Below are 144179 nucleotides of genomic sequence, written 5' to 3'. Positions count from 1 at the left end.
CTAATTCATCACAATTGTCACATTTCCCACACACCCACACAGGAAAATCAGCTGCCTATAGCAGTATCTGATTAAATGGGTTAGTGAAGAATGTGTTCAGAGACAAAAAGGACCCTGAAAGGGGAAAAAAATCCCTATTACAGGACCAGATATTGATTTTTTTTTTTTTGGTGGTTGTTTTGTTTTTGTTTTGAAAAGCACAACCTGAAGAAAATACAGTTTAAAGTTCATTCTAATGAACACAGAAGGGCTTCCATTCTCAATGTGCAAGAAATCAGAAGGTAGGGGAAATATTCTGAGCCAGTGCTTTTTCAACCCCAGTATTCATTCAAGATAAGATTTAGGATGGAAAAGCCTGAACCCTAATGTCTTCATTACTTTTTCTGTTGCTGTGATAGGAACAACTTTAGGGGAAAGGGTTTGCTTCGGCTCACAGTTCAAGGGTGTAGTCCATCGCACCGAGGCAGGGAGGTCTAGGCAGCAGGTTAAAGCAGCTAGCCTCAGGGCATCTACAGCCAGGAAGAAAAGCAATGAATACCTGTGCTCAGTTCACTCTCTTTTATCCAGGCCAGAATCTCAGCCACAGGAATGCTGCTGCCCACAGTGAACTAGTCTTTGTAATGAACATAGGTTTTAGTATTGTAAAAACAGCTTAGTTGGGATCCCCACTACACCCAAGGCTGCACCTGCTAACCAGAACTCAGTGACATCACTCACTCAAGTTAACCAGACACAGCCCTAGAACCCCATGACGCCCACTGGACAGTATATAAGCAGGAACCATGAGCAATGCTCTGCTTTGCACATCTGGAAAGATGCCACCTTGATCTTCCCTGCGGCTAGAGAGTATCCCCAGGACCCTGACCCTCAAATCAGAGACTTCTGTTAGAGACTGGACCATCTAATATGTCATACAGGTGAGCAGCCTTGGGGAGATAGTCTTAGAACCATGGGTAGGAATTTATAGTGTGAACCTTGTGTGATGACCCTCAGCATAATAAAATGTAATCTTTGTTATACTAACTATGTATATCTACCTTCTTGCTCCTGAGTCTTCCTGCTTCAATCAGTGTAACTAAGATAACCCCTTACAGGCATGCCCAGAGGCCTGTCTCCTAGGTGGTTCTTCGTCTTATCCAGTTGACTGTTGTGATTAACCAAAAACACTGCAATGGATTACATAGCCTTTACCTAAGTATTTATGATTCAGAAGACCTAATATTAATAGCTCATGTAGATTACAGATGTAAAGTGTCCACAGTTCTTCTGATGTCGCCTGATGTCATCAGCATCCCTTTGTGCTATAACAGTGACACTTTACCACCCTGGCAGAAATGTTAGTTTATGGGCACACATGGTTTTCCTTACTGTTTCTAAGCCCTGTATGTATTCCCCTAGTGTGGAATTTGAGGCTTCCTAAAGCAAAAAGAAGGCTTTAAAAAGGTGTCACTGGGAGTTTTGATGCTGTGATTCAAAGGACTTGTATATCCTTTGAGAGATATATCACAAAGTAGAGACCCCAAAGATACATCTACTAGGCAACAGAGAAAACCATTTTATAGCAATTATAGAAACTTGATAAGAACTATTGCCATGCTTTTGATTGTGGCAATTTCCATCTCTGTCATTCATCAAGATGACCCTGCTTGTCCTGAGCCGCAGAGTTTTACAATGTCAGGTCATACCAATTATTTCCCTCTAGCTGGTTGGTAATTTGATTTTAACCAGATAAATAGCAAGTGACCCTGAAAGTCTCAGAAAGTTCAAAGACCACACCATCTCATTTCTTGATGCACTGAAATACAAGTTTCCTGCTCTGTGCATCTCAGAAGGGAAAAATGAAATGGATAAACCACTTATGGATTTTTATTCTTGCACTTTCCTCCTTTGCAAGGTCAGATTCTAAAGACCCACCACAGAAATCATAACAAGTTGAAGAAAGTTATGTTCCTGGTTCTAACTGATTAAACAAACAATCTCATGCTTTGTTTCTGTAATAACATAAACTTATGCATGTTGGATGCTTCCTCTCTAAACCCAAGATTAGGATAATGTGAGCTGGGTGGGGGAAAAAATAGAAAAAGAAACTCATTAAAAATGATCCGAGCCGGGCGGTGGTGGTGCACGCCTTTAATCCCAGCACTCCGGAGGCAGAGCCAGGCGGATCTCTGTGAGTTCGAGGCCAGCCTGGGCTACCGAGTGAGTTCCAGGAAAGGCGCAAAGCTACACAGGGAAACCCTGTCTCGAAAACCAAAAACAAACAACTATCCAGAAGCAGATGTAAGCTCTGTTTGCTTTCTTGTGGTGAGCCCTTGCACAGCTTTTCACTAGCTTTTGCACTTGCAGGAAGATGCTCTCATAGCTTAGAGAGGACAGATTTTACCATGGGAACTTGGAGCATCTTCTGAGCAAACCAAATCCTACCCAGAATGCCATGCAAGGTTAACATTAGTTCCAGCACCTTCCAGTGAATCTTCACCTGTGTTCTTATATTAGTCTTCTAAGGAAAGGTGTCACTGGAATGGAACTTAATTGATTGAATTAGAGAATTCACAAGGATATGGGTTGTGGGAGTTTGAGTGTACCACATACTCAATAATATCATAGGGAGTGGCACTATTAGGAGGTGTGGCTTTTTTGGAGTGGGTATGACCTTTTTGGAGGAAATGTGTCACTGTGGGGGTGAGCTGTGAAGTTTCCTATTCTCAGGATACTTCCCAGTGTCTCAGTTGACTTCCTGTTGCCTGCAAGATTCTCAGCTACTCCTTCAGCATGCCATCATGCTCCCTGCCATGATGATAATGGACTGAACCTCTGAAACTGTAAGCCACCACCTCAGTAAAATGTTTTCCTTTATAAGAGTTGCTGTGGTCATGGTGTCTCCTCACAGCAACAGAAGCCCTAACTAAGACAAAAGTTGGTACCAGGGACTAGGGTATTGCTGTGATAGGCTTGGCCATGTTTTTGTTTGGAGGAATTTGGACTTTGGTACATTGGGTTAGGAAAGCAGTGGAATGCTTTAAGCACTGCTTAATGGGCCATATTAGTAGGAGCATGGAAGACAGTGGTGTTGAATGTGATTTGACTAACTGTGGAGGGACCTGATCAAGAGGTTAGAGAGGAGAAGAATTTTAATATGTTGCCTAGAGATTGTTTTTGTGATATTGTGGTGAAGAAAGTGGCTGCCTTTTGCCCTTGTCTGAAAAGTTTGCCTGAGGCTAAAGTGAAGAGTTTTGGATTAATTCCCTTGGCAGAGGAAATCTCAAAGCAGCCTGGTGTAGACTCAGTTGTGTGGTTACTAGTATTCATGCTTATAAAGAGTTATAATGAAAAGGAGCAAGCTGAAGAAGGGTAAATTACAAAATGTAAATTTTGAGGAGAAAAAAAGCATGAGGAAGTTTAATGGAGCTAAATCCTGTGTTCAAAGAGATAAATGGATTAAAAAATGGAAAAAGGAGAGTGGTGACCTCAGGGTAAGATCCCACCCAACTAAGTTTCCAATTTGTGAAAAGGAATTAAAGAAAAGCTTAGAGTGGGTGTGGTGGTACACACTTTTAATCCCAGGACTGAGAAGGCAGAGCCTGGTAGATCTCTGAGTCTGAGGCCAGCCTGGTCTACAGAGCAAGTTTCAGGACAGTCAAGCTTAGGCAGTGAAAGACAGAAAGCTGGTGAAGATGTAATTGAATGAGGCAGGCCATGTTCCAGCCCCAGTAAGCAGCAGAACTTGGCAGCTTCAGCCATGTGCTTCTGGCTTTTTAGAGTTAAGCACAGAAGAAACAGGTTATGGAATTTGCCCTTGAGATTAAGGAAAGCCACCAAGGTCAGGCATGTGTCAAGGGTGTCCCTGAATGGAGGCCTAGAGAGGCCATTGCATGGAGCTGTGAAGTTGTAGCCTGGATTGCCTTGGAGATCCCAAGATGTTGGAGATGCCAGAGCTGTGGGATACCTGCTGAGGAGAGCTGCTAACAGGGAGTGGAACCAGCCCAAGAGAAAGAAGTGTGTTGCTGTCAACAGAGCTGAATGGAGTTGGAGATCTGAAGAGTGTTTTGACATCAGACATAGAGATGCAGAATTTGTAGTTTGCCCAGCTGATTTTACTGAACTTGCTTTGGACCAGTATTTCCTCACTATGCTCCCTTCCCTATATTTTGGAATGATAATGTATATCCAGTGCCATGATATGTTAGAAGTATGTGATCTTTTTTATCTTGATTTTACAGGTGATACAGTTAAGAGATTACATGAATCTCAGAAGAGACTTTGAACTTTAGACTTTTGTTTTGTTTTTTGTTTTTTTGAGACAGGGTTTCTCTGTATAGTTTTGGTGCCTGTCCTAGATCTTGTGCTGTAGATCAGGCTGGCCTCAAACTCAAAGAGATCCACCTGGCTCTGCCTCCTGAGTGCTGGGATTAACAGAGTGAGCTACCACTGCCTGGCTCTAAATAAGTTTGAGACTGTGATAGACCATGGGGACTTTTGAAGTTGGACTGAATGCATTTTTACATTATGATATGGCTAAAGCCTTTGGAGGCCAGAGAATGGAATGTGGTGGTTTGAAAGAAAATGGCTCCCATAGGAAATGGCACTATTAGGAGGTGAAGATTTGTTGGAGGAAGTGTGTCTCTGTGGAGTCAGGCCTTGTGGTCTCCTATGGTCAAGCTACTCTCAGTGTTAGAGACCATTTCCTGTTGCCTGCAAGATGTAGGAATCTAAGCTACTGTAGGAATCTCAGCTGCTACTCCAGCACCTGTCTACCTGCATGCCACCATCCTCCCATCAGTCATGATGATAATGGACTGAACCTTGGAAACTGTAAGAGAACCACCTCAATTAAATATTTTCTTTGTAAGAGTTGCCATGGTTATGGTGTCTCTTCACAGCAATAAAATTCCTAAGATATGAAGCTAGTCATGAAATTTAAAAGTTGACCAAATACTTTCCTGACTGTATTAGTCAGACTTTGCTCCCCTCTGACAGAATATCTGGCAAAAACAACTTAAAGGGGAAAAGGCTTTATTCAGGCTGATGTTTCCAGAGGTTTAGTCCAACATCCCTGGCTCCACTGATCCTGATTCTTAGAAAGAGCCCAGTGGTGGGACATGTGGTGGCAGATGATATTCACATCATCCTAGACAGCACCAGAAAAGGAACAAGAGCATCCCCACCCACCCACCCAGGGACCTATTTCCCTACATCTTCTAAAGTTTCAACTACCTCCCAAAAGAGCTGCAGCAGCTGGGGACTATTAGGTCCAAAGTGGGCACCCAAGCCCCAGAATAACAGTGTGGGCTCAGCTCAGGTTGGACTTGAACTTAGTAAACAGAAGGGTTGCTGGTGGAGGAACCAAAGCCTGGAATCAGCATTCCTCAGAAACATCTGAAGCAGGTTTCTGTTTGTCAACTCCCCCTACAGCTGACTACCCCTGTAGGTGGGGCATCTCGTTCCCTATGAGCACACACCTGTAACACATATCAAAGCCCTAACTCTAGGTTCCAGGCCTTTCTGGCCAGTGAAACTGCCTCCATATCTACTCTCTTTAAAACTGGCAAGGCTGTCCCTGCCTTTTGCTATTGTCTCTACCACCTGAGGCAGCCACGGCAGTCGCCAGTTTGTTTGTTAATCTCTCTCTCTCTCTTTGCTTCCTAAGAGAGAGCGACAGCAGTTGTGAATTTTCCAAAATAAACCTTTCTTTCCACCCAAAGAGTGGTTTAGTTTGGTGATTTCACTGTGCTGTCTCTTAGAGGGACCAAGCATTCAACACGTGAACCTGGGGGGGACATTTCCTATTCAAGCTGTCATGTAGTCTAAAGGAAATTCATAAAGCAAAGCCCAAAATAATTTAAGAAAGGGATGTCAAAGTGACAGAATGAAGTGAAGCTCTAAGGCATTGTGTGTCTGTGTTATAAAATAACCAGCAAATTTACTATCAGATGAATCATCCATAAGGTAAAGCAAAGCAAAGAAAGTAAATGGGGTCCAGCAAGATGGTTCAGTGGGTAAAGGTACTTGCTGCCAAGCCTGATGACCTAAGTTTTATCCCCAGAACCCCACAGGGTGGAAGCATGTATTGGCACCCAGAAGTTACCCTCTGATCTCCAGAAAAATCACATGGCACAGGCATGCCCACAGACATACACACATAATAAACAAATAAATATAATTTTTAAAGTAAACAAATAAAAAAAACCATTAGAGAAGATGGCTTTCCTCTTGTCTAAGACTTGCCTTCCCTTCTATAGGGCATCATTCAGGATTTGCATAATTATGTTTATTCCTTGACATTTTATTTTGTAAATAGGCCCTTTATTCTATCATGTTGTTATGCTGACGCCACAGTGAGGAGTTTTGCATGCATTGTATGACTAACCTTATTTTACCGTTCAGGGACTTCAGACACATTTCAGTGACATTGAGCATTGCTGTCTGCCAGGAAATTGTAATGACTGCCATAGCACTCCTTGGTCCTGAGAGATGTGGTTGGCAGGAACCGAGGGAATCTTGCAGTCTCCCACAGTTGAATCCGCTCATCTGCCTCAATGTGCTGGAAGAGAGTGGGTGGGGTTTTTGGTTTTGCCTCCCCTTGCACAAAATGGAAACTGCTTCCAGGGGAAGGGAAGCTAATAAACAATTCTTTCCAGCTTCCAACTCCCATGATAGAAAAGAGGGCATACGGGGTAGGAATGAATGCTGATTGCCAAAAGCATGTGCAGAATAAATATAAAGTTTATATGAATCTCCTAAGATGTCAGAAAGACACATGAGATTAGACAAAGGTTATAAATATTTCATAAAAAGTGGGTGTATATACAAATAGAAATATTAAGCAGGATGTCTTTATATGGTCTCTTGAATATATACATATATATAATTGTTCACATTTATACACAGTAGTAGAAATGCAGATTGAAAGTTTGTCTACTTGCCAGACTCATCATGTGACTGGAAACATTGTAAATTTTTACCCCCATTCTGCTGTTGTGTGAGGAAACAGGAATTCTTAAAGCCTTGCAGTGGAGAATGCATTTGGCATTATTTATCAAAACTACAAATGCACATATCACTGGAAGCAGAAATTCCTCTTCCAACAATTTAGCTTCAAGATAATATGCACATGTGTGTGACTTGTGATTGCAAACACCTGTGCATATAAGTCACTCATCAACAGGCAGGAGGCTAGGAGCGTGATGAAACAAATTATTATATAGTCCTACACAATGGAATACTGTGCTTCTCAGAAAACAAGGTCTAGGGGCTACAGAGATAGCTCAGTGGCTAAGGGCACTGACTGCCTTTCTGAAGGATCCAGGTTAAATTTTTATATGATGATTCACAAACATCTGTAACTTTAGTTCTGGGGGATCCAGTGTCCTCTTCTGCCCTCCATAGACAACAGGCATGTGCATGGTGGGCAGACATAAACACACACATACACATACACACACACACACACACACACACACACACACACACACACACACACCACAACACACACACACACACACACACACACACACACACACCACAACACACACACACACACACACACACACACACACTCATTGAGGAAAAAGGTGGAGGAGAAACAATTGTACAAGCTTCTTTGAAAATACTTTTTAATATTAAGTGGGAAATAATACAAGGTGGAAAACAGTATAAAATTTAACATTTGGTAGAAAAAAAAAAGTAAGAAAAGCCAAATGTGTTGGCATATGCCTTTAGTCCTAACACTCAGGAGGTAGAGGTAGGAGGATTTCTATGAGTTTGAGGCCTGCCTGATCTATGTAGCAAGTTCCAAGCCAGTCAGTGTTGCATAGTGAGACCCTGTCTCAAAAAAAAAAAAAAAAAAAAGAGAGAGAGAGAGAGAGAGAGAGAGAGAGAGAAACCATACGCTTAAAATGTCTTGTGTGTATGCAGAAGTGTATGTGAATATATGTATATATGAAGATGTGAATGTCCATGCATACTCTTGTAGAGGCTAGCAGTTGACAATCAATGTATTTCTCTATTGCTGTCCATTTTAATTTTGTGATACAGCATCCCTCATTCAACCTAGAACTTGCTTATGTCTGATTTCCTAGTTCTGGGGTTCTAGACCACACTCAGCTTTTACATGGGGGCTGGAGATCCAAACTCAGGTCTTACCCAACAAGCCATTTCCTCAGCCTCTGAATTGGCTTTTATAAGCATAAAATTCTGGAGCAACAAAGAGGAAAGCCACAAAAGTCTGTCTTTGGAAAGAGTATGAAAGGACCCTGTGGAAAGCAAGGTAGGGTTGACGACATTCCTGGGTTTTATAGTTGAATTATACATGTGTTGCTTAGTAAAGAACAAGTGATTTTATTTAAAAAGATTGGGAAGAAAATAAATTTATCAATAGGATGCTACAAATCCAATATTAAAAGGCTTGAGGATAAACCCTGCAGAGGGAGGAGGGAGTCCTTTATATAGCTCAGAAGGACGAGAGGTGACAGGCAACAGAAATATAAATTGTTTTCTGCTTACTCGTGTATATTAAGTTGTTTTGGATTAAGCCAATACACACTTTCTTCCCTTTTCCACACAATGCACCTAAGGCTTGGCCTGGTGTAACTTTCTGTTCTTCAAACCCACTGCAAAATTGTTTTGTGTTGCCGAGCCTTTGCCCATGCTGGTCTCATTTTCTGGAACATCTTTTGGCTTGTCTCTAGAAAACCTCTCTTCACTCTTAAAATGCAGCAGGTCGTTACATTTTCAAGACACTTGGAGATCCTCCTGGAATGTGGCTTAATTTCTATGCTCTTCTGAGTCTTCTGTCACCTGACTGTGTCTCTGCTCTATTGGAGTAAAGGTTTGGTACCTCATTAAATTCTGGCAGATGCCGATGTTATGTTGTCTTTTTATCTGTGGAAGCCTGTGTGGTGAGGTGACCCAGAACTAGCACAGTGCCTGGTCCCCAGCTATGCTGGCTTCATATAGAGTGAGGGGACATACAGAGCCGAGCAGGGAGTGAGAAATCAAGGCACCCATTCTGCATGTCTATATAATCCAAACACAGAAAGGAAGCAGAATGGTTGAGTCTGCTCAACTGGGGAGCTGGCAAGATGGATCCGCGGTTAAGAGCACTTGTTGCCCTTGCAAAAGACTCAGGTTCAATGCCCAGCACCCACATGGTGGTTCTCAACTATCTGTAACCCCAGTTCTAGGGGATCCAACAGACATGCACATGCCTGTAGGCAAAACAGTCATACACATAAAAGAAAAGAAAAGAAAAGAAATATCTGCTTTACTGTGTTTACTTCTTTAGGAATAGAATCTACTGTGAACCCTTTCAGAAGAAGCGTGGTCTTGCTGACAGCACAATACTTCACTGGCTCTAGATGAGCAAGAGCAGCTCTGGAAGCACAGCTGCTGGAGCTGTCTGTCACGCTTGCTTGAAGGTGCTGATGTGAGGTTGTTTTCTGACTACGCTTATATGCAAACTTCCAAACTTGCTTCATGCCTCATTGATTTTAGCACTTTGCTTTATGTCATTAAGAAGTAAAAGGAGAAGAAAAAAAAAAAAGCTGGCACATATTTCTACCTCCTTCTCACTAACACCAACCTATGCATCTCCAATCATAATTGTAAATAGCACCTCTGTGTGAAGCCTTGGTTTGGAGAACCAGGTTTATCACATGTCAGAAAAAGATATTTTGATTTATGCTTCATTTGTAATTTCCCACCACTGAATTCAATTTCAGGTTCCTATTTTATCTCCAAAGCCTTGTTCTAACACCTGAATCCCTTGTGTGATCATTTCATTTGCTCTAATTGTGATTTATGGGGACATTGAATCTCCTGGAAACACCTGTGCCTTCTTTCCGCCCCGTTGACTTTGCACCTGCATTAGAGAGGCGGCATGACACAGCATTGGGTCAGGTTGAGCTGGGCTGCGCTTGCAGTTCAGTCAGAACTGGTAACCCAGAAAAGAACGCAGCCCCCTAAAACCTCACTCCTCACACACAAAAGAGAAGAGTTTTGAGCTGTGAATAAGAAGTGTACTAACACACTGTATCTGAAGAATACTAGAGTCTCAAAAAGCTGGTGTTGATGTTCCATCCGCTATTCCATGTTCTTCTCCCCTTCATTGCTGGGTGTCCTCAGTTTGGATTGCCCTGACCCATTGCTAGTTCCCCTACCCTAACTGGGCGTTTATTTTGATCTTTTCTGTTTCCCTCTGACTTCCCCAGCCTACTCTCGTCTCCTCTCCTCTCCTGTCTTATCCTATCCTCCCCTCCTCTCTCCCTCTCCCTGCCTCCTTCCCTCCCTCCCTCCCTCCTTCTCTCCTTTCCCCTTGACATTCTCAGCCATTGTTCTACTTGTCCTTTACCAGAGTGTAAGTTCCAGACTTCCCAAGTGAACCAAAACTCTACCTGTTGATGGCATTTGACCAAGAACATCGAGAGAACCCTGTTCTGGGCACACATCCAAAGGAATTGAAATAGGTTCCCAATTTTCTGATTGTGCCCAATATTTTAAAGATACAGAGTCCTGATTTATCCATTGGCCTTCTTCAAAAAGCTAAGACAGTGTTGCAATCCAATATGCGGGTCTGCTCTAAAATTCGGTGTTGAAAATCAGTCACTGAGCTAGCATTAAGATACAGAGTCTTTAAGAGTTCTTTAAGCCATGAGGGTGGAGCTCCCACAAGCGGGGTTAGTGACCTTATAAAAGCAGTGCATAAGAGCTTCTTTCCTCTCCTTATTTCCTGCCTCTTCCACCACATGAGAACAACATATTCGGCTGTGCTTCTCTGTTTCTCCCCCAGAGGATAGATGCAGCCATCTCTGACACAAAAAGCGGCTCTCGCCAGACACCAGATCTGCTCACGTCTCCATCTTAGCCTCCCTACCTTCAGAACTGTGAGAAATAAACTTCTATTGTTTATAAATTACCCGGTCTGTGGCATTTTGTTATAGCAGCTTAGACTCAGATAACACAGAAACAACCTAAATGCCCATTGACAGATAACAGGTGTAGAAAACATTATATACACAGCTAATGAAATATGACTTCCATCTGTAAAAAGAAGGAAATCAATCCCACCATTTGTTTACAATGCAAATGAAACCGGAGAACATTATGCAGAATAAAGTAAGAGGAAACAAAAACTTTTGATGGAATGTATAGGACAAATCTAAAACTGGCTCATGGAAGTGGAGTCAAATGATGTTTAACAGGTTCTGGAGTGGGAAGGAGAAACAGGGAGATAACAGCTAGACAGCACAAACTCCAGCTGCACAAGATGAATTGGTCCCAGAGCTCCTCTGTGCACCGAAGTATCTACAGTTAATAATCCTCTTTTCCATACTTAAAATTCTTCTAAATAGTTAGACATTAGTTATTCGTGTCACACACACAGAGTAATAACAACATATTAAATGATGGGAGAAACCCCTTGAGCAGATTATGGGATACATAATTATCTCCTAACTTGTAAAGCTGTAATATCACATACGTACCTTTTTGAAAGCCAACCACAGCTCAAGATAAACAATTCAGGAGGAAAATTCCTATTATGCTAAAATATTTAAAAATTAAGCCCAAATTTAGTCATTGTCCTTCTTTTAACAACAATAAAAGGATGGATCTGTTCCATTCGTAACAGTCTCAGATTCTGAGTCCAGTGTTTTTCTTGATTTTCATAGGAATGAATCAAAATAGAAATCTGCCAGAGGCATATTCAAACGTATGAGCACTGATGTCTGTCATTTGGATCTTCAACACCCACAAAGGTCTTGTGTCGAAGGTTTGGTTCTCAATCTGTGATACTGCTGGGAGGTGGTATAACTTTCAGGCCATAAGGTCTAGGGAAGGAAGTAGGATTGAAGACGTGTCTTAGAGGGGGATATTGGGACTTCAGCCCTTCCTGTATTCTTTTGTTTGGTCCTGCTGGCCAAGGGGGGAACATCTTTCTGGACCACCTACCATAGCCTTTCAGGTGGTTGACCTTTCAGGACAACCAACAATGGACTGAGAGCTCCAGGACTGTGGGTCAAAATAGCCCTCTCCTTATTATACGTTATCTCAGGATTCTTGTCACGGTGATAGGAAGCTAACTAATACAGTGCCCATAACAAGTATCTATTGCGTTCAAAGCCCACAAGAACACATCAATACACATATAGCAAAACTAAGGAGAGACCTTATGTTTGGTGAAAAATTTAAGGAGGTTTAATGAGGAGTGTTTACAAGTAGATTCTGATAGTATTTAATTCTCCAATGAACTATGTTTAAAGGTGGCATAATACTGGGCATGGAAAGGGGGCTGGAAATATAGCAAGAGTCCTAAGCATTTCATCCTCAAAGATCTTTCTTAATGCAAATATTTCTCCAATAATGATTAATCAGGAAGATCATCTTTAGGAGGGGAGTACCACTGTGGAATGGAGGAAGGAGTAAGCTAAACCACCATTGTAATGACATAGAACAGAGTAATGCTGCTCCTAGCAAAGATCAGAGCCAACCTTACATGTGATGAGAAGAAAGCTTGAGTCTGCAAGACTCTTACCTTCACTACTTATGGTACTGGTGTAGAAACTGTACTCAAGGTTTTTTTCATGGCAGGAATCTGGAGAGGTGCCCCTCATTAAAGACCAAGAAAACTTGTCTTTAAACCAAAGGCATGCAGAGGTCTGAAATAACTCATTTAAACACATGTGCACACTTTTGCACACCCTCATACACACCCCCTCTATCATCTAAGAAGGGAATATCCTAGTAAATAATTTGTTTGTACAGTGCAAATGAAGTCACTACCATTTGCAACATGATGACCTCTGACTTGTTTTCATAGGGACTTCTAAAAGATGGATGCTGTAGGCAGCCTCAGTGGGAGGAGTCTGCATCATAGCCAGTAATTTTGTCTTCTAAGGTGGAGACCTGGAGGGAGTAAGGGAAGAGGAAAGGAGGTTGAAATGGAGGAGAGACAAGATTCAGTTGTGGCTGCAATGAGACTCTTGAGGTAACAGTGGCGACGTGGGATGGAGGCAAAAGGAGCTGAACTCTGAGCTCTGAACCACCTTTCCCACTCAGCCTCAGTGAAATGTCTACTTCCCATCGGAGCTTGCTGGAGAGATTTTTCTATCGGAAGAATATGGAGACCCTCAGAGCTCTGTATGGAGTGAATAAAAACTGGCCATAGGACACTATTAGTCTCTTAGTTTGATTTAAACCCCGAAAGGGAGCCATTAAATTTTTTTTACTATAAGCAGAACTCAAAAGAAAAGACAAACTAACCTCAGCCGCCATAGGATGAACCTCCTGCAGGGCTTTGCTTTGGATATTGGGTCAGAAACAGTACAGTTACTGATTACTTAGAGTCAATAATGGACAAGCCCTTTAGAAACCTTAACGGAGAATGTAACCTGCCATGCTATCACAACCACAACCACAGGAGCTCTGCTGACAGACAAGGCTGTAAAGATTTCCCTTTGAAATCACAATGGTCCCATGTAGATTGTCTCCACAGTCAAATCCTCCCTCCTGGCTGAAGGAATCGGTTGTTATGGTAACAAGAGTTCACAGCAGCAGCCGCAGAAAATCATTTTTCATCCCCAGCAAGATGCCTTCCCCTTTGAAAAAGAATGCTACACTGAATCAGGCAAAATAACAGCAACAAAAAAAGCCCTAACCATGGACCCTCTCGAATTCACAATCTTTCTTTCCAAACCGATCTCCCTACTCAGTACCCAACCACATCCACCCCACCCCTTCTCTGTGAACTGGTTTTGACAATGACACTGCCATCTCTAATCTTGCACAGGTAACCAAAGGCCAGGGCAGCCTCGAGAATCATCATTACTATTTGTTCATATACATTGGGATTGTACAAACAATGCCCATGGGATTCCTACCCCATGAAACTGAACACATCATCTTTGAACTGATTCTCCTTCCCCACGTCATCCATTTCATTTCACAGCAAAGCCACATTTCCCAAAAGTTCCGGATTCATAATTCTGGGGACCCTTGTGAAAATACTTCTATTTGTGCATACCCAGTGATTTAAATGGAGATGTGGGGTGGGGAACTGGAGTAGAGGAGAAAGAGAATTAAGCTTGGCTGCAGTGCAAGATATGAGGTAAGAGTGGCCATGGGGGATGGAGATGAAACCCTCCCACCGAGACTTGGTGAAATGCCTGCTTCTCATCAGTAGTGATGGGCTCATGAAATATTTTCATACAAGTACATCTTGTATTTTGGCCACATTCACCCCCTCCCATCCTTCCCTTCTCCACAACTCCCATTGTTTTTATTCATTCCCACAATCTGGCTTGTACTTTCATGTGCTATACACATAAATGATTTTATGTATCTCTATAAAACTTAAAAACCCACAAATGAGGGAAAAAACATGCACTATTTACCTTCCTGAGACTGAGCTACTTATAGAATGATCTCCCTTGCATCTGCTTCCCTACAAACAACCGACTTGTCCTGCTTGATGGCTGAACGTAGCCCCATTGTGACTGTCACATTGTCACTATTCCTCTGATGACTGACATTGAGGCTAATTCTACAACCTAGGTATTTTGAAGAGTTCCATAGTAAACACAGATGTGCAAGTATTTCTGACATATCTCAACATAGAACCTTCAGGTAAGTATTCAAGATTGTCAGAGCTGGGTCACAGTAGTCTTATGTTCAATTTTTGGGGCACCACCACAGTGATTTCCACAGTGGCTGGAATTACTTTTTCACCAGTGTGTGTAAGTGTCCTCCTTGCCCCACAGCTTCACCAAGACGTGTAGCCACTATGCCTGGGATAAGATGGACTCTCAATGTTGTTTTATGTTCCATCTCCCTAATAGCTAAGGATGCTGATATGCTTACTGGCCATTTGTACCTCATCTTTTGAGGACTGTTTATTTCACTAGCCCATTGATTGATTGATTGGCTTCTTGGTAACTAGGTGTAAAAGCAAACCTGTTGCACATCTCAACTTCTTGTTCTTTATCTTAGTTCTCAGTGATGGGACTTGTAGGAGGCAAATCTCAGCTATCTATTGTCTGTCTCATATAGAAAAAGCAGTTGCAGAAATAAGAGTTTGCCAAATTCTCATTGTAGATGCAGCTGGAGAGCGATAGGGCTTTGCACTGGAACTTCATGACAGCTGATGCCTGGCTTGGCTTCTAATGGGCAGACACATGTCTGGAAAGCTAGAGCTTATGCTGCTGTGCCACAAACTCAGCGACGGACACGGGGTTGGATCTCCCAGGGGTGCCTTAATCAGAGAGCTGCCCATCCCGGAAGCCATCTAACAAGCAGAATGACAACCACGATAAAAAGATAAAAACACTGTCTTCCTTCTCACCGCCACCGCCATCAGGCTTACAAGGAGGGGTCAAGACAGTCTGTTCACGAGAGCTCAGCCTTGCCCTCTGCTCGGGTGCTCACCACATTTTCTGAGACCTGTGATGTCTCTCTGGATTCAGACACTTCTTGGAATGCTGAATCTAGTTAGTGTTAGCTGGTATCAACACACACAGTTTGGGGGAGGGGGGGAACCATGCATCGTTTATGGTTTTTATCTGATTTCGTCAGGCCTTTGGTTACTTCGAAAACTGTATCTTAAGGTTCCTTTAAATATCTCTGTCAATGTCATAGTCTTTGTAAACAACTATTTTAAGGTGATTTTAAAAAAAAGCACATTTAAACCCCTATGTATTTGTGATTTAAAGTATGTGTGTATCTAAACTATACATAATGCAAAAGTTGTAGAGTTAAAGGCATATCAGTTTAACACACGCAAAGTAACCCAAAGCACCCGCTTTGATCCAATATGAATTGTATCTGGACTCTTGATGTATAAAATGACCAAGACAATTCTCTTGGCATTTCTGCTATTTGTAATCAGCTTCATTCATCATTCAGATGAGAAGCCTGCCATGTGGGCAGTCCTGTTGTGGGAAACCTTGCTCTACACTATGACTGTGATTGAAGAAGTATTTTGTTATTGTCCATATAAGATGTGCTTGTGTCAGAAAGTGAGTCTCTTTATGATAGCTAGCACCCCTCCATAGTTTTGCCAGAAGGCTACAGTTTTGTTTTTCCTTCAGTGCTGTAGATCCATTGTTATATCGAGCTAAAGATTCAAATTTTAGAATCAAAAGTAGAAGCTGAGGTTAGAAGTAGAAGCTAAAGTATAAAGGGAAGGAAGGTAAACTCATTGTTTCTCTGCTCTGTTGTCAGTGCCCCTATGGAGAGAACAGATATGTATTTACATCTCTCCAGGAAAAGTGATGCTACCCCAGAGAGCCTCCTGTCTGCCTCTTGGCAGCATGCCCCTCTGTACATGAATTGCTGATGCCTTCTCTGTAGTTACTACACCAGGAAGAGAGAGCCAGTTGCTTAGATCTGTGGATTGCTCTGCACACCATCCATTGGCAAATGCAGCAATTCTTTCCCAGTCTTGCTAATGGTTGCCCATTCTTAGAGACTTTGAATCAGTGGTTAAAAAAAAAAAAAAAAAAAAGCATATGAGCCTTATTGATTTTTTCCCCCACAGTGGCTGGGCCTTATCTCTAGGGTAGAATAATTCTGGAGATTTCCTAAGCCTCTGGTGCTTATATAAGATGATTGTTCCTTTATTCCTGCTCTGAAGGACAACATTATTCTCATTAACAGCCCAAAAGAAATTAAACACATCTGCACTACAGTTTCTGTAGCTTCAAGGGGAAACAGAAAGGTTTGCAACTAACCCAATTAGAAATGATTTGACGCTTCTACTGAGATAAGGTGACTCTCTCAAATGGGTAATAATTACCTGCATCTCTTGCACAGACTACAGTCCAAGTCACCCCATCACATGGCCTTCACCGCATCAGAAGGGACTATGCATGTGATTGCAAAGAGGAGTCATTAGCCCTTTCAGTCAAGGTAACTTACCCAACTGTATATGACTTGTAATTCAGAGATGTTCATTCCCAGTATAAACTTATTTTTCTTAGCTTTCTCTGTTTTTTTGTATTGTTTTGTTTTTTTAAACACTGCCCTTGGGAAGATGTTCTTTTAGCCTACCAACTGTGAAATAATTATTTCTAAGGCAGTTGTTTTGTTTGTCCAGATGTAGATGACTTTGTTTTTTAGGTAGGCTGGCTGTGTCAAGATGCAGGCAGATGAGACTCAGTGGGGAAGGATGAAGTTGAGAAGCTGGCATTCAGTTCCAGGGGCTGCTCACTGGCATAGAAAATTCCTGGCAGAGAAGCAACAGCCTTGACCCTCCCACTTACTAAGGGTTTCAAGGCTTCTAAAGGTCATCCAGCCATGTTGTGCTAATTTATCTATATATTTAGTAGACGTTCATAAGGACTTTACTATGTGTAGGTGCCATTCTAATCACCCCACAAAGACTCCCTGGCATAGTTCTCATAATAACCCTTTGGCACAGACAACTGAAGAACCTTGCCTAAGTTCAGCCACGTAGGAGGCAGTAGCCATAAATGTACCCACTTTCCTCTTATCCTTTGCTGCTTCCAGAAAAAGCCCTCAAGGCATGGTGGGCCATGCCATGGACCATAGCACAGTCTAGGAGTATGAGGTACAGAAGTTCAGGATGAGCAGAACAAAAGGTATGCAGAGGGGGGACCAAGAGCAGGTTGTAGGCAACCCATGTGCTCAGGAATGATGTTCTGAACCAGGTGGCCCCTGACATGGTACATGCTGGAAGTCTCTCTTGTTTCTAACTTATCATGTCATATGTATATAGCTAAATGTTTTCTTTTAAGCAAAGAATCCATTTGCTCACTTACTCTTCATCATTTTGTCAGTCAGTTGTTCAACTTATCTTATTTTAATTGAATTTTTTCATATAATTCAGTTTGACTATGTTGCCCTCTCTGACTCATTCTCGATCCTCCCCACCTCCCTACCCATCCAACTTTATGTTCTCTCTCTCTTTCTCCCTCCCTCCCTCCCTCTTCCTCCATCTTCTCTAAAATAAGAGTAACCAAAGAAAGCAAGAAGCAACAACAAAGCCCCAAATTAGAACAGGCAAAAGACCAATAAGCCAAAAGAATTTTTTTGCAGAGCAAAGCAAAGTGAAACAAAAAGTCCACAAAAATACCAATGAGTTCATTTTGTGTTGACCAACTACCCCGGGCACGGGGCCTGCTTGGTCTGTGGTTAATACATCCCATGAAACTCTATTGGATAAAACTGATTTTCCCCTTGCCAATAGGTACCAATTGCAGATAGCTTCTTTGCCTATTTCCTCCTCTCAGGGCTGGGTCCCTGTCTGGCTTGACCCTGTATCATTCTTGTGTGACAACACACATATCTTAAATGTGTCAAATATACCAGCAGCTCCTTTGGAATGCTAAGGGAGCATACATCAATAAACTACAGACCAACAGACTCAAAATCTAATACTCTCCCTAAGGAAAACAGTTTTTTCTGAGCAGTGCAGTGACTAATTTTTAATTTAGTCTTTGTGGTGGTTAGTGTGACCTGTCTCCTTCACAGACTTTAGAATCAACTGGGAGAGGCCTCTGAGCATGTCTGCAAGAGAGTATCTTGATTTTGTTAAGGTAGAAGACCTACTCATTTGTGTGTCGGGCGGCAGGAGGTGGGGGGCACCCTTCCCTGACTTCCACCCTGGACTGCACATATGAAGAAAGAAGCCACGGGCCAGCCTGAGTCCTTCCCTCTCTGCTTCCTGATGCCATGTGCCCAGCCAACTGATTCAGGCTTCTGCCAGCTACCAAGGCAAGCTGCTTTTTTCTTGTGTGACTTCTGCTCCATGTGGCAGAAGCAGTTCTCATGAGTTGTTGTGATTTGGGCACGTACTTTATAATCCCTCTTTCTCCCTTTCTTTCAGTATGTATTCAAAGGCAGCTGACCATTGAACTGAAATAGGTCTCTCACTGTTTCTGTCTCCCCAGTGAAGGCAACATAGCACAATACTTGAAGATTCGTTTCTAGTTCAGAAGGTTGTAACAAGCGATCTTGGAAACTTAAAGATCTCATCAGGCTTTCCTTAAAAACATTAAATATTTTCAGTATTTGCTCTTTAAACTCTGAGTCATTGCTTTTAAAATTGGCTGCAGGGCTGGGAAAATGCCTCAATAGGTAAAGTACTTGCTTGTTAGCTTGGTGATCTAAGTTTGACCTGTAGAAGGTGTGATGGCTAATCTTGATTGTTGACTTGACTACATATAGAGTCAACTAAAACCCAAGCAGCTGCATGGGGTTTTTTGATTGGATCGTTTGAAATTGGAAGACTCAGCCTAAATCTGGATTGTTGAGGTTGGAAAGCCTCCTCTATATCTGGGCCATACCTTCTGGTGCAGCACACATAAAAGACCATGAAAGAAGGATTTTTGCTTCTTGCCTGCTTTATTCTCACTCTTGCAGATAAATTCACCTATGCTGCTACTGGGGCATTTCTTCTCTGGTATTAGAACCTATTTCTTCAAAATTCCAACATAGATGAAAGTATTGTTGAATATTATTTAAAGATGTGTTACCTTTGTTGATGCTGCAGAGCATTTATTTAATAATGCAAAGATGAGCTGCATTCTTTTATGTTGCATTTAATTCTGTAAAGCTGTGTCACTGTGCCTGTCTAAAACACCTGATTGGTCTAATAAAGAGATGAATGGCCAATAGCAAGGAAGGAGAAAGGGTAGGAGAGGTGGCAGGCAGAGAGAATAAATAGAAGGAGAAGTCTGGGAAGAAGGAAGAAGAAGCAAGAGAAAGGAGAAAAGAGGAGTATACTAGGGGTCATCCAGCCAGCCACACAGCCAACCACGGAGTAAGAAGTAAAGAAAGATATAAAGAGATAGGAAAAGGCAAAAGCCCAGAGGCAAAAGGAAGACAGGATAATTTAAGTTAAGAAAAGCTGGCTAGCAACAAGCCAAGCTAAGGCCAGGCATTCATAAGAAAGAATAAGCTTCTCTGTTTGATTTATTTGAGAGCTGGGTGGTGGGCTCCCCAAAAGAGCCAAAGAGTAAAAAAAGAAAAATAACCAACAACATGGAAGACCAGCTAGGACATCCATGTGGACTGAACAATCATGGATTCTTAGCCTTTCTATTGGGAGACCAGTCATTGTTGGATTAGTCTGTGAGCCACTCTAATAAATCTCCTTATATGTTCATTTTCCTAGTTCTGTTCCTCAAGAGAATCTGACTAATATGGACTCCAGGAAGTTGTCCAATCATTTCCACACCTGTACCACAGCATGTGTGCCCCACCATCTCTCTCTCTCTCTCTCTCTCTCTCTCTCTCTCTCTCTCACACACACACACACACACACACACACACACACACACACACACACACACACCAGTGATGGATAATATAAAAAATTAACATATCTGAAACTATATTATCTAAAAATGTTCATCTGCATACATCCTTAATAACTATCCTAAAATCTAAAAAGTAGGGAAGACAGTTTCCCCTACTTCTTTATCTCCTTTACATTTTGGTGGGGATTTTTTCTCTTTTTGTCAGTTGTCATGTTTTCCAGCAACTGTGAGAAATCAAAATGTGAGGAATTGCAATGGCCAATATTGTCAGAAAGCTCTAGAATCGTCCAGGAGATAGGCCTCCAGGCATGCCTGTGAGGGATGTGGTAGGAAGACTGGCTTAGCTGTGGCATTCAGCAGGGACTGTATCAAATGGAGACAAGAAGCACTAAGGTGCAATGCTTTGCATCTGACTGCAGATCTGATGTGACCAGCAGCCAATGCTCCTGCCATTACACGTGCCCTGCCAGGATGCTCTCCTTAAACTGTAAGCCCAAACAAGCCCTGTCTTCCTCGAAGTTGCTTTTGAAAAGAATGATTTTTAATTACATTTGTGTGTAGGTATGTGCACGAGTAGGTGCCCAGAGAGGCTAGAAGAATGTGTTGGCTCCCCTGAAGCTGGAGTTACAGGCAGTTGTAAGTCACCTGTCATGGATGCTAGGAACCCAACTCTGGTCTTGTGCAAGAACAGCAAGTGCTCTGAACTGTTGAACTATTAGCCCTTAAGTTGTTTTTGTGAAGTTATTTTATTGCAACATGGAAAGTAAATGTAAATAAGGTACCAGAATGGGAAATCCCAGGCTCTACCCTCAACACAAAGTTTGTCTAGCAACTATCTACATGATGGATTTATTTTTGAAACCCCTATACTTAGAAACAAGCCTGAGATACCCATATGTATTAGGGTTCTCTAGAGGACAGAACATACAGAATCATTCTAGTGGAGAGTATTTGTTAGAGTGGCATACAGGCTGTGGTCTGGCTAACCCAACAATGGCTGTCTTCCAATGGAAAGTCCAAGAATCCAATAGTTGTTCAGTCCACGTGGCTGGATGTCTCAGCTAGTCTTCAGTATATGTTAGAATCTCAAAGGAGGCTCTAATTTTAGTTAAGGGATATCTCAGCAGAAGGATAGATAAACTTGCAAGTCAGAGTGAGGCAAGCAAGCAAGAAAACAAAATTTTCTTTTTCCACATGATTTTATATGGCCTGCCATCAGAAGGTGTGGCTTAGATTTAAGGTGGGTCTTCCCACCTCAAATGATCCAATGAAGAAAAAAATTCATCCAGGGTATACTCAATTGCTTGGGTTTTAGTTAATTCCAGATCTAGTCAAGCTGACAACAGAGATTTGCCATCATACCTTGTGACCCACAGAAGTGAAAAAACATCTATCTGAAGAAGAAATTTGAACAAGAGTCTTATTGACAAGAGCTCTAAAACTAAGAAAATACTTAGGAAAAATTTAGCCACGGAGTTGAAAGACTTATATAGTGAAAATTATAAAGAGCACCGAAGAGCAAATAAATGAAAGTATGTTCTATGGTCATGGTCTGGAAAAAATCAATGTATTTAAAATGTTCATAGGATCCAACATGATCTACAAACTCCTTGCAACCCCTATTAAAATCCCAATGTCACATTTCATAGAAAACAGATAAGACAAGGGCTGGGGTTGGGGGCTCTGTTCACACTACAGCACCAAATGTAAATAAATGAATGAATGAATAAATAAATAAATAAATAAATAAATAAATAAATAAATAAATAAATGGAAGAAAGAAAAAGAATACTAAAATTCATGTAGAGACATTCACAAGACTCATCCACCTACATGGTCAAGAAAAGCATAAAGAAAATGAATAGCGATGCCATCACACTCTCTAACTTCAAACTATACTACACAGCTACTGTACACACACACACACATACACACACACACACACACACACAAAGTGTGCCCTTATGAAATCAAAATTAAAACTAGAAATCAGAAATGAATCAACACATACACATGTATAGTCTACTGATTTTTGACGAGGGTACCAGGAGCACTCTACAGTTCCTTCAATAAATAGTGCTGAGAAACTCAATATCCACACACCAGGAATGAAATTGAAACCTTATCATCATCATCATTATATTAAAAACATCAACTCAAAATCCACTAAGGGCTTTACAGACCAGAAATCATCATCTACTATAAGCAAACATGAAGAGAAATTATGTGACATCAGTCTGGGCAATTGTTTTTGTTGTTGTTTTGTTTGTTGGTTGTTGTTGTTGCTTGTTTAAGTTAATTCCTAAAGTATAGGAAATAAGAGAAAACTAAGCAAATGGAATTGCATCAGAATAAAAAGCTTCTAGTTAGCAAAGGGAACAGAATAAAGACTAGGAGGAAGCATTTCTAAGCTATGTATTATGTTAATAACCAAAATATGCAAGGCACCAAAACAAGCCAACAGCAAGTGCGTTAGTCAGTGTTCTGGTGCTGTAACAAAGATAATCAGACTAGAAAAGGAAGAGGTTATATTGCCCCTGTTTTCAGAGGTTTCCGTCCATGATTAGTTGTCCCTGTTGCTTGGACTCGGGCTCAACAGCACACTCTAGCTGTAGTGTGTGGTAGAGCAAAATCTCTCACCTCATTAGGATCCAGAATTAGGAAGGAAATAGTGTGTCCTACGAATTCTGGTGGGCAAGACTTCCGTGATATACATAACTCCCATTAGACACCTCCTGCAGGTTTCCCTGCCTCCCAGCAGTGCTAACCTGGAGACCAAGCCTTTCACTCCATGCCTTTGGTGGGGGTGGGTGGGGGTTGAGGGGGTTGGGGGCATTCAAGATTTAAACTGTAGCAGCAAGAAAAAAAAATCAACTCTGTAAAAATAGGCAGGACTCTCAGTAGAACATTTTCAGAAGAAGATATACAAATGACCAAGAGATTTAAAAAAGTGCTCAACAGACAAGAACTATGGAAATGCGGATGAAAGCTACAAGGAGTTACTCACTGTCCTGCACCTGCCAGAGGGCGAGCATCTAGAAGACCTGCTTACTATTAGCTGGGTTGCAGAGTATTTCAGGCGTCATGGAAAGCAGCCACATGGAAAGCCCTCAAGAATCGGAGAATAGATCTACCCTAGGATCCAGCAATCCCACATCTTAGCATTCACCTAAAATGCTTAAAAACTGCTTACTGCCCCCCCTGCCCCCTCACCCCGTCTTGCGTAACTGATGCCTTGCTTGCCGACTTTGACCTTGATGTCCTTCCTATGCTAATTCCCTGCGAGATTCCACCCTCCTGAATGCTTAAGGAAAGCTCCTTGTCTGAGTATCCAGCATACTGGGCGTTAACAGCTTAGATGCAAGATTGTAAAACATCAGGAGCAGGGTGGGAATTTAGCTCAGTGGTAGAGCACTGGCCTAGCAAGCTCAAGGCTCGGGGTTCGATCCTCAGCTAAAAAGAAAAAAAAAAATCAGAAATGAACTTCTGCCCTCCTAGGTTCACCCATTGTGCTGTAAGCCTGTATTTAAGACCTCTTCCCTCCTTCAATAAATGGCATTTGGCATTCAAAAAAAATAAATAAATAAAAATAAAAAATAAAATAAAAAAAAAAGAGGGGGTCAAGATCATGATGGGGAAACCCACAGAGAGGGCTGACCGGTGCTAGTTGGACCTCACTGACTCTGGACTGACAGCTCGGGAACCTGCATGGGACCGAACTAGGCCCGCTGAATGTGGATGACAGTTGTGTGGCTTGATCTGTTTGTGGGGTCCCTGGCAGCAGGGCCAGGACTTATCCCAGGTACATGAACTGACTTTTTGGAGCCCATTCCCTGTGGTGGGATACCTTGCTCAGCCTTGATACAATGGGGAGGGGCTAGGCTCTCCTTCAACTTGGTATGCCAGACTCTGTTGACTACCAAGGGAGGCCTTACCCACTCTGAGGAGTGGATGGGGGTAGAGTGGGAGGGAGGTGAGGAGGCGGGAGAAGGGGAGGGAGGGGGAACTGGGGTTGGTATGTAAAATGAAAAAAAATTAATAAATATACTAACAAAAAAACAACAAAAATCTGCTTACTGGAGAGATTTCTTGACTCTCATGTTCACCACAGCACCATTCATAACAGCAGAGCCATGCAGTGCCCATCTGCAGAGGAGTAGATTAAACCAATATGGCAGTTATATACATAGGATGAAGTTCTGTCATTTGTGAAAATATGGACGGACAGAGAGAACATTATCCTAATAGAAATAACCCAGGCACACAGCATATATTCTCACTTAGATAGAGCATCTCGAACAAATACAAAGAGCAGAGAGCAGAGTGGCATTTTCCAGAGGCTGGTTGTGGGGTGGATGATGGTCAGAGTACAAAACTGCAGGTAGAATGAGTTGGCTTTTAAGATATTGACCATACAGAGTGGTGGATATAGCTAATGATGGCATAATGGACATTTTGAAATTGCTGAGAGTGAATTTCAACTGTTTTAAAAACAAAAAATGGTAAATAGGTGAGGCAATACATACGTTAACTAGTTTGATTTAATTATTCCACATTAGTAAACATAACATCACATATTCCTTATTCATGTATACTAAAATTCATCCATTTAAACAACACACATTTGTGTGGGTGTGGTGAAACTTCACATATACATATATGACTCTGAATATGGAGACCAAATGAGAACATTGGGTATTTGTTCCTTGGATATTGTCTGCTTTTTTTTTTTTTTTTTTTTTTTTTAAGAAATACAGGTCTCTCACTGGCCTGGACTACTCCAAACAGACTAGGCTAGCGGTCCAGCAAGCTTCAGGGATCTGTCTGTCTCTACTACTCCAATGCTTACAAGAGCATTCTATCAAGCCTGGCTTTTTAAATATGGATTCTGAGGATTGAACTCAGGCTCCTGCAACCACTTTGCCAACTGAGATATCTCCATGTTCCCCTGCCCCACAAACGCAACTGTAAAAATAGAAAGTGAATCTTCTAATCTACCTTTTCATGATAACAATTCCTAAATATAAGAATATATTAAAATTTTATAGTTTAGATAAAAATGTAAAATAGAAATTTTGTAAACTATAAAATTGATTGTAAAAGAATTGTCTTATATTGTTGTAATGCCATGTGTAATAAATCCTGTAACAATAATACCTCAAAAATTATATGTATATGGTTATATTAATAGAGAAAATATGTTAGAAATTGTCACATCTTAAGCATTGTCATCTCTGAGTGGAAGATTTTTATCCATTCCTACATTTGTTTTTATACTTTTGTATATTGTGTGACTTTTATCATATATATATTGGTTTTTCGAGACAGGGTTTCTCTGTGTAGCTTTGTGCCTTTCCTGGATCTTGCTTTGTAGACCAGGTTGGCCTCGATCTCACAGAGATCCACCTGGCTCTGCCTTCTGAGTGCTGGGATTAAAGGCTTGCACCACCACTGCCTGGCTTTTTTTTTTTTTTTTTTAAGATTTATTTATTTATTATGTATACAGTGTTCTGCCTACATATATGCTTGCAGGTCAGAAGAGGGCACCAGATCTCATTATGGATGGTTGTGAGCCACCATGTGGTTGCTGGGGATTGAACTCAGGACCTTTGGAAGAGCAACCAGTTCTCTTAACCTCTGAGCCATCTCTCCAGCCCCATCATATATTATTGATAAGATCTAAAAGCTATTTTGTTTGTTTGTGGCAAGAAGAGATTCCATTCCCAAGGGTATTATGGAATAGAATATTTAACTATGTAAAGATGTATTGCATTTATTTGTGTTGCAGAATAATTGTTTAACTATGTAAAGATGTGTTTGCATTTGTTTTATGCTGTGTTTGTTTAACCTTAGAAAGATGTGCTGCAGTTTTACCTTGCCTACCTAAGGCACTTGATTGGTTTAAAAAAAACAACTGAACAGCCAATAGCTAGGCAGATGCAGGATAGGCAGATCTGGCAGGCAGAGAGAAAGGGGGAGGAGCCAGCCAGCTGGGGGCCAGACAGACAGACATGGAGAAAGCAGGATGGGTAGTATGTAGATGGGATAAATGAGCCTTGGGGCAGCACATAGTTTAACAGAAATATATTAATTTAATTTAAAAAAAAAAGCTAGCTAGAAACAAGCCTAACACGTAAGGCCAAGCATTCAGTCTCCATGTCATGATTTGGGGTCTAGGGGTCCAAGAAAGCCTGCTACACAAGTGTCAGCATGCCACCTTGCAAAGCTCCTGGGGAATGTCATGCCTCCCCCAAGGCTTGTTGTGTCGCACCATGCTGTAGTGGGCATGAGTAGGGCCCAGGAGATGGGATAAACTTATCTGGAAGTGCTTTAGGAGGGAGACTCGCCCATACTAATCAGAACTCGCAAAGGCAGATGTGAATGCCCAAGCACGACTATTTCAATTCAATCTTCTGAAAGAACTGTAATGGTTCACTGGAATATCATCGCATTTGCTTGCAAATCACAGAGCCAATTTGAGTAAAGCAATTACAGGCTCACAGAAGGTCAGAGATGAAGCAAGTTTAGAGATATCCTGGCTCAGCCCTGTCTTATCACAGATGGGGAAAGTGGGCCCCAGCAGTAGGGAGGTCTGCCTTCTAGGTCGTGTAGAAATTAAAAACCATGCATGTGTCTGTTTGTGTGTGTGTCTGTGTGTATTTGTGTGTATGTGTGTGTGTCTGTGTCTCCGTTTGTGTGTGTGAGCATATGTGAGTGTCTTAGTTAGGATTTCTATTGCTGTGAAGAGACACCATGACCACAACAACTCTTATAAAGGAAAACGTTTAATTGTGGTGGCTCATTTACAGTTTCAGAGGTTTAGTCTATTTTCATGGTGGAAAGCAAGGCAGAATGCAGACAGACATGGTACTGGAGAGGTAGCTAAGAGTTCTACATCTTGCAGGCAGCAGGAAGTGGTCTGAAACACTGGGCGGTATCTTGAGCATAGATAAGACCTCTAAGCCTGCCTCCATAGTGACACATTTCCTCCAAGACATCTACTTCAACAAGTAGATGTCACACCTACTAATAGTGCCACTCCCTTTGGGGGTCTGTTTTCTTTCAAACAACCTCAGTGAGTGAGTGTGTGTGTGTGTGTGTGTGTGTGTGTGTGTGTGTGAGAGAGAGAGAGAGAGAGAGAGAGAGAGAGAGAGAGAGAGAGAGAGAGATGAGGGCCATCTGGGAGACATAGGATGAGTTTGATCTTCAGAGTCCTGACCTATCATCCTTAGAGAAACAATGGCCATCTCAACTCTCCCCTCTCCCTATCATCAAACCCTGTTGTGAGCATCTCATCACAGGATCCAACCTGCTGTCATCCTGGCACAGTAACATCACTGCTTCCTTCTGAAATGCTATCTCATTCTTACATGATGTCTCAGTTTCAGGGCAGAGATACAAGTGTGTTTGTGCTAATTAGTGCCAATTTCAGGGGGGAATTCTCATTTGCAGATTCCTATGTTTGGTCACTGTGAATCTTTTGTCAAATCTATTGTTTCTTTCTTTTTTAAAAAATATTTTTTAGACATATTCTCCTGTGTATCAGGCTGGATGCAACTGGCTATGTCACTGAAGATGACCTTTACATTATGCTTTGTACAGTGTGTGAAGATGTGTTGCTGTGATTGGTGTAATAAAAAGCTGAACAGCCAATAGCTAGGCAGGAGTTATAGGCGGGACTTCTGGGCAGAGAGAGAACCCTAGGAAGAAGGAAGGCCAACCCGACTAGGAGGAAGCAGGATGGGCAGGATGGAGATGAGGTGACATCACATAGCAGAACATAGATTAATATAAATGGGTTCATTTAAGCTTTAAGAGCTTGTTGAGAACAAGCCTAAGCTAAGACCAAGCTTTCATAATTAATAAGAGAAGTCTTTGTACCATTATTTGTGAGCTGGCAGGGAACAGAAAAGCTTGCTACATCTGATCTTCCTGCTTCCACATCACATGTGTTGGGTCACCAGCTGTACTGGGGTTGAGCTCAGGACTTTGTGCATGCTGAAAGGCATTGTGTCCACTGAGCTCCAGCCTAACCTGTGCTTCCAGTCTTTTGATGCCCTTGCTGAAAAGTGCACCACTGGGAAGAAATTAAGACACTCTTAATTCTATGTGTTGCCTCCACCCCGACCTCCGCCCCAAAGCAACTGTTTAAGTCTCCAAAATATAGAACAAAGTAGTACTATAGAATGTGGCTGCTTTGTAATCTCAAAGCCCTTGGAGGCAGTTGGGGTCTGAATTAGGTTACCCAAAAGAATTCAATAAGTGGAGGACTGTGTGTATGATAGGGAGGATGGGGGGACAGAGAAGGGGATATTATCTTCACACACACTTCCAAATTGCTCACCAGACCTCTTCAGGCTCTATAGCTTGCCCCTAGCACTGATCATCAACATCTTACCTTCTAACAAAGGTCAGCTCAAACATTAAATCCATTAGAATTTTTTTTAATGCTCATAATCTAAAGTAACCTCTCTCTTTCCTCCTGCAAATAGTTACCTTATTACCTTTAAAGCTCTTGCCTGACAGGAGAGAATGGCCCTCATAGGCACTCTCTGCCTTCTGGGTGAGAACACAGTGAGGACACCCTCAGAGCAGGCTGCTTACCCTCCTTAATGTCACAGCCCAGGAATGGGAAGCAGGACAGCTTCTCAGAGTCAACAAACAGCATGAGAACACGTTTCAATTTGAAAAGCAGTTGTCCCTGAGAGCGCCCCATTGGTGGGTGAAGCAGACCTTAGAGGATCAGCTTTCCTTCATCTCCCTCACTCCCACACTGCCAAATGAAGGAGGTGGGTTCCCTCAGTTACTCAGGAGGCACAGTTATGGGTAGGGGAAGCAGTGTGGAATCAGGAGTCAAAGAGCCACTGCTAACCTTGCCTGAACCCAGAAGCGTATACAGCTTTGCTTAGAGTCTAGTCACAAGCTCATCGAGTGTGAACTACTAATACGGTGAAGCTTGTGGGGATCAGTGGGGGCCACGTGAGATGCAGCCAGGCTTCATTTCGCTCCCAGGTGCTTATGTGACAGCAGCACCTGTCTGCCACTACAGCTACTGTGCCCCAGAATGACAAGATGAGGGAGCTGGTCTCGCCATACCACAGGGTTTTTCTCTCCCTAGGGCAGGAACTTTGAAGCTCCTTTTGAAATAGAACATTATTTCAGTAGAATGTGTAGGCACCCTGCTTTGCGGCACCTCGACCCCTGACGGGTCATCAGCTGATAAACCAGCGTGGCTTTCATCAGCTTTCATGTCCTGGAGCTCTCCTTTTTGACTCAGTAAGCCCTGGCCCATCTCTAATCCCAAAGGGGGTTCCTGCCTAGAAATGATGAAGAGGAAGGTCAGCCAAGAGCATGGTCTAGATCGAAGAGAAATTCTATCTTCCAATGGCTGCTTTCTGAACACAAGCAGGTGGGAGGCTAGGAAGGGGAGAGAGCAGGTGCTGCTATTGCTTGCAACAGTCGGCCTGACGGGGGAGGTGGTGTTTTGCTTGGAGGTGACAGCTGAGAGCTGGCTGCACATCTCTGTGCTGGACATCACTGCTGACATCCAATTAAAACACTCACTGTGGTACTCCTCCTTGTCCTCTCCTGGCCCCATTGCTCACACCCCAGAGTGTTCTAGCAAATGAGAACATTGGCTCCTGAGTGGGTGGGCCTGGCCTCACTGCCTTCACAGAGCATCCCTAATCAGCCTCTGTCTGCTTCCGGCCATAACTTCCCTTAGCCAATCAGACACATTCTGAAAAGTTTTCCATTTGTCTCATAACCCAGGCTTCGATTCGTCCTCTAGGTGTCTTGATAGACCTGCTTAATGCAGGTTCTGCCTCTACCCACCACAGCCCTCTTTGTACATATCTGATGTTTATTTTCACACACCCAAACTACTGCACTACTTATTTGTGTGCCTGGTTGACCCAGGACCATCTTTTAAAATGGAATTTTTATTATCATATATTCATTATACATGGGGATGGCTTTTATAAAGACATTTTGTAAGTTGTATCATGTATTGATCACCATTGACCATATTCTTGATTAAAACAAAAAGATCCCATTACACAGGGACAGGGACATCTGCTCAGAGCCTGGTCACTAGAGATAGACAAACAGACACTTCTAAATACTTTCATTCTATTTGTGCTTGCAGATGCCGGAGATGGGGAAACCCTTATCTCATTTAGTGAGATGACTGCTGCATACAGCAGCTTATTAGTTAGGGGAAGTGTTGGAAACAAAATGAGCTTCCAAAAGCGACCTGTAAGGAAATGATGCCGTCACTGTTTTCCTCTCTTCTTCACCTGCTGTGCTGTGAGTCGGTGTTCACAAGCTTCACAATAAAGCACAGCCCTGAAAGGAAACAAAATCCTTTCCCACTTGCCAATGATGTTGCATAGATGTTTGCTACTCAATGAAGAATTAGTGTTCCCTTAAGACACACCCTTAGAACAGTGGTTCTCAACCTATGGGTCACGACCCCTTTTCCAAACGTCTACCTCCAAAAAATATTTACACTACAATGTATAACAGTAGCAAAATTACAGTTATGAAGTAACAATGAAGATCATTTTATATTTGGGGGGGTCATTACAACATGAGGAACTGTATTAAAGATGCAGCATTAGGAAGGTTGAGAACCACTTAGAACATAGCGTGGAGGGCTTTCCAAACAGCACAAAAGAAAACTGAAAACCTTCTCCTTGAGGGATAGGAGAGATGGTTCAGCAGTTAACAACACTGCTGAGGACCCAGGTTTGATTCCCAGCAACCACACGGGAGCTCACAGCCACCTGTAAATCCAGTCCCAGGGGATCTTCTGGCTACTGTGGGCACCGAGTGGACACAGTGCACAGATAAGCATGCCGGCGAAAGACACATAGATAGAAAAAGAAATTAAAGTGAAAAACATTTAAAAAGAACAAGACACTAGCAACCACAAAACAGCGTGAGTCTAGCTTCTCAGAGGAGATGGCAGTCTGTTTTTCATAGCTTAATCTCAATTAAAAATCACTACACATTCTCCCTCTGCCTCCCACGCTGCTCACGGAGAACAGGTGTCCGAGGAGCAGCCTGTCAGCAGAGAATAAAAACCAAGAAAGGGGAGTGAAGCAGAAAAGGACCGACAGAGCCAGAGACTGCGTCTTCCAAAACGCTAAAATAGCTAAAACTTGAAAAAGATGGATGCGGACGAGTTAGAGGGAACATGCTAAAGTGGCCTCAGCTGCATGGAGGCAAAACTACAGCCGACACGGCAACCACCAGGCACAGGAGTGCTACCAACACAGCCGTCGGTCGCTCTGTGTGCATGTACACATGTATTTCTGCCTTCCTGGGGGTTGAGTCCAGGGCCTTTTGCCTTGTAGACAAGCACTCTACCACTGAGTTACATCCTTAAAAATAATAAAATACTTCGAGTAGTTTCCCCAGTTCATTAGAAAGGAGACATGAAGCAAATCATTTTCTAAATAAATAATTCATTAGCAAAATGACTCAAGGGTAGAAAACGCAAAACCAGATAGACTTTAAAATATTTTAAAAAATTACCAAGGTTTAAAAATTTGCCCTCAACATCAGGAAAATATTGATAAAATAAGTTATTTAGGTGATATATCCTAGGTACTGAAGGAATGAGTAGATCTCTGTTGGAGGAACTATATCATAAATAGAAATAAATAATTGCGTAACCCAAAACACATGCTATGTGGCTGATATGACTTTGGTATCAAAATCAGGTTAGGATGATAAAAGAACAAAAATAACATCCAGGCCACTTTGATGTACATTGAGAAAAACTTAATATTAGTAATTATTCAAATGCTAAAAACAATTTAATGGTAATATTTGCACCCACCTAAGTTTATAAAAAAAAAAATACTGGTATGGGATAGATTTAGATCAATTTCATCTTTATATGGTTTACTTATTAGAGCACTAGCTTCTTAAAAGAGGAAGAGCTCAGTGTCCACACACACACACACACACACACACACACACACACCCCTCCACATTAAGACTCTCAGTGGTGGACTGGGGATGTCATCTGGTTGCTACAGCACTTGGCTATCTGAGATGTTTTATTAGACAATTGCTTCCCCAGGGCCTGCTTGCTGAAGAGCTGTTGAAATCTGTTTTCCTAATCAAAAAGTATTACATAAACACTAGCCATTATTATTAAAGATTTCACAGACAAGAGGAGCCAGAATGGAACATTTTGGACTGAACACTGCTCCCACAAGAACATTGCACTACATCTTGGCAAGACCTTGTGCACACGATGAGGGCTTGAGTTTGGCCCAGTTCAGAAGAGCTCCTGGCTTTCCTCCTAATTACTGGTGTGCTCATATCATTTTAGTATCCAGGCTGTGTGCTTCCCCCAACACCCATGAGCTCAGTTTGGGACTCTTCTTTACCTCTTCCCTGGACATTGCAGCTTCTAACTGTTTGTGTGCCGAGGTCTCACCTCACACGGAGCTTGGGATAATAAATTCTAGGTTTTAAAACATAACTGTATATATTAATAAAACATGAAATGTAACAGTACAAACAAGCCCAGATGCTGTGCTGGGATTTTCTGATTTTCTTTTTTCAAGACAAGTCTTCAAATTGCTTGTTGAAGAAGCTTCTGTATAATAAAAAATTAACTTGCTCAGAAAGTGGGGAGTCTCAATTATAACAAACACCTGAATGTACTTCACTGAAAAATTCAGATTTCTGTGCACTCATTTAAACAGCCATTGTGAAGCACAAATAACTGCTCTTCTCTGCATGTTCTAAATGGAAGGAAAGTCTTGTAAAGGGCTCCACACAGGCTGCCTCTGAAGACATGATTGTGAATATACTCCCTCAATGTCTAATCACCATGGACTAACATGGCCAATAACAAGATCTGGAATCAGAGCATAACTCTGTGATAGGGACCACGTTGCCAGCTCTTTCTCAGGCTTACCTCCAAGCCCCCAGTTACTCCAAAACAAAGGACAAAAGTGTACCACACCACTGACATGGCCTGCTCTTCTTCCTGCACAGCCAAGCACACACAAAGCTGCAGGGTATGTATATACCTCCATGCTGACAGTCACAACTTCTACTGCATTGCCTGTGCTTCACTGAACCCCAGCTGCAAGTGTCTGCACTGACAGGGTCCTGTCTGTGTCCCTAGCCAGCTGCCTCCCTCAAATTTAACCACTCTAAAATGTCCTTATTAAAAGTTTAAGGAATATTTGGAATATGAATTTGTGTTCGCAAAAATGGATACAAATTCACAAAAATTAAAAAAAAAATCATAGAAGTTCACAAAAAATCATTAGTGTATGTGTGAAGTTTTGTATTTTGGTTCATATAATATTAAAATGATGGGACATTACTCGAGATCAATGGTTAGAATTTATGGCTTGCTATTTTCTGAGTTTGTTCATGACTACATGGGTATGTGCGTAAGCTATGTGCAGGCACACGCAGCTTAATGACAAACCGCTAAACGGTCTTATTAATAAAAAACCTGGAGTCAGATATAGGGTTGAAAACTGAGATCAGAGGAATAGGACAAGCCACAGCCAACCTCACCTCACCAACTCCTCAGCCTCCAGAGAGACCTACTTCCTGTATACTCACATCTATATCCTTTCTGTCTTTGCTTCTTATTTCCTCTCTCTGCCCAGCTATACCACTTCCTGATTGTACAGACCTCCCGACCTCTATGGTTAACTAGTGTTGGAATTTAACACCATGCCTGGCTCTGTTCTTGGTGTGGCCTTGAACTCACAGAGATCCAGATGGATCTCTGCCTCCCGAATGCTAGGATTAAAGGCCTGTGCTACCACTGCCTGACCTCTATGTTTAATATAGTGGCTGGCTTTTCCTCTTATCTTCAGATAAGCTTTATTGGGGTCCACAAATAAAATATCACCATAACCTAGACTATGTATGGATTTGAATTAATTTTATTTGAATACTAGAAAACTGTATTAAAGCCACAAGGTTACCAGGAACCATGTTAACAACTTCAATTTAGGTCACAGATAATTGAAATAAATTTGTTATGGAGCTTCTGGTTCTTGAGAAAATACACTTTCCTAGTGTGATTCACACCTGTATTATCAGAGCTTGGGAGGGAAAGGCAGGAGATGGAGTTGAAGGCAACCTGGGCTACAACGTAAGGGTGTGAAACAGGCCACACCTGTGTGTATGCTTGCACACTCTTTTTGCACCTGTGTGTATTACTCTGTGGCTTAATTTGCTGAAGTTCTTTTTACGTCCCAACTCCGGGGGTAGGGACATCTGTAGCTTTTGCTTCCATTTCTCTCTAAATAACAGGTTCAGCAAAGGCTCTCATGTACGCAGCCAAAAAATTCAAGTATGGGCTCATAGCGCCGTCTTCAAGAGCTAGATAAACACGGATGATGAGTAACTGCAGTTTCCCAAAGCAAGGCCATGATTAAAAGGGTACAGCGGGCCATCTGCCATCGAAGAGAGGACTCAGTTTCGGCACAGCCTCCTGTAAGTGTAGCTGTTAAAGTGCATCTCTCTGCTAACCTGTCACCCTTGTCCCTGCCACACTTCCCAGATGGCTTCTCTTTTGTATGGTTAAACTAACAGGGAGGAAGAAAACTTTTTCTCCTGGTGACTCAAGCCAGGGTTGGGACACTGGAATATGAAACGTGTCAGCCCTCTGCAGTACTTATTCCCATGGTGTGGGCACTGGTTAGGGCCGAGTCTCATGGAGACAGAGTGCACATGAGAAGTCAATAATCTGATCACTAAGCCTGGCAGGTGCCCAGTATTGATCCATCCCAGTGACTTTAAGGAGGGTCAGGAGTAGCGTGTTTAGAGAGCAGCTTACATGTAGTCAAGAGAGTAATACCTTAAGGCAATGGGCAGTAATACAGGTGATTTACAAACTAAGTAATTTAGTAGAGCTGGCCTCAAGAACCGGAGGGTAGAGCTGTCTGTCTTGACACTACTTCTGGATAAATCCTATATGGGATTTTGAAAGTTTATTCTTGAAAGAGAAACATCTGGCCCAGACTGGTACTTAGGAACAGACACAATACACAAACTGCCATGGCCCATTCCTTAAGCAGTATACGAACTGCCGTCACCTGTTCTTTGTTGAAAACTGCTCTAATTCTTTCTCAGATTAACACCTGGAGATCCATGCGCATGCCTCCTGACCCCATTTCCAGAATTTGTTATATTAGAGGTTCTTTAGAGAAACAGAACCAATCACACACACACACACACACACACACACACACACACACACACACACACCATAAAGAACTAAGTCAGTTTACATTAAAATAACAACAGCTGAGTTATACCTAAGAGGCCAATAACCCAGTATCTGCTTGTTCCTTGAAGTTGGCGTTGTCCCCCAGCAGCTGTCTGGCCCTGCGAAGGAGGTCAAGCCTAGCAATGTCTTAGTCCACAAGACTGGGTGCATCGCCACTCAGTTTGGCACTGAAAACTTGGAAGGTTTCTGAACAGCCACTGATCCCGAGCCTGGACACACTGGTTCTGACTTTCTGGCTCATTGCAGCAATAGGGCAATCAACTCAGCATGAAGAGGAGGGCCAAGATAGGCTGCTAAAAGGTGTGGCCCACATTTGGGTGGGTCTTGGGCATCAGTTGGGGCAATCGGTGCTGGTGGGGGTGATTCTCACTGTATCCAGTTGACATTAAAACCATCCAAACACTTTGGTCTTATTTAGTTCAGCACAGATCATCAGCATCAACACCTTAGGCAAGGTCTGTGTAGCCCAGGCTGGCCCAAAACTCACCGTGTATTCCAAGATGGCTATGCACTCATGGGCCTCCCAGAGCAAGAATTACAGATGTGTACCAGCATGCTCCACTTAGCACAGATTGTTTTTGAACATTTTCCCCCAGGCCTCTGACACTGGTAAAGCTGAAGGCATGTGCTCTGGAAGCCAGGACACTCTACCCTGCCCTACAGAGCCTCTCCTCGGGAACCCTGTGATACAGAAACCCTTGTCCTGATTATCTCCCCTTGGTTTGTAGACACTTGTTTTGGGAGTTAACAATCCTTAGGTGAGGAAGTGGTTGCCCCTAAGAACCAGCTCAGGCTACGGAGATATCTCCGGGGTAAAGGCACTTGCCACCAAACCTGAGTTCAACCCCCAGACCCACATGTTCCAAGTGGAAAACAGAGTCCTGCAAGTTGTCCTCTGACCTCCAAGCATGCATCTGAATGCTTGTGAGCACACTCGTGCGTGTAAGTGCACAACCAAAATAAAGCTTGAGTGAAGCAGTGCTCTGGACCCTTGCTTAGAGTCTTCTTAGATTTTTAATAAAAACTCTCAAAGTCGAACAATAATTTAATGGGCAGAACTAGTTTTAATCCACTTCATTACAAAGGTATTTAAATGAGAGAGGCTGAGGACTAAATGTTAAAAAACAAAACACCAATTTGCTTTATTGAATATCCTCAAAAATTACACGGGGACGGCGGTTTCTTTTTAAAGGCATTATTACTTTGTTTGACGGAAGAGATGTCTGGCTTTGACCTCTCTATGTAGTAAAGGATGACCTTGGTGCTCCTGCCTCCAGCTCCTGTCCTGACATTACAGGCATGTGTCACCATGCACGTAGTTTCATTGCAGCTGGGGATGGAACATGGGAGCTTACACCTGCTAGGCAGGCACTCTACCAACTGAGCAACGTGCCCTGGCCCCAAGCTCATCTTAGATTACCCTCCTGTCCAAGCACGAGTCTGGAGTCTTCCTTCTGCCGACAGAGGAGAATGCTGGTTGGTGGAAGAATCAAGAGCCAGTTACCTTTTTAGAGCTTTATTGGGAGAGAAGGGCGGGGGGGGGGGGGGGGGGAGAAAGAGGGAGAGGGAGTGGGACAGGGAGAGACAGATGGTGTGGAGGGGAGAGTGCAGAAGAGAGAATGCACAGAGGGCACTCCCGCTTTTTAGGGTGGGATGCTGCCCTAGCAGACTGGTGATGTAATTAAGGACATAATCCTTACAGCACCCATTAGCTTTTCCACTAAAACATAAGCATTTTCCTGTGGCTCTACAGAGTGCAATTCCTTTTTTCAAAAGTTTTTCCTGCTGCTGCTTTCCTGTGTGGGTATGCGGTGCTGGGGATCAAAGTCAAGCAAGGTCTGGTCCATGCTTGGTGAAAGCTCTTCTCCCATGGAGCTCCAGGTCTGCAGCACTTTACCACATACAGCAAGGCTACTGAAGAGCCCAACAATGATCCCATTTCTTTTGCCTCAAGTCATAAGTTTTAAGGTTTATTTTTATTTCTCTAGATGATTAAAGCTTTTCAAGTTTCAATCATTCTACTTATGTTCATTTCAGTATTCCTGCTGTTAATTTAAGGAAGTTTTCTTTCAGTATATAGTTTTAAGTACTTATTCTTTCCTTTTTTTTAATTAAGAAAATTCTTTCACTCATTTTACACACCCATCAAAGATCTCCCTCTTCCCCCCCCCCCCCCCCAGCTTCCCCCTTGCAGCCCATCCCCCACAAGAAGGCAAGGCCTCCCATGGGGAGGCACATCTAATAGAGGCAGGTCCCAGCCCTTCCCCTGCCTCAAGGCTGCAGGGGGTGCCCCATCATGGGTAGTGGGCTCCAAAAAGCCTCCTCATGCACCAGGGATGGATTCTGATTCTACCGCCAGGGCCCCTCCCCCAAGCAGATCAAGCTACACAACTGTCTCACCATGCAGAGGGCCTAGTCCAGTCCCATGCAGGCTCCACAGTCATTGATCCAGCTTTCATGAGTTCCTACTAGTTTGGTTTGGTCGTCTCTGCAGGTTTCCCCATCATGATCCTGATGCACTTGCTCATAGAATCCCCCTTCTCTCTCCTCAATTGGACTCCTGGAGCTCTGCCTGATATTTGGCTGTGGATCTCTGCATCTGCTTCCATCAGTCACTAGAGAAAAAAGCTCTGTGACACGACAGTTAGGGTATTCACCAATCTTATCACTGGGGTAAACCAGTTTGGTTATTCTTTCCTTTAATCGATGACCGTCAAGCCCTGGTAGACACCTCTCACTGTCTTCAGTGTTTACTATACCTTCTTATTTAAGACTTGTGTCCTTTCACTTTACTTAAGTTTGAAGTTTGTTCATTCTTATTTTCTTTCTAGTTTAGTCTTAAACTATAAAAAACCATTCCTTTTTGAGATATACTTCTCTCATACCATATAACGTGGCTACTTAAATTGAGCACATATTCACAAATATATCAACTTTAAAAAACTTAAGTCATAGACAAAACCAAACCCATACCTTCCATCTTCCATTCTTCTACTCCATAAATGATCATAACCCCCTTCTATCTCTATAGATATCCCTTCCTAGAGATTTCATGTAAAAAATCATAAATGTGGCAATTTATAAAAGCTCGATTTTCCCTGCATTCAGCATGTTTTAAGGCATATCAAATATTCCATTCTATGGCCAAATATGTTTCATTGTATGTGTATTATCACTTTCTTTATCAATACATCCACAGATGGATATTTGGGTTGTTTCTCCCATTTGGCTTTGTGGGTAATGCTGGACTCAAGCTAGAGTCTCCATTCCATGATTGGGAATGGATATCAGAAAGGAATTCTAAGGGATTTGGGTAGATGCCTCAACCAAGAAAGTGCTTGTTGTTCAAGCATGAGGGTCTGAGCTCAGTTGACTAGCACTGATGTAAAATCTGGGTGTGGGGGCATGTTGGTCACCTCTGTGTTGGGAAAGTGGAGACAGATGTAACCTGCAGGCTTGTTAGCAGTCAGTGAAAGCAAAGGCTCCCAGTTCACACACAGACTTTGGCTCAACAAAAACAAAAACAAAACTATGGTGGTGAGTGAGGGTGGAAGTTCTCCAAAGCCAACTTCTGGTCACCACATGCCCTTGTAAATGTACCCACCTGTCAGATGTGCCAACACACACATATACAACACGTGACCCCACCCCAACTGAAAAGTGTAAAGGAATTCTAACCAAGAAACAAAAGACATTTTGCATTTTAGATAATCACTCTCACATTCTGGTTTGTGGTCTGCCACAGGTGAAAATGACCACACCATAAACTGAAGCTAAAAGCCAATGAGACTGGGCTGGTTGGGATTTCACTTTATTTTATAAACCAGCAGCAACAATTTCAAACAGTGCGAAGCACACAGTTTGGTTTGTGTATCAAGGAGATCTGTAGATGTCAAGTCTGGGCACCAAGTTGGTTTGGGACATGCTTGTCTAGGCTTGAGAGGGCAGACCACAGAGAAGAGAGTAGTTGTCCTGTATAAGGAACGTGAGTATGCGTGTAAGAGTCTGTAGTGATAACTACATAAAATCTAACCCTCTTATTGTGGACAAATATGCTTCTTTATAAGCTGATGGACAGGACGGCTCCAAAAGACTCCAACACCCTAATGCACTGAACCTTTGGTTACACTCTGTTACATGGCAGAAGAACAGATTACAGCTCTCCAAAGTAGGGAGGCCACGTTGTGCATCTGGGTAGGTCTGTTCTAAATACAAGAGCTCTTTCAAAGCAGTGGGTCTTCTCTGGCTGGGACATGGGAGCTGTGGCAGGAAGAACTTAGAGCTTCAGTGTCTGAGAAGGACACAATCCAGCAGTGCTGGAAGCGGGACACGTGGAGAGCGGGAAGAATGTCTGCACCTTCGAGAAGCAGACTGGCCATGAAGCAAATGAGGGCAATCCTACAGATGCCGCAAGGAGCAGGTGCCCTGCAGACCAGGGGACAGATGCTCTAGTCACATGTTAGTACTTGGAGGAGGCTGGGAGAACAAGTGTCCTCAGAGGCTCTGGAGAAGAGCCCACCCCGGCTCCCAATCCTTACTGGGCTTCTGCAGAGGGCCCAGTGAGTCACCCAACACCACCCTGAACACAAGAATGTGGTTTAAAGTCATTAAGCTGATGGTGATATTTTTTTTTTTCTGGTAGCAGCAGTAAATTAAAACGAAAATGTATTTTTTTTTTTTTTAAATCAAACACTCCAGTGACAGTCTTCACAGAAATAGACAAAACAACCCTAAATCCATGAGGTACAACAGATACCCAATGTATCGGTTACTTTTCTATTACTGTTATAACACCACGCCCAGGAGCAAGTTATGGAAAAGAAGGTTTGTTTTGGGATGTCATTCCAGAGGACTGGAGTCCAGCATGGTGGGGAGGCATGACAGCTGCCATAGGAAGCTGAGCGCAACCTCGACCGCAAGCGCAGAGCAGAGAAGGAACCAGAGTGAGGCTACATCCTCTCAAAGTCACCACCACTAGTGACCTACTTCTTCCATCAAGGCCACACCTTCTAAACCTCCCCAGACAGTGAGGCTCGGGGAGACAGTCCTCATTCAGACCCAGACAGCCAAGAGCACCTGATTTAACACTCCACCACTGCCCTCGAGTGACAAGCACAGCAAGCAACCAGCAGAAAAGTAGACACACAGACCAATGGGCTGGAACAAAGTCCCAGACAGAAACCCTTACAGCTATACACGCCCGATTTACAACAGAGACGCCCGAAACACACCCTAGAAAGAGGCAGCCCCTCGAACAAGTGGTGCTGGGCAAACTGGACGTCTGTCTGGGGAAAAATGCAGGAAACCAGTTCTAACCAGACAGAAGGCTTTAACAACACCTGAGGAAGACACCGGCAGTACAGGCAACAATGGGGCAGGAAATGAGAGCAAGAGCTGCGGACGGACGGCACAGAATTAAACAGATTCTGGACAGCAAGCAGAACAATCAGCAGGGACAGGACAGCTTACACAATGGGAGGACAAACAACCTGTGCCAGCTACTTCACTGACAGGGGATTAATGTCCATAATGTCTAGAATATACAAAGAATTAAAAACAACAACAACCCAAAAAACCAAAAACCACCTGGATAGAAAATCTTCCAATCAACAAATGAGCAAAAAACTGACAGCAGTCTGATTCTCAAATCAGACTCCATCTTGGGAACTACTAATGTGTAAACTGATGTGTGAGCAGGGGTCATCCAAAGGGTGCTCCTGGCTTCTCTTTTGCTCTAAAGTACAAAGAAGGAGGAGGAACGAGGAGACACAACAGAGGGGAAACGTCTTTTCACGTGATTGGAGCAGGACTGCAGGAGAAAGAAAACGGCTAGAAAAGACGTGACACATAGACACTCGTGAAAGAAAGTTAACTGACATATTACCAATGAATTACTGAAAAAAACAAAAAAGATGGCAGGGTCACAAGGAGCCTAAGTCCCCGTGAGCAGCAGGGGCTGCAGAGCAGCTGGACTCCTGCCTTGGAAGAGGAAGACCAGGAATAATGGGTGTTCAACCAGCCATTTGCCAGCAGAGGCTTCACAGGCAGCATGCTGGTCCTTTGGGAAGCTAATGCTGCATTATTGTTAGTTGGCCATTCATTCAGAGATGGTAGCTATTTACAAAACCATTCATGGAAACCGGGGACACCTCCCGATGCTGTCTGTATAAACACTGCTACTGCATGGATTAGTACACAGAGTAGTGACCACCTATGCATTCAACACAGCCCTCTGAGAAGCTTTTGACACTCTGCTCAGTTCCAGGTCAGAAAGGATCTGAGAGCCCGGAGGGCTCCCCGCTGACCTGCCAGCTGCTGGGGAAGCAGCCAGCCTGGAAAGAACCATTGAGGACAGAATGTTCCTCCTCTTCCCAGCTGGAGTGGATGGGCTGCAGAGGGGTGAGTGATTATCTCAGGCCATGGGTGGATGCACACTCCAATCTTCGCTGATACCTTTGGTCTGGGCTTAGAAACAGTTACTAGTGTTCTGGCAAGCTCTTTCTACACCTAGTTCCAAGCTGCAAGTGTGAAGCAAATTCCAGTAATTTTTATTGGAATCTTAAGATTTTTAAGCCTGTATTATTCAGTGTCTCTGTGTGTGTGTGTGGGGGGGTGCATTGCCACTCTGCAAACATGGAGAATACCTTGCAGAAGTCAGTTCTCTTCTTCTACCATCTGGGGCTTGGAAAGTGAACTCTACTGGGGTCTTTAGAACCTCCTTTAACTCAGGCATGTAGCACGCACCTGTAATGCCAGCACCAGCAGGCAGAAGCAGGAGGATTGCTACAAGTTTCAGGCCAGGCTAGTGTACACAGCAAATTTCAGCCTAGCTGAAGCTACAAAGAAAGACTCTCAAATACACAAACAAAATTCCCTTTAAGAAAGCTACTCCATTTGTTACATTTCAGCCACATGTCCAACACAGGGAATCAAAGTATGAGAGGATAATTTTATTCTACTCTGTATTGATGCCATGGACACCCACAGAACCGGATCACCAATAGTTACAGCATTCCATGTTTTAAGATTAATAAGGATATACACCAACAATTCCTGAGTAAACAGTGCAGTGTAAAATTTAATTTCTATTGCTCAGAAGACATCTTGCAGCATAGAAAGTGATCAAATGATTGCTATCATGTCATAAAATACAGATGTTTACTGCAGAACAGTGATACAATTGCAGTGGTAAGGAAAACTTGCAGTTCATAACAAAGGCTCTTGTATGCACCTGCTGCCATGATTGACATTCCAGGTCAGGCATCAGGAGTCAACTAAGTCACAGTACAAAACTAAACCAAGTTACCTGTACTGAAGACACATGACTTCATTTCATAAATGGAAACCTGGTTAACTTTTCATACATACAAAACTTCTTTTAAAAAAATCCTAGGCAATCACAAATATATAAACTAGTTGAATAAAAGACAATGGCAGCTTTCCGTTAAGCTGTAAAACCATGGATCTCATCAGTGGAAAAGTTAAGATCATGCAGCAATCTGAAAAACAGAAAGTGCAGTATTTTTAGGCAAAATGTTTACAAATAGAGACATAAGATCAAAGCTTGCCAACATACCCTCCTCATTTTCTCAAGTCGTGTTTGTTTTTTTAAAAACACAATGATCACACTGGAAACTTAACAATTCCTGAACAGCACTAGATAGTTAATGAGTATTCAAATTATCAAGTTTCACAAATGCCACTAAGTTTAAATGATTTGAGTCAAGATCCAATTGTAACTCACTCAATGTAAAAACAGGCCTTTGGAGACATTTGATCTAAGACCCTTCTTGCTCTTCTGCTCCCCCTCTGCCACACTCTGCAGTTGTTGGCTGAAAAGCACGGGATTTTATTGTGGACTCCCTCCAGCCCTCTCTGCTGCACTCCATGGCATTCTTCAATAGCATGGCCCTGTGTCCTCTCATTCCTCACACGTAATGAGCAGATGGAGGCTAGGACTTCATCACATGCAGGCTTAATTCTTTCCGGCTACTTCATACAGAGTGTTGGTACTACTTACTGTAAGAGGCACAGAAGACATGGTGCCTCTCTCATGAGATGCTAGCACCCACTGGTGACCTATGTATGAAATTCTAAGAGTCTACTTCCATCATTCTTTCTTCATTGATCAACTGAAGGATTCCAGAAAGAAAACCTGCTCTGCGGCTCTGTAGCGATCCAGCAACATGCTCACAGACAAAAAGGCAGAATAAAGGAATATAGTTCATATAGAAAAGGCAGAATAAAGCTTTATTTTCCTTCCTTTACTCGCCAGTTTTAAGTAATTAGGAAAACATACTGCTGAAATACACTTCCGCTTGAAAAATCCTACAAATAGAGACTGAGACCACAGAAGTGGCTGCTGAAAACAATCATTATTTCTTGAGCCCTTCTGTGCAGAGCAGGAGCATCCACACGAAGGACCCACACAGCACAGGGTTAGGGCATTGCAGTCAAGCCTCTCACTCTGGGAACCCACCCTATTTTTCTAAACATGTAAACTGTCTCACCCAGGCAAGAGCTTCACTATAACCAGACAGCCTACTCATTTGAATGCCTTTAACACATCTGTTTCTCTCTGCCCTTTTCTACTTTCTGACTGCATTTTTTGGGGTGCTGGTGGTTTGTATGTGGTGCCATGAATGACAATGATAAGCAGATACTCTAACATTGAGCTACATCCCTATCACCCTTCTGGTTTGTTTTGTCTTTTGTGACAAGGTCTACTTAAATAGCTTAGGCTGTCCTGACCTCCAGAATACTGGAATTACAGGTGTGCACATCATGCCCAGTTCTGACTAGTATTAGCCATCATCCATAATAGGTCCTTTATCCACAACATGGCTCCGATCTCTTCAACCCCCCCCCCCCCCCAGGTGACAGTACCCGACTCTTATCTATGGTGCTCCGAGTTGTTATTTCAGTCAAATCTGTCTCATCACAGGACAGTGTGAGCCTCTGAAGTTGAGTCTACATATCCATGTCTTCAATGCAAGGTAGTGAGTGGATCAAAGCATGTTATCGGCCAAGGAATTCTAAATTGTTTGATTTTGTTTTTGAAAGTACAGTCTTCTAAACCTTTATTATACAAATTGCCAAGTGCTAATGAAATGCAGAGGGAATGCTTGGGATATAGCTAGTTAGTCAGCTATACTGAAGGGACTGGATTTAGGCCTGCCATGGACACCAAAGTTTGCATACCCTGACTACCCTCATGTAAAATGGCAGTGTATTTGTGTCCTATGCACTTTCAATTACCTCTGGATTAGTTACAATCAATGAAAAGATGTAAGTGCTACACGCTCTGCTGGGCTGCCTAGAGTGACGACAGCAGCAGCTGTGCACACGTGCAGCACCAGCACAATGTCTGGAGTATTTTAACCCATGGCTCCAGTGGAGCTGGAGGAGATGGAGAACTGACTTCTGTGCAGCATGTAGCAGACATGAGATGAACTCTGGAGATCCTAGGAAAGGATGGCAAGGGAACTGATTTTACAGAACAAAACTACGATAAAGTAAGAGCCTCTTGCCACTGTTGATACAGCTGGGCAAGATGTGTTCCTTAATCCCAGAAGGCAGAGGCAGAGGCAGGCAGATTTCTGAGTTTGAGGTCAGTCAGGGCTACATACTGAGAGCTGGTCTCAAAAACAAAGAAAGACACACTCCATTAAGATGGTAAGAACAAGGTATCAGGGGAGTGAGTCTGAACTCAAAGTCACAAGGGAGAATCTATGAAATGAAAATACTGATCGGGGTCAAGTCACCTTGACCGGCAGTTTGGTGAAGCTGGCTCAGGGTAGGTAATCTCAGGGCGCCACGGGGCGTGGTTAAGAGCCTGCTGGGCCTCCTAGATAAGCCAGTTCAGCATTGCAGGATTAGTTTTGAGGCAACTTTTAGAAAAGAGTTGAAGAGATTACAGTTGCTATAGCATTTAAAAACACTACAGTCAGGACAACCTACTCTTTAATGTGCAGATCTGGTGACTCTGGTGTGCAGAGGAATGGCTATGATGTGTAGAAACAAAGGAACAAAAATGAGGAAGACACAGCCCCAAGCTCAAGGGGCCACCATCATGGGGAGGAGTGGAGATGTACAGGATGGGTGTGCGGATCCCTCTGTGGTCAGTCTTTCCACACTGAAGGTCTGATGTTTCCATCACCTAACAGTATCACTGTAGCCTACAAACTGCTCTGAGACACCTGGGCCAGAGCTCTAATGCAGTGAGAGGGTAGCACTTAGCCTTGGTTTCCTACAAAAGTAAATGCTTCTTAAAAAATAGGAGTCAGAGGCTTTTGTAAATAAATTTTGCAATAAAATAAGACTCATTATCTAGAAAATGTTAGGTTTATACAAAACAATTTTAAGGAGAACTTAAAATTGTAAAAATCCAGTCCTGGGGACATTTAACCAAATATTTTCAAGTGTCATTTTAGAGAATCAGATCATCTAAGGTGGTTTTCATTGTGTAGTCAACTATGCGTCTTGCTTACTTATGTCGTACAATCTAACAGCTTCATTTTGATGTGCTACCTGGATGGATCACTGTATTTTATTTAACAACTTCTACACAGCTGCAGAGAATAAAGATAGAGAGCCACATTGAAATGAAAATGGCTTACTCATAGTTATTTACATTAAAGTTGGTAGAAGATGAGATCGAGAGCCAATGTCCCAAATGAGATTGTGGCACTCATCTTGGGACTGTTCATACTGACAGCCATAGGCAGAGGATACTAACTGCTGGCTGATTTTGCTTTTCTAGCTATATCTAATGCTAAGCATAATCCAGACCCCCACCCCACTCCTAGTATGAAGACTGGAAACGCCACTATTTTCACAGCTACCACAGATTTTTAAGTGTATGTTGGCATGGCAGGCAGAACCAAAAGGCTTGCAGAGTGCTCTCTACGTGAGCTTCCATTGCAGACTTCCAGCTCTCTGACTGCCGCTCACCTTATCCCCTCATCTGTAAATGGTGTTGGTCCACAGACGCAAAGGAAGACTCTGGAGTTCTCTGAACTTCTTTGCAAAAATTCAGATAGAAGAGCTGGTGACACGTGTCCCTGTTTGCCATTCCATTCTGAAGAAGGTTCTGAGAGAACAAATTGAACATCAAATCTAGGACAAGACAAGAAAAGAGAGTTCTCAAAGTCTGTTGTTTCAAACCCACTATTGTCTTCTATGGCTGTATTTCCAATGAAACTTTCATCACAATAAAATTGCTAAGCTATAAAGTCAGAGTAAACAGGCTCTAACCTGCAGCAGATACCCATTCCTAACCTTCATTTACTAGTATGCTTTTTAAAGAAGGCTAGCCAACCAGTGGTATCATTTCTACAACCATCTACTGAGACAATGGTGAGATACTGAGCTCCCTATAAACAGCATACATTTATCATGCCTTTCATACTTGTTCACAGAATGGTCCTTGCCTACAGTCTGATACTCAATGAACAAAATGAAAAGGCAGCATGGGTCATTTAAGGTCTCTGTGAAGTTGCTGCTGTCTTTCACCCAGAGTGGGGGCAGGTCCACATCTCTTTCACATAAGAACGGATCACTGGGCTGGGTGTGCTGGAGCAATCTGCAGACAGCACAGAAATTCATAAAGTAATACCTGGTCTTCCCTCGGGCAGAAAAACAACCTGTTCTTTGTGACCCATTCCTGAGCTGCCAGGGATTCCTTCCTTTCTTGCTCGATTCCAATGGAGAACTAAGGGTGCTACCAACATCAAATGATGCTGTTGGAATAGCACTGTGTGCTAAGACTTTGGTCAGAAAGTATTCCCAGCCTGAGAACACTTTCACCTGTGACTCTTCAGTTAGGGGAATACAAAGGAATTTCTCACCATGTCCAACAGCAAGGGCTAGTTAAATAACTAACGGTATGTTCACAAGACAGAACACAATGCTGTTATCATTAAAAATCATGGTACAATACAGGGCTTCCCAGGCCACATTCCTGGCCTTTAATAACCACATGCCAGTAGCCCCTCTTTCTCCAGCTGTGACCATCAAAAAACAAAACAACAAAACAAAACAAAACAAGAAATCAACAACAAACTCTCCAGGAGCTAGAGAGGTGGCTCAGCAGTTAAGAACACTTTCTGCCCTTGCAAAGGACCCCCTATTCTTTCCCCAGCACCTACATGGCAGTTCACAACCATATGTTATAGTCAAAAGTTTTCTCCAGACTGCTTAGCCGTGCAGTCTCTCAGCCATTTATAAAATAATCATTAATATTATTTAATATTATTTACAAGCTTATAGCTATGGCCTATGGCTCCTAAATCTTAAATTAACCCGTTTCTATTAATCTATAAGTTGCCATGTGACTGTGGCTTTACCTGTGTGCCATTACATGCTGCTTCCTAGATAGCAGGATGGGGTCTCTTCTGCCTCTGCCTTTCTTTTTCCTGTCTCTCCCCTTGGATTTCCCACCAGCCTCTAAGGTGCCTTGCCATAGGCCAAACAGCTTTATTTATCAACCAATCAGAGCAACACATATTCACAGCATACAGAGAGACATCCCACAGCAATCTATAACTCCAATTCTTGGGAATCTAATGCCTTTGCCTGGCCTCTTTGGGCACCAGTCATGTATGTGGTACACCTATATATATGCAAGAAAAACACTCATACACATAAAATAAACAAATCTTAAAAACAGTAACAATGAAACCAATCTCCAAACGCAAGCATCCCTGAGGATGACTGATGTGCAGGGGGCCTCAGGTTGACAGAACATATTCTATGATCAGTTACACTAAACGAGAATCACTCAGCTGCTAGGTTCAGTCATAGGCAGGAGTGAAAACAAGTCCTCCATACTTCAGCCTAAGCAACCAACAACAATTATGAAGACCAAAACAAAAACATGTTCACAGGCACACGTTCCTTCCTAACAGTCAATCAAAATTAACTCTTATTAACAGGCCAAGGTATAATGTCTAGACATTAAAATAAATCTCTTAAATTTTATAAAATTTCTCTATAAGGAACCTAACAATACTTCTGTCAAAAATTTACTAGAAACATTTATTTATTTTAAAGCCTACCCATGTCTGTTTAAAATCTTTTAAACGTCTGGGCAAACAAGGGTTCTAGTAAGGCAAACCATTCTCTCCTCTATAGAGGGCCCATTCTAACCCATTCTAAACACTTGAGAGGGCTCTGCAATTCCAGAGCATTTACATGGTCTCCAAACCTCACAGCTGTGGGGTGAAGCAAGCAGGCAGGGCCACTGTTTGCATCTGAAGATAAAGGCACAGGTAACGATGCTAAGCAATTTTTAAAGAAGGGTTCAAGTGATCGAGTTTATTTTTAATTAATTTTTAAAAAGATTATTTATTTATGTTTTGTTTGCTTGTTTTTCGAGACAGGATTTCTCTATGTGGCCCTGGTTGTCCTAGAACTCACTCTGTGGACCAGGCTGGCCTTGAACTCAGAGATCCACCTGCCTCTGCCTCCCAAGTGCTGGGATTGAAGGCGTGGGTCACCACCTCCTGGCTTAAGATTTATTTATTTTTATTGTATATGAATGAGTGTTTAGCCTGCACGTACATCCATCTATCAGGTGAGTGTGGTGCCCGTGGAGGTCAGAAGAGGCACTGGATCCCCGGAATTGGAGTTATGGATGGTTGTGAGCCACCACATGAGTGTTCCACCACAGCAACAAGGCTGTCACTCACTGAGCCAGCTCTCCTGCCCCTGAAGCAGGACGGTTCAAAGCTGAGGGCATGGGAACTAGGGTTTGGGCTACAGGCTTCCCAGTCAGTGTTTACCGGTGTGATAGCTTGGAATTTGGTTATCTCTACTTCTTGAATTCATTCTCAGCTGCCTCCCCAGAACAAATATGCCCAGGCAGAGGCTTTAGCCAGGTTAAAAACAGCACTGCTTCAAGGCTAAGCATGTTCAAGTCACAGCCTTAACTTCTATGAGCCCTTCATTCAAGGAGACAGCAGGATTGTGGGAAGTAATAGAGTGCAGTGGGTAGCCATTCCAGCTTTGACCTGGAAGTTCCAACCTCCATTGAGGCTTCAGTAATGGTCACGCCTACAAGGCAGGGCCGAGAGAAGATCCAGAAGACCCGAGTTCCGGATGCCAGGGCTCTCTTGGTTTTTGGATCCTGGACACTGGAGGTAGACCGAGCAGAGTTCTCCAGAGAACACCGCCGGACTGCGGCACACCTTTCCCAGACCCTGCAACCTAACTATCCATTCATTTGTAAGCTTCACCACTAAATAAACCTCCCTTTTAACTATGTGGAGTGGCCTTAATAATTTCACCAATATGTCAAAGATCTGATGAATCTGGCATTTAAATTATTTGACAAAAAGCTTACTATAAAAAACAGAGACTCCCAGCTCCTAGCAATGACTCCCAAAGTCTCCAAAGAAGATATGTAAAAGACAAAGAGCCCCACAACATTACCTATTACTGACAGTCAAGGAAGGACCTGAATCCCCAGTACTAAGGATGGTGGTGCTAAGGGCATTCAGGCTTTTCAAGGACTGGTAACTTGATTTTTATGACACTATATGAACACAAATAATTATGTGCAACTCAGATATTCGGTGCAACTTAGGAAGTCCTGACATTCTGAGAAATAGATCACTGTAGAAATGCTTTAGAAAGTATGGTGGCCCATGTAGCTCAATGTTCTTGAATCTGTCCTGCCTGCAGCTGCCTGTGCTATGCTGTTTTTCTTCTTTCTGTAACGACACAAGCTCTTGCTGCACTACTGTTTCTCCTTGAGTTCAACTTGACACAATCTACTTTCTATTGATAATACCAGCATCCAAGGAAATCACGTGGCATGGCTGTAATACCCATTAACTCAGTCAACTCAAAATGAAGACTGCCTGCTGAAATGGTGAGCCAGGCCTCTCCCGTACAGGCACAGAGATGTGGCTTCCTAGAGGACCCAAGAGACTCCACAGCAGTCAGCCGTGCTCCAGCAACTAGCACATTCTTCAATGCCCCAGTATACAGGAAACTCTGAACTTGAGTTAACAGGTTCAATACCTTTTATCTTTAAGTGCTAATTTCTCTAGTTGGCATCTCCAAATTATATCGTTCTCTGTTTTATTGAAGAACATCAACTTCACCTTCCTTAAAAAGAAAGAAGGAGACCTTATTTTACATAAGTCCCTATTACATTTAAAAACATGCACAAGTGGAAATGAACTTTGTGAATGCTTTTAGGTAGCCCAAATTATAAAGCATGAAATGAGATTGAAGAACCAGTAATATGGTCAGCAGGAGAGGAGGAGGGAGAATAACAGATGACGTGGGGCTATAGAGCAAGTAAACTGACTGTCTGTTACAACGAATGCCTTGCACTGGTGAACCGCCCATATACAATGAATGCCTTGCACTGGTGAACTGCCCTATTACAATGAATGCCTTGCACTGGTGAACTGCCCATATACAATGAATGCCTTGCACTGGTGAACTGCCCATTACCCATTACAATGGATGCCTTGCACTGGTGAACTGCCCTATTACAATGAATGCCTTGCACTAGTGAAGTGTCCATATACAATGGATGCCTTGCACTGGTGAACTGTTCATTACAATGAATGCCTTGCACTGGTGAAGTGTCCATTACAATGAATGCCTTGCACTAGTGAACTACCCATATACAATGAATGCCTTGCACTAGGAAGCCTCCAAATTATAGTTATCAGAAAGAAGGGAACATACCTGAGACTGGACATGGAAGTCAAAGCATAATTCAGTACATTAACCATTGGTGTGAAGCCTGTTCCAGCTGCCAACAAAAAGAGATCTTCTACATCCTGGAGTTTAGATACTTTAAAATTGCCTTCAGGACTGCTTACAGAAACAAAATCTCCTAAACAAACAAATGAAATAAACAAAATCAGGAAACAAAACAATACAAAAAAGCGGGAACAGAACACTGAAGAGTGACAGGATGGCTATTCGACCTGTGCATGCCACATCAGTCCACAGAGTTTAAGAGGAGTTTCAGAGGCCATCACCAGATATCCAAGTATGCTGGGATTCTATTGCTATAATCAGACTAATGAGCAATTAATACAAGGTAGGTAGAGAACAGATACTTGCTATTTACACACTGGTTAGTAACCACAGGGCCACGCTTAGCAGGAGAGACTGGAAACAAATGTATTCTAAAGCCATGCACTGGTAGTGGCATAATTCCTCCACTAAATTCGAAAAGACCTATCAGCTGAAACAAGAAGAGCCTTATGAGCTTAACTCCCATGAAAACAGCAAGACCAGAAACCAACTGTACTTGGGGAGTTGCAAAATGAGTGTCCAGTTTCTGTGGTGATCAGCTGACAGGACTGTACATCCCCCTCACGGAAAAACTGTACATGCCCCTCACAGAAGAATACCACCACCAGGGGTACATTCAGAAATCTCCAATGTAACTTGAAAAATAAAACCAAAACTGTTCATTTGAAGTTATTTCAAATACTGTATCTTAAAATGTTTGGGTCTTAGAATTTCTTTGGCTTTCTACCACAAGATAGTAATAATAGTACTAAGGGAGAATCACACTACAGGATTTCTAAGTTGACTTTCAGAAGCAACTTTAAGACTTCAGTGACAGGCTGCCCTGCTGCTCCAGTGTGAGCTGATGTTGACAGAGAGAGAGGAAGGACATTTTTGCCATTAAGACAAAAGGAATCAAAAGGAGAAAGAGAAAAATGAGAAAACACAGAGAAAGGATTAGAAACAAGAAGGAAAGCTTTTGCATCTTCAGAGACATTAGAATTTGTTATCTAGTCTTGCTGCTTCTATTTCCTGATAGCTCAGCATGTGCCAACTGTCATGCTAGGTCTTGGAAATAAGACAACTGCTACCTGTAAATGTCAAATCTTACAAACAAGCTGTATGCTAACTCTTACAACAGAGCATGAGCAACTGTTAGCAAGTGATTCAGAGAAGGAGGGCTTCATATTGGAAGTGCCATTCTGTTGACTCTTTAGAAGAAGGAATACAACAAAGGAAGGGCTGATGGGCATTCGAGCTGAGGGTCCTAGAGGAACCCAAGAACGAGGACAACAAACTGAGGCTGCAGGGAACACAAAGTCTAGAGCCTAGCAGTCCTTGTAAGCCTCTCAGGGGAGCTGAGCAGAACAGGTAAAGAGGATCCACCACTAGAGGCTTCAAAGCAGGGAGCAGCAAAAGTAAGTCTACCCTCAGAGGAGCTTGGAGAAGTTCCTGGAAAATGCAGATGAAGAGAAAGACACATGTGAGAGAGCAGTCAGAGGACAAAAGAGAGAGGCTGGAGGCTTGCTTTCAGAGCACAGGGTTGGGAGGAAGGATGACATCAAACTTTGTGGCTGACTGGATTGGGGGAATGAGCAAGTCTCCAGAGCAGGGCAGAGATGAACAGAGATGTTGCAAATAATGAAGATAGAGGACATGGAGTACCAGACAAAGAGAAGATGACGTCCACTGCAGACATGCTGAGTTTAAGATACATAATAGACTCCCACAGGGAGCTAACATAGGGTCTTTGATCCACTCTATAGGTACAAACAAGGCTAAAATCAACATTACTAACCGATCTGAAGACGATCAAGTTCTGGTGTGAAGAGTCCATCAGGATAGATTTTGATCAAAAAGTAGATGTATTTATTTGGGGGAAGAACTGGTTCTTTAAAGTCTGAGAATAAGGACTCAGACACAGGTGTGTATGGCTTTACTATTTCTGCACCTGGAAAAAAAATCAAAACAAAGAAAAGTGTAATACTTTTAAAAAGCTCTTAATGAAGATAAAACAAAAATTTTACGATGTTATCAGTGTGTGTTTAAAATTAATGTGTATATACCTCCAACAAGATGCTCCATATCCATGTTTCAATTCAAGGCTATAATTTTAACAAACCAATGCTTAATCATTGTACAGATAATCTTTTTAAAACTAAGTATGATCTATAATAATGAATCTAGGTAGACATACAAGGTTTGTAACGGGCCACAATAAAATGGCATCAAAATTTTCCCATGGAAAAGTAATAATAAAGACAGAACAATTCCAATTATAAGCCACATATTTAGCAACAGTTAGTGGTCACCAATGAGATCACTAGGGAAAGAAATGGAGACATTTCATTTTTAATTTTACATATTTTGAATTGTATAATGTTCTAAAATCATTATTTGGGCACCTGAATGAAAGGAGATAATCCAATTATCCCATGGGATGTGTTATTTTTTTAAAAGTAAAATGAAAATAAATTATATAAATTTAACCAAATTCTAAAGAAAAGAATCACCAAACATTTGAAAGACCAAAATTTTACACATGACTCTAATTTCTTCATATGTAACTTAAAGCTCATGGGTTAAGAACTATGCTAAGGAATAGCAGCTCATGAATGGCAATCAGCATTAGTAATGATGAAGAGAAAAACTTAACAGTGCTATCAGGAAACACTACCCACACCAAATCCCAGCAGGGAGTCTACAAGATGGACCACTGCAAACACAGACTGAAGTAAGGAATCTGCAGCTTCAAGAGGCCAAGAAATGTTGGCTATCAGTAATAATTGGGGTAAGTGAAATAAGTAAATGAAGATATTTAGGATGAAATAAGAGAGAGAGAATCCATGCAGCAAGGAACACAGTTGTGAACATCCTCACCTGGTAGCATATATAAGGGAATCATGTGCAATTATTCTATAGACCCAATCTCATAAGTGGTGCAGCCTCTAGGAGACAGCAGACACATGTCTGTTTCTCATGGTACTCCTGAGGAGGACCATGGTGTGCTCACTCCCTCTTGCCCACTGCAGACAATCTGCTCCAGGTTATCAGTAGCAAAGACAGTCCTGACACTCCTCCTGTATTCACAAACCCAGAGGCTTCCTGACATTAAAGCCAGGTGTCCAGAAAGGCCAGTAACTTAGATGACTCTACAAAAGAACATGTCCCCCATCCCACCCCAGCCTCTAACTCCCTTACCTGTGACACTGAGCTTGAGGTAAACATGGTGCCCAACTGGCACCTGAAGGTGAGTACTTGGAGGCAGCATCAGACAGAAAAGTCTTGTATCATGAGTAACATCTTCCTTGGAAATTAACTGGCACTTTCTGTAGTACAAGCCTGGAAGGCAATACACCTAGGTCACTAAGGGACAACCCACATTCCACTCAGCTCTTTTAGAACTTCAGTTTCATTAAAATGCCTACACAGCTATAAAACTCATTAACTTTACAAGGCTGTTCTTATTTCATTTCCTAAGATAGTTTATAAAACATATAAACACATCTATAATTTGAAAGGAGAATAATATAATAGTTTAACAAAATGAGTATTTTTTTCTTCATTCTTATAACAGCACATTAAAAACATATCTCAAGAAATTAAAATCTGATTTCTTCTTATACTTGTTTTGTAAGTAATTCCGTATTTCAGGCTTTATATTTACAATGGTATTAATTGTACATATGAAAAGTATTTGATAAGGATGGTCACATTCTAAAGTCTTTTCTTTCCCAATGAAAAAGATTTGAGAGTTGAGTACTTGGATTTAACAGTACTATCACCGTCAAGAAGGCTTAACAACACACTCTAATGAAAGAAAGAAAAATATTTGTCATTCTATGCTTATATAAATGAATTGTACATACATATGAATCATAAAACATCCTGTCTAAATGATTAAATAAAAAATAACCTTTTACTAAGCGACAGATGAAGACAATAGGTTTATGACATATATTGATTTCAGTAAAAGGAATAAAGCATTTTGATATTGGAAATATTTTAAAAGCCACACTTCCAAAATAGTTTATACTACACAAAACAATTAACATTTATTATATGTAACTTGGTGCAGAAAAATTTATTCCAGATCACAGGAAGTGAAGGGCCTTCAAACTAGAAATCAATGTTTAATGGAAAACTAGAATTCATACACAACAGTGGTTCTCAACCTGTGGGTCATGACCCTTTATGGGTTGAATGATCCTTTCACAGGGGTCACCTAAGGTCATTGGAAAACACGGGCATTTATTACAATTCATAACAGTAGCAAAATTACAGTTATGAAGTAGTAGTGAAAATAATTTTATAGTTAAGGGTCACCACCACATGAGGAACTATATTAAAGGGTCACAGCATTAGAAAGGTTGAGAACCACTGCTGTGGATCTTTCTTGGGCCCCATATTGAGAATACAACCAAAAACTCAGTTGTTCTATGTCCAAATAGTAAAAAATTACACATAAGCCGAAAACTGTCACATGTCATGTGTTCTGTATTGCTTCTTGAAAACATCACACATTGAGATAGCCGAGGCCTACAGCCCAACTCTCCCCTCTTTTCTTTCTTCATCCGCACCTGTCACAAGTGAGGTTTACACAGGGATGGATAAATGAACCCAGATATTCAAACTCATGCAAGTTCTTCCAACAACAGTCCTGGGTACTCCTTGGATACAACTAGATTTGGACCACTGGGCAGGGAATTTTGAGGTTTCAGGTCCTGGGAGAATGGTGTTGAAGAACAGAAGGCAAAGTCTAGGTACATACATCTTACTTAGCCTTGTACAATCCTGCTGTGGGATGTCTTTCTGTACGCTGTGAATATGTGTGGCTTCCATTGGATAATAAATAAAGCTGTTTTGGCCTGTGGCAAGAAAGCTTACAGCCAGGCAGGAAGTCCAAGCACAGATACAGAGAGAAAGGCAGAGTCAGGAGAGATGCCAGCCACTGAAGGACCAACAAGATGTCAGCAGACCAGCAACTCCATGGCCACATGGCAACATAAAGATTTATAGAAATGGGTTAATTCAAGATGAAAGAGCTAGCTAACAAGAAGCTTGAGCTTTGAGTGATTATTTTATAAGCAGCGGTGGGACCACAGGTGGGAGAGATTTGTCTGGACCTTGGGCCAGGTAGGACCGGAGAATTCCGGCTACACATTCCTCCTATGTGGAGAAGGTGTAACTAACTGGAAAACAGCCTTATGTACTCCCCAAGTGAGGAACCCTGGGCAGGTGCCTTCCTTCCTTGCCTATCCTAAGGGCCACAGTGCTTCCATCTACTTACGTGCTATGTATAGCACATGTCATCTTGACTTTATTGATGGATAGAAACTACCCATCTTTTGATTTGCCAATTTCTACACTTGCCACAATGGATTTGCTAAAGTTAACTACCTTTTTCTTCAACTGTACTTAACCCACTAGGGAATCTTAGGTTACTGTGACGTATAGACTTCTCACATTAAGAGCATGGATACAGCATTCTTACCATTCAACATTACTGAGATAATTGCATCATTTAACCTACCAGCTGCAGGCTTAGTTTCACATGACCTTCCTCAACATAGGTCCTACAACTTTAAAAAAAATTATGATTTTATCTTGCAGTAGTCCTGTGGGGCCAGACAGGATGAACAGCGTGGAGCTGTGGTGCAGGGAGATGGATGTAGAGCAGATGGTACCAGCTACTGTGGGGACAACGGCATTTCTCACCCGTCAAGCTTTTGGCTTTGTAAGAATAGACAATGACTTAAGAAAACGAGCAGCTGAAATTAATACAAGATGGTAAAACAAAAACTTCTGTTCCAAGTACCTAACCTTTTTAAAAATGAAGTACATATAATGTTGGCATACTCAAGGTAACACTGAAATACTGAGGATAAGACGATAATTGAAGAATATATATATTTGCCTAATATTGAAAAAAATTGTATTTTTTCATTCTGAAAAACTAGGATTTCACAAGCTAAACCAGAAAACACTGGAGAGTCTCCAATAGAGGCAGAACAGAGCAGCTTTGGACTGAAGGTCTGCACTGGCCCAGTCAGGCCAGCTTCTCACCCTTAGCATACTTTTAAACCATGAGGCCAATCTTGTTTTCCCGCTGGAAACAGAGCCCAACACAAGTTTAAAAGTTACAGGGCTTCTGGTGAAGATGGGAGACATGAGCTGGGACATGAATAGGCCTTTGCAAGATACTTGAGGACCAGAGCAGATAGATGATTTAGTGTCTTCCCAGTCAGTGTAATAAGGTGCAGATGTACAGATTATCCCTCCAAACTCTGCGACTTCATACTGTTCTGACCACATTTTCCCAAAGCATTCTTTCTTGTTACCTACATATTTTCTCATCTTCTAATTTACAATCTTTAATCATTCATTCCTCATAAGAATTTCTTGAACCAATGTAGGTCTTCCCAGTTAGACATTTAAAAATGTAGTTTATAGAAAATAACCCAAAATATACTAATGTAAGCTATTTTAAAATATATAGATATAAAAAATACAGATATAAGTGCCTAAACAAGTCCATGCCCCAAACCCTCATATCCTACACATCCAGCACAGCACACTCATGTTAGATATTGTCACCGCTCTACCGCAGTGGTAGCCTAGCTTTACCTTGCTCTGTCTGTTTCTAAGGCAGTAACCAATGAACAGTGAGACTGACTGCAGTCAAAATGTTCTGACATACGAGAACAAACTACTCACACATGTCGAGACTGATAAAATAACTCATTCATGAAGTCATTAGCATTTTATTACACACTGAAGAAACAAAATCTGAAGTCTTATGCACTTTAAAAAGAATTAAATTCCTGAATGTATTCTGCTGTGCATTATTCAGCCTTTCCACTAATTTTGAAAAGGCTTTATTTAATTTCTTGTGTTATAGTGTTATTATTCTAAATCAAATCATTCACAAATAATATGAATATAAACGCAATGCATCTTCAAGCACTAAGAATGACAAATGTTATAGGCATATACCTATTACACATTGGGGTAAAACATGATGAAACCAAATGATCAAGAGAGTGAGAATTTTCTTAAATGGGTTTCCAATTAGTATTATTAAGTTGATTCCTCTTTGTTTTAACCAGTATTGTTAAAAATATATTCCTGTCTGGTTTTCTAAATGTTGGTGACAAACCAGATCTTAAAAAATACTCCTAAAGCCAATTAAATGTTTTACTACTCCAAAAGGATGGAGGGAACTGCTTCCTTCAGCTATGGTTTTAGATATGGCTCTAAACCATGGGAAAGTATTTCCCGAAGGCTAGATCCAACAGAACTTCAGAGAACAGAGCTCTGTGGCAAGACTGTTACTAATCTGAGTCCTTTGATGCCTTCCCATGCCAACACTGTTTTACTGAAGGGCCCTAAGTCATTTTAGTTCTAACTGTTTAAACTGTTTTACACTGTAACACAGCAGGAATTTCTTACTTATACATTGCCTCATCGGTTTGTATTGTTCTGATTTCATAGTCAGGTAATGCTCATGGAAAGGGAAGCAGAATAGCAAGATGACAGCACGTATCCAAGTTACCTTGTAAACAACAGCTTTTTACCAGTGAAGAGAGCGAGACAGGGTGAAACATTTCCTGCTACTCACAGAATTTACTCTTTTCTAATCATTATGAATGTTTTCCAAGGTGACGGAGAAGCATGGCCGCACAGGAAAGGGCTGGGGAGGTGACAGTGGCTCTTTCTACAGCTGCAGGGTCCAGGCCCCACGGGACACCTGAGAGAGACAACCACTCACCATATCCCAGCAAACATCCTTACAGGTGTACACTCCTTTGTACACACATGTGTCAACAGCTAAGAAGCCCCGGTGAAACTAACAGTAAATATTAGCAATTGCATATCATTGCATCTGACCTTAAAGTGTGTGTGTGTGTGTGTGTGTGTGTGTGTGTGTGCACGCGCGCGCGCGCACGTGCAAGTACATAGGTGTGTGTTAACCTAAAGGCTCACATGTGGCTGTTGCCATTTCCAAATGATGACATATTTAAAAAATATTTTCTCTTAAGACCAATTTTCTGGGTTATTTCAGACAGATCTAAACTTCCCTTATCTGGTGATCAAAGTCTGTATTACAGGTAAAGGCAAATAGATAAAACATGAGATGAGGATAGAAAAAACAATGATCCTCAATGTGTCCATGCATGCATACAGGCACATACATGTGCACAAACATACATACAACTATTCCTTCATAATCTTCATTCTGGGAGAAAAGTGCAGTCAGAAGCACACAAAATATGAAAAACATTAACAACTGCATCTGGAGCAAAGGTAAACAACGGACAGTTTCCATTCTCTGATTCATGTGTTTGACCGTATCGGAAGTTTTGATGGCAATAAAGATTTGCCACGAGAACACACTGTACTATAGGTTTTCAACTTATATGATTGTTTTAAAACTAAAATTCTTTTACCTAAGAAATATTCTAATCTTAAAAAGTCAATAATACACATCAAAAACCTAGGAACCATATGGTGGTTGCCTTGTAAATGCAAGGTGGACTGACAGACAGTCAATAATACATTGGCAAGATAAAAATTCAGTTTCACTACAGTTTAGGTCATGATTTAAGAAAGGAAAAGGATTGTTGAGACCAAGCTCGGAAAAGCACAGGGACAAATAGCCAAACGAATGGAAGCACATGAATTATGAACCAAAGGCTGTGGAGCCCCCAGCTGGATCAGGCCCTCTGGATAAGTGAGACAATTGAATAGCTTGAACTGGAGGCACCCAGGCAGTGGGACCTGGACCTGTCCTTAGTGCATGAGCTGGCTGTTTGGAACCTGGGGCTTACACAGGGACACTTTGCTCAGCCTGGAAGGAGGGGACTGGACCTGCCTGTTCTGAATCCACCAGGTTTAAATGAATGCCCAGGGGAGTCTTGGCCCTGGAGGAGATGGGAATGGAGAGGAGGGGGTGGAGGGGAAGGTGAGGGTGGGAGGGGCTCGGGGGGAGGACAGGGGAACCCATGGCTGATGTGTAAAATTAAAAAATAAATATAATAAATAACAAAAAAAAAAAGAAAGGGAAAGGAAAAATTGTCTTTGCTCACTTGTCAAAGAAAATGGTTGCCTAAACATTGAGCTATTTCCAAAGCAGGAAATCTAATGTGCACCATCCCCAGCTCCAATGTCAATGCAAAAACATGGCTGAAGTTTTCCTGCCTGATTCTCCTTCCTTTTCTTTTTTTAAATTCAAGCTTTCTTTTTTAATGGTGGCTTGGGACTAAAAGAAACTTAGAGCAGAGATAAAAGAGTTCACAGAAAGCATCAGAAAATTACAGAGAAAAAACAGTTCAATGACTGTCATTCTATCTTCAAATGGTTTTCAGAATCACTGATTTTTGACTAGGCTTTTATCTGGTTGGCTAGGACTTTTCAATCACTAGGTAGTCAGATAATCCTGGAAAACAGGCTTCATTCTCTTAGTAGATCTTTTCTCTTGGCAGTGTCCAATTCTGATTCTCTGATGGATTGCTGGATCAGGCCACATCTTCTGTGATCATTTCCTACCTAATACCACAAGGCTCACATCACAACTCCTGCTATGGCAAAATCAAATTGTTTTGCACTGTCCCACATAATGCTTACCCCCCCCCCCACCCCATAACCTGTACAACACCTGGCACAAAATAGCCAGTAAGTATGGGCAGCTTTCCATCAAACATTCTCCAAAGATTGTTGCTTTTGTGAAAGCTATGGATCCCACTTTCAAAACACTTAAGTCCGCCTTCTTCAGGTAGTCACTTAAGATCAAATTCACCTGTCTGCTTTCTTAGGTGCCCTTAAAGTGTGCTGTGTTTGGACTACATAATTCACCCTTGTTGGCTTGTTTCTCCATAGGAGTCTATCTCATTTTATGTTTGTAGATGTTCTTGTTCCTTCCTGGGAATATAATTTCTGCTTCCGTTTCACAGCACAGTGGCTAAATCAGCCTTCAACATCTGACATCACTCAAAAAACAGGACATCTACTACAAACACATTACCTACAAACATAAATTTGTAATTGAGAAATAATAAAGAAGATCCTGGCTTTTGCCTCCAGTTTCTGACACAGAGCTCCTACAGCTCTAGTTCTTAAAGTCTTTGTAATTTCCTAAGTGATGGATATTTCTGAGATAGAATTCAAAATCACTTGGAATGTCCAGTGTGATAGGCTCTCTTGTTCTAAGGAGGCAACCTTTAGTAGATGCTGTACAGACTCTGGATAGGGGCCTGAATGCTGAACTGATAACAATGGCCAATGATGTAGCCCATCACACTTAATGAAGTCTCTCCAGGAACCCCAAAGACAGAGTTTGGAAATCCTGAAGATTGCTAGACACATGGGGTGCCCAGAGAGGGGCACAGCCATAGATGGCATAGAAGCTCCACACCGCTTTTCACAAGCCTCTGGGTCCTTTAGAATAAATGCAGAAGTATAAACACTTGTCTGAGTTCTGCGAAACACCCTAACACTTTTTTTTTTTTTTTTTAATCCAAGGTGGGGGTAAAGAAAAATCTAATGTCAGTTTGTTAAGTACAGAATCTGGGAACTATGATGGGCACCTGAAGTTTGGGAAGTTTGTGGGACATGGCCTTAAACTGTGGGGTCTGCACTAGCTTTACTTAGTGTCAGAATTGATTTAGACTCTGGATACCCAATTGGAGTCACTAGGTAATCGGTTGTTGGTGGGGACAAATTCCCACACATTTTTAGTTCTGTGTTGAACAATGAGAGTAAAAAAAAAATTAATTTGACTTTCCATAGCTTGTAATAATTAAAAAAATTAAAAGATGGTTAGTTGAATACAAGGAGTAATCATCCGAACCCACTAAATGATTGCCACAGACTGTGCATGCATGCTTTGTTGTTCATGAATCTACAAGGACAGAATGAACAGGAGAAATGAAAATGATAAACGCCGGGAACCAATGAGGCCAGCAGATGACCAGCAACAGACTCAGCAGACCTGAGAAAGTGGAATCCTAAGCCAGAAACATAAGCAGCAACAGACCGGCACTTTTTAACAGAAAATCCCTTAATGCTCTGAGGCTAGCAGGATCTACCACTGCTAACATCAGAGTCAAGGTAGAGTGGAAACTTTCTGATTAAAAGTTTAAGGGCCTCAGATGCTCTGCCACCCCTAAACTCTCCCCTGCTTAGCGCAGCCATGCAATGGGCCCCCTCTAACCTGAACAAAATATTACAAATTGGCTCTTAGAAAAGTAGCAGAGGGTTTGTGGATTGGGCATGCACTAGACTAAACTGTGTCCTATCAACGACAAAACTGTAACACCCAGTACCTTGGAACGTAACTACATTTGAAGACAGGGTCTTTTTAAAGGTACATAAGGTAAAGTGAGGGCAACAGGTATCCCTTTCCAGTAAGAGTGGTGCCCTTTTAAGAAAAGCTAACACACACACACACACACACACACACACACACACACACACACACACACACACACGGACTGGTCTTATAAACTCCACAACTGAGAGAAACCAAATTGCCTTAGCTAACTAAGATAGTATTCTAGGAAAAGGGAAAAAAATGAGGAAGAGAAGGGTGAAACTAAGTCACCTTTACAGAACTGCAGCCTTTTTTGCAAACAAGGCTTCCAAAAGACTGTGTGCAAGGGACAATACTGTTCCCTAGAGACTCACAAATCCTGGCATCAAACTTTCCTCAGGGAGAACACCCACTGCACAGGGAATACACTGGCAACAATCCCAACCCTTTGTGCACAGCTGTTAATCAGCTGAAACACGAGCAGACGTGAGAACCATAAATATCAAGACAGCATCCGGTATGAAACATCAAAACAAACAGCAAACAAGACTGTGAGACAGAGGTCACCCAGGGAGAAGAAAGCACTGGAACACATCAGCTATTTTTTAAAACGATGGGCTAGTGGGATGGTTCAGTGGGAATAGGTGATTGCAGTCAAGCCCGACGACAACCTGTGTTCAATCCCCTGGGCTCATGTGGTAGGAGAACCAAATCCTGCAAACTGTCCCTGACCTCCACATAAAAGTTACTGTGTGGGTGGGTGGGTGGGTGGGGGTGTGGGTGTGGGTGTGTGTGCGCGCGCCTGCCCACACAGAGACGCATGCCAAATAAATAAATAAAATGCAATTTAGAACCTTTAAAAAAACAAATATAAGAAATAAGAGTACTGCATACCTGTATCTTTCTTTGGAATAAAGGAATCATGCTTCTCTAAGGGATGACCAAGACATTTCCAAGAAATGTTTTCTCTCTTTTGTAGGACAATATCTACTTTTCCAACATTCTCAATGGCCCGTACTGAAAAGAAATTTCATTAGTTTCACTGACACTAAATGTAAAATTTTATTTTAAAACCAAATTTTCTCATATAGTTACACTATCCTGTTCTTATATAATGATGCAAATTAATAGAAAAATAAGACTTTGTTCACTTAGTCAGTAAAATTGGTTTTTGTTTTATCTGATGCTAAATCAGATTTTAGATTCAGATTGGCTTCTTTCAAACCAATTTATCAAGGCCAGATACTATATGTGTGTCTTTCGAGGGGGCACAGACAGAGTCAGGGATACATATCTAGCCACAACTTGAAGCACAAGTCCCACTGAATGGGCCCACCAAACCAAACTTGACTTATTCCCTTTTAATATTTCTAGTTAAGCCTGAGAGGTCTATACAAGTCAACTGAGAGCGGACTCAAAGAATCAGCAGCTAGAAAGTACTTGAGAGTGAAGTACATGGGAAGTGCTCATCGTTGGAAACCTGTTAGACCCTCTTCTTCCTTCCTCAGTGACTAGAACAGTTCCACACGTGGGGCCAATAACAGCAAGGACTTCTAGCTGCTGAATCAAATCTGATGAGAAAACATGCTTTTAAAGTCATAACCCACACACTACTTTGGCTCAGGACCTCAGTATCTATTCTTCCACACGGTGAACTCAAGAGTCCCGCAATAGTGCAATACCTCTTTAAAACAGATGAGCAAACTGAATTCAATTAAATGACCACTGATTGCAGACTTCATTAGGATAAAAACAAGCTCCTTGAATGTCCAGAGCTTACTACAGTACATGGTAACCTGTGTGAGAAGCCTGGAAGCCAGAAACTATTTTGAGTCTTCAGCTACCAAGGAGCCCACACTGCACATAAGTATATGGCAATAATCACAGCTCAGTGTGCTCTGCTCCAGCACCCACTTGAGTGTATGTAGCTATGAAAAGTGTGTCTGGTCTAGTACGTGCCTATGGGCTGCATGTGAGGAATAAATAGGGCAGAGAGGAATAGCAAAAATGAGACAGGAATGTTTTTAAGGGAGAGAAAAAGGAGACAAGGGAAAAAATAGAGAGATAAGAAGAACAAGGAGAAAGAAAATAAAGAAAAACAGAGACCAGAAAGAGTATACTTGAAAATTAATGGATTTATGTCATGAAAAGTATATGTAAGGAAAGTAAGATAAATGCCTGGCCTTTTTGTTCTTCCTATGTGTGTGTGTGTGTGTATATACACATAATTTGTTTCTGGATTTCAGTACTTACCAGAAAAATTTTCTAGAACTTCATGGCTTAGCCCTGAGATTAAAAAAAAATAATAAAGTTTTTAATTACCACCAAAATTCAATTCATAAAATCAATAAAACTTGTATGATCATTTTAAATGTACTATTTGAAACTGCTCAAGACTAGAAAAATGTACTAAGAGACTAAAAGAAAATAATGCTCCAAAAGAGTCAAATTACTGAGGTTTCTTCTATTTTTCCCACACTTCTCCTGATTAATGGAGGGCTGGTAACCCACATTCATTCCAGACTGACAATCATACAGAAAGAATCAAGCAGAGCAGCTGAGGGAGGAGGAGACGTCTAGGAATTAGGGTGGTTATACACCCTATGCCCTGTTTACACAGATCAGAGAGAGTCAGTTTAGCTTTGTGTGTGTGTGTGTGTGTGTGTGTGTGTGTGTGTGTGTGTGTGTGTGTCTGAACACCATTTAGTGCCCCCAAATAATTTTTTTTAGAATCTATAAACAAGCAAGCACTTTCAGGTACTGTGGATATACTGATTAACAGGAGACTGATCCTTGCACTAATAGCTATTCTACAAAAAGAGAAGGGCTTCACCACTCTCTGCTCTAAATCTCACTATGCCAATATGACTACCCAACATCTGAATTCTGCACTGTTTCAGTCTTTCCAATACAGCATTTAATTTTGCTCTTTGACAATTTTATATGTTATATATGTACTCTGATTGCTTGCAGCCCTACCTTCTCTTCCTTTCCTCTCTCCTGTGTCCACCTGTCCTCTTCTCTACTCATCTCTTTCTCACATACATGTCTTTTGTTTGTGTGTGTCCTTCTGGGTTGAAGCATGGCTGTCTTTGTGGTCTTTGCATTGAAACTATCCACTGGAGCCTGGTTCACCAGTGTATATACAACTGAAGACAGTGGCCCCTTTGCACCCAGATTCCATCAGTAACCTGTTCTTCAGTAGCAAACAATAGGGTCCCACAATCCCCTCCCCTACACCCATCTCCCATCTATGAATGACTGTTGAGAAGGCCTATACTGTGTAGATTCCGTACAAGTAAATGCAGTGGCTGTGAGTCTATAATTACATTGGTTATGCCATCTAGAGAACAGGATTTCATTCCCCTTCTCCCTATCTTCTAGTTCTTAAATTTCTTCTGCTCCCTCTTCCACAGGGTCCCTGAGCCTTAGGAGGTGGTGACATAAATGATTCTTTAGGGCTAAGCCCTTATCTGTCACTTACTCTCAGCATCTTGGGCAGCCATGAGTCTCTATATTCACCACCATTCACTGTCAATAGAAGCTTCTCTATTGAGATTAGCCTCTCTGTAATTGGGAGACCACAGACATTTAGAAGGCAGTTTGCCTTTATGTTGTCTTAGCTAAAATCAGTAGTAATTTTCCTCATAGGGCCTATGATATATGCAGTTTGGGGCTAGGTTGACAGCCCCAGGAATGGGATCCCTTCTGCAGAGCATGCTAAAATCCAGTCAGGGAAAAGCTGACTACCCTATAAAGCCATGCCACTGTTTCCTGGCAGGCTGAAGTTGTAGTCCATAGAGTTCTCTGCTAGGGAAAACTCTTGCTGCCTTTTCTCCCTCAGCAGCCTGCACGACACCTCTTGCTCTCCGAAAGCTAGAATGCAGGGTTTCCAGGTTTCCAGCTCAATTCCAGTTTGAGTACATCTATCTGTTGAACTGCATAATTTTTTACTAGATTTTTTTTTTTAAAGTGTGCAGGTGGAACGTCCCCATAATACCCAGTTTCTCTGACCTCAGTGTACAAAGTGGACGGAATCCAGTCAATTACATGTTTTCCTCTCTGCGCTTGAGGCCAACCACAGGCTATAAAGTCTCAGACACTGAAAGATGCTGCTGTTCAATGGTCCAAAACATCTTAAAGTAGCTACAGTCCTGAGCCAAACCCCCAAATCCTTATATAAGCTCCACAATCTGACTCCTCCTCTGTATCACTACAGTCATAAGGAGGCATACAATCCCCCCTTTCAACAGTCATCCTGTGATATGCTCTAGCCCCTCTGAAATAAATTCCCCTAGTATGTGTCTAGACCAATGGTTCTCCACCTTCCTAACACAGTTCCTCATGTTGTGGTGACCCCCCAACCATAAAATTACTTTGTTGCTACTTCATACATGAAATTTTGTTACTGTCGTGAATCATACTGTAAACATTTTTGGAAATGGAGGTCTGCCATAAGGGTTGAGACCCACAGATTGAGAACACTGGTCTAGATGGAGACTGGTGGTTAGGGAATCCTTCTCTGAACTGTTGCTAGAAGCCTAAAAGCCTAACCAGCTCTAGTTCCTTGTCCTCATGCCTTACATACCTTTCTGCCTCCTGCCATCACTTCCTGGGATTAAAGGCGTGATTAACACCATGCTTGGCTGTTTCCAGTATGGCCTTGAACTCACAGAGATTCAGGCAGATCTCTGCCTCTGGAATGCTAGGATTAAAGGTGTGTGCTACCACGGCCTAACCTCTATGTTTAATATTGTGGCTGTGTTCTGTTCTCCGACCACAATACCACCACACATATCAATTTTCTTACTAGAAATATACCATAGTCCTAAGAGGAGCAAACAATGAAATCTTAGATTCAACCTTCATTACAGGTGACAAACAGATCCAACATTTGGTCTCTTTGGTTCCAAACTTTAGGGCTGTCTTCTTGCTCCTGGCAGACCCAAATCAACAAGGCTTATCCCTGGCTGTAAGGAGAGGAGTAAAGGAGTAACATAATACAGACTTGCAGTCTAAGCTGTTTGGTTGCATCTCTTACTTCCTGTGGCAGAGCTGGCAAAGACTGGGTATCCCAGTAAAGAATGATCAGACGGTGGCCAGAGGTCTCCTCCAGGGACTTACTTAGAGATATCAAATATGAGACTTATAAAGGTGGGCCAACTCTTTATGACTGATTCTGATCACATCTGATTGCTTAAAGGTGGGGATCTGTCACACAATGGACAGCACATTAGCCTTCTAATTGCTTCAACTTGGAAAGGGAATCATACTGCCATTTTCATTAGCATGAAGGAAAAACACTATAAAATGATCAGAAATGACAAACCAAATGACAATTACAGATAAAATATTACAGCCTTCTAGACTGCAGGCCATCTTATTGCCATTATGAAAGAGAACAAAATATTCCCATTACTAAAAATGAGATACACACCAACATGTATAAGGTAAGAATGATCCTTGATAACTGCTTCTGCTCTCAAGGTGTCATCCTGGAGGTCAACGACTACTGAGTCCAAATTGATATTCTTAAAAGGAAGCAAATAGAAAGATTAAAAAGTAAGAACTGCCCCCAAACAACTCCATGTGTGAGGTGATGAGTGAAGTTTTCATGGTACTACTTTACAGATCTCCAAGCAACAGAAATATTATTCCTGGTTCTCATTTCTTCCTCATGCAAGTCAATTCCTTCCCTTCTATGAAAACTATTGTGATCCTAAGCACATGTTTTCTCTGGTTTGTATCCACTGTGGCCATAGTTTTGAAGTCATGAACCCTAGAGACTACCTGTATAGCATTGGTTGGCATCTATTAGTTGCTCAAGAATATTTTTTGGAGAAACAATGTAGCAAAAAATAAGAATATGACCCAGAAGTCAAGATCTTAGTTGTTCTTATTTTAGTTTTTCTACTACTGTGTGACACTGGAAAAGTATACAACCTATCAATCTCAACCTATTCCAAAATCACTCAAGAAACTTCTTAGATGTCTTTAGTTTCTATGTAGACTTAAGAAGTGGTACTTCTCATAGCATGCATTGAACCATCGCTCCATTAGTAATCTTCCCCTCCCCTCAGTCATTGCATTTCAAACCCCACTGAAGTTACTACAGGAATAGATCCCAACTTCTCTAGGCCCTACCCTTTTGGTTTTATACTGCGGGATGAGGAAATAATAGCTAGAAGGAGTGGAAGGTAGGACTAGTGGTGTGCTGGACCAACTAAGCTTCATCAGGCAGAGGCTGGCCACTCCAGCACAGTCAAAAGAGAGGAGGCACACGGATCAGATAAGGCTCTGCATGTCTACAAAGAAGCCTGAACTCTTGAAAATCCCTAGTTGTCAGAACTTGCCTTTAAATTCACCAGGCTCCTCAAAAGTGGAAATTTAGCAGGAGTTGGAGGAATGCTTGGAAATACTGTCATATTCATCCAACTTTCCAGCTGGACTATCCACCCTGTGAAAGCCAAATCTGTATGGACCTGGCCCAGAATCACGTCTCTGACATCTAATAGTGCCACTTGAAGATCGTAAATGAATGTGCTCCTTAAACTTTGTTTCAAAGGGGCACCAAATGCCATTAACAGTTCAAGCATATTAAGCCTCAGTAGTATAATCTTTCTAATCCCAGAAAGTGCACTCTTACAGAGAAGTCAACTAGAAAGCACACACAATGCTTACTTAATAGGTTTAAAGGCTACACAGCATGGGTGGTAACAGCATACTTGCTAGGCAGGAGCCAGAATACCTACTTAGGTTCCAAATACAAAACTTTGGGGGAAAAACTATTCCTTCTTTGTTAAGTTGGGAGAACATTGCTTTCTGCCTCTGGTTGTTGTACAGAACAAATAAATTAATATAAAAAAAGATCCTAGAGAAGGATCTGCATATAAACCCAACCAATTCTTACTGCTTGTTTTCCTCTTATTTTCAATAGCATGTTTACCTTTTGTTTGGTGTATATAACGATGGTGACTGAGGACTCTGTTTGGAACCAGTCATGGCTGTAAGACAGTAAGAGAAATGAGAAAGCATTCAGAATGATGTGCAGTAACACATGAACTCAGTCAGTGTTAAAGTCCACAGTGGGAAATATATTTCTCCAGGTAAAACTCTTTTCTAAATGGTAACTTCTACATGTTAGTCACCATGATATAACTGACATTTACTTCCAAATAGACCACCAAAATGGGCAAAATAAAGGCTCTACATTTTTCTACTAATATCTTCTCAGAGTAATAAGAGAATGCTATTAAGAATGTTGTTAAGAAGCACAAAGAAATCTGCATGCTCATCACCTTCCTTCTCTATAATGAAAATATCACTACTTAAGAAATTCATTCTTGAGTTGCGGAGATCATTCAGTAGAAAACGTTTGCTAAATAAATATGAAGACATGAGTTCAAATCCACACTGCCCACATAAAGCCTGATGAGGGAGTGCACATCCGTAATCCCAGTGTTCTTGTGGCAAGATGGAAGACAGAGGCAGGAGAATCCCTGAAAGTTCACAGGCCAGTTGCCCTTAACACACGGGGCAGCAAACAATAGCAAAAATAAATAAATAAATAAAAATAAAAATTAAAAAATAAATAAAAAAAAATCCTGTTTCTAACAAGGTGGAAGATGAGGGCCTATGTCCAAGTCTGTCAAAACCTTCACACATGCACAGTAGCATTGTGTACACAAAATAAAAAGAAATTCATTCTTCAAGGTCACTGAGCCAGTAATAAATATTAAGATAAAGCCTTCTGTTGGGCTCTAGCTGTTGATCAAATCAATACTGCTGTGCACCGATTACCTAGGTAAAGACAACCACATGGTTCTAGAGGAGGCATCCTCAGTCCCTCAACAAAACTGTCCACAAATGTAACATGTATAACAGGATGCTGCTGTTAGAGCAACAGACTAGGGGAGGGGAACAAGAACATCAAAAAAGAACCCTGAGTGCATTTGTGGTATGATGAACAAAAATTTGATATTAATTATTCAAGAAAATTAGTGTCTAAAACACCTTACAGTATTTCTAGTAGAACTTAAATTTTAAAAAACCCACCAAAATAGACATATGAAGATTAAATACTGAAATAAATGATGGTATGGTTATGTGATGGATTTACAAAAAAAAAAAAAATGCTTTCACAGAATAGAAACAACAAAAGATATTGCTCACAGACTGTAATATCAATACTATAAAAGCAGTGTGGAAAGGTAGTACATGAATTAGTTATCCCCAATGATTTATGTCTAAGGTTTAATGGGACTATAACTTTTTTGTGTGTGTTTCTATGTTTTTCTAAATTTTCTCCCCTAAATATACATTTTGTCATCAGAATTTTTTTTTTTTTTCTCCCGAAACAGGGTTTCTCTGTGTAACCACCCTAGCTGTCATGGAACTTGCTTTGTAGACCAAGCTGGCCTTGGACTCACAGAGATCTGCCTGCTTCTGACTCCTGAGTGCTGGGATTGAAGGAGGAGCCACCTCCACCTGGTCCCCACCCCTCCCCCAAATTATTTTGATAGTGTTTAAAATGGATCAAACTTCAGTTATCTAAAAATCACTTATGGTACAGCCTCATTCTACAGCTGCATCTGATAATGAGGTGCTGCCATTTGTGTGCTAAGCAAAACCAACAACCCCTGAGCTAGGTTTTTTTCCTGCAGTGTTTGTGGGTTTGTGTAGAACTGCTCTCACTTTGAAATGTAAAAAAGAGTGCATACCTTGGAGAACTAGGGCCTTCCTTGAGCAGTGTATCTGTCACTTGACTCTTGGGAAGCATGCCTTCACAAAGAAAAACAGTAATTTATCTACACAACACTTAACTCATGTACACACACACAAAAGACAGTTAACAAATGTGCTACTAAATGCATTCTCATAAGAGAGACCCTTGTCACCAGCATGTTCTTTACGTGTTTTCTAGCAGCTTGCTCTCTCTCTCCCAAGGGACTTATGACACCAGACTATGGACATATATTAGTGGCACTATATACTATATAGAAAAGGGATCATAAGGCATGGTTTATTTTGATCTGGCTTTTTTGTCCATCCTTATACACATTTACAGTTCTAACAAGTCAAACCTAGAATTTCCTGAAACTTTAGCCATTCTGTTTGTAAGTAGTCTGTTCCTTTTTATACTGAAAAGTATTGCATTGTATGACTTAATCACAATTCACTCACTCTTCTATTGATAGGCATTCTGGTCACTCCTGGTCAGGAGCTTTTTTTGTGAGTGTGATTATAAATCTTGCACACCCCTATGCACATTCTTAAAGGACAAAAATCTATATTTCTGATGGGCATATAATATGCATGCATGTTTAGCTTTAGTCAAGATGGCTGTTGTCTTAGGGGTTCCATTTCTGTGACAAAACATCATGACCAAAATTAGCTTGGGGAGTTTATCTCCACTTGCAGTCCCACAGTACAGTCTATCACCGAGGGAAGTCAGGGCAGGACCCTGGAGGCAAGGACCAATGCAAAAGCACAGAGGAGTGCTACTATGGGCTTTCTCTTCAAGGCATGCTCGAGCCAGCTTTCTGATAGAACCAGGACCATCAGCCAAGGGATGGCACTACCCACAATCAGCTGGACCCTCCCACATCAATCACTTACTAAGAAAATGCCCTCCAGGCTTGCCTACAGCCAGATCCTCTGGAGGTATTTCTCTTTTGAGACTCCCTCCTCTTAGATGGCTCTAGCTGTACCATGTTGACTTACAACACCAGCATAGTTGTAGGAATTGACACATTTTACCACAGTGCTTGAGCATTGCAGTTCTGTTAGCTCACCAGTATGGTATTCTTTTTCCATTTTATTCCCTCACGTGGGTCTATATCAAAAAGGCCTTTAAGGGGCCACGGAAACTGGTTTTCAAGTCACTTCAGAAAGCTCTAAGGCAGGGAAGCACTCCGGAGAGTCTGCAAGCACTAGTGTTTCTCCCTCAAGAGAAGTGTGCTGCTTGTACCTGGACTGCTGGTAAGGAACTCTTGAAAAGAAACCCATCAACTGTGTTATCACTTCTCAAACTACAAGAAAACACAGCCAATTAGCCTCAGAGCTCCCAGACTAGTCAGTCACTACAGGAGGCTGGAGTCATTCAGGAGCACCTTTCCAATGAGCTAGGTTTTCAGGACTTCCCTGTAAACACGGGCTTAGGACAAAGCACAGACACAATGCAGCGATACTGTCTGGAGTGAGGCTCCTGAGGGTGAGGCCATCTGCTCTGTTCAGCTTTCGTCTGTCCACTGTAACCATGCAGATCACACTACCTTTTCAGACCAAGAAGAGGCCGCAGAGATGGGACCACAAGGCCTCCTAACTAAAGCCAGAGCCACAAGAATGATCTTTTTCTAAAATGAATACACCAAAAAAGATAATCTAATTAAATTATTTGAGAAGTACTGAAAGATATTTTATTAAAATATTGTCATTTCTCTTTTGGTGGTCTCTTAAAACATGCATCAAAACTTAAATTTTCTGTGAGGAAAAGGTACCAACAGAATTCATAAATTTCAAGTCATTTTTGATCTTGTACGATCTTGTATGTTTGATTAAGATCAGAAAAGGGCTGGACTTAAGGTTGGTGCCAGCCCGGGGACCTTTGAGAACCACTGCTTTTTCTCCCTCCAACCATAGGAAAGCACAAAGGAGACCATTTCCAAATACCTTTGAAAAATCAAGAGAGTAGCACAGAAGTCCAGCTCATCAGAAAAGCAATGCCAAACACGACAGAACCTATCCTAGTTTAAACATGTGCAAAAAGAAACCACACAACACATCTTACACCATCCTTCTGGGAACACGGCAGTAAGTCTGAGCTAGAGCAGAGTAAGTGGGGTAGTCCAAAAGAACGCTCTCCCTCTCAAAGTGCTAGCTGAGAATGGCGTCAGTTTTAGGGGTCTGGGCCCTACTGCAAAGTAAAACTCATCTGTCCTACTCAGGCTTTTAATCAGATGTTGGAATAACAACATAGAAAGCAGGCAGATCACATATGCAAACATACAGGATTACAACATAGACTTAGCTGAGCCAAATGTGAGAAACAGTTACAAAATATAAATATATACATATAATACAGATACATACACAGAAATATATATATATACATATGTGCACACACACACATATATATATATACACATATATATATGTGTGTGTGTGTGTATATATACATATATATATATATATATATATATGCCCCACTGTTATACAGAATCCATGTCACAACACGCAATGGGCCCACACTACTTGGCCCACACTACTTGTTTCATACTTAAGGCTATCTCTAGTGAAGTGTTAAAACATGGTACATCTGAAGTGAAGATGCTGAAAGCGACATGTGGCAGGCAGGGAGGATGGCTGTTTCTGTAGCATCACAGAAGAGACAAGCATCAGATGAAGTCTAAGAACAACCCTTCATTACTGCATTTACTGCAGTATTATACTATAGCAACTTCAAACACCATAAATTGCAAATTACAGACTGTTTTCACACTTAATAAAGTGATTCTACTGAAAACCTAGCTTGCTAGCTCTCTTTCTGTAACTTTGTTTTGCAAAATGAGAGAAAAAAAAATCTGGATCTACAGGTACAATAATACAGTTCAGTCAGAGGAGCCCACGCATTTCAGGAATCAGTATTGACCACCACGCAACAACTGGCTGTGAAAGGGGCCAACTGTGAGGATGCCTGTGCTGCTCAGTCAAGGGACTACTTGACTCTGTGTCCTGAAACACCAGTGTGAACTCACAGGCATGCCTAAGGGAGCACTGAGTCCTGTTTTAGTCACTATGAGTATTTATGCTTTGGGCTTAGAGATTTCATGGAAGCAATTGTTTAAAAGTAATAATTAAAGTAAGGGGCCCATAAACTTCTAGTAAATCTCTTCAGTTTGGACAAACAAAGACAGCTTTTGCATTTTTAAAAAAATCTAAATACCCTAGACAATTCTGTGAAGTAGTATCACATATAAGCATATGAATATGAGTCATTTTTATTATTAATTGATATGACTTACCATTTAAGACTCTCTTTCTTTCATGACAGTCTGTATGGTGATTTGGGAAGGAAAAAGTCAGGTCAGAATACTATAACATTAAAAAGAGTATCTGGTCATTTTTATTGGTTAAACTATGAACTGTCTCAAAGGGCTGATTTCTTCTAAGGCCAGAGGACAGAAATGGGGTTTTGACATGCAAAGTCTCTGTTTCCAGTAAGTCAGTTTGGTCTCTGGAGACCATCAGACCACTTCTCCAGGACTCTGTGAGTATGAGTGTGTGTGTGTGTGTGTGTGTGTGTGTGTGTGTGTGTGTGTGTATGTGTGTGTGTGTGTATATGTGTGTGTGTGTGTGTGTGTGTGTGTGTGTGTGTGTGTATGTGCATGATCTCCTCTCCAGTATCTTGGTCCATTATTTCTTGACCCCCAAGTGCTGGCAATCAATATATGGACTCTGAGAATGCTAAGTATGTGTTCTACCATTGAACCACAGTTAACTTCTCCAAAGAGCACACACACTCCAAGTTTTGTCTTGTCTGAGATGTCATATTCTAACTTCATATAAAGAATTTACTAGGTTATATTCTATAAAATACAAATATTAACACTCTAAAAACATTTTATTATCTATTATCAGTCTGTTTATATCTGTATCTATACTGTTATAAACATAAAGTGGCCAAAATAAGGCAAATATGTTAAGACTTTCATATGTACATATAATTATTATTAGAGTTACAACCCAGAAAAATCTCACTAGCTATTTCAGGACAGCAGCCAACTCACAAAAGTCTAATATTCTTAGTAACCACAACTGCTACACAATTATGGTAAAATAATCCCCTCAGCAAGTTGTTAGGAGCTTTAAAAAGTTTTAAAGGACAATAAACTAAAATAATATATCCCAAAGTCAAACTGAAAGGTGACACATGGTAGAATGACATTACCTTCCTTTAAAGAAAAAGAAGTGTGCTTAAATCAAAGAGCCCCTCCCCCGCCCATCCCTCAAACCTGTGCCCCTTCTTCTTTATCCTTCAGTGTGCTGGAGTTTCGGGTGTGCGCCATGCTCTGCTTTCCAATTTTCTGTCTTCTAATTTCTAATAATCCAGAATCCCATACACACCTCTAACTCACTCATCCAACACAGAGTGACCATGACTAAGAAGACCACCTTGTTGCTGTTCCCCCTTTTAGTCAAAGTAATTCCATAACTGAAAGGACTCTTAGAATATGCAACAAGCTACTGCCTTTCTCCTCTTCAAGAATGTAAATAAGAGGCCAAGCTCTAGAATAATCCAGAGCTCTTCAACAAAGCCAAGAATGAATCTGTCTCCCCTGAAAGAAATCCTGCCCTATTTTTCTTGATATTCTGTTGTTTAATGCTTCCTGAAAACATACAAGACTTAAAACACCATAAAAGCTGTACCTCAAATGGCTATTGCTTATCACTGTCTCAGAAACATCTAGCCATTGCCATTCGTAAGGAGCACTGATGTCCACTGCCTGGAGCTAACTGTCGTCCATCAGTTTACCTGTATGGCTACTGCAGCTGTGATCTTTACCTGAGAACAAACAGCAAATTTGTAGTACTGTATATTAAATCCATCTCAGTGTGTTATAGAGCCAGCAATCTGATAAATCTCATTTGTCATGAAAAAATTCTGTTTTTACCAAAAGTACTCATGAAAATTACTCTATGTAATTTGTTTCTAGGAAAAATATTACATCAGAGGACTATTTTCTTAATATGCAATGAATTCAATCTGTCAGAACTTAATGGATTCTGCAGAAGTATCCTTCCCCCATTTTTTCAATATAAGAAATTCCAGTGTGAAGAAAGTTTGCTCTTAAATTATTTAAATTACCTTCAGAATTACACCAGTCTAAGTTTTAAAAAGCTGAGCCATATAAACTCTTTTCCATGTTAAACACATTTACATCTGCTTCATCTGCTTTAGTTGGAAGAGAAACCTTTTCCCTGAGAAGAAATCCAATATTCTCTCTTGATAACTAGTTGCATCAATTAGAAGTCTCTATGAAAAACCAAACTGAAATCTCTTCCTAATGTTAGCTAAATGGCAAAATTCTGCCTGGCCAAATCCTCTCTTCTCGAAGAGCTCAGTTGCTCAGAGACTGCCCTGGCAGCCAATAGCAGTTGGTAGTTCTTCAGCATGGCAGGGTAAGGAAAATGGCAGATTTGACAAGAGTGACAAGGATTAACACACACATGTCCCCAAAACCAGCTCTGCCAGAAAGCAACATAAATGCTAGCCATATAAACATCAGTCATTGCAACACTGTAAAAACACAGCTGCAACACTGCAAAACACAGCTGCGATACTGCAAAACACAGCTGCGATACTGCAAAACACAGCTGTAACACTGCAAAACACAGCTGCAACACTGCAAAACACAGCTGCGATACTGCAAAAAACAGTTGCAATACTGCAAAACACAGCTGCAATACTGCAAAACACAGCTGCGATACTGCAAAACACAGCTGCGATACTGCAAAACACAGTTGCAATATTGCAAAACACAGCTGCAATACTGTAAAACACAGCTGCAATACTGCAAAACACAGCTGCGATACTGCAAAACACAGCTGCAATACTGCAAAACACAGCTGCGATACTGCAAAACACAGCTGCGATACTGCAAAACACAGCTGTAACACTGCAAAAACACAGCTGCAATACTGTAAAACACAGATGCAATACTGCAAAAACACAGATGCAATACTGAAAAAACACAGCTGTAACACTGCAAAAACACAACTGCAATACTGTAAAACACAACTGCAATACTGAAAAAACACAGCTGCAACACTGCAAAAACAGTTGCAATACTGTAAAACACAGCTGCAACACTGCAAAAACACAGTTGCAATACTGCAAAAACAGCTGTAACACTGCAAAAACACAGTGTAACACTGCAAACCACAGCTGTAACACTGCAAAAACACAGCTGTAACACTGCAAAACACAGTTACAATACTGTAAAACACAGCTGCAATACTGCAAAAACACAGTTGCAATACTGCAAACCACAGTTGCAATACTGCAAACCACAGCTGCAACACTGCAAAACACAGCTGTAACACTGCAAAACAGTTACAATACTGTAAAACACAGCTGCAACACTGCAAAAACACAGTTGCAATACTGCAAAACACAGCTGCAACACTGCAAAACACAGCTTCAACACTGCAAAACACAGCTGTAACACTGCAAAACACAGCTGCAATACTGTAAAACACAGCTGCAATACTGCAAAAACACAGCTACAGTTCAGATGTGCATCCTAGTAGGGATTCCTCACCTCCTAGCTTGAATTATGTTGATAAAATTCCTTTCCAAGGAGAGATATAAAAAAGTCAACCCCTTCTTCTTGTGTCCCGATGACAAATCAAAGTATGATTTCACTACAGTTCACTCGAGGAACCACTGAGTTTTCAGGTTGACTTACAGAGCATGAGTGAGGAGTTACAGGTAAGAGCAGCCACACTGAAAGGTCTGCACCCAGCATGGAAGATAACTTCCTCATGGCTGTGTAGACACAGTCCCCTCCCCTAGTTCCTCCCCATCTATGTCCTCTAGCCCTTCTCTGAGATCCCAAGGTCATGTACAATTGGGGCAGAGGTGCATACAACTAGCTGGGAAGGATGGCTGAATTCTCAAGTGAGTGGTCTATTACTCTCCCTGCCCTTCCTTCTATGTATGAACATCAACAGTTAACAAAGCCAAACTATGGTGATCTTTTCAGAGACTCTTGAAGATGACAGTAATTTGGCTCAGAAAATAGTCCTGGATAGAAAATTAACTCCCTTAAATCTGGCACATGCATGCAAACGCATACACACACAAACACCAAAAACTCACCCATACAATGAGCACTATGGCTGCAAGACAACTGAGTCAGCACATTTACTAAGTCCCTTGACAGTGTCCACACCATGGAGTCCTGCTGGCCTCTAAGCTTGTGCTTTGCCAGTCTGAACTGTCTCCATTCTACCAAAAAAGAAACTAAGGCTTTGGAAAGGAACCTCTGACTAACTCTCTTCCAAAGCTGAGCCTCTACTGGCAGTCAGTCTATTCCCCAGTTGTCCTGGGCTTGCTGACAGTGCAGTAATGGTAACATGACTCCTTGAAAGTAATGGCTCAGCACCTCAACCTGTAATCCCAGCACTCACGACACACAGGCATGGTGATTTTCAGCTACACAACAAGTTTGAGACCACCCTGAGCTAGATGAGATCGTATATTAAAATAATAATAGTAAGAACAACAACAACTACTACTACTGATGTATATACAAAGGTTTCTCCATTTCAGCATTAGTGATGTTTTGGGCTGGATAACTCTGTCATGGGCCTGGGCACTGTTGGTAGTTAGGAACGTCCCTGGCCTCTGTTCATGAGAATACCAGCAGCATGGAGGAGAGTCATAACAAAAGTTTCTGAGTCTGCCAGCTTTGTGTTTTCATTCCTGAATATTCAGGCATGAATATTAACCATGATCACACTATAATCTACCACGTAAATTGAGGACTAGAACCGTCTAGTGTAGAAATGCCCACAAAATGCCAATTCTAGGACTTTCTACATTGGGTTCTCACAGTTTGCCTCATGTAAGACAATTTTAGTAAAAGGGATTAGAGCATTGTCGCTATGAGATGGCAAAGAGGAAAAGAAGATGAGGGAATACAGGAGAATATGAGCAGAATACATTATATGTGCATATGGAAATGTCATGGGAATATATATATATATATATATATATATATATATATATATATATATATATGTAATAATCAACAGACACAACCTGTTAAGGACAGAGAGAAGGAGACTTTGGAGCACTCAGTCCTAAATGAGATTTTTTTATCAAGCGCCTCTCCCCTAAAGGCTCATGGATGCCCCCAAAGAGACAATGTCTCCCAGACACAACAAGACGGATGACTGATGCACACATGAACTCATGGAGACTGGCACAACACATAGGAGCTGCACACGTTCAGGCCAGACAGGCACCAAAACTGAGAGGAGGAAGAAAACCAGGATCCCACTCCTAACCAAGAGGCTATTTGCTGATAATAGCCACAGACGATGGACAACTCAGTTTTCTCCAGTGCCGTGTCACTGGGTACAGAAACCACACTCCAGGGCAGGCCCATGTCCAGGAGTAGATGGCCAACACAAAACAACCTCCATGGTTTTTGTTTGGGCAGACTTTTGTTTTCTATGTGTTTTTTGTCTTATTGATTTTTTTTCTTTGATTTTCATTTTGCTTAAGAGAGAAAGGGGGGCACACAAAGATGGGTGGGTGGGTGGATAGAGAGGTGAGAAGGATCTGGGGAAGAAAAAAACTATAATCAAAATATATCGTATAAAATATTTTTAAGGAAAAAAATCCCTTTTCTCACAAACATGGCTTTTCTGCTCTGTAAAATTCTTATCTTTGCTTCCTAATGCCTTGCACGCTGTTTGAAATCATTGTCTGCTACTAATCCACAAAATATTTCCGACCCAAACAGGCTGACTCTGCCACACTCTCACAGGACCTGTCAATAACAAGAATGCTCTCTTTCACAGGAACAAGACCATCTTTTCACGTCAAAAACAACACCATATGCTAGTTCATACCTAATAATTGTAGAAATACACTGAAAAACAAAAAATGGCCTCAGTGTTATAAGTAGTGAAGCAAAAGGGGGCCACAGAAGCAGTGGCATTTCTAGTTACTACTGGCACCTACCACACACACACACACACACACACACACACACACACACACACACACACACACACACACAAACACACACACACACACACACACACAAACACACACACACACACACACACACACACACACACACACACACAGGGAGAGAGAGAGAGAGAGAGAAAGGGAGAGGGAGAGGGACGGGGGAGGGGAGAGGGAGGGAGGGAGGGAGGGAGGGAGGGAATGCGCGAGCGAGCTTAGATTGTAGGTGGCTTGCAAATTTGCTTCCGTTAATTCTCACAATGACTTGAAAATGTTCCTTCATGTATATAATAAGTATATGAAATATACAAGTTGTCGTGTGTGTGCTTGTTGATGTGTGGCCATGGCACATAGGTAGAGGATGAAGGACAGCTTTTGGGTATTAGTCCTGCTGTAAAACCAGGCTAGCTGGGTACAGGCTAGTCAGCTTGGCTTCTGCCCCTGTCTCCTATCTCCTTGTAGGAGCACTCTGGGATTACAGATGCTGCACTATCATGTGCAGCTTTTACTTGGGTTTTGGGGATCTGAACTCAGGTTGTCAGGCTTGTGTGTTGTGTGACAAGCCCAGTTCCCATGGAGCCATTTCCCCAGCCCAGAGCACTTACTGGTTTTTTGTTGTTTTTGTTTAGTTTGGTTTTTCAAGACAGGGTTTCTGAGTAGCCCTAGCTGTCTTGGAACTCACTTTGGAGACCAGGCTGGCCTCAAACTCAGAAATCCACATGCCTCTGCCTCCCAAGTGCTGAGATTAAAGGCGTGCACCACCACCACTCGGCTAAGGGTGTTATTCTTACCTTCCATCTTACTAATGAAGAACACATTAAGATCTACCACTGGTACCTAAGAAAACATTGTCTAAGTAGCAGAGATGAGATTTGGATCCAAATACGCCTATGAATCTCTGTTTTTTCCAAGGTCACATTGCCTCAGTAATCAGTATCAGAAATGGAGATGGAATCGAAAAGGAGGCTTTTTGTTTTGTTTCTACAAGTCCACACTTTGTTTTCCTAAGAAACATGTGTGTTCTCCCCCAAACCGAGTGCTGATAATTTAGTCCTTTCTGACTAGGACTCAGTCTGAAGTCCTCCTTCCTCATCCCCCTGGTCCTACCTACCCTCACCTCATGGGTGGGGTTTGTTTTTTTCTTGGTCTAATGTACATCTGTTTTAACTTTTCTACTGAGTAATTTAGGTGGACAGTTGTTTTCCTTCAATACTTTCAAAGTGCTATTCACTCTTTTTTTTTTTTTTTTTAATCCTCTTCTGTTGTTTGGGAACTGAGCTGTAGTAGCCAGCCTCAAACTAGCTGCTGTGTGCCAGGCACTGCTTGGTTGGTGAGTCCCCTCTGGCCACACTCCTATCTTCTCATCATCTGTCTGTACACACTTTTAACACAGAGAGTCCCATGGGTGCTATTGTTACTTATCTTGTTTGAGGTTTGCTGGACTTTAGATATCTGACTTCTATTAATTCTGAAAACTTCTAGGCTTTATTCCCTCCACGCATTGCTTCTTCCTCATTCTCACTATAACTTCTTCTGGGAAGGTGACTAAGCCTTAGGCTTAGGAGGCTCCATGTCCTGCATGTTTCCCGGCACCATGTTCTACCTAAGCCCTGCTCTTCAATCTTGTGTACACCAAAGTTCCCACTGCGTCTAACCTACTGAACTGGGCATGTGATGAGCTTGGCTTTCACCTGCTTCATTTCTTCCTTCCTATAAATTAGTCCCAGTTGGTTCTTTTGTCAATTCTACATGGTTGCTTTTAATAACCCATTTTAAAGGTTATCAATTCAATCTCATTTCCCTAAATATTTAAAGCACAATTATCTTGGCTCTGGACAGGAATAACAAAGCTCAACAGTACAACTGCCATTTATTTCTCACTTATTTCCTTGGGTATCCTAACAACTGACCCATGTTTCAGGCTGCACTTGTGTTTTCCATAGATCCAGAGAGGCATTAGCTAGGTACGCTGGAAAATCCATGTACTAGTTCTTGGTCTGAAGTTTCTGGGGTCACACAGAATATGTTTAAATTCCAAACTTCCTTCAAAGTGGTAAGTGGCTGATCTGAATTCCAGGTGGAAAGGCCTGGCAACACTGGTACATAACTGTAACAGAGAACCCCTGTTGTTTCAGGAAGAACCTCCAGCACCCTCCCAAGCATGGTCTGAGGCTGGCTTTCAAGACTGAACATGCATAGAAGCAGCTAGCTCTACCAGTCAATGCTCTTCTAATATGAGCTCTAAATCCCTAATGGATAACATACTAACTCCCCTCAGAAACAAACTTGCAAGTATTGTAGATTGGTAGTAGGATGCTTGTCTAGCATACATGGGGCCCTAGGTTCAATCTCCACCACTGCAATAAAATAAAGTTAAGGCAGCTTGCTTGCAGTCAGGAATGGTGGTGCACACTTATAATCCCAGCACTCAGGAGGCAGAGCCTAAAGGGCAGCTGCACATTTGAGGTACGCCTGCAATCTGTGAGGAGGTGCACTGCCCTCCTATGCTTCTACTAAGAAGCCTAAAATTCTTCCTTGCCATCTGATCAACAGTCAGCTTCTCCCCTCTGTCTTCATACAAACCCTTGCTATTACCCAAGTGGCAGAGAAATCCACGTTGAAGAGCCCCTGGCCGCCTTGCTGGACTGGAAGTACAATGAAGATTTTCTCTTAATAAAAACCACATTCCACAATATTGACTTCAGGGCACACCAGGAAGTGCATCCTCGCTGCTATAAGAACCGTGGCCAGATTCTCAGAGGACAACTCTTTCTTCTCCCTCATTACCTTAAAAAAAGGCCAAAGCAGACAAGACAGTCCAGCACCTCCCTTTGCTGTTAAATACTTTTTCCATTAAATACATAGGTCTACCAAGTACAGGCCATAAACAGGGGCTTAGTTCCAACTTCCTGCTTCTCACAGATCCAAGTCCTTGTCTCTTATAATGGACATTCCTATGTAGATCTAAAACCTCAGAACCTACACAGTTTACTGAGAGAAACTTCCAGCAATAAGGTCTCCAATTACAAAACTCACTGACCTAAGCAGTGAAGACTCTGCTGGAACAGACCAATTCACTCTGAATTTGAGAGCCAAAGTCATGAGTGACTAAAAACAAATGGCTCCTTCACAGAGAGGGTCCTATGAAGTATTCCTGTACTGCAATCCCATTCACACTCTCAGAGGGAGCTGGCTCTTCTGAAAGAGGTCCGGAAGAGCTGATTTGATCAACTGTAGGGGGAGCTAAAACTCAGAGGCTATTATATTTCCAAAGAAGCTTAACCGAGAAAGGACTACACAGGTAGGGAGACAGGGAAGAGTCCAGATAAACCCGGGGACGAAGACAGGAGGCCACATTGTACTGTATAACTTCCTAGTCTTTGATGTTTTAGTCACGTGAGAGCAGTAAGAACGGTTAAATGATGAGCTGAGCATGGGCCACACACCTGCCACATCTGTAATCCCAACCTTTCAGAGGCTAAGGAAAAAGGATCATGAGTTTGAGTCTAGCCTGGAATAACAGAGTGAGATACCAACTCAAGAAATAATTTTAAAAAAATAAGGGCTGGAGAGATGGCTCAGAGGTTAAGAGCGCTGACTGCTCTTCCTAATGCCATGAGTTCAATTCCCAGCAACCACATGGTGGCTCACAACCATCTGTAATGAGATCTGGTGCCCTCTTCTGGCCTGCAGACAGAACACTGTATAATAATAAATAAATAACATCTTTTTTAAAAATTAAATGTAAAACAACTAGACTAAAAAAAAAAAAAAAAAAAAAATCAGCCAACATCCCTAACCAGTACTGTCACCAATCTGGTTATTTAATGACAGAATGTGAGGTTAAGGAAAACAAGGAAGCAAATACAGTTTTCCCTTCTATGATATTTACTTCTTTACTCCTTACAACTTTCTACAAAACGTCACATTTTTAAGGGAAAGTCACTATAGAATTCCTTATTTTTTTTCCTCATTCCATGTGGTGCCCTAGCATGCACTAGCGTGTGTGCGTGTGCATCTGTGTGTGTATGCATTTTCTTACATATGTGGGTATGTAGGGACACATGTGGATGTGCATGTGTGTGGAGGCCCAAGGTTGAATAAAACCTTTAGAGCAGCTATGGCAGAAGGCCAATAAAAATGGGAAAAATACTGTGATTTATTTCATCCCATTCATTGAATCCAATTCTATTTTAAAAAGCACTCGCTTTTTTACTTACCTTTTGGAACAGCAGGCTTCATAGCCATCCTGCCAACCAGGCACTCTTTCAGCATGGATTCATAATTGACCCAACGGTGAACCTGGGAGATGAATGGCCAACAGCAACATGACTCTGACCTCCATAGGGGGACTCTCATCTTACCATGAGCTAAAACTTCATATATGACTCTGAACTCCACAGGGGGCTTTCGTCTTACCATGAGCTAAAACTTCATACCTGACTCTGACCTCCACAGGATGCTCTCGTCTTACCATGAGCCAAGCTAAAACTTCATACACTGCTCTGAAGCAGACATAATTAGCCAGCAACTGATAGAGACTGTTTAGAACAGTATTCTCAACGTGTTGTCAACAGACCTCTGGGTGTTTCTGACACCTTCAAGTGTCCATAAGGTCCCAATAATTTCAAAAGAACATTCAGATATAACTTGCCCTTTTTACTTCTTGGCCATTTGCAGAGTGCTTAAGAATTTCCTTCACAATTATCCTTCAATAATGAAAATTATTGCCATATTCTTCCTGTATGATAAAACAGAAAATTCTAACTCACGCTGGTCTGGAACTCACTATGTAATCAAAGCTGCCCTCTAACTCACAGCCATCCTCTTGCTTCAACCTCCTGAGTGTTGGGATTACAGGTGTATATCACTATGCTGCAGCGTAACACTGTTTAAATTAGCACACTCTTACAAAAATTAAATTCTCAATTGTAAAACTATCAGTAAAGAAAAACACATTCAAAAGCATTAGTAAAGAAAATCATGAATTCAATTATCAATTTATTCAATATAATTATCAATAGTCATAATGTAATGTTCAAACATTAAAGTAATTAGATCAAATAATATTGTTAACAGGGTCTTAATAGTCCTGAAGAAATAACACTAAATAGCAAATACATTACAAAGCAGACATGAACTTATTATTATTATTATTACAAACTGAATTTTACTTGCAATTACTTACAGTACATGCATTACTTTGTAAATTGCTGCGTTTGGGAGTGTGAGAATGGGGGTAATTGCAGCAAACAGATAAAGGAGACAGAGATTTAAGGGGGCAAGGGTACAGGGTTTGTCACTCACAGGACTCTAAAACAACAGGCACTTAAGTACGTTCAAAGTAGAATATTTACTCTGACATACTATTCTATTTAGGGTCTCAAAGATCAATCAGATGACTAGATTCATGTCACTGTTAATAATGACCACTTAAGAGCTAAAAAGCAGGGTACTGCTTAGACAATTAATCTTTAAGAAGATGAATATATTTGTCTTGTTATCCCAACTGGACCTAACAGAAAGTTATCCGACAGTACTGAAGTGTCAGGGCCAAAAACACTGAGGACTTGAACTACAACAGTGGGCAAACAAGGGATCAGGTTAATGAAAGAGTCCGGCCAGGGACCACACACTGGGCCATGATGGGAAAAGACGGACTGCTCAGTAGCTCAGTCGTGTTCTCTGGAAACGGGCACAGGAAGACAGAGGGAAGGTAAGCCAGTGAGCCAGTGCGCCAGTGCGATCGCCGGAGACTGAGTTGGAATACCAACAGGCCATCAAACTGGCCTATCAGTTATGTGGAAATGACAAAATAAATACGGAGTCAACAGTGGGATCAGAACTGAAAACCGATAAAGTTGATAAAGATATGAACCAATGTATTCTTTGTACAACTCAAACATGGTGTGTAGAGAAATTTTTATAGCGAAAGACACCAGATATTTCTAGAAGACACCAGGAGCTTCTAAAATACAACACTCTATTTCCACAGTGAGTGAAAATCATAAATAATTAACTTTACTGGTTCATTAAAGCCAGGGGATGCAGCAACGTGCTATGTAAAGTACTGTCTCCCTCACATGTGTCCCATGTAAACTCGGTGCTGGGCAATACAAGGCTTTGTTGAGAAATCTTCTGCTGAAGAAGTACATTCCACCAGAGAACAACAGATAGCCAGGAGACAACCACAGCAGCCGAGTTAGGCAAATGTCCCTAAACTGACTTGGTTTGCATTGTTAGAAAGAAGCAAACAGCAAACAGCAAAGGGAATATCTCTTAAAGGAGCACGAAGACTCTCCCAAGAGACTGCTACCACAACCAACGAGCAAATCAGACTTCGCACCACAGGGATGGGCACCGAGCAAACAAGTCCCACCTTTAAAGCAGATGCACCAAAGTATTTTTAAACATAAAACAAATTACATTTCTGACAACCTGATAAAAAAATAACTACCTATAATCTCAGAGATAAATAAAAAAGTATTTAAAAAAATAACAGAAATCAAGTTAAGTTTGATCAAAACAACTCTAAAATACCCCAGTCTGATTCAGGTATCTTAAATGGTTAAAACCTAGTATCATATAACATGGTGAGTTATCATTAATTATACAAAATTAAATGTGAAACAAAGGAAAATTACTAAACCTCTAATGACTACAATATGAGAATAACCGCTAACAAAATTATTGGTAATTAATGTATCCTATATAACATTTAAATAGTGGGGAAACTAATGTTCTTTTTATAAATTTAGTGAAAAGGGTTCGATGTAAACATCTTTTGAGAGACATGTGGAACCTCTGCTATTAATTTAGGAAAAGCAAGTTCCCTATTCATTAATCAACTTTATCTAAGTTCCTCCAAGAGATATGGGTCCCACATAGTAATGCAGACTGGATGTACAACTACCTCCCAATGACGAAAAAGCAAAAATGCTTTACGCTAACTAAAAAATTAAATTAAATTTAAAAAAGAACTAAAGTGACTTGAAAGAGCAGATCATACCATCCCTTTTCCCATTGATAGTGTTTTCTGTAAGTCAATTACCATCATTACCAAAATAAATCAGGACGAGTGAAAGCCTGGCCAACAGAGGAGTCAAAGTGCATGCCACATACTTGGAATCATCTCTAGAATTTTACTACAGTGATTTGAAAACTCACATCAACAGCTGGTACCTGTGAACATCTGCCTGCATTTCAAAATTCAAGCCCAACTCAAATGAATGCAAGTGTTTTCTTCCTCCAAATGTCTCACTGTTAAATCTGTGCCTACAATGCTCTGCTTACCTGTAGAAACTTACCTCGTTAAAAAGATCTGTCCCGTCTGTTCCTGCTGCTCTCATAAGTTCATCCTCCCCACCAGGATGATATTCCATATATGGGCTGACATTGTAAACGAGCCCTGCATCAAAGCAAGGAGAAATAATCTCTAAATGAACTTCCTAAAAATTATAAAACCTATAAATATAAGACCCACTAAATCTCTCCTAACATTTCATTTAGGAGTTCATTTTATCCAAGTATCATGAACTGTAAAGTCTGAAATTACACTGCTCTTGCAAGCTAGCTAATTAACCTACCAGTTTCCTGGTCTCTTATAAAAAAAAGGGGGGGGGCTTGTTGGTTAAGACATGAAAGTTTAATATATCAATACCTGCTCTAGAAAAGCAACATTTGCACCAGCTCCTTGAGCCCCAATTCCTACAGAGCTATGTGAAGAGGGTCCAGTGATCTGCACACTCCTGTTCCTCTGTGAGAGGAACCTGGACCTTAGGAAACTCAGGTCCTTCCTGCCAGTGAGAGTGTCTGCTCTCTTCCCTAGAGGGAGACATGATCTTTATTAAGCTGACCCATGAGTAACTCATTTTTGTTCTAGGAGGAGATACCATATTAACCAGGTTTTTTCAGCATTCAAACATCCATGAAAATATTGTCCATAAAGAACACTGTCTCTGCTCATAAAACATAAAGAAATACAACAGACCACAGAGAATTGCCTCCCAACACAAAGAAACTCTCTACATAGCTTTTGAATGTATACACACACACACACACACACACACACACACACACACACACACACACACACAAAATCCCCAAAGAAATAAAATCTCACTCTATTGCTGTCTACTGGCCTGGTGAAATTGTGAGTCAGATCTTCAGTAAAGCTAAGGAACGATGAGCTTTCAGGCCTACGCTGTAAAAGAAGGCCTGTCTCATCTCTGCAGATGTGTAAAGAATGAAGGTTTTCAGACCTTCATCTTTTGATCTTCCCCAAATATTTACTAAATCTATGCATGCATTCAACTATATTTGTATCTTTAACAAAAAGGAACAGGGAATAAAGCAGGATGTGCTGATTGGAAGCCTCATCAAGGAAGCAAGCTTTCTGTATCTATATTAGAAAGCTAACAGCAGACAAATCCAGCTGTGTTCCAGCCTCTCAGAGTACCTCTGTTGCAGTTTCCTCAGAGTTCTGCATCCAGAACAACTTCAAGGCTGCTTGCTGAGATGGTCCAGCCTCACAGACTACTCCAGCCAGAACTTCAGATAAGCCTTTCACTTTCCCACTGCACAGAGACTAGACAACAAATGATACAACTAACTCTCCCAGGACTTGACCATTATCACAATTTTCCCAGGGTCTCTTAAAGACTCCAGTACCCCCAAACAACAGGAATCAGTCTAGAGAACACAACATCCACATTTCCAAGGTGGATGGTTTTTGGTCATTAGATGGATTATAGATGTTTGTCTTCGTTTAGGGAGGTTGGTTATAAATTGTTACTAGTCATAGTTGGCGGGGGCGGGGGGAGCTAAACAAAGGAGATTAGATTCAGAGATCTCTTTCTGAAGAGAAAAAAGGCAATATAGTATAGAAATGATGGGATAGAAGAAAGGATTGTTCAGTTTATTTTTTAACAACCACTAGTCTCAAATGTTTTACATTGGTATGAATTTTGGTATACTGATACAAATTCAAGGTTATTTTTGTTAGAACATACTGTACATACATTCCTACTCTTGTTTAATGTATTGTACCTATGCAGCTCATTTAATGACAGTCATGTTAGGTATATTCTCAAGGTCAAACAGAGACATATAGATAGATAGATGGTCTTTAAACACTTCAAAGACCTACAGAATATGACATTTAAAATGTTTTGTTAACATAGGGCTTTTCATGACAATGAGACATGTTTACTCCTGGCAGCACCAATCTATTTCAGAGAAGATGATGGGCACTGAAGAGCCTCCATGTGGAGTTTGTTTTCACTGTGGCAATGTTAGCCACTGGGTAAAGAAACTGTTCTTCCCTTGACTGCTAACAGTGTGCTGTACAAACTGGACAAGCAGAACACAAAAGAGAAAGACTGCTGAATTTTGCCAAGATAAGGTGGGATAGTACTTCAAAATTCCAGCTTTACATAAAAGTTCTCTACAGGACACACAGAAAAGCGACTACTGAACTTCACCAAGACTTGGCGGGGGGGGGGGGGGGGGGAGTCAGTTCTTCAAAATTCCTGCTTCATAGAAGAGTCTGCCAGATATTCTAGGCCTGTAGGCCAAAGATTAGATACCCCAACGTTGCAGAGAAACCATGGGTGCCTGTCCAGGCAGCCAGATGTCTGTAATTTTCATAGATTTGGAAGTGACTTGCACTGTACTACCTGTTTACTCAGGTAATATTACATCCTACTGGGTTCTTCAATGGAATTGAAGGAAGACTAGATAGTTTTCCTTAATCCTGATATAAGGTAAATTAGGTACAGAGTTTTGGACTCATCAAGATAGAATAAATAATGAAGTATTTTCTCCAAATATGCCAAATGCAAATGCACTGAACACTGTAAATATAATTCTTACCTAATAATTGTTCTTACTGAGTATAGTTTTACATTGTTAGAGTTAAAATTTTTTCCTTTTTATTTAGACAAAAAGGGGGAAATGTTGTGGAATATTCCTTTACACTGTGTGAAGATATGTCACTGTGACTGGTTTAATAAAAAGCTACATGACTAATAGCTAGGAAGGATTTTGGGGGCAGAGAGAATGCTGGGAAGAAGAAGGACAGAGAAGCCAGACAGACACAGTATGAATCGGACACACAAAATGGGACAGAGGTAAGAGCCACATGGTAGAACGTAGATTAATTAAATTATGGGTTAATTTAGGTTATAAGAGCTAATTAGGAACAAGCCTAAGCTACTGACCAAGCTTTCATAATTAATAAGAATTTTCCATGTGGTTATTTGGGAGCTTGCTGGTGGGACAGAAAAATCTACCTACACCTGAGGCAACTGGCCATATCTCATAATCAAGAACAGAAAGCAATGGATTAATGCATTGATGCATATACTCAGCTTGCTCTCTTCTGTAAATTCAGTCCAGAGTTCTGTCCATGAAATGGTGCTTCCCACATTCAAGGTGGTTCTTCTAACCTCAATTAACTCAATTAAGAGAATTCCTTACTGGCACATCCACAGGCCAACCTAATCTAGACAATTCATCATTGAGACTCTCTTCTGGGTAATTCTCTACTGTGTCAAGTCAACAATCAAAACTAACTATCAAGAGGCTGGAGAGATGACTTATTGGTTAAGAGCACATGTTGCTCTTGCAGAGAACCCAGGTTCAGGGATGGTTACCCAGTTAGCTAAAAACCTGAGACTAGATAGGCCATGGACCTAGGGGAATACCAAATACTCCTATTCTGCTAAATGAACATAGCAATAAAATGACTCCTAATTGTGTTCTGCTATACTTATAGATCAGCATCTTGCTCAACCATCATCAGAGATGCTTCCTCCTACAATATAGATGGGAACAAAGACAGAGATCCACAACTGGACAATATGCAGAGAGTGAGAGACCTTAGAATACTCAGCCTCAAATAGGATGTCTTCCTCCCCTCAGGGCTCAGGGAACCCTGTGAAAGAGGAGGCAGAATGATTTTCAGAACCAGTGGGGTGGAAGGCCCTCTAAACATAACAGGGCTGATGCACATGTGAACTCACAGAGATGGTGGATCATAGACAGGGCCTGCACAGGACTAAGACAGAAGAGGTCCCAGTGTTGAGAGGCGAAATTTACAAAACCCACCATCCTTAACCTAGAAGCTATCTCCAATACATAACTGCTCACAAAGGAAAAATTCATTTTCTCTGATGGAGTCTCACTGGGTATACAAACCACACTTAAGCTCCTGGCCCAGCAGTAGATGGCTAACACAAAATGAACTCAATGGTATTTTGGGAAGTTTTTTTGTCTCATAATGCTTTGTCTGGGCATTCTAATTTTTTAACCTTACAGATCTTTTGCTTATTATATATTATGGTTTACAATTTTGTTTAAATAGGGTTGGTTTTTTTTTTGTGTGCGTGTGTGTATGTGTGTACGTGTGTAAATGTGTGTGTCTCAGGGTCTGTATATGTTTTTTATGCTTTTCTTTGGCTCTTTTTATGTTTCTTTGTTTTGTCCTATTCTGGACAAACAAAGAATTCGATGATGATGATGATTATTATTATTACTTTTTAGATACCTGTTTGTATTCTAATGAGAAAAAGAAAGAGTACAGATTTGGATGGGTGGGGAAGTAGGGAGTATCTGGGAGGAATTAGGGGAGAAGAAACTGTAACTAATATATTGTATGGAAAACAATCTATTTTCAATTAAAAAAGACAAATTAAAACCAGGAGATATGATTCTTTAAAAGGAAAATGATCTCTTCATACCGTCAAGAATCAGGAACCCTTGAAAGAGGATATTGACTACACAATGGGTATCAAACTTTAACAACATACAGAAACATTCTCTCAGTAGCAGTCTCCTTTTCTCCTCTGTGGACACAAAAGAACCATTCTGTTTTGATAGGTTTGCCTATTCTGAGCATTTCATATAAATGCAATCATACAAAACATAGTCTTTTATGACTTCCTTTTTCCACTTAGCATATCTGCAAGGTTCATCTACACTGCTGTAGGCCTAAGTATTTTTTGTTTTATGGCTAGGTAATATGCCATGTGGATAAATCACATCTGATTTATCCACTCATCATTAGATGGGCATTTAGGTTGTATTCATGTATATGAATTATATGCATATACATGGTTTCACTAATCTTAGACATACACTTCTAGGAGGAAATGTAATGGGTCATACGGTATTAAACTCTGGGTCTTAAATGTCCCTTAAAGGGCTATGTTGAATGCTTGGGCACCGGCCCATGGTGCTACTGGCATGCAGTGTATATATGTCCTTTCAGTTGGTTGGGCCTAGTGGAAGGAACTCAGCTCATTAAGGAAGACACAACTCCTCCTGTCTTTCTACCTCTGTGAGGTAAGCAATTTCCTCTGTTACGTACTCTCACCATCATGTAACACCTTGCCACAGGCCCCAAAGCCTCAAAGCCAAATGACCATGGACTGAAACCTTTAAAAACATTGGCCAAATAAAACCTTTTTAAAAAGTTGTTTATCTTGGGTATTTTTTAGTGACAGAGTTATTCATACACAGTTTTCTAGACTTGGTGATTTGAAGAATGGGGTGATTTGAAGACCAAAAAATCTGACAACACTCAGGGAGGTAAATAAAACACATTAAAAACTAAATTTTCAAGCTCTAGATTATAGTCACTCAATAAATACATTTACCGTCTACATGTATGCACCAAGTATTATGCCAATTTCCCTCCCTTCAATGGCAATTTTGAATGTCTCAATTTGGACAGCTTGGTTTTTAGTCATAACTCTCTAGAAACAGGAAAAGCCTTTACCAACCTTCAGAACCTGCATCAGGCCACACTCTATCTCAGATGACTGGATTCAGAACCGCACACACTCCACTGTAATCGCACACACAGATCTAGGTGACAGTGCCTACAGATAGCTGTGGTGTATTATGTTCCCCAAAATACTGTGTGTTCCCTGAAATAAACTTATCTGGGGTCAGAGAACAGACAGCCACTAGAACAGAGCCAGAAATGGTGGCTAGAAAATGGGTCAGAGCAAGCCATAGCAGAAGTTAGGTGGTGGTGGTGCACACCTTTAATCCCAGCACTTGGGAGGCAGAGCTAGCCAGATCTCTGAGTTCAAGGCCACTTTAGAAACAGCTAAGCATGTGACACAAGCCTTTAATCCCAGAAACCCAACCTTTAATCCCAGGGAGTGGGGGCAGAAAGAGAAAGGTGTATAAGGCATGAGGACCAGGCACCAGGGTGAGTTAAGCATTTGGTTAAACATTTTGGCTGGATAAGCATTTAGGTTTCGGAGAAGCACAGTTCAGCTGAGAGCCATTGGGATGAGGACATGGAAGCTTCCAGTCTGAGGAAAAAGGATCACCTGAGGAACTAGCAAGGTGAGATAGCTGTGGCTTGTTCTGCTTCTCTGATCTTCCAGCATTCACCCCAATAACTGGCCTCGGGTTTGATTTTATTAATAAGAACCTTTAAGATTCATGCTACAGATAGCACCATGTTAGACCCAAGTGACACCTAGGTCTATTAATCCACCTCCCAGATGAAGGTGCTACAGTGTCTCCGGCTAGCGAACTATGCATGTGAACCACAATGGCTCACCATATAGAATTAACGGTATCACCATACTTTGGGTCACATGTATGGAATTTTTCATGTCCTCTTTCTTCTCTTCTGTAAGTCATAGAGCCTCATAGTAGACACCACAGACTCCAGAGGAAGCTCGAGAAAGACATTTCTGGTGGTCCAAGGTGAATTCTTTTTCCCAACAAAACTAAAATATTGTGTTTGTTTAAAATTCTTGTTTGTCCATAAATGTGGGGTTTCTAGAAGCTACACAGACATATAATAGGAGACAGGAGACAGTAACATGACAATATATGTGAGCTGTCATCTATTAAACTATATACTATAAATATTTACCAAAAAAGAAAATGATATACTTCTGTATTTTGCTTTTATAAAAGTTATTTTCATAAACATAGGTACTATTTCTAACACACTTATTACCTTTATTAAATTAATTTTAAATATTCCTTACTTTTCTTAATTTTAATTAATGGTAATTTTAGAGGCATTGTGCACACAAAAGCTCTTAATATTCTCAATAATTGTTAAAAGATTAGGGGGATTTCAAGCCCCCAAAAAAGTCTGATACACTCAGGTAAGCAACAGTAAACGTTCAAAACTAATTTTTGGTTTTAACATTCAAACAAATATTAAAGTTCTAGATTATATTCATTCAACAAATGTATTTAATGTTGATCATATATGTAGCAAGGTATGCCATTATAGAACAGTATTTTCACTGACTTCAGATTTTTACCTTATTAATTATGTTGGCCCTAAAACATGCTGGGGAAAGATACGTTCATAAGTTAAAAACATAGTGTAACTCACCAGTTTTCAACTACAAAGATGAGCATTTTCTAAACCTTAGAGTCCAAGGACTGTGACGACCTCGCCATCTTGTGTTCAATAAAGAAACTGCACTTTCATAACTGCCTACAGATGTTTATTTAGTTCTAACAATTGCTGAATGGGATTAAAATCTACAACTTTCAATGAAAATTTAAATTCTGTCCCTCAATTCTACTAATGTCTGTTAAGTCCTTTGGAGCTTTGTTACCAGACATTAGCATGGTCTTCCTAATGAACTGATTCTTTGTGTATGTGTGTGGTGTATGTAGTAGTGTGGGTGTGTGCACATGTGTGTGGAAGCCAGAGGCTGACTTCAGCTGTGTCCTCCTTAGGCTTTGAGACAGTGTCCTCACAGAATCTAAAGCTTAACAACCTCTGGTCTCCACAGACACACGCAGAACAGTGTTCTCACAAGTATGCATGTGCATAAGCAAGTGCATATACACATACAAACATGCACGCATGCATACAACACATACACATAGTTTCCTTTAGATTTCAGAGACCTTTTTTCTAACAGTATTCAACCACAAGGCTCTGGGATGGGCAGTTATTCTATATACTGGGTGCCACTGAACATTTTAACTGCATCACTTTGGTGGTAAATTACTTGGCAAACATGTGCTCCCTTTAAAAAAAAAATGCAACAGAGGGATGCTAAAGAAAGATTTCCATTCCAGAAGTTCCTTGTCTTCTGCATCAAAATGTAAAAAGGTTATAAGGAAGAATACTCTCCAAAGTGAGAACGACATTATCTATAGTCCAGTGAAAAGTGAGAACGACATTATCTACAGTCCAGTGAGGCAATTTTGTTACCAAAGTCTGAAACACGGCCTGACTCCAGCTGTGTGCATTACCAATGGAAAGCCAGCAAGTTTCTGAAGCATTAAATAAATACTACCTACCTCTTATGCATATCCAACAGTCGTCTTTCTTGTTGTGGGCCTTAAGCTCTTCTTCAGTCACGTCAATTAACCTGCCTTTCAGTCCGGTTAAGTCCTTTCCACTTCTGGTCAGTCGAATCCAGTCCATAAGACTTCTACCTTGCTTTAAAGGTACCTAAGAATGGAAAACAAAAATTACATCCAGTTTCAAGCTGGCTGTTCCCCTTTCCTCCTCCTTCGACTTGCTTTTGGGCTATGTAAGTCCTCTTATTCTCCTTTACAAAGAAATCCTGGGAGGTCTAGGTGGAAACATAACAAGTTTGGGGCCATCCTGAACTACACAGCAAGATCCTATCTCAAAAATATGAATGAATGGAAAGATAAAACTGAAGCCCAACAATTCTACCAACACTCTCTGGGTGAGAGGATGTCAAATTTGTTCTACTGCATTAGAAGTTTACTTTGCAGCTGCTCAGGCTGGTCACAAACTGGTAGCCATCAATCCTCCTGAGTACAGGGATTAAGTGGCGTATGCCTTTAATCCCAACACTCGGGAGGCAGAGGCAGGTGGATCTGTGAGTTCAAGGCCAGCCTGGTCTACAAAGTGAGTTCCAGGAAAGGCACAAAGCTACACAGAGAAACCCTGTCTCAAAAAACCAAAAAGGTAAGACGCCACATCTGGCTCTTTCTATTTTTATTTTTAATTTAATTTCTCTTTTATTTTCTTAGACTTTTTTTAACCTTTTGGATAATTTAAATTGATTGTATTATTATTATTATTCTCTCATAATAGTATTATGGTATTCCAGACCCAGTAGTGAATCTAAAAGCAGAAAGCTGGAATGCCCAGGTCCTAGCTCTGTTAATAATTATGTTATTGTTGCCAATTTAAATCAAAATTTGTGACCTTAACAATCAAGAGATTTGACAGAAAATACACCAATGATTGGCTAAAGTGGACCTTTTTTGAGTTATCAATATAAACAGAACATCAGAAATTACTGCACAACAATATTTTCTACAATCACACTGGTGAAGTTTATCAAGCACTGAAGTATGGAAGGGTATATATAGGGTTAGGGGAGGAAGCCATAAGTAAATGTGTCATTGACATGAGCACAGAGCAGCAGTATCTCTGATACAGACACTCAGACCTCAATGCCTCAGATACAAGGGAATTGGCAAAGCCGCCTTCTAGTCTTCACTGTGAATGTTGACAGTGCATGTAGAAACTACAGCTTCCTCCTGTGAGATGAGTTCCCTACAGAGCTGCCTACCAAGATCAGATAACCCTGCAACCAAGGACAGCACCAAACACCTTACAAATACTTTGTTTTATTACTCCATACATTTTCTTTTTTCCTTCACAATGCATGGAAAGTTGTTTTCACTGTGGATACTAGTGACCTTGGCATGATTTTTTCTTACTAAGAACTCTCACATTTCTACTTACAGGAAGCATTTCATGGCTTTTCTTTGATACAGGAGAATTTCCAGTATTGTTACTCCAGCATTTGGGCCATTACTAATTTAAGTAGATTAATGGTGACTTGAAGTCAAGAATTTATTTTCAACTATCTATCCGGCAACAAAAAAAGATGGCTACTGAGGGACTAAGGTACATGCACCTTAGACACAGGACAAGTCAACTCATGTTGTTGACTGTGGGTAATGGAAAACACCGGGCATGGAATCATGAACTGGAGAAGGCTACTGTATTTATAGTGGTGCCCTTTGCAGAAAACGTCTACCAACCTCTGCCTACAAGATTTTTAACAGGATGCTCTGAGTTCTGTTTTCTTTTACAAAATACATTTTCAAGGTTTTTGAAGAACTGATCCAAATGTACTCTTCCAAAAAACACATGCAATAGACTCACTCTCCAAGTTGGGGCCCACTGGGAGATGATTAGGTCCTGAGGGCTTATGTTAATTATGAATGGGTTTGGGGCTACACATTCTCTTGTATTCTTTATTACCCTATGTTGCCTTCCACCATGTCCTAACAAAGCAAAAAGGCCCTGGCCAGATAGGAGCTTTTTACCCTCCCCTTATTTTACCCATTATTCACTCTCAGGTATTCGCTTACAATGACACAAAGTGTATTCACACAAAGGAACACCGGTATTTTAATTAGTTAAGATAATCTTGTAGAAAATGTCATGACACCTGTATTGAATAGGGCCACTCTTTACATCTGTCCAACTACCTCATGACAAAGTACCAGGAGAATGGTACTGCAAAAGTATGCATACTCAAGGAAACTTGTATAACTCCAGAGTCATATCTGTTTGAAGCATTCATTTACCCCCAAAATAAATAGGTCAGTAGCTCTGGGGTATATTCTATCATCTCATTCCACACTCTCACTCTGACCATTGATGAAACTCTTCTGGTGTATCAATTCCAAACAAAGAATGAAGAGTAAGAAAAACAATTCCTATCCCAGAGAAAATCACTGGGCTAATCCCCAGGCAGTTAATCTTTTGGAAAAGCAAAACAAATCATGGGTTGCTATGGAACAATCTTTTTCTATACTATGAATATGTATTACTCTCATGGGTTAATAAAAAGCTGACAGGCCGGTAGCTGGGCAGGAAGTTAGGTGGAAAAGCCAAACTGAGAATGATGGGAAAGAGGGCAGAGGTGAGAGAGATGCCAGCCAGCTCCTGAAGAAGTAGGACAAACAAGCACGATGTGTAGAAAATGAGGTAACAAGCCATGAGCCACATGGCTAGACATAGATAAGAAATATGGGTTAATTTAAGTGTAAGAGCTAGCAAGTAACAAGCATGAGCTACTGGCCCAGCATTTATAATCCTCTGTGTGGTCATGTGGGAAGTGACTGCTGGGTATTTCGGAGTTGCTAGTGGGACAGAAACTTCTGCCTACAATGGATCTCCCTTCTACAGTGGTTCCTTATAGTAATGTCTGCAAGTTCCTCAACTATTTGTCACACCCTTCATAACCTGGTCACAGTTTGCATTCTGTGTTTCAGCCTCAGCTCCTTTGGATATCAAGCACTAGCTTGCAGTATTTTCTCCAATTTGACTCCAACCCGTTCTTGGTGACAACACCCTACTGAAGTACAAATTATAATTACTTACTTACCTGTAGAGCCTGTGAGAGAGACTAAATCCCTTGAATCAGAGACCACACCACACCATACTGTATTAGTTACTTTTTGCTGCAGTGACTAGAATTAACTTATGGAAGAATGAGTTTATTTTGGCTTATGGTTCAAGAAAGGGAGTCCATAATGGGAAGGAAGGCATGGCAGCTGGCAGCCAGAGCAGGAAGCTGACTCACCATGTCACCTGCACACAGAAATGAATTGGAGAAAGCAAACTGGAACTGTGATGCGATTATAAACCCCCAAAGCCTGCCCAAAGTGACACTGTTTCCAACAAAGCCAAATCTCCTAAAGGTTCCATTATGTCCTCAAACAGGACCACCAAGAGGGCACCACAATGTTCAATGCCTTAGCTTATGGAGGATATTGCTCAATCAAACCATTACAGTTTCTCAATCAATACTGATTTAGGAAATTGTTAGTAGAAATAAGAACAGCTATCACATAATAAATCCAATTCCATGGAAGATTCAAACTGGTGAGATGTGAACAAAAGGCTTATGGTAAGTAATATTTGCTGAGTGCTTGTCAATGCTGTGTCATGAAAAATATCACTTAATCCTATGACTAAGATGATAACAAAAACTGGTACTTACTGTCAACCCTATATTCACCTGAACAAAAAGTGAGATTAAGTGGTGGAGCTTGGAAAAGAATCTCTCTCCTACTTCAAAGACTATGGTTTAAACAACTGTATCAAACAACCTTTCCAGCTGTGTTCCAGTTTTTCCAACTCCATCTGACTGTTTCATCCAGTTCCCACTCAGCTTCTCATAGGTTCAAGATTGTCTCGTTTCATAACAAAGGAATTAATCCACACTGAGGTTCCCAGTAAATTACACAAAAATGTGTATTTTGTCCTGTTTTGGGACAACAAAACTCACTTTTGCTACTACAGCTATGTAACTTCTTGTCTTTGCTTAGAAATTTTCACCTTTAAGTGACTGCTGAAAACTAACAGTTTGAATGGAGAAAGGCAGTAACTGATTTTCTCATTCTGCAAAGGTAGCCTTTGAATACACAGTCAAGCATTTAACTTAAGGAGAGCAGCAGCAGGAGGAGACACATGACTTGATGTCTGGTGAGCCGAAGCACACATGGTAATGAAGGAAATGTTATAATCACATCACAAGCCTACATGACTAATGTCAGACCTTTGTTAACCTATTTCTTTTTAACTGGAATGGAGATGGTAAAAGCCCCCATTCCATAGGGTAACTATGAAGATTCAATGGACATAGGAAATATACTCAAGACATACATGGCCATCAGTCAGCACATAAAACACCTCAATACTATGTATGATCAAAGCTAGGTTCACGGACTTCTGAAAAATAAATGAAAACCTCAACTCATTTTCTGATCTAAAGTTGGAACTCCAGGTCTAAGTGGAGAAAAATAGAAACAGTCAGTGAGGGCCCCAAAGTCATATAAAGTAAAACTCAAAACAGAAATTGAGTGACTTAAGAAAGTAGAAGTCCCAAAAGAAAACACCAAGATGTGGTTATAACATAGGGAAGTACCAAAATAACATAAGCAAATGGCATTAGCCTGGCAGGGAACACAGGGCACAGTTTTTATTGAATTTTGTAAATATATATCGGTATCCCACCTGCTGCTAACAGTAACCATATTCAACAAATATTCAAGAGCATGGTTATCAAATTCAAAGTCAGCCAGGAGTGTCCACAGAAGAGGCAGGGCTGGGACAACTGGCTATCACATGCATAGAGAGGATCTGTAGGACTTGGAGAGGTGGCGGTAAATCTGATGGGAGGTTTGCAGACCTTGCAGTGAAGTCTCTCTGGCCACCACTGTTCCGCCTGGTCCTTCTGACAGTAAAGAACAAAAGACCGGAGCGGACGGCTTGAGGGAGGGAAGCAACCACGCCGGAAGCAGGGTCCCGAGTGGACCTACAGAGGCTAGCTTCAGCAGCACGAACAGACAGACTCAGGGCGTTTGAGAAGGCGGGCTACAGCGTCCCGGCTTACCTTGCTGCGCCCCTGGGAGGCGACGCGCTGCTGGGAGCCGGGGGCCGGGAAAGCCTGGGAAGGGACGTTCAGCATCCTGGGCCCGCGACCCGGGCCGCTTCCGGGCTCCGCCACCAGACAGGGTCGCCTGGCGGGACCCCAGCGGCCACCACCGCCTGCACCGGCTCCGCGGCCGGGCAGAGGCCAAGCCCCCGACCCACTTCCGGGGTCGCCAAGGGTCAGGCGCGCCGTGACGTTGCACGCTCACGGCAGGCGGGGCGGGGGCGGAGTCAGAGGGAAGGAGCTCGCAAGGGACGCGGGGGAGGGGGCGGGGGCCTATGCTGTAGAGGCGCATGCTCAGTTAGTCTCTGGTCAACTTCAGCACCACAGGGAAATGACAGCTTTCTGCTGAAAGATTAGTGGGTGAAGCTGTTCCTCAGCCCTGGTGCTGATCCAGTCAGAGGGTAATTTCTTGCAGATCCCTGTTCACCCAGAATACCAGCGCCTCTCCCTTGATAAACAACATCAGACTGCTTGAAATATGGAAGGAAATAGCACTATCAGAACTTTCAGATTGCTGAATATTTCTCTCCTGCAAAACACTAAGCTCTAGGAAAGAGGCTCTCACGATTTCACGAGCCAAGAAGCCAAATGCAAGTAGCCTCTGATGTGGGTTAAGAAGAAAACTTGACCTTTCTGCATCCTCTGTCTGGGAAACGATTGAAAGATGTTTTCAGTCTCATGCTCTAGCCACACACTCACACATTCTTTCTCCTCCTATAACTTTCACCTTCTCTGAAATCTTCAAGAAGCTCACCCCTAAATGGAGTGATTTGGTTTTGGTGTCGTCCTTATACTTAATGGTTTGTGTGAGTTACTTTTAGTTTCTTAAAGGAACATTTATACAACTGCATGGGCTTGGGTTTCTGTAGAAATAAATGGCCATATCTAAACTATACTGCATATATGATTACTAATAGGTATCAAACAAAAGACAGGGCATCTTATACTATCCTGATTTATTAACAGGAGAAGCATCTAAGGTGGGTCTGGGTTGGTGATGTCCTGGACCTTCTTTTGCATGTATCTGGGAGAATACACAGATCCACAGAGTAGAATCCAATAGAAAGCAAACATTTTCCCAAAGAACAGTTCTGAATAACGCTATCCATTCTCTGCTGGGTACTAATTTTTCCTGACTCTGGACACATTATTAATTTCAATTATGTAGTCTCCAGAGTTCCTGGCAGTCAAAATTGTGATAATATGTTTAATATTATAAGATGGAGTCTGTGGATATGCTTAGTCATTCAAGCAAGAGGCATTTCTTAGCTGGTTAATTACCTCTCATCTCCACTTTACCTATTTTTATTCTGGAATAATTCAGGAAAATATTTTTGAGATATTTCCAGGCAAGCATCCAGCTTGGGTTTTGCTGCCTCATCCTCACAAGTAGTTCAGATTACAAGTTAATAAAAAATATGTTTACTTGCAGTTGAACTGTTAATCTGATGGCTACATATGAATTAAAAGGACTTCATGATTATAGTTTATATGTCACCTTAACCATGCAAATTGCCCATTTTCTGTCTCATTAAATGATGGAGTAAGTTTTCTTATGTGATGGCTATGTAAGACAAACCAACCACTGAGAATTTATTTGGCTTCTATAAGAAAATATTTATATGAGAATATTGTGATCAGGGAACTAGGGAAAAAAAGGAAATTTGATAATGTTGAAGTTCATGTCTGCCAAATCTTAGCTTTGCCTAGGACAAGGAAAAAAATATTTTCATGTTCTGAACTTTTTTAGACTCCATAGAAATAATTCCAATTTAAACATTTTGTTTTAATTGTAGGAATCCCTCAACGTGTACAGTAAGTATTGAACACCAGATCAAGGGCAGCTCTATTAGAATGGAAGTCACACTATTCACACTTAATTACAGCCTTAAAAATTAGGGGACCTAAGATTGTTTTCATTTCTCAATTATAGATTATTACTTAAAGCATTTTCACCATCAGCTGGAAAACATATACTAACATATATGCGACCCAGAACATGATGCAGTTTTCTTCACTATCTACCAAGATTACATTATCTATAACTACAGCATCCAATTGAGATCAATAGTAAAAAGCAGACATTACAAGAGCCAGTCTTCAAAAAACAAACAAACAAACAAACAAACAAATACTATTGTCCTTTGGAAATTATAACTAAAGATAAACTTGCAATTTAGTGATGTATCCTTTGTGAACCCAGATATTTATAACACAATCAGAATATTCGTACATGATATCTATCTTCAATCTCAATCTTTAATTCTAGTGTAGGGACAAAGAAAAGCCAAAAAACTATACTGATTACAAACTATTTTTATTAATAATTTATATACAAATAAATTAGTTTAAAAAGTTTATGATACATTTATACACAAAGTTGAAATCCTCCACAGTTTAAATGTCACGAGAAGTAACTAATTAGACTGATTTTCACAGGCCAGTCCCTCAATTTCATCTTCACTATCAGAATCTTCATAAAACGAAATCGTAGCTTGAATTGGGAAATTTTTCAGAAGAGTTTCTGCTTCTTGATATAAGTAATCATAACATTTGGACTTGGGCCAGAACAGTCTGAAAGAAGCAGACAACACACCATCCTTACATTTACACATTCAGGATCCTAATAGCCATGAAATGATCAATTTCCACAAGATATCTATGCTTAACAATTTGTTTACACATTTTAGAGACAGCCTTGAGATGGAGAGTTTAAAACTGGTACTGTCACGGCTCTCACAGAGTCTTCCTGCCAAAGTACAAATAAATGGTTGATACTTTTACATCTTTATCCAAGCTATAGGTTAGATTTAAAGCTGTCTACAGCCTCTATCAGCAGAAGATCAATGCTTATCTTACTTCATGAGTTATGTGTATGTTTATTACAAAATGTAGAAGGTTAGACTTCCATTTTCTAAAGAAGGCAAATACATCCCACTACTACATCAAATACATGAGTGTGGGTGCTAGCCAACTTTACAAGGAGGGCAAAATGTTTGGAGCCTGGACAGGCAGCAACCACCCACTGTCCAGAAGAAAACTCTAGATATAGCTCTTTGTGTGGTGGTATTGTGTTCCCCACAATATTATGCACCCTAATAAACTTATCTGGGGTCAGAGAACAGACAGCCACTAGATACAGAGCCACAAATGGTGGCTAGAAAATGGGAAGAGTAAGCCATAGCAGAAGTTGGGCAGTGGTGATGCACGCCTTTAATCCCAGCACTTGGGAGGCAGAGCTAGCCAGATCTCTGAGTTCAAGGACACTTTAGAAACAGCTAGGCGTGGTGACACAGCCTTTAATCCCAGAAATCCAGCCTTTAATCCTAGGGAGTGGTAGCAGAAAGGTATATAAGGCCTGAGGACCAGGAACTAAGTTAGTTAAGCAGTTGGCTGGATAAGCATTCAGACTTTAGAGCAGCACAGTTCATCTGAGATTCATGTGGATGAGGACTCAGAAGCTTCCAGTCTGAGGAAACAGGATCAGCTGAGGAACTGGCAAGGTGAGGAAGCTGTGGCTTGTTCTATGTCTCTGATTTTCCAGCATTCACCCCAATAACTGGCCTCAGGTTTGATTTTATTAATAAGTACCTTTAAGTATTCCTGCTATATCCTTGTTATATATACAGCCAATACACTTGATCAGAAATGTACAAGAACGGTGGCTTTAAAAGCTTGTCTATGCCTCCACAATTTGCTAGGTGGAAAAGCTGCCTCAACACCAATCTTTATTTGCAATCCCTCTTCTCTCTTATCCAACTGACTCTGGAAACACTGTATCAATGTATTGAGAATTATATATGTTTTATACAAGTAATTTGTTAGTAAGCCTCATTACCTCAGAATTTTAAAAAATTAATCATTATTAATCTGGCCTGCTGGTCTCTTTAATTTTTCATCCACAGAAAAGAAATAGACAGGACTGAGCTGACAACTCTTATGAAGTCATTTTAGTGTAGGGCAAAGAACCCTATCTACATGTAATTGAGTGTGTCTAACCAAGAAAAGATTATATTGTGTTCAATGTGCTCAATTTTAAAAGACAGGAAATTAGGCAACAGAGTTTACATATATTTTCTAGCATAACATATTAAGAGTTTATAGTCCAGACGCTTAAACAAATAGCATTTATGTAATTCAATAAATGTGGTAGTGAGCTCTTGTACCAACATGATCCACCAATCAAAAGTGAATAAATCATGAACCCTACCCTCAAAGAATTGACCACTGAATAAAAAGCATACAACGTTCAGTATTAGTCAAGATAGAGATTAATTTTAAATAAGAAAACAACAATTGATGGTTCTCAACAAAGAATTGTTTACAATATACCAATATATGTTCTAATATGTAACTAGAATTGTCAAACCCTGCCCCCCAAACAGTCAGTTGGTATCATCACACTCTGGTCAGAATTTCTCTGTGGACAGTTCTTCCATGGATGCCATCCTATTTTTGAGTTGCCCCTGTTCTGATTTTTCTATCGCCTCCGCAGCCCTCCCTTACTCCATGTGGTAGGTGGAGGCTGCTCTTCCCCTATGCCTTCTCTGAGAATAATCACCTCTTCTATCTGCGCATCTTTAGGATGACCTCACCCCTTTCATGAGTTCCCCAGTCTGTCATACTCATAGATCTCACACCTGTGCTAGCAAAGTTTCAGGCTGGCTCCTGACATGCATGTGACCCTCTCCCTAATTACTCTGCTTGGATGCCCTAAAGCTTGTGCAATTCAATGACAAAAAAAAATCAGACTCATTCCCTCATTCCCCACATCTACATCATCATAGAACAGCACTCACCTGGTTAGCAGCCACAAATTTGTGAGGCATTCTGGCTGTTTAGCTATTCTTCACTTATCTTCCCAGTATATTATGAAGCTTTGTCACCTAAATACTTCCTACATCTCCACTAAGTCCCACTTCCATTCCTGATGGCTTAGAAAGGCTCTCCTTCGTTTCTTACTTGTAACTCCTTCCAGTTTCCTTTTGGGAGCTTTAAGTCTTTATTCCAGTCCCTTACTGATTTTCCTTAAACGTCAATCTGATGACACCATTCTTCTGGCTAAAATCGATAACCATTGACCCCTCCGACCCCTCCAACAGTGCAAAGTCCATGGGTTCTGGACACAGCTCTGTATGGACATGTAGAGGTTCTGGCCTTTTACTACCTGTCTGCCACCACTGCATTGACACACCCCAAATCCCTGGTCTTTGGAGCTCAGCGGGAGCCATGCTGCCCCAAGATCCTGTCTCTCTTTTTCAATGCCATTTCATTTGATCCAAATGTTCCTTTGTCTAACTCTTGGAGACTCAACCATATGTAACCATATTAACCATAACTAATTTATAATGCACCCTTTGTGAGCTTTCCCCAGCCCTTCAACAATTATATATTTAGTGCCCTGAACTCACCTCAAAAGTGACCCAAATAAGGCTAGAGGGATGACTTAGTGGTTAAGAGCACTGAGTGTTCTTCCAGAGGACCTGGGTTCGGGTCCCAGCACCCACATAGCAACTTAAAACCATCTGTAACTCCAGTTCCAGGGGATCCTACTCCCTCTTCTGACCTCTGTGGGCACAAGCATGCACATGGTCCACACACATACACACAGGCAAAATAATCAGACACATAAAAATAAAAACTTAAAAAATAATCTGACCACAGTAAATTCTATTCTGACACTTGCCACTTGCTTCCCCTGTGACCCTCAGTTACTTTTAGCATATGTAGTTAATCAACACATATCAACTGCTGTACACCACATATAAACACATAGTCATAGGCCAGGCTTTCTTAGACACAGGCACACCAGCCTTCTTTTAACAGTCCTGAGACCACACAATTATACACCTTTCATCTCACATAAAAGCTAAAAAGCTACAAAGAATCTTAATAGAATGGTTGACTTCCTGTGGCAAAAAATTAAACAAAAAACCAGTCAAAACAAAAAAAGTAAACAGCTGGACAGGCCTTGGGTCACCTTTGACCCCTTTCAGCCTAGTTATTGGTAATTTGTCCAATGTTCCAGCTTCTCTTCAGTGTCCAGCTTGATCTGGAACGAACCTGTTAACTTTCCACCATATTTTTCCTTTTGGTTTGGAAGAAAATAATGCATACACTCTGCATGCTGTGAAGCCAGTTTCACACTGTCCTTTTAGAATTAAAAATAATGAAATGAAATAAAAATTCAAAACTTTTCTGGCACCCAGAGCCTCCTTCAAGACAGGTAAGTACCCTGCCACTGAAATATGGCCCCCACTCCACCCATCCACTTTCCTAATCAGTCTGTTTTCTCTCTTGTAGCCAGTTCTTTTAGCATTTACTCACCATGCACCAACTGACAGTCCTTTTATGTGATAAATCCTGTATTTTCCCATCCCCCGAGTAACAGAATCCTCAGAATGGGAACATAGAGTAACTTGACTGTAGATTTTCCAAGACAGAGAAACTGCAGAGGCAACTATGGATCTGGGAGGCATGCTGAAGTCCCTCCCCATCTCCTTTGGAGTTGAAGACCTTCAGTGAGGCCTGTGACTCACCTGACAGGGTGTCGGTATTGAGAAAGCTTCCCCGAGGTTTCAGTCACTCCAGGGCCACTGGGTAACTAGGAAGTAAAGAAATAATCTCAGTGACCACGCATCTCTTTGTAGAAATTGGGAAGGTGTGTGCCACCAAGTGCCTCTGGCTCAGGTAAGGACTATGACCCTGGGCCTTCCCGCAAACCAGCTGCTCTTCAGCTGCAAGTGGCTGCATCACTGCAGAGAATTTCCCAGCCCGCCTCCATACCCACAGGGCCTGGGGCAGGCACACTGTTAAGTGACAGATTGGGAGCACAGGTCACCTAGGGCCTTAGTCCCCAGGCCTGGGTTGGGGATCGGGAATGGGGATGCTCTGCAGTCTGAACCGCTGCGGACCACGGGCCACGTTGTCACTCACCGCTTCTGCAGCATGGGGCTCCCCCCGCTCCTCTTTCTCGCCTGGGGTTCTAAGCCAAGGTCTCCAGAAGCCCTCGGACCTGCAGGATGGCAAGCGCAAGCCGCGCGTAAAAAACAAAACAAAACAAAACAAAAAACAAAATCAAAAACGTGAGCCCGGACACTGGGCACGGGCAAGGGCAGCGGGCACAGAGCGGGGGCTGAGGTGGAGGGTGCGTGGGGATGAGCCAGGGCCAGGCGGTCCTCTGGCTCCGCGGGCGGCGGGCACGGGGCGACAGTGGAGAGTGCGCGGGGAGGGATCCGAGCTGATAGGTACCCGGGCTGCGCTGGCGGCGGGTTGAGGCTGCGCGGGGATGGGCACGCTGGGCTGTGCGCGCGCTCGGCGCTCTCTGCGGTGTCCATGGCAGCGCCACCGCTTCGGTGTAGCAGCCGGGCTTTATCTAGTCCCCGCAGCCCGCTGCGCTTGCAGACCTTCGCACCCCCGGCTGCCCTCGCTCCACATAAACAAAACGGCAGCGCGTGAAGGCACCGCGGGCCGCGTGCTGGTGTGAACGCGTGCACATCCCAAATGGCCCGGGAACCGGCTGCAAGAGCGAGTGTTAACAGCCCCCCCAGACACAAGGCCTGGGAGAAAAACAGCATGTGCTCCAGCAGCCAATTTCCATGTGAAGAGGTTAGGAGGGAATAGAATTAGGCGATTCTACACGTTTTGTGTATTTCTGCAAAAGTGCTGAGGGCTGGTAATTGCCTGACTCTTGGCTTAGCTCTTTGGCCTTCAGCAAGTGCAGCTGGCTCTGCAGCAGTCTGTGTTCTAAAAGGGGAAATGGAGGAAGGAGGGAAAAAAAGAATAGCCTTTATCTTTTCTCTCTGGAGAACACACACACACACACACACACACACACACACACACACACAAACCCCAAGTGTCTCTGTGTATAGAAATATGGATCAATAATAAAATGTACTGTTTAAAAAAAACTGTGTTAGTAAGTTCTGTCCAAAATCTGCCTGTTATTTGAAGGGGACAGACACACTTCAGCAACAAGAGATAAATTATGAAAACCTGATTGTTACAGCCAAGAGAGGCAGAGTCCATTGTCATGTGGTCTCGGTGCCTTCCCACATCCTCATGACTCTCTCCCAGACTGTCGTCACCTCTCTCCAGAAAGCCCTGAGTGATCATCTCTACACCTCTGCCATAGCTTGCTATTTTATCAGTAGATAGTTAGACAATCCTTCTGTAGTTTGGGGAAGATAGAGCTGATAATCGATCTTGGAAGGTTATGATATGAGACAAATTATTTATACTTCCTATACTAGTTCTTGGGAGTTACTCCGCCTTTATCTGTAGAGGTTCATTCATCCTGGCTTTAAAAAAATTCGGTTTCAAAGTAGAGATGATTTGTAAATGTAATTTCTTTCCCAAACATTTTAAATACTGGAATTGAATTTCCTCAAACACTGCAGACTAAAACTCTCAATGTAAGCTGTAGTACGGCTTCTATTCACTTGGCTACTTCATAAGAAAAGAACCAGTTTAATTCTTTCCTGGGAGGCCGCAACGACGTAACTGCCAGAGGAAAGAGAACTCATTTCTTCAGATAATGAGATTCTATCCATCAGTGAAGATAGAAGCCCACTGCTTGACTTAAGGGCTTAGAGTAACAAAGCTTATTAAATACTTGTTGTATGTCTGGCACACAGTAAGCCCTTCCTTGGTAGATGATAAAAACGATTAAAAAATATTATGGCCTGCTGGCAAGATGGCCAAGTGGGTTAAGATGCGTGCAGCCAGGCCTGACCACTTGAGTTTGACCTCCAAAGCCTGCACTGTAGAAGGAAAAAAACTGATTCCCACAAATTGTCCTCTGACCACACACAGCAGTGGCTTGAGAACACACTACTTCCACACCCAAGCATGCACACACACATATACATATACATGCACAGACACATATCACACATATATACACACAGACACTCTCACACACACACTACTTAAATAAACGTAATACAAATATTATGGCCTTACAGACATGACCTATTGGATGAAGGGACCTATTCAAGTCAAATATATACCTTTGGTGCATCTGCAATGTGTTAAATATGGTATTTTTTAATACAATGACTTAAATGTTCTCTCCTTACTCGAGAAGATTACAATCTATGGTCATGACAGTGGCTGCCAAACCAATGACTTTTTTAAAGAACATATTTAATTTCTGAAGAACATTTTACATTTACAAATGAAGGTCAGGAGGACTTAGTTTGTTTTTTAGGTACAATTAGGAAAGCCTGCTTAGAGCTAATGAAACCTAAGTTGGGATTTCTAGAAGGATCAGTTGAAGAATGTTATTGTCTGTGTGTGTGGTAACCTGGTAAGAGGAGAAGAAATGAGGTATTGCTGACACAGAGATGTGGCTAAAGAGACAGGACAGTCGTGGGTCATTGAGAATCTAATATACCGTGCTCAGACAGTTTGACTTTGTTCTGTAAGTACTGGTGGAAGACTATCAGCAGGAGAGTGGAATGGTGGGTGGTGCTGGCTCAGGTAGAGAAGACCACAGCAGACTCGGAACACAAGAAATACTTCCATGTTTCGGTTTTTAAAATGACCCAGAGAGGGAAAACAAAATAATGAATTTGATACTGGTTCTTCAGTCGGTCAGGATAGAATGGTCAATATGGTAGTAAGAAATAATTCCAAAATTTCACAAGCTTAACATAGAGGTGGATAGGGGGTTAAATTTCTCAGTCATCCTGTGGACACCCGGTTTTGTCTACTGGAAGACTGGCTTTTAAGCTTCTTGGCTCTTGGAGGCAAGTTGATGAAGTTTTGTATCTTTGGACTGTTACCAGCTATTTTAACAGGGAGACACAAGTAAAATTTTGTGCCTAAGGTGATACACATCACCCCCGAAACACTTCACTCTCCTAAGTAATGAGATGACACATTGCTCTCATAGGAGAAGGGAAATACATTTCCATCATATCCCTTCAAAGAGGAGAAACAGAAATAACCAGCATACAGGGACAATGTCTCTGCTGCTGCTGGATAGATATCCGCTTCGCCATCCTTCCTGTGTGCAAAACACAGTTGTACTGAGGACAAGAACTCAGGGGATCTGGTGGCTTCTGAGAAGTCCTGACGAGTATGAAGATACCCAGGGAACAACCGGAGATATGAGTGCTGGGGTGCAGCAAAGAACTTAAGACTAAACTTAAACGTGGGAACATCAACAAAGGATGATCAACAATAGGCACTGATAGGTTTCCTGGGGAAATGTTGTAGCTTGTGAGAGCAAACCAAGGCCAGAGCTTTGGAGATGACATTTCTTAGATGAGCCAGCATACAACAAAGCACTGAAGAGGATTTGGGGGCAGTAAAAAGTGAGTCAAGGTTTGGGTGATGTTGGAAGATGAAGTAAAAGACTTCCAACAAGGAAGAAAAAAGCCAACAAAATAATGACAGGTGTTGGTTGGATTGGAGTCTATATGGCTTTAGAAAACATTGTTTGAATGCATGGGAACAGAAGCTTTTTCCTGCAAGTTAGTTTATAGATTCAGGCTAAAGAAACGAAGAGTGTTGAGGACACCCTCTTGAGAAGAAAAGAGTGAAGGGGAATGCATATTAAGAGAGGAGGGTCCTCAAGAGAGAAGGTACTGAGTGATGGCTATGGTCCTCAAGGAGGAAGGAAGGAATGAAGTCAGTAACTCTGGGAGAAGATCCTCATGAGATTGGAAATTAGTATTGGTAGCCATCAAATGTCTGAGAAGTTGACAGTCAAGGTGAATAGATCTGGCATGGAGAAGGAAGGGGAGAGTGTGGTGATGGCAGACATAAACCTGAGAACATTGCATCCCAATAAGGAAAAGAGAGAGCCAATTAATAAGAATATAGCAAGAATAATGCTTGGCCAAGTTCATGTTAAACTGAGAAGTAAAAATACAGATTACTAGAACTACAAAAATCCTAAACCTTTCATTTCTACACTGATTTTATTAAACCATCTATTTGTATGGAGCTTGAAATCAAGTCCACCATGGCATCAGGGACAAAATACCATTTTTCTTTTTATTTATTAAATGTTTTTTCTTTTTTTCTGCACAACCTATCATTTTCATCAAAGATAGGCTCACATAGATAAATCACGAAGGGGAGTGTTAATTTTAAGCTGTTCCAGAGAAAAGAACACTTGTATACTTTTCAGGAACATCATATTTATTATTTTAGAATGGATGCACATACTTCTTAAGCTTGATTCAGCATGAGGATACAAAGTCTTATCAAATAAGGGCTGCTGAGATGCACAGGTAAGGGCTGAGTTCAGTGACTTCAATCCCTGAGACTCCCATGGTGGAAGCAGAGAATCCACTTCTGCAACTAAGTTAACCTCTAACCTCCACCAACGTGCACATATATGCATGCATGCATGTACATGCACACACACACACACACACACACACACACACAATTAATTAAGATGCAATAAAGTTTCAAATATATGATAAAAATGCAGATTTATAACCATCTGTAGTCTAACATGCACATGTTACAGGTTAGGTTTTAGAATTTCATGTTGAGCACCACCAGTGCATTTGCAGTACATGCTCTTTATAACATATTAAATGTTCTCTTCAAAACACACCCACAAGCTAGAAACCAACCTCCATTATCTACTAAGACTGAAATATTAAAAACCTCATTTATTTAAGCATTTATTAAACACCCACTACGGAGGTGTTCCTTAACTTTCTCAACTGTACTGTCTTCATAAAACATTGAAGAAGAGGTGAGTACAGACTGCCCTCTGATGACTGGTGCAGCTGGCATCATCTGGAGGCACACGGTGGCAAAGGCAGCAATGAGTCATGGCAATGCCCCATTCCTTCACACATCTGTTTGCTGCTCCATTTCTTTCTTTCTCTCATTCTTTCTTTCTTTCTTTTTTAAATTCTGTGTGTCTTTCACATCATACCTCCCAGTCCCACCCATCTCCCTCCCCCTAAATAAAACAAAATAAAATTTGAGAGACTAAAAGGGGAGAAAAGGAAGAAGGGGAATATCTCGTCATGGAAACTGCAGTGTGACACAGTGAGTCATGCAGCCGTTTATTGCAAAGAATCATCGGTCTGGTTCAAGGCCCCTGGTCTCTGTCACACCATTGATGCTGGGCCCTCACTAGGACTCTTCTTTAGCATCCCCTTGGTGACCTGTGTCCTGGAGATCCTGCAGCCCTGAGTCAACAGGACACCACCCACCTTGCTCCCCATGCTCTAGCAGATCACAGATGGGGTGGATGTTGGAATGAGCCAGCACATAACCCTAGTTCTGGGCCTGGGTGGTTGCAGGGTTGGTGAGCTTGCCAGCCACCCCTCGACCCCCTCAACCCCCAACCCCCCTCCACCCCGCCACCATCCCCCCATGCTGTGGATATCGCTCTGTGAAAATAAAGTTCTGATTGGCCAGTGGCCAGGCAGGAAGTATAGGCGGGACAAGAGAGTAGAGAATTCTGGGATGTAGAAGGCTGGGGAGAGACACTGCCAGCTGCCGCCATGAGAAGCAACATGTAAAGACACTGGTAAGCCACGCGCCATGTGGCAAAGTATAGATTAACAGAAATGGGTTAATTTAAGATAGAAAAGGTAGATAACAAGCAGCCTGCCACGGCCATACAGTTTCTAAACAATATAAGTTTCTATGTACTTTCTTGGTTGGGTCTGAGCGACTGTGGGACTGGCGGGTAAGAGAGATTTGTCCTGACTGTGGGCCAGGCAGGAAAACTCTAACTACACCCCCATTGTCTTTGCCACCAGGGTGAGCCCTCTAGCATTGCTCTGGCTAGTTCACCCCTTGCAGCAACGAACAAGGGGCGGGGCCAGTTCTCCAGCTTTCACATCATCAGGAGCAGTTTGTCACCTCTACCTACAGGGTCAACTCTACTGTGCTGCCCAGTCAAGGTGCGGGGCCTGGTGGGCAGGGACAGCTCTCTAGCTTGTATGATCTCAGGGCCAGGTCTCCAAACTGCTTCAGGTATTGATGGGGGAGGGGAGCATCTCTCCCCTGCCCTTGCCATCATAAGACAGATGTGTAGTGGAGACAGCTCTTACATGCTCACAACCTCAGACTGCAGCTCCATTTGTAAGTGGGGATAAAGTCATAGCCTGTGAGGTCATCCTGCCCCTTGGGAAGTGTGCCACAGCAGGCCACATTCAAAGTGGATGGTTAGTTCAAATTCCTACAATTTAGGCTCCACTCACGAACAAAAAAATCATGACTGCCATACTTCAGGAAGCTACATCTTCACAAACATCCAAGCCACCGAGCTTTATATTCTACCAGAGAAAAATTATGAATTTACATATGTGTGCTTAACATGTTTTCTTGTTTGTTTCTTTATTATTGCAGGACTAATATGAGAAAGAAAGGGAGTTATTCCAGCAGTGAAGTGCTAGGGGATGGTCCCCAAGGAGGGAGCCAGGAAGATAGCAAGACCACACTTTGAACAGGATGAGCATCAATAGTGTCAGATATACACAAACAAAAAGATAAAATCAAAATTTGAACTAATCATCCACTTTGAATGTGGCCTGCTGTGGCACACTTCCCCAGGGTCAGAATGACCTCACAGGGTATGACTTATACCCCACTTACAAATGGAGCTGCAAACAGATGTGTGAAGGAACGGGCATTGCTGTGACTCACTGCCACTTTGCCACCGTGTGCCCCCAGATGATGCCAGCATCACCAGTCATCAGCGGGCAGTCCATACTCACCTCTTTTTTGTGGTCTTGTAAAGACTGTACAGGTAAGGAAGACTGTACACCTGCCTAAGAAACCAGACTTCTTGGTTAAACACTGCACGTATAAAATGTGTGCCTTGACAGGCAAATTTTTCATTCCTATCTGAATACCAACTGAGTAAAATATATTAACATTTTTGGTATTCTGTGGTGGATATTGTGTTCCCTGAAATATTGTGTGTTCCCCGAAATAAACATATCTGGGGGCAGGGAACAGACAGCCACTAGAACAGAGCCAGAAATGGTGGCTAGAAAATGGGAAGAGTAAGCCATAACAGAAGTTGGGCGGTGGTGGTACATACCTTTAATCCCAGCACTTGGGAGGCAGAGCTAGCCAGATCTCTGAGTTCAAGGCCACTTTAGAAACAGCTAAGCAGGGTGACCCACGCCTTTAATCCCAGGGAGTGGGGACAGAAAGAAAAAGGTATATAAGGCGTGAGGACCAGGAACTAAAGGGGAAAAAGCATGTAGTTAGTTTAAGCTTTGGAGCAACACAGTTCAGCTGAGATTCATGTGGAGGAGGACTCAGAAGCTTCCAGCCTGAGGAAACAGGATCACCTGAGGAACTAGCAAGGTGAGATAGCTGTGGCTTGTTCTGTGTCTCTGATCTTCCAGCATTCACCCCAATAACTGGCCTCGGGTTTGATTTCATTAACAAGTACTTTTAAGATTCATACTACAGTATTCTGTTTTAATTACATAACTATGTTTTCCTAGAAAATGTAAAAAATTGAATACAAATCCCTAAACCTAATGGGTATGAGAGGTCTCTTTCTGGGGGAAAACTGAGATGCTGTGAAATTGAACTGTGACAGGTGCACAGTTCTGTGAATTAATCTAATGTTATTAACTTGTATAGTTATATAATTTAGTTATATGTGAAATGATAAGCAGATATTAAAGGATGGTCTCTTTCTTGGTTGCTCTCAGGTTGGGCTTGATAATGAACTAAATAATCAAGCCTGTCTTAAATGTTGCAGATTTGGCAGTTTTTTTTAAATGTGTGATTTGAAAGCTGGCAAGATGGCTCAATTGTTAGAGTACTTGCTGCTTTTCCAGAGGACTTGAGTTCCAGTTCCCAGCACCCACTACTGGCTCACAATCATCTATATCTCCAGCTCCAGAGAAGTTGATGCCCTTTTCTGGCCTCTTCAGCCACCTAAGTGTAAACACAAACATTCACACGAACAGATGCTAAAATAACCCATTTTTAAAAGATCAGAATTTACACATGTATCTTTGGTAGGGAACATGGCTGTGATACCTATGATGACATCGGTATTTGTTTCGAAGTATAGCCTGTGTCTGTGCTGGTCTCCAGGCAGGTCTAGGTTCCTTTACTGCAGCAATTATCTGGAAGCTCTACATGAATTGTCTGATCCGTCAAGGTAATAGAGCAAGTCCTTCAAATCTGAGGGTATTGGGTCTGCAGCACCGACCTTGGTGTCAGACCTGAGCTGCTCATTATTCACTGTTAAGCCCTGTCAGTCAAGTCTCTGTTATTGCTGGCTTGCCAGCCCAGGACCTCACACCAAGGCTACCCGCATGGAAGAAGCATTTATATCAGTGTGGAGGCTGTGTTAAGAGCAAGAAGTAAGTAATCCCAAGTGATGTGACTTTTTTGTTAGATTTCGAGGGGGTTAGACACATGAACATGTTTGAAACTCACTTGTCCAACCTAAACGTCCTTTTTTCTCCCCACTTTACAAACGAGAGGAAACTTTTGCGATCAGCATTTGATGGCAATAACATTTCATTTGAGATAATTGATTTGATGAAGATCTTTTTCAGTGGAGGACCACATTCTTCATCTAAAATGGCATTTAGAAGCTTAGGGTGCTGGAGAATGTTCCCAGGTTTTAGATGAAGATAACAGTTGTGACTAAAACTGACTTAGAGCTGAGCAGAGCTAGTGTATGTTGTTTTAAAGCAAGAAGGTGCTCACAGATGGCTCAGAGAGAGACTTAGCAAGTCTGTGCTAATAACACTCATGCATGGGAATGCCTCCACTGAAAACAGCCACACTTCCCTGGGCTCTTACGATGTGTGAGCAGGGGGGAGGGTGGGGGGGGTTGTCTCACTCAGTTAATAACCTCAAGAACAAGTAATATTTGAAGGCACGGAATAGCTAATGCTTCATACTATAGTTACAGCTGACTGTGTATTATTCAAACCATGAAGACAAAGAGACTGTTAATGAGCAGTGGTTACAATGCAAAGTTCATGAAGATAAAAACAAACTACAGAAGTCCAGTTTTGAACAGATAAATTACTGTGTGTTCTTGAAGGCTCTACTTCTAGATATTTTTCAACTTCTCTGTTAGTCTCAAACAGATTAATTTTTCATACATCATAAATTATTTAGAATAAAACACAGTGCAAAAAAATCTACCCACAGACCTAAAAAGAAACTGGTCTTTCCCACTATAAAACTATATTTTATTTTATTTTTTGCAAATATGATACTTTCTATTAAATTTATACTAGTAATGCAAATTTAAAATTCAGTACCACTAAGTATCATTAACTTAAAATACCATAGATGGTAGGAAAATTTTATTTATTTATTCTTTTTTAAAAAATTTAAATTCATTTTACATATCAACCTCAGATCCCCCTCTCATCCCTCCTCCCGCTTCCCCCCACCTTTTCCCCCCACCCCACCCCTCATCCCCTTCTCCAACAAGGTAAGGCCTCCCATGGGGGGGAGGAGAGCTAAGCCTGGCTCATTCAATTGAGGCAGGACCAAGCCCCTCCCCACTGCATCAGAGGTGAGCAAGGTGTCCGACCATAAGTAATGGGATCCAGAAAGCTAGCTCATGCATCAGGGATAGATCCTAATCATAATGCCAGGGGCCCCTCAAACAGACTCAGCTACACAACTGTTTTCCATATGCAAAAGGTCTAGTCCCATCCTATGTAAGTCCCAAGCTACCAGTCTAAAGTTCGTGAGCTCCATTGAGCTTGGTTCAGTTGTCTCTGTAGATTTCTCCATCATGATCTTGACCCCTCTTGCTCAAATAATCCCTCTTCCCTCTCTTTGACTGGACTCCCAAGCTCAGCCTGGTGCTTGGTTGTGGATCTCTGCATCTGCTTCCATCAGTTACTGGAGAAAGGCTCTATGATGACAGGGTTTCACAATTCTGATTACCAGGGTAGGCCAGTTCAGGCACCCTCACCACTGTTGCTAGCAGTCTAACCTGGGGTCGTCCTTGTGGATTCCTGGGAATTTCCCTAGCACCAGGTTTCTCTGGTAGGAAATTTTTATTTTAAAGTTTGCTTTCAATACACCACCACATAAGATGTTTCAATGAGAGACCATGCAGAAAAGTACACTCAAATATTGATCAGGCATTATTGGTGAAATTATTAAGGCCACTCCATGCAGTTAAAAGGGAGGTTTATTTTGTGGGGTAACTTACAAGTGAAGGGATAGGTAACAGGGTCTGGGAAAGGTGTGGCAAAGTCCAGCGGTGTTCTCTGGAGAACTCTGCTGGTCTACCGTCCAGGGTCCAGGAACCAAGAGAGCCAGCCTGTCTGGATCACAGGTCTCTCAGCCCCACCTTGTAGGGGTGACAGTTACCGAAGCCTCAATGGGGGTTGGAACTTCCAGATCAAAGCTGGAATGGCTACCCACTACAAGGCATGATGAGTGATAAGTTTGGAATGTACAGCACAGAAGAAGACCAATATGCCTTCCAGTCCTTACATCCCTCTAGGGAGAAGATGGAAAGTATACAAATGCACACAGGCCATTGGCAAGAGTCCTACAGATAAAATTAGATTTGGTATGAACTCACCAGAGGAGGCCTCTTCTGCATAGGGTAGTCAGAGAAGGTCCCTCTAAGGGATTTTAAGTTGAGACCCGAAGGAAACTGACAAAGGGCCATTTCCTAAATAATCTGTACAGTATTACAACTATAGCAAAAACTATAATAGAAAATACATTCCTTTTCTGGTTGGCTCATATTAGTCGATGAAACAGATGGTGTGTGGGCTGTTTCAGAAAAACACAAGGCTGTATTGGATAATATATCTCTGCATTTGTTTTTGACTTTTATTAGGGACCTAAACTAGAGAATTATTTGGGTTATAGAATAAAATTTATATTTCTTAAATGAGTAAATGACTCCTAGTCTTCAGCTGAAAGCATTATATTTAAAAGATGGGATGTGTGTATTTTTAATTTTTTAATTTATTTTTATTTCTTTCTTAGTTTACTTGTGGGGGGGGGCACTACAAGGGCAAGAGGTGGGTATGGAGGGACTGGGAGATAAGTGGGGTTGGGGTGCATGGTGTGAAATTCCCAAAGAATCAATAAAAAATTATGTTAATAAAAAAGATCATTAAAAGAAGACGAGATGTGTCACCAGTAACAAGTACATGATGATTGTAGTAAGTAAACAAAAGTGTGCTAGTGTGAGGCTGAATGGAACCATGTTTTATTGCTGAATAACGTATGTTAGGGGTGAATTGTCTATGAGCATTTAAGAAACATGACTGTAAACTGTAATGCTCTGAGGCATGCTTTGGGTTCTCAGTGACTACTGAATCACAAGGCAGCTCTGATCTTGGTAACACTTAGGATTGTGCCCAACGTTTTGTGGTACTGTTAGTCACTGCAATGGGGCATCTCATTCATGGTAACAGTGGAATAAGATCTTATTGGTCAGTCATCCAGTCGCCATTTTCTCCACTATCACTCCTGCTAACTGAACCCCAGTGTTGAGCAGATGTCAAGGAATCAAGTGTCTTTGGGAAGGCTGCTTCCTCAGCTACAGAAAGGGAAGCACAGTTGGGCTATTCTTGACATCAGGAGTGAAGCTCAGGAGAGGAGCCAGCTTCCTGAGCCAACACGCTGAAGCAAATTGATGGAGAGGCTGTAAAGTCTTGAGGCTGTGTTTACACTGTTGAGTCTATGGAATCAGCATCTGTAAATACCTGGCGCTTGTGCTTCTCAGTAGGTGAGAATATGAATTTGCTTATTTTTATTTTTGTGTCTTTAATGGACTTTCTATTTGCTGCTCTATATATCCCAATCACTAACTAGTTTTTTTTTTTTAACCAAATGTTATTCAAGAGATTAACTGAACATACTTTCTTTTTTCCTTTTTTTTGTTGTTGTTTTTTTGTTTGTTTGTTTGTTTGTTTCAAGACAGGGATTCTCTTTGTGGTTTTGGTGTCTGTCCTGGATCTTGCTCTGTAGACCAGGCTGGCCTCAAATTCACAGAGATCCACCTGGCCAACATACTTTCTGGAGGTTAAAGGCGTGTGCCGCCACCACCACCCAGCCAACATACCTTCTTATAATTGAGAAATGCAATTGATTTGATGTTTCAACAAGGGTGATTAAACTGTCTTAAGGGGATGTGTCAGTGCTGTGGATATCGCTCTGTGTAAATAAAGTTCTGATTGGCTAGTGGTCAGGCAGGAAGTATAGGCGGGACAAGAGAGAAGAGAATTCTGGGATGTAGAAGGCTGGGGAGAAACACCGCCAGCCGCTGCCATGAGAAGCAACATGTAAAGACACTGGTAAGCCACACGCCATGTGGCAAAGTATAGATTAACAGAAATGGGTTAATTTAAGATAGAAAAGGTAGATAACAAGCAGCCTGCCACAGCCATACAGTTTATAAGCAATATAAGTTTCTGTGTGCTTTCTTGGTTGTGTCTGAGCGACTGTGGGAAAGGCGGGTAAGAGAGATTTGTCCTGACTGTGGGCCAGGCAGGAAAACTCAAACTACAGTCCTCACAAAGATCCTGTATTCATAAATACAAGTTTTAGTTTTTCCTACTGATCTCTATAATCTCTACAGAGACAATGTTATCTAATGCATGTTACATATTATATTATAGATTATATTATACATATTGTATATTAGATAATATATATTTGTTATATATTACAAAAATATTTTTTTAGAACTAATTTTTTTTTTTCAAACCTCTTTAACTTTTGGCTTAAGAAGATGCCTGGTTTCCTGTGTCTTCTTTGTATTCAGCCTCTTACAATATGTTGTCTTCCTTGGAAGACAGGGAGAAAATCTGTTCTCAAATGAGTATGTCTGTGAAAGGAAGGTTTTTGTGGCTTCCTTGTGTTCTGGAGACTCCCCAAGAGTCTTGCCTACTTCTCCCACAGACCTAAGATAACACATCAGACTACACCAATGAGACTTTGAAAGGCCACGGTGACTTGAGTCCATCACCAGATATTCACAATCAAATGTAGCTGATCAGGAGCCCCAAGTCCAATCAACTATCACCTCAAGAAAAATTCCCTTCCTAGAACCATAACAAAATTCAGCTGGCAATTCTATTAATCAAGAAATCTGTTAGCCTTAAAAATAACTGAGAGCAAATTCAGGAAAAATCTAAAGTGGGAAATCATGAGGTGAACATCATGTTGAAGTGCTGTATCTGAAGGTCAGAGGAGTTCTCCATGCTTTGGCGTCTCCACATTGTGTACAGAGTGGAGTTTTACTTCCTGGCCTCTTGGGTTAAGTATGTGGCTGTCTAATTTTAGCTAATGAAATATAAGCAGAAGTGATATGTCTCACTCCTGGTTAGAAGTGTTAAGAACCAATGGGCATAGGGCCAGAGAGAAAGAGGATAACAGAGTGAGAGTGCTCGCTGGGCTGGCATGAGGAGCATTTTTCTTGAGGCAATAAAGGGTTGAACCTAATGTTTCAGTGGGCACCGAGAGAACCTGTCTCAAAACTATAAGAAGGAGAGTGATTGGGGAAGACACCTGACCTGGATCATCAGCACACACACACACACACACACACACACACACACACACACACACACACACACACACACAGAGAGAGAGAGAGAGAGAGAGAGAGAGAGAGAGAGAGAGAGAGAGAGAGAACAACATATGCCATGTTCCCTTCCCTGTCTGGATGAAGGGGATGGTATCAGTTTTAATAAAGATGATGTGGACCAGATGCCTCTACTAAATTGAAATAAACCTTGGGGTGTGTGTGTGTCTGTGTGTCTCTCTCTCTCTCTCTCTGTGTGTGTGTGTGTGTGTGTGTGTGTGTGTGTGTGTAGGACAGCAGTCAATGCCAGCTCAGGTGTCTTCTCCCATCACTCTCCACTTTACTTTCTGAGACAGGACTTATCAGTGAATCTGGAGCTTATCAATTCATCTAGGCGTCTATCTAGAGAGTGCCAGGGATTGTCCTAACTCTACCTCTTTGGTGCTGGGCAGGCTTGAGTCACCGCATACCCACCTTTTCACATGGTGCTGGGGAGTGAACTCAGGTCATCATGCTGACACAGCGAGCAATGTGTTAACTGAGCCGTCTCCCTTGCCACAAATCTTTGATTTTATAAGCCAGTAGGACTTGAGGATTTTATATCTGAGCCTAACTCAGCCTGTCCTGCTGAGTCATGTTACTTCATTATCCTTTAATTAAGAATACTATTGAAGTAAAAGTATAATAGGAAAGTTGTTGTGGTTGATTGATTGATAAATAAAGTCCTGATTGGCCAGTAGCCAGGCAGGAAGTATAGGCGGAACAAGGAGAGAGGAGAATTCTGGGAAGTGGAAGGCTGAGTGAGAGAGACTCTGCCAGCCACCACCATGAAAAGCAAGATATAAAGTATTGGTAAGCCAGAGACATGTGACAACTTATAGACCAATAGATATGGGTTAATTTAAGATATAAAAACTAGACAGCAAGTAGCCTGAGCCATTAGGCCAAACAGTTTAAATAATATAAGCATCTGTGTGTTTATTTTATAAGTGGGCTGCAGGACTGTGGGGGCTTGGTGAGACCCAGAGAGAAACTCTCCAACTACAGAAAGTTTATAATTTAAGTAAACTGGAAGACCAGGAAAAGATTGTAATTTTTTTATTAAATATTTATTTTTAATGTCAAATATTACATTTACTGTAATATTTTTAGCACAGAATAATGAACACATTATTTCATAGCTGTTACAGGTAACATCCTGAAGTTGTTTATATATATATATATATATATATATATATAAACTTTGTTAGTTCCAAAAATGTTCCTCAATTGGAATTCTGTGAAGACAATGAGGCTCAGGAGGACACAGTGATGGCAGTCACCCTCGAGGAGTGAGCTGGCTCCTGGGCATCATAGAGATTATAAAGCTAGGTCAAGCCTGGTGATATTATTTGTTTGGTGATAAATTGTATAATGGAAACTTACAGTGACTTAAGAAAAAAATGTTTATTTTTCTCTCATATAAAGTAATCATCACATACTTGCAGGAAAGTGGACTCAGGAAGACAAAAATGTAGAACCTAGGTTTAAAATTACATAAATGTATACATAATGTGTGTGTATGTGCTTGTGTGCTATGTGTGGTGTGTGTGTGTGTGTGTGTGTGTATGTGTGTGATACAATCAGAAAGGGTCTCAGGAGAGGGAAGGAAGGGATCTTAAGGGAATGAGGAGAAAAGAGAAGGCAATGGAATCAGAAGAGGGACAATATGGGGTAAGGATAGGGACCAGCTGAAGTAGGGAGGGAGCATGGCAGGGAGATGAATTAGACAAAGTATGACATGTGTGTATGAAAATGTCACAATGAAGTCTATCTTTTACCTGGGTTCATTCATTCTTGAACATTCCTGATACCTGGATGAATTCTATCTCAATGTTCATTTCCCCTCAATTACTTAAGAGTAAGTTACAGAGTCCATGTTCCTTTACTCCTAAATACTCCATTGTCTATGTGAGAGCTAATCTTGGTTGTCAACTTGATTGCATCTGGAAACAACTAAAACTCAAGCTGTTAGCACTTCTATGAGGGATTTTTTTTTTTAATCATATTATTCAAAGTGGGGAGACCCACCCTAAATGTGGGTGGCACCTATGGTGGCAGCCAGACGAAAGGAAGAAGGAAATGACTTTTGCCTGCTCGCCCTCACTCTCATTGCCAAGGCCATGTATCCTGTCGCTGGGACATTCTGTCACTGACATGGAAGCTAACTTCTTTGGTATTCCCATGTACACAGAAGACCAGCAGCTCTCCAGGTCCTCAATGCCAGATCAGGACTGCTGACACATTCAGCCTTGCATACTGAGCAACTACTGGATCCTCAGCTTCTCCAGTGTGAAACAGACATAGTTGGGTTCTCTCTCTCTCTCTCTCTCTCTCTCTCTCTCTCTTCTCTCTCTCTCTTTCTCTCTCTCTCTCTCTCTTCCTCCCTCCTTCCCCCCTCTCCCCCCCAACATCCATTCTCTGAGTTCTGTTCCTTTAGAGAACCCTGACTAATATTGTCTGTATTCTAAAATCAAGGACAATCTCTTTCATATAAAATAATAACTTATCTAATTCCCAGCCAGTATTCAAATATCCACCAGTGGTCCCAATGCTGTCTTTTACACCTCTTGCTCTGAGATCAATTTGGGATCATGAACTGGATTTAGTTTATATATAATCTTATTCTTTTTGATCTTTGACAATTCCTCAGCCTTTCTTCATCTTTCATGACCTCAGCATCTTTAAACATACCAATGAATTATTTTGTAGGTTTTAAATATTTAAACTCATGACACATAGCCTCATGATTAATCCAGGTTTGCAACTTTTGGAGAAACTCAGTAGTGACATATCACCCTTGTGGTCTCCCCAGAGGTGGCACCCTGGGGGACTGGTGTCACTGTTATATTTACTTCAGTTACTTTCTTCTCCTGGTGCCTATCCAGATGTTTTCCAGTAGTGATCAGTAGGAAATCATGTTGAGATGCCCCGAAACCAGGTAAATACCCTGTTTCCCAAGAAGCTTTTACCTCTGGTTTTGGCATGTCTACATTTATGTCTATGAACATGGTTTCAAAGTGAGGCTTTCTAAGCTCCATCACTCTTCCTAGGACATTAGTAGACACTGTGGGTCTCAAGTATTTGGGTTCAAAAACAATCTAGTGATTCTACACTGAGTCACAGTTTTCTGAGTCATAGAATTCTGTTTGAGGCTGGTACAGCTTGAATGTGAAATGTCCCCCTTAGGCTCGTGTGTTTGAACACCTAGTGCCCTGGATGGTGTTACTTGGGAAAGCTAGGACCACGGCCTACCCAGCAGAAGTAAGTTGTTGAGGGTGGACCTTGAAGATGGCTCAACTTTGGTTCCAGCTGAGCTCTCTGGTTTCTATCTGCCAGGATGTGAGAGGCTATACCATCCACGCTCCTCTTGCCTGGATCAAGCCACTCCAGCACAGCCCCCTCCAAAAGGACTGTTTTCCTGAGATCATGAGCTGAGATAAGTCTTTTCTCCTGTAAGAATTTTTTGGCAGACATTTTGCTCCTGACCATGAGAGAAGTAACTAACTTGGTGGGTGTGGGTCAAAATAAAGCAACCTTTGATATTTGTGAATGAATCCCTTCCAATTTTACCTGAGAGTCTATCAACAGAGTTCTCTAGAGGAATAGGATTGATGTGTGTATGTATATTCGAGTTTAATATATATATAACATGTATATATATATATATACATATATATAATATATAGCCCTTGTTCATAAAGTCAATCTAATAAATGTCCTTTGTAATATATATTATATAACATCTTATATAATATATTTAATATATATATCACATATATTTATAGATAATTTTATAAATTTATAAATAAAGAAGGCTTTATTAGATTGTCTTTATGTAACAAGGACTAGGTCCTCTAACAATGGCCATCTGCATGCTATAGTCAGAAACCTCTATGGCTGCTCAGCCTGTGAAGCGAGATACCTCAGCAGCCTAAATCTGATGTCGAAATCCTTATTCCTGAGAGTCAATGATATTCATTTCATATATTGGAAGGCAGAAGAATCTGGTGTCTGATGTCAGCAGAGGATGACAATGACATCATCATCATCATCATCATCATCATCATCATCATCTCACTACCACCATCAGCAGCAGCAGCAGAAATAAACACACTCACTCATGAAGGAATGAAGGCAGGCAGCAGTTAGATCTTCATATCTTTTAATACCTGGCACACCCATTGGAAGGTACTGCCCATTTTGAAGGAGTTAATTCTCTCTTCTATTAATTCTTTCTGGAAACAATCTCACAGACATGCCTGAGAGGTATATCTCTTCAGTGGTCCCAGGTCCTGTCAAGATGATAATCAAGAGTAACTAACTATCACCGAGAGAAACACAATTCTGATGGATGATAAAGACAAAAATTGAAGTAAATTCTAGGTATTTTCTCTGAAGATGTGCAAGACTTTTTCAAGACAGGGTTTCTCTGTGTAGCTTTGGAGCCTATCCTAGAACTCCATCTGTAGACCAGGCTGGCTTTGAACTCACAGAGCTCCACCTGCCTCTGCCTCCCAAGTGCTGGGATTAAAGGCGTGTGACTGACTGGCCACTACTTTTTAAACTTTGTTTAATACAATGAAGCTAAGACACAGGGAAGTAGGTTATCTTAGGAGATGACTGGTACAGCTAAGTTTAGTCTCAAGCAACATAACTCCAAGACTGTGTTGTTATAAGTAACTAGTAGCCAGCATGGAGCCCTGTAATACTCCCTGGAAGGCACAGATTCTACATGGCTGGCCTGCAGAGAGCCAGGCTCCTTTCCTGGGTTCATGGCCACGTATTCTTCCAGCTCTCAGAGAGCAGGGCTATTCTTGGCTCTAGAGACCCTGAAATTGTGTTTGTAAGTACTAAGAGCAATGACATGGGAACAGATAACTAGTCAGGTTTTGTTGCCATGACACACGATCTGAGATAATAAACCAATATGGAGGAAGGTTGTTTTGGCTTCTAACTCCAAAGGCTTCACTCAATGGCCAGGTAGCCCTGTTACTCCTGAGCATGTGGCAAGGCCATCATGCAAGACGTGCACAGTGCATGGAAGCCAGGAAGCAAAGAGAGAAGAGGAGGGACTAAGGTGTTAACATCTCCTTTAAGGACACACCCATGGTGACCTAATTTCCTGTTTCTAGGTCTCATCTCTTAAAGTACTACCACATCCCAATAGTACCACAGGCTGGTTTTCAAGCCTTCAAAACATGACCCTTCAGGGGATGTCCTTGACCTCGACAATAACAGCATTTAGGTACTGAAAATTCTGAAATGTATATGCCAACTCACTGTCTACAGTGTTGCTGAATTTGAGTGTATGATGCTTGCTTGTGATGGGTTAGCAAATGACACCATCATTTCAGGACAGGACCTCAGCTGTGACTGCTCTGCTCTGACTCAGAGAACTGTCACAGCTGACCTTCCCAGTTTGCTGCTGTGGTGGACAGTGCGGGGTTTTCCTGGTTTGTGGGGAAAGGGATCTAACGGTGGCAAATATACTTTCATCTCATTCTGTCTTAATGTCTCCCCCAAATTCTCATTCTCCCAGGAACCCCACAGCTCCCTTCAGGAGTCTTCCCAGAGTTCTGCAGCAGTGTGAGTCAGCTTGTTTCTGTCACCCAGGGGCTGGCTCAGGTGTCAGCTTTCCTCACACTGATGAGTCAGTATGCCCCCCCCCATCTCCCCGCACCATCTCCTCCTCTTCCCTTTGTCTCTGTGCACACAGCCTATTCTGGTTTCCCTACCATCCTTTGAGCAGCATTTATCAGGGAACTGAGAAAAGCATGTCTGCTCAATCCATACTTCTAGATTCCCTTTTATCATATCATTAAACTTAAGTCCTATTAAAGCAGAACCAAGGAAATCTCTAGATCAGTACAAAATCAGAAGTGGATATTCTTTCTAATCCGATTATACTGACAGATTGCCAAAGAAAAAAGGATTTTTCCCCCTTGATAACATTAATTCTCTCAAGATGGCACAAGAGCCAGTTCCTATAAACAAGTCAACTTACAAACATGTCACAACAAGCTTACTATATGCAGCCACATGTCATACACAATGCCTACTGGTAAGGATCACAGGTGGCGCTGAAACTGATTTCTTTCAAGAGGGTGAGGACATTACTTCTCCCTGCCCCTCATCTAGCCTTCTTTCTATCTTGTCACCAATTGTTCCAGCAAAGTTCAGATGCTGCTTACCAGAAGGGGAATTTCCTAGAAGGCTAAACTCAGGTGATGGAAGACAGTTAAAGCCAGAGAAAGACAAGACTAAGGAGACTTGAGAGGTTGATGCAAGGAAAACAATCCACCCAAAAAGGTCAGAGTGTTGCTGCTGAGGGCATTGCTACACAAGACCCAATGTCAGATGGCTTCTTGCCTCAGTCTCAAGATTCAAGACCTGTAGTTATCCTACACCTGAACTCAGCCACCAAAAGGGGATGTACTCTAGGGTAGTGTGATGGCTAGTGCTTAGTATCATCTTGGCAGGACCTGGAATCACCTGGGAGATGGGCCTCTGGACATATCTGCTGGGATTATCTTTGTTTGATTTTGGTTTTTTTTTTTTTTTTTTTTTTCGAGACATGGTTTCTCTGTGTAGCTTTGCACCTTTCCTGGAACTTGCTTTGGAGACCAGGCTGGCCTCAAACTCACAGAGATCCACCTGCCTCTGCCTCCTGAGTGCTGGGATTATCTTAATTAAGTTGGAGACATCTTAGCTATTGGCAGGACCATGCCTTGAGAGGGCATCCTGAATTGTGTACAATGGAGAAGGCCCCTTTTGCACTATTATTCATGGTTCTTGCTTCCTAGCTTTGAATGTAGCCAGACTCCTCTTCCGCTACCATGACTCCCTCACTGGGAAGGACTGCACCCTCAAACCGTGAGCCAAAATGAACCCTCCTTTCCTTAGGTTGCCTTTGTCAGAGCATTTTATCACAGCAACCAAAAAGAGGAATAATCCACATGGAAACTGGAATTAATCCTGTTTATACCTTCTGAGGTATATGCACCTTGTCTCTCAGAGTTATCCACTCCCCAATAAGGTGGGCTGAGGTCAGACAAGGGGCATAGCTGCTTCTGGGAAATGGGAGAGCAGATGTAGGAATTCTGGCCCCCAAGAATTCTCCATAAAGAAATCAAGTTGCTGTCAGGAAGGAGGCTGTGCATTCGACACCTGCAGGGCCGTGACTCACAAGCACCCAGCCTCAGCTCTGCCTTCAGCTTTGGCTTTGGTGTCTAGGTATTAGTCATGACAAGTTAAGCTATGTCACACTCACAAATAAATCCCCAAGCTCCACAGCTTGATATAATCCAAGTCTATTTGGCTTGGGCAAAGTCAAATGCAGAGCCAGAGCAAAATCAGATACAAACAACATTTCATGTTCCAGGCCTGGAGGTGGCCCTCATTACTTCAACCTGTGGCCCTTTGGTAATGTCAATCATAGTGACCTACAGAGTTCTCTAGGGCTGGAAGCTCCTGTGTGTACAGAAGGAAAACAATATGGTTTGGTGAGCCCAAGGACATATGTGTTATGTGGAGGGGGGATTTTGGTAGGTAGTCTTGGAGCCATCACAGAATAGGACTCCACTCCCCAGCCCACTCTCTTGGAACTCCCCCAGTCAGTTTCTCAGCCTCTGGGGTCCTCTCTGCTATTGGCCGTGTTTGGCTCCCTCTGTCCTTAGTCTTCCTTCACCCCACAACTTCCTCATCCCTCTCCATGCATCCTCCCAACAGACTTCAGCGGCTCATTAAGTCTAGAGCACAGATCAAAGCTTCAGGAATAATCAGTTCCCTTTTTTCAAGGGCACAGAGGGCTCAGTCTTTGAAAACTCCCAGGGAGTGAAGAAGTAATTCCACCCCAACCCCCTTAATCAGCAAACAAAAAGGAAAGAAAGAATAAAACATATTTCATAGTCAAAATTACCAATTATCCACATTCTGCTGGGAATTTAATGCCATTCTTCTTTATCCCCATATTGTCTGCCAGAACAAGACCCCTACCATGTCTCATTTGGACTGTTCCGAGTCTATTCATATATTCTTCAGGGGTAATCTGTCAAAACAGAAAACTGATCCAAGTACCTGCATCATTTAAAAACCTATAATCCAGGAGTCCTCACCAGCATGGTACCCATGGCTAGCAAGAGTGGTATCCAAATCAAAAGCCTCCAAAACCTATGACTGTGTTTACACACATGGTCCAATGGGCTGTGCAGATGTAATGAAGAGTGCCCATCTGGAAGATTACCCTGGGTTAACTGGGTAGGTTAATAATTACAGATTCTTGGAAGAGGTAAGCAGGAGGCTAAAAGTCAGCAATACAAGATGTAATAATAGAAATAAGTGATGCAGTAAAGTGAGGAAGGGACCATTAGCTAAAGGAAAAGAGTCTCCTTTAAAAAAATACATTTGGACAATGAAATGTAGATCTATGTATTAGCTTTGTTCTCCTTGTTTTCACAGAAATATCTATTACTAAAATCAGAAGAGGAATTTTTTTGTCATACAGATGTGAATTCTATTGAAAGTCTATAAAGAAAAGCTGTGCACACACAGCTTCTCCAGGAAGTGTGATGTCATGGCAGAGTGTGGAGAGTGGGATGTATTACAGCGTCCCTTACCCTTGGCTTTTCTTACTAGTTGGTTCTTCTAACTAGCCAGTGTTCTCAGGGTATAATTCAGAAGCTCTCCCCGTCAGAAAAAGAGCATGTTGAATATCTGCATTTTACATTGAATTAGATTCACAGAAATAGATCAAAGCCTAATGTATGAAAAGCATAAGATACATGGATAAGAATATGTACAAATAAATAGTGAGACAAACCACATCGCATGTAAGTTTCAGGACAGAGCACATTTTAAATGAGTGAGGATTTCCGTGAGATGACAAAGGAATAAAGACTGTGCTCTGTTGGTTTGTTCTTTGTTTGTGACAGTCTCCTGAAACCCAAGTTGGCATTTAAAGTTCTTACATAAGCCAACTTGAACATCTTCCTGCCTCCACTCTCCAAGTTCTGGCATTACAGGCATGCACCGCCATATCCAGGGAGTCTATGGTATACTTACAAGTGAAAAAACAACAACTCTGTGGTGTACTTACTTAGCAGGGAAAAGAGCAAATTAAAGCAACATTGAGTTGCTTTGTTTTTCTTTTTGCACATATCACTGGAAACTGTTTTTAATGATAAAAGTCAGACTGAACAGGTATGGGATGCACTAGAATGTGATGTGAGAGTCTCTACAGATGTCAACGCACGCATGCTTTTTCAGAACAGTAAGGGCAGAATTTACTATGGACCTTTGAAAGTTGCACATTTATATCTTATTCATCATTTTTCATTCCAGCAACTATATGAAGGCAATAATTGAAGTCATATGCCAAAATGAACGCATTAAAATACTCATGATTCATAAAAACAAAAACAATGTACTTACCTAATGATCCTGAGGCATTTAAAGCCTATGTTTGAAGGTTGGGGAGATGGCTCAGTAAAGAGAGTGCCTGCAGAGCAAGCAGGAAGATCTGAATTCAGACTCCAAACATCCATGTAAAAGTCAGGCATGACCATACTCACCTATAACCCCTCACTGGGGAGGCAGGGATATGATGAACCCTGGGGCTTGTTGGCCACCCAGCCCAGCTAAACTAGTTTAAGGAAGTGATCCTATCTCAAAGAGTAAGATGAAATGTGATACAGGAAGATACCCAAAGTTGACCTTAGTCTCTTATGTATACACTCAGTAAACACAACCTCACCCAAGCACACACATATTTATATTACACAAGTGCAATCAATATACACTGCCCCAAACAGAAAATACACAAAAAATAAAGTCATATGCTCAAAGAATATTGAGTGAAAGACTAGAATTTATTTCATTTTACAATGGCTAATGAAAATAGAAACAAGAAATATGTATGATATGAATTCAGTTCTGTAAAATAATTATCTAGTTATTATACATATGCATTCATATAACCATAGACATGTGACTAGGAAAAAGGCCAAAATGTTAAAAAAATATTGTAGCTAGGGTTGCAATTGACAACTCTTTTAATTTAAAATTTAATTTAATTTCTATTTTAACAATGTTCATGTTTTCTTTCAAGAACAAAAACAGCGATGAAATTTAAAAAATATAAAATGCCAGGGAAGATCCTGAGGATGCAGATCTGTGGAAAGTCCTGCATTGGTAGGTAAGAACCTGGAGCCAAATCCCATCATTAAAAACCTGAAAAGTAAAATACTCACTACCTAACATCAGCCAGGTAAGCCCTTGGCACATTTGGACAATGTGCTTCTCTTAGTGAACTCTGCTTTAGGGGAAGAAAGATGCAAAAAAAATCTAGTAACGTCCACTTCCTCTAACTTCCTCTGTGCAATTGTATGAGACACTCTGCATGTTCTTTTGAACTTGGATTTGTATAGGTCAAATGTGCACACACACACATACACCAAACAAACAGACAAATAAAACCGCCTATATCCACACAGTTCAGGTGGGGTTACCTGAGGACACCTCCTACATCCTAAAAAGTCTTAATTAAAAAATCAGGTTCTGAAATGTTGTGGCCTGCACAAGGTTTAGCGGTGACTCTGGAAGATCTCATCTTATCTCACCCTGCTCTCCAGGAAACAAATGCTGATGTTACAGGCAGGACATCAGCAGATGCAGCCCAGTTGTCTCCACGGGTGCCTGTCCTTGTGCAAATGTGACTTTTGCTGTGGAACTTTTTTTTGTTTGTTTGTTTTTAATAAGAGGAAAGGAGATTCTCAGGGCAAATGTTTTTTAAAAACACAGTTGGCAGAAGAAAGAAAATAACAACAGCAACAGCAAAAATAAAAAAACAAAAAACAAAAACCACCATTTTGTTTGAAATATATTTCTTAAAATCATCACACTCTAAATTAATATCACAGTCACCATGGCTAGCAGAAAAATTCCCATCCATTTCTTCATTCGTTGGGACTTGGAGATCATGGGAGAAAAGTGACGAAACAGCCTCAGGGGTTTCTGCTCTGGGTTGCTCTATTCACAGAAAAATGCATTTAGGTGCATAACAGAAAGCAGAGATGAGCTAGGTTTGGTAAACATCTGTACTTTGCACTTCCTTTAAAGTAAACAGAAAGTCCTGGGGGTTTGCCTCTGTGTGCTAATGAAAATATCCACAGGGTCCAGGGCAACGTGACAAGCTGGTGTGACTCACACAGTCCCCAAGAAAATGCAGTTTCTGTGGAATAGAGGCAGCAAGCAATGTCCCAGTAAACTAGTTCCTCCAGATACTTTAATATTACCCGAATCTTAACCTTTGGTTTCCCTGTCTAATTCCAGTGAGTGCTGATTCTCTTTACTTCCAACTTACAATGTTCTCCCATCCACCATTTTAATTCTATCTCATAAGGCATAAAGGGGTGGGTATTCAGTATTGGGGATAAAAGAGACTTGGAACTGAAAACAGCCTCACATTTTACCCAGTCCCCAAGTAACTTCAGGCATCTTTTTATGGAAAATTATCTGGAATTTTCAAAGGCACTTCATGAGAACTCGTCTGTGCCTTGCTGAATTCCCAGCAATGATTAATGGATAATAATCTCAAGATATGTGTGAGGTCTTAGCGATTACTGATGACTGTAATATGGCCATGGTGTGCCACTGTGTAGTATCTACATACATAATGCAGGTAACATGAGTGTGTGCTCAGACACCTTTCTCATGGGATACTGGACCAACCTCTGGCCAGAAAAGCACTGGCTCTCAGGCATGTGTTCTCTGTTTACCTGTTTTATCTAAATGGTATCTGAGCCTGAGTAGAAGTTTTTTTGAAACTGCTTGGATTCTGTTCCTGTTGGGTTATTTATGTCTAACTTCATCTTTTATATATCCTGATCACTGTGTGCTAGCTAATCAGATAAAAAGGCATTTTCTGAAAGATATTAGATCTTGGTGCAATTAGGACAAGCTATTTCTTTTAAAACATAAAGATAAAAGTTTCTGGTGACCCACAGAGGCTTTCAAAAGCCTCCTCATGAAAGCTGAATGTCTCAGGCCAACCTATTTAAGCACAGGTGCAGTGCCCAGTGCACGCTTCTGAGGGAAGTACTCGCCTGATAGGTAAAACATTGCCCATAGCCATTCACCAGTACAGTTAACATTACTGCCCTAGAGATTTGTCTTTATCTGAGAGGTTCAAACACTTAAGCCCCCATTCTTATACTTCCCAGGCTAAGTTCCTCTATTTCCTGAGTGTGAACCTGATTCTGGTATGGTCCCTAACACCTGACTTGGTCTTACTTATAAAGCCTCTGCGACAAGTCTATGATAACAATGAAATGATAAAGATCTTTAAGATCACACCACAAGACTATACAACTGACCAGCAAACATATGAAAAGATGTTTGATACCCCGTGTCAGCAAAGAAATGAAAAATTAAAATGATAATTAGATATCATTCCCCATCACCTACAATGGCTAGAATTTCCTTGAAAAATGAAAAACAGCAAGTTTGGAGAGGATGTGGGTAAATTAAAGCCTTCATACATTGGTAGTGATAGAGTAAATGAAAGCTGTAAGTTTGGTGGTTCTGCTAAGTTAAATAGTTATATCTGACCCAGCAATTCTAGTTCTGAGCGTATAGGCCAAAGCACTGAAAACAGGTACTCATGTGAAAAGTGCTGCGTAAATGTCAGAGAAACCCAGTTCACAACAGCAAAGTGACAGAGCCCGTCGGAATGTCCACCACTGACGACCGGGTAAACAAACTGGAATATGTCCATAAGGTGGAGTATTGTCCATCCATAAAAACAAATGAAGTACTGACAAGTGCTATTCTAAGTAAGAGGTGTCAAGGCTAAAAAGCATATCGTGTGATTCAGCTTCTACATAGACAGAAAGTAGTTCCCTGGTCCTAACGTGAAGGGAAGAGTGGGGTTTCCTGTGGCTTGATGAAAAGATTCTGGAAAAGTGGTAAGTGTTACATGACAAGTATGCTCAATGATGCTGATGGTCAGTTTTGCAGTATTTATGTTTTACCACAATGAGATACTCGGTCACATCCTAAGTGTTCAGCAAATATCACTTACTACTAGTAAATGACTTGTGGCCTCTTTATGTGCTCTCAGAACACCATTAAAGCATTGGCTTTATACTGTCGTTATCTGATTGATGGATCTGTTTCTCCATCTGAACCACTCACATCGTCAGATCCCTACACTGGACCTTACCTCTTGCCAACCCCCCCCCCCCCCCATGTAGGAAGTGACTAGACAGGTGCTAGAAACCAGGCTTGTCCTTGGTCTGTCTTTACTCAGTCAGCCTGCTTTTTGTCTGACATTTAAAAGATTCCCTTGTACCAGGCACAGTGCCTCCACAGGAGCTCCTCTGAAGCAGAGGCTTGTGCTGCTAATACAGTGTGCCTGACAGAACAATATGATTTAATTTAGTAACACGACACACACAGTCTCTTGTGTCTCTGTCCCATTTCTCTGTCTCTCTGTCTGTCTGTCTGTCTTTCTCTCTGTGACTGTCTCTGTCTCTGTCTCTTTCTCTCTCTCATTCTTTCTTGGGGGACAGGGCTTTACACAGCAGATTTTGATGAGAGAGAGTTAAAGTAACAGCTTAGGCTATATCTTTGGACTTGAGTGAGTAGCCCTGATACATCAGAGCAGCAGGAGAAAAATAAACTGGACCAGACAGCTGAAAGGGAAGTGAGGAAATTCCAGAGGCCAGTTTCACCTGCCTGAGAATTTTACAATTGTCCAAAGCAATTATGTCCAAGTAAAGGGAAGAGGCACTGGGTGTGACAATCAGCGAAGAAATGGATGGAGTGATAATGTCCTGAGTAGGCTCAGCACCTCTGCCCCCATCCCACTATTTGCTGCTACTGCAAGAACCAGATTAATGCTAATACCTCCATGGGTTCAGTATTTCCTATGATGATTACGTTCAATATGCCCACAAGCATGTCAGATACTTTGTTATTGCCCACAATTTACAAAAAGAAATAAGAAAGAAAGAAAGAAAGAAAGAAAGAAAGAAAGAAAGAAAGAAAGAAAGAAAGAAGAGGGAAAATAAAGGAAAAGGAAAGAAAAAGGAAGGATGAGAGATTAAACAATATGGCCAAGCTGCCAGTCTAGTGAGAGCCACCACGTCACCATTGCAGCCTGTTCATTGTCCTCCATCCTTCTCAGTGAGCACAAGTCTGGTCAGATGGGACTAAATGAGTCAGAGCCAAGAGCAGCACATTGCAAGCTGAGCTCTATGCTGTGTTAGGGCTCACTGACCATTCTCCTTTCTGCCTCTATGCCACAGGACTTCCCACGCGCACTCAGCAGCCATAATCCTCACACAAGGCCCCTGGAGTCGCTGTGAGGAGACTATAGCAAATACTCGCTTTAGTTTGGATTCATATTTTTCCCAGTGGAAAATAATGTAGGTGGTATTGAAAGAAGAGCAAGTGAAGTGTGCAGCTGGGGTTGAGTGACCCTCGGTAAAAGTGTTATAATTTGCACGGTAGAATGGCTATCGTGGTTCTTTCTCTTCCTTTTCTTCCTCTCTCTCTCTCTTCTCTTTCTTCCAGTGCACAATAATGGCTGTTCACAGGTCACACTAATAGTCTGGTATGCCCTTTGTATTCTCCAGTGATTTCTATGGACAGCCTTATAAATAGTAACCAGATAATCAAGACTCTAAGTTTAATATTTCCTGGATACAACAAAAAATATTGTATAAATTAGATTCTTTCTCCTTACAGCTTTATTTTTTTAATCACATTTATGCTCTTTCAACATGATTGAAAGGAAAATGAAAAGTTGGGTGGAAATATCTATATGTAGAATATGATAGAACCAAATCATCTGAGAGGTCAGGGTAAAGTTTAACCCTTGACCTATGTATTTGAGAAGTATGTATAAAGTAACATGAATAGGCATAATTTTAGAATACATACATAGATTGAGACTATCTCACATTTGTTTCTCTATATATGTTTTTCTTCAATGACTCAAAAACTGTCTTTCACTCATAATCGCCATTATTTCTTTGATCTATAGAATTTACTTTCACAGCTGACAAATTGCTAGGCTCTAACTTTCCATATAATTAATCACAAACATGTATTTTTTTCCACACTTGATGCCCTCTAGAGACAATGAGCAGAGGGCATAGATCCAAGATTAAATCTCAGAGTCATGTGACCAGGGCTAGCTGTCCTGTGCTGTTTCATCAGAAGGGCAGAGTGAAAACCTGACCATGCACATGTGGTAACGTGTTACTCCAGACACCCAGCTGTCTCTGTCACCCCTCACCCCTCATGCTCACATACACACACACACCCACATGCTGGCAAATGGCAGAAATAATGGAACCAGATGGGTGAGTGGCCTGAGAGTAGCTTGGACCATATGATACAACTGGAGATTTTACTTGATGGAGATGTTAATTATTCTGTGTTGAGAAAAGTACTATGTATAGGGAGGAGAACTGTGATTTGCAGTTAACTTGTGTTTAGAAGAAGCATGTGCTGTCAGGAGGCTGCTCTGGTTGGTAACTTTAGAATCTACACATGCATCAAGGATTCCTGAAAAGATAATTAAAGGGCTCTTCCTTTAGCTGGGTACAGAATGTTTGTATCAGGCAGATAGTCATAAAAAAAAAAATCCACTTCTCAAAATTTGTATTTGAGTTTCTTTGGGAATCTAAACAAAGCATGTTAAATTTGCCTCTTTCCACTCCACAGTGTGCTTGCTGGTGAGCTTTCTTACCTACAAAACAATGGCTTGTTCTGACTCCAAAATGGACCTTTGATAAAGACACAGATGAGGTTATGGAGGATGCACAGCCAGGGGCTAAGGATACAAGCATCAAATGAGTTCTCACAGAGTGGTCACTGTCTTTCAGACTACTGTGCACTCTGATATGTCCAGATGTAGTTTTTCCCTTCGAGGAAGCCATAGTTGAGAGAAAAAATGTAGGAGAGCAGATACTACCTGAGATGCCTACTCAGAAGTCCCTCCTTGTCGCCAAAGAGATGGTCCAGTGCACAAAAGCACTTACTGTGTAATCATGAGGGCCTGAGTTTGAATCCCCAGAACCCTAGAAAACACTAGATGCCAAGAAACCCTGAAAGAAGAGAGCGTTTCAGATGTTTATGGAAGAGACAAAGGGGTTAGAGATTGTTTGTTTTCCTAAAAACAGAAGCTCAAAAAAAGCACATCTCCCAACAACAGAATCTCTGAACTTTTGACATTAGATCCTGATTTAAAATTTAATAATTTAATATATATTTACAGAATATACTCACTGGTTCTCAAACCCCTGATTTTATATCCCCTCTGCCACTGCATTGTAACTTTCCTTTCGGGGCATAAAAGTGAATTTGTTTCCACCCCAGAACTACAGTGTCCAATATGGTAGCCATGGTAACTGCATGTGGATGTTTTAAGTTTCCTAGGATGAGTCAAAGTTTAAAGATCTGTTTCTCTCTTCCACTGTCTACATTCCAAGGACCACATGAGGCCAGAGGCTACTGTGTGTGACAGTCAAAGCAGATGGAAGGGTTACAGGCAGTTTTAATCTCTGCAGATTTGGGGGTGGTGGTGTCACAGAACAAGAACTATGGGCTGCAGTCCTCTGCCTGCAGATTATAGTGATTCTCTGTAATGCCTGAATAATTTCACACCTTTGTTCTTTTGATCCTGTTCAAATTTTCACCTCAGTGAATTATTGCTAGAAATAGCTATGGTAATTCACCACTATTCCCAGATGTTTCTGACAATTATAAATGTCTATAAATCTCCTATTATCTTTTCATAATATTTTATCCATATTTAAGGCTCTAGATCCCTCAAATCCCAAGCTTCTGCTTATGACATGGAAGGAAACCATTGAGTATTTCTTTGGAAACCAAGGATTTGTTTTGCTTGTCCAACTTGAGCATTTAGGTCTATTATGCAGACAGCATGTCACATAGATATGAATAAAGTCTCTGTCCTAAATACATGACTCCAAGGCAGTGTTTGCACTACAGAATAATCAGAGACATGTGTTAGAGAACAAATTTCAAAGGACATTAAATAAACAAGTGAAATCCTTTTTGACCAAGCAAAAATAAATAAGCCCAAGAGTTGGAGGGTGCTTTTGCAACTCAAAGTCAGTGATCACTGACATCAGCATGCCATTCATGGAAAACACAGTAGCATACATGTGCCATGCTCCAGGAAAGTTTGTACAGGAAAGCACATTATCTGGGAAAGGATGGTTTAGCAAAACCCTTGGGTTGCTGTGTTCTGCTTTCCTGTTCCACACACCATTTCTGTTCCTATACTTCATACCTTCATGATTTTTCTCTCTAAAGACATAAAAGAGAAATAAACAAGAGTCTAGTTATAACTCTCTGCACACTGGTTTAGCAGTCCTGTCCTACCACACACATGTACACACATCCACAGACACACAGCCTGAAGGGGAGGCCCATCGAAAGCATAGCAGCATCCTTTCAACTTCTTGGCATACAGTCAGCATTGCTGCCCTCCTCAGGGCTTCATGAAGCCCATGGGGAACCCTGTCTTTCAAGATGCTTAGAAGGTAGGCGCTATGCTTATTGTTCATTTTTAAAAATACTCAGTGTTTCCTGTGAGTAATATGATCTTTTTCTTCTGGCTTCATGAACCCAAAGGTCTAATTCCAGGCTAAGGACAAATTTCAAAGTGCATAAATATAGATCAACCGTCTTCCAAGAAATCTCACCAGCATCCAGCAAGAGGGTTAAAAATCACACTTTTTGAGCAAATGATTTCCTACCTTTAATTTTTTTTTTTTTTTTTTGGTGGGAGGAGAACAGTAGAATTCATGGCATTACTTTCTTGAATGCTTTTGCTCCCAACATGGGGAGAATATTCGCTATTAGAAACTGAAAGTTAACAATGTGTTGAGAACATTTCAGGATAAAGAATAAATATGTTCTTTATGTGTACAGTGTGGCATATGCATATGTGTTTGTGCATATGTGTATGGAGAGGGTTGCATGTTTATGTGCATACATAGATAACATGTGGAGGCCAGGGATTGGCTTCAGGTACCTTCCTTTATTGTTCTCAACTTTCTTTTTGACTTTTAATTTTTAATCTATTATTTCTGTGTGTATATGGTGTGTGTGACGGGGGTGTGTACACATGTTCAGATGTCACAGGACAGTGTTTGGCAGTCTGTTCTCTCCTTCTACCATGGGTTCTGGAGTCAAACTTAGGTAGTATATTAGTTACTTTTCAGTTGCTGTGACAAACTACCATGACCAAGGCAACTTATAAAAGAAAGCGTTTAATTGGGCGGGCTTCCAGCTTCAGAGGGTTAGAGTCCATGACAGTGAAGCGAAGGTATGGCAGAAGTTTGCTGAGGGGTTCTAATCATCACATACCTTGATATTCCATTTTTATTTTGTTTCCAAGAGAGCATGCTGTTTGGAGAGGACATTTATGGAAACGCTGATGTCCCTTAGCTCAAAAGGCAGCATGGGAGAAGGCCCTCCTGGCTCGCTCCTGACATGGTGGGCTTCTGTAGTCTTCCCTGGCTGTTGAGCTCTTCTGCCTGCAGGGACAGGTGTGGCAAGTGGCAGGCTTGTTACCCTCACAGAACAGCCACCGAAGGGATAACCTTAGAGGAGCGAACGATAAGTGTACCAGGGGCCCCTCCCCTGCAGCCTGTCTGGTGGGGGGCTATGGCTCCACAGCATCCTCTTGGATGTCCTTCTTCCCTGTCTCTCCCTCCCTTTCTTCTGGTCCTGGTCTTCTCCCAAGGTATCTGCACTTGAATCATCATCATCATCATCATCATCATCATCATCATCACATCTCAGGGTAGTCTTCTGTGGGTGGTCCCACAAGGTAGGACTTTATTAGAAATTTGCCTTAATATATGTTTCATTTGAAAGGAAATCTTTTAAATGTGGTTCATGCCAGATACTCCCAATCACTTTATACATACAAATCTCAAAAATTCTTTCCAAATGCTCTGAGGTAAGGGACTAACTAAAATTTGTCTATTTTAGTTCTCTTCTGGAGCAGAGGGTAAGTGCATCTAGTATTTTCTTCCATCTTTTTTTTTTTATGGTTTTTCGAGACAGGGTTTCTCTGTGTAGCTTTGGCGACTTTCCTGGAACTCACTCTGTAGCTCAGGCTGGCCTCTGCCTCCCGCATGCTGGGATTAAAGGCATGTGCCACCACCGCCCGGCTTCTTTCATCTTCAATAATATATTAAATTTTTAAAAAAATCTCTGTAAGTACATACTAAGATTTTCAAATTATCTGTGAAACTCTATGAAATCTGAGATAACTTGGGAGATTAAGTGATGAATATTTAAGTCTGGTAATATTTTACATGGACCTTCACCTATAGTTAACATGTTGTAACCCCTTAATTAAAACTGAAGTAGGGGTAGGGAAGTGGTTCAGTAGTAAAATGCTCACTGTGGAATCATGAGGACTTGAGTTCAGATCCCAGCACTCACATCATATCTGGGGGACTGAGAGAGGTGAATCCTGGGGACTTATTGGCCATCCAGTCCAACAAAAGCAACCAGTTCTAGATTCAATGAGTGACTCTGTCTCACAAATAGGGTAGAAAAAGAGCTGAGGAAGATATCCCAACCTCTGACCTCCACAAGCACCTGCAGGGGTGAACACACACACACACACTGAAGCAATTATATGACAGCTGCACTCCCTTCCTCTGAACCTTCAGCCTTATGAACATTTAACTGTAAAACTAATTCATATTACACTGCTTAGATAATGAAGTGAACTAAAATGTGCAACAACATACTATAATATAGTATGCAATAAGGATGAACTTTTCTTCATTAAGGTGGGAAATCTGAAAGCAGACTGCCTGGCTTCAGACCCTGGTTCTTACCTTTTCAAGTTTGTTCAAACCTTGTGCAAATGATTTAACCTCTATGTGCCTTAGTGCCCTCATCTGTGAAGCTGGTAATGTGCATATCTGTTTCTCATTCATGGGGCTTCCGTGTGAAGAAACTCAATGATCAACTACACTGGTGTCCAGAGCTGGGTCAGCCACAGATCAGGGGGCTCTGTGAGGGCTGAGCTATGTTCCTCCAGGACACCAGAACCTCCCAACACTTCATCCCTTGGTCCTACCCCCTCCACTAAGAAGTGACACCCAATCACACTGAAGCACACTGAGGTTGGAGCACTCCCTCAAGTGGAAATACTCGCCCCGCCCACTCCACACTAGGTGCTCATGATGAAGCCTGCGTCAGTCATCCTTCCCTTCACCTTGGCTGACAGCTCTGTAGGGACATGGTGACTGGGTAATCATCACCCATCCTCCCTTCCCTCTTCCCCTCTCCTTCCTCCTCTTCCACTTCTTCTCTTCCCCCTCCTTCTTTCTCTACCTTCTTCCTCCTCCTCCCTTTCCTCCTCTCTCTGCTCCCCTCCCTCTCTCCCCCTCCTCCCCTATCCCCAGCTACGCCCTGCTTTTAGACTGCATTACTCATCCTATAATGTGGTGGTGTCTCCTTGTTTTGAATCACCAGCTGAACCGACTTAATCGTGCTTTTAATTTTACAGGTCTTTGGTAGCATTTGACAGATTTTCTCATCTAATGAAGGACCACCCCCTTGAGTATTGGGCTGATGCCATTACAATTCTTAGTGGATACTTCTCCATGTATCAAGATTTCCTGAGAATTTAATAAGTGTTAAGTTTTCAAAGTCAAATTAGGCAAACAAAGATAAAGAAAGCTATAAGGAACAGACTGTAGTACTGCCCGAATCAACTAAAAAAAATTCCTTGAATTATTATTTTTCCCTTTTTCTTTTTTGTTTTGAATAAACTTACTTAAAAGTCACCAATTTCCAGGTCATTCATTATGTGACCACTCTGCTTAGGAATTTATAGGAGAATGAGGAAGAAAGGGTAGAGGAGGAGACATAAGTCTTCTGAGGAAAAAACATCATTCCGTGTTAGGAGATAACTAGGTCCTACAAGGAGTTTGACATAGATGGGGGTAAACTGAAGAAGAGCAACTTTGAGGTGTGTACTAATTGACTTGCAGACTGTGGAGGATGGTAAAATGATGTCAGATCATGATGAAAGAAGAAGATGGAGCCTAAGGCTTAGCGATCACCCACCCAGAGGACACAACTAGTACTACTGGTGCTGAGAGAGCTCCCTGGCACTCTCAGGGCAGAGCAGCTAGAAGGTAAACAGGACTGACTTCAGGGATGACAGAACTGTGACCCTGTTAGCCAGAAATAGGATACAAGATCAAATCTGGGGAGCAGGGATGGCAAGTTGCTTGACTCACATTCGAAGCAGCAACGTCCATATTGGGATAGAGTAAAAAGTTAGAATGGAGGGAGCAAATGTAACAGAATCCCAAAGGGCGGTCAGAATATGAGGAAGGAAGGGTGGCCAGAAACCAGAAGCAAAGGTGAATTTTAGGTTACACTTACATGTAGTTAGAGTTTTCCTGCCTGGCCCAGTTAGGACAAATCTCTCTTACCTGCCAGTCCCACAGTCGCTCAGACCCAACCAAGTAAACACACAGAAACTTATATTGCTTACAGACTGTATGGCCGTGGCAGGTTTCTTGTTATCTACTTCTTCTATCTTAAATTAACCCATTTCTATTAATCTATACTTTGCCATGTGGCTTGTGGCTTACCAGTGTCTTTACATGTTGCTTGTCATGGCGGCGGCTGGCAGTCTCTCACCCCAGCCTTTCACCTCCCAGAATTCTCTTCTCTCTTGTCCCGCCTATACTTCCTGCCTGGCCACTGGCCAAACAGCATTTTATTTATACAGAGCAATATCCACAGCACTTACAGTTTAAGCTTTGGGGCTCCTGGCATCCATGGACCTGTGCAAATCCCTGGGAGGAACCCTACAGGCCCTGTGTGCACATGTTCAATAACTGAGCCTTAGGAAAACATCCTAGCTATAGCTGGCTATAGGTCCATTCCTTTCCCCACTTTAACTTTATCCTGGTAGTATGAGATGCAATTACTGAGAAGGTGAATTGGAGATACATTTGCCTGTCCTAGAAATTATGCAGTACAAAATATGGGTACAGTGCCTGCTGACTAAATTGTAAAGTGGCATCTATCAAGATACCCCGTATCCACTCTGCCCAACGTCATGGCATGAGAATAGCAACCAAAATTTGGTCAACTGTTGCCAATTTAATGAGTGTTTAGGTTTTTTTAAGTTTCTCACTTAAAGTAAAATTTCTCTAAAATTTGTAATCATTAAAGAAATTTGATTTTAAATTGTTTTTCTAAAATCAGAAACCATTATCAAATTCATCAGTACCAATAATGGAATTACGATCCTGAGAATAAAAGCTTTTCTCACATCAAATATGACCAATGTGTTTCATCAACTATGCTAGGAGGAAATATAAATGACTTTTCTTTTCTTGGTATAAAAACATGCTATTACAATGTTGAAAGATTGTGTAATTCAAAAGTCTAACATTTTTCTACTTTTTTTTTTTTTTTTTTTTTTTTTGGTTTTTCGAGACAGGGTTTCTCTGTGTAGCTTTGTGCCTTTCCTGGATCCCGATCTGTAGACCAGGCTGGCCTTGAACTCACAGAGATCCACCTGACTCTGCCTCCCAAGTTCTGGGATTACAGGTGTGCGCCACCACCACCCGGCTATTAAAGGTTAAGCATTTCTTTTTTTTTTCCTTTTTCTTTTTCTTTCTTTTTTTTTTCCCGAGACAGAGTTTCTCTGTGTAGCTTTGCGCCTTTCCTGAAACTCACTTG

At 41.5% G+C, this 144179-nt stretch overlaps 2 protein-coding genes across 4 annotated transcripts; both read right to left on the bottom strand.

Annotated features, from left to right (window-relative positions):
• Positions 1-42491: 42491 nt before the first annotated feature.
• Positions 42492-101042, bottom strand: LOC118586860 (cytochrome b5 reductase 4). 3 transcript variants are annotated; one of them, XM_036192234.1, is made up of 16 exons: positions 100814-101042; positions 95712-95865; positions 87713-87813; positions 84626-84707; positions 74662-74691; positions 71359-71419; positions 69585-69642; positions 68076-68169; positions 64892-64924; positions 63533-63655; positions 54529-54669; positions 53126-53278; positions 51271-51421; positions 50590-50676; positions 46516-46680; positions 42492-43061 (listed from the first exon to the last, which is right to left on the bottom strand). In XM_036192234.1, exons 1-16 carry the CDS (start codon positions 100886-100888, stop codon positions 43007-43009), a joined length of 1563 nt encoding a protein of 520 aa, XP_036048127.1. In that variant the 5' UTR covers positions 100889-101042; the 3' UTR covers positions 42492-43006. The 3 variants fall into 3 exon arrangements, with proteins under 3 accessions (XP_036048127.1, XP_036048129.1, XP_036048128.1); XM_036192236.1 differs by lacking the exon at positions 53126-53278; XM_036192235.1 differs by lacking the exon at positions 74662-74691.
• Positions 101043-103194: 2152 nt separating this feature from the next.
• Ripply2 (ripply transcriptional repressor 2) lies at positions 103195-108382 on the bottom strand. Its single transcript, XM_036192238.1, has 4 exons — positions 108107-108382; positions 107792-107870; positions 107395-107459; positions 103195-103429 (listed from the first exon to the last, which is right to left on the bottom strand). Exons 1-4 carry the CDS (start codon positions 108190-108192, stop codon positions 103273-103275), a joined length of 387 nt encoding a protein of 128 aa, XP_036048131.1. The 5' UTR covers positions 108193-108382; the 3' UTR covers positions 103195-103272.
• Positions 108383-144179: the final 35797 nt, after the last annotated feature.

Source organism: Onychomys torridus, chromosome 7, assembly GCF_903995425.1.
Source record: "Onychomys torridus chromosome 7, mOncTor1.1, whole genome shotgun sequence".
Classification (NCBI taxonomy): domain Eukaryota; kingdom Metazoa; phylum Chordata; class Mammalia; order Rodentia; family Cricetidae; genus Onychomys; species Onychomys torridus.
Note: the sequence above shows the minus strand (reverse complement) of the source record. Positions and strands in the feature narration are given on the sequence as shown.

Coding starts and splice junctions, on each gene's coding strand:
- LOC118586860 (XM_036192234.1), bottom strand. CDS start 100,888: ATGCTGAACGTCCCTTCCCAGGCTTTCCCGGCCCCCGGCTCCCAGCAG. Junction 74,692..84,625: donor GAAGCCTGCTGTTCCAAAAG/GTAAGTAAAAAA, acceptor ATCACCATACAG/ACTGTCATGAAAGAAAGAGA. Junction 43,062..46,515: donor TTTACAGATGAGGGGATAAG/GTGAGCGGCAGT, acceptor TCTGTTTTTCAG/ATTGCTGCATGATCTTAACT.
- Ripply2 (XM_036192238.1), bottom strand. CDS start 108,192: ATGGACACCGCAGAGAGCGCCGAGCGCGCGCACAGCCCAGCGTGCCCA. Junction 107,460..107,791: donor AGCCCCATGCTGCAGAAGCG/GTGAGTGACAAC, acceptor TTTACTTCCTAG/TTACCCAGTGGCCCTGGAGT. Junction 103,430..107,394: donor CAATACCGACACCCTGTCAG/GTGAGTCACAGG, acceptor TGCTTCTTTCAG/ACTGTTCTGGCCCAAGTCCA.